Here is a 140,440-nt window from a genome sequence, read left to right on the forward strand (position 1 = left end):
ACCGTAGTCACCTTTACGAAAGCAAAAAGCTTTCCCTTTACCCTTGATGGTAGTTACCTCTTTGAGTAAATCACACTTCAGCACACTGTGATCATTGCCACCTAGTGGTTCCTTTATCTGCAATTCTTGGTGCATGAAGAATCATTACTGATAATCAGATCAATAGTATTACTCCCTCTAGTTATATCTTGAACCTTTACGAAAGCAAAAACTCTTCCCTTTACCCTTGATGGTTGTTTCCTCTTTGAGTAAATCCCACTTCAGCACACTGTGATCACTGCCACCTAGTGGTTCCTTTATCTGCAGATTCTTGGTGCATGAAGAATCGTTATTGATAATCAGATCAAGAGTATTACTCCCTTTAGTTGTCTCTCGAAGATGCTGCTGTAGAAAACAATCATCCAATAAATCCACAAAAGCCTTGTTAGTGTGTGAGTGACCAACCCACAAATTCCAGTCAATATCCGAGAAATTAAAATCCCCAATTATAAGACACTCTAATTTACTGGCCCACTCTTTATTTCTCTGCACAATTGCTCATTATAATCCTCAGATTCATTAGGACTATAACACACACCTACTCTCATTTTTCCTTTCCTAGTGCTTATGTCACACCAAACAGACTCAACATTGCATTGTCCCCCAACATCAATTGGATGCACTTCCTTAGATTTTATGTGTTTCTTAACTAACAGCATAACCCCTCCTCCCTTCTTGTCCTATCTATCCTTTCTGTACACATTGTACTCCCTAAATTCCAGTTCTGCACTGCTTATGTCTGTGTGACACCACGTCTCTGATATCCCAACAATATCTGCCTTTGATGTCTTGACTAGCACTTCAAGCTCATAGAATTTATTAACTATACTCCTAGCATTGGTGTACATTCAAGTATACATGCACCTGTTTAAAGAGGGAAAGTTCAGAAAGAAAGTTCTTTAATATGAAAAGTTCAAAAGATACTGGTTCAAAAATCTCTCTCACACACCTCACCAAAGGTAAAGAAATATTGTAGATATATCGTAAATTATAAGCTTCATATCATTCACAGGTTATAGACCAGATCCTGCTCTGGATAAGAAACATTGTTAATATATAAGTGTGATAAAAATTCAATGAAAAAGCATACACACACACACACACACATATATTTTTATATGTATAATTATCTATATGTTCAACTTATAGTGGAATGTTTCCGATTAATGGTGTTTGACTATAGGTATTAGTGTGCTTAGAATCAGGTGATCAGGTTAGTCCATAAAGGCTATCTTGATTCTGTAGGGCCTATAAACATATTATATTTATGTAGCTTATTATTACCTAATGGTAAGGAATTTTCATTACAATTGCCTGATGAATTTTCATTACCTGCAGCTAATATCTTATCAAAATTAATGATTATGCTATGCGTATATATATATATTAAATTCTAAATTACAATGTAATTTAATATTATAATATAATAATAACATTAATAAAATTATAATATAATAACATTATAATATAATTAATATAACTATACATAAATTAAGGAATAGCAAAACTGGTATAGGGACAACAGAAACGGGCATTCCATCAGATGGGTCATCGATCCACTCAAAGCCCCCGACGAAGTAGGGGCTGATGACCACATGATGTAATGTATAATATTAAATTGCATTGTAATTTAGAATTTAGTATATATATATATATGCATAATCATTAATTTTGATAAGATGTTAGCTGAAGGTAATGAAAATTCATCGGGCAATTGTAATGAAAATTCCTTACTATTAGGTAATAAGCTACATAAATATAATATGTTTATAGGCCCTACAGAATCAAGATAGCCTTTATGGACTAACCTGATCCGTAAGCACACTAATACCTATAGTGAAACACCATTAATCAGAAACATTCCACAATAAGTTGAACATATAGATAATTATAATTACAGGCACGTATAATGTCTAATTGGCATATATACAATGGCATTAACATTGCACAAATGATTTCATAAAAGAAATATGTTAAAATCTAACAAGATTAGCATTAAGCATAAGTAATACTATGATAATATCCAACATGATTAACTTTATATATATATATATATATATATTACATACAAGAAGCCAGATAACTTTTGCTAACCTCATTCTTGAGTTGTAAAAGAGGCAAATTATCATTGATGAATGGCATTAAGGAAGATTCAAAGTCAAAGTACTTTTTCCCATGATGTACTGTTAAGTTGAAGAGTGCTAAATGAGCTATATCTGTCCTGAAATAAAAACAAGTATTTCATTTATATTACTATTACTACAAATATATAATGCTTACAAAGTTGCACAATATATTACCAATATTGCTTTTATCCTGTAATATTAAAAATTTTAAAATAAGTATAAAGATAAACACAATGCATTAAACTTTTCATATTCTCTCTATTTCCAGTAACTGAAACGAGCAATGCAATTTTTATTATAAAATAATACTGATTAAACATGAAATATACATAATATTAATGTTGAAAAAATAATACTATTTATCATTTATGGAAATGTTAAAAATATAGCAAATATGATAATTTATTTAAAAAAACATTTTCACAGTGAGTTTTTGGACTTCTAATCCTAAGGCAAGTTACACATCTCCAAAAATATTTTTAAAAGCAAGCAAATAATTAAGAGAATTAACTATTTAAAAGTAAACAAATCACAAAAAACCAACTGCCATTACCATCAAGAAAGAAACTGAAAGCATATACTGCATATACATGAATAAAGCTGCCTTGATAAAAATAAATCTGCTGGAAACTAAATCATATGAATATTAAAATAAAATTCTTCTGGTAAAACTAGAAAGTTGCTAGATATGTGTGCCTAAAAGTCCTCCTGCCACTATCAACTATAGGTGGCGTGGTGATGGTAGTGTTAAATGCCTATGGATTGTGCTCCTTTTTTTTTATGTATAAGTGTGGTTTAACGAGTTGTCACGTTTATGAAGTTTATAAAATATATGACATGGACAGAGATAAGATTGGTGAGTCATAGGATAAAATTTTATTGCAGGTATTGAAGAGACACACAAGATATTGGTGTTTGAAAATTTTGTCTTTGAATGCTAATCACGACACATATACAGCCTATGCTAAGCCTCATAGGCTTAGCATAGAGGATTTCCCATTGTGAAAATTCCCATAGACTACATTGTCCTGTTGAGATAACATTACACAAAATGGAGCCTTGATATCTCATTGCCTTGGAGATTTACTGGTTTTGGTATGGCCTCCTTTAGAGAGAAATCTTTAAATGTTTGTGTCATCAAAAACTGTGGATATATCAATCTTTTATTACTTAGAACCCATATCTAAATTTTGATATGGGTTCTAAGTAATACTTAAAACTGTTAATTTTGGAACTGAGGATCTTATTTTTAAAAATAAGAATCTCCTTGATATTACTTATTTTGTAAATATTTTTGTGGCACCCCCTGTCAAATAGGGGCTGAAATTTGAAAACAAACCTTGGTGAAATCTCCAACTCTTATGCAGATTTCACCCCAGGTGGGGTAAAGTGTCTGTATAGATATATACTGATAAAACTGTTGGAATTAATTGGTTGCTCTGGTCTCATTTGTTTTTCTACTCAACATAATGTTTGAAGCAGACCGAGATATTACCTGGTCTCAGGAATTTCAAGCATATTCATCTTCTTCGGAAGCATACTCTTCCTCTGTTGACTTTGCAAATAAACAAGTGTCTCCAGAAAAAGAAATTTTCCAGTAAGGAAAAAAAGGTAAGAGGAGGTCAAAGACCCCTAAAACTGTTACAAAACAGGAAAAAGACAGACCTAAACCTGACAAAACAAAAATGGATACTTTGAACAATGAAGAAGATATGAATCGCCAGTCTCTCATTTATAGAAATCAAGCTGGCACAAACAGTGAGGGTTATGGAGTTCGATTCCCCAGGTGGTGTAGGGAATAAAATAGTTAATGTTTGTAGTAGGGAAAATCAAAGGTTTTCTTTTATAGATGGTTTGAACCTCAGAGGATCATTAAATGCCTCGGAGGTGTATATGACATAAGAAGGGCTTTAGGAGAAATAATGACTACAGAGTCAAGTAAAATAACAAAACCTGCATCTAATAGAATTTATGGTCTCTGGGCTGACTTTTAAGGCTGTGACCACAGCTTTGGTTGTGGACAATGAGTGCCTCAAGGTTCAAGCCAGGGATCTGGAAAGTAGTGCTTGTCAGATAAATCAAATGTTAGATTGCCAGATCAAACTTCATAAGAAGTCTTATGCAGAGGTAGTGAGGCAGGATCTCAAGTTGGTTGATCCTGTTGTCATCCAGGATAAACCAAGATTCAGACAGAGAACAGGCAGTGCAAGTCAGGATAGATCCTTATCAGTTCCTAGGTGTGTGCCTGATCCTCAGAATTTGATTATTCTAAGGCCAACTGAGGACTCTTCCTTGAGTTCGAGTCATGATATAAAGCAGAGAGTGACTCAAATTATTAAGCGTGACCACAAGGAAATGAAAATAAAAGGTATTCGTCTCCTTAGGAACAGGGGGATCCTTGTGGAGACCACCAATTCGGCAGATGCTAATAGAATCTCTTCTGGTCCGGCATTGAAAGAGATAGGTCTTACAATGGAGAAACCTCAGCTATCTGATCCAACAGTGTTAATATATGGTGTTCCTCGTGAATATGTTAAGGAGAATATACTTAATGATCTGTTCATTAAAAACTTAAAAGATTTTGAATTCTTGCAGGATGAAGTTAAAGAGGAAGTGACTTTTAGATTTAGTTCTGGATCGGGTACAAAAGTGGTTAATTGGGTGGTCGGATTTAGTCCTCGTATGATGAGGTATATCCTAGAAAGTGATAGGATCTATCTTGGATTCACATCACACAGGTTCCGTAAGTTTATGATTGTAAGCAAATTTTTCCGTTGTTTGGGGTTTGGCCACTTGACCCAATTCTGTTCCCACAAGGTAGTTTCTTGTGGACACTGTTTAAAGATTCTCCTAAATGTATCAACTGCAAGAGACATGGCAGAGATTATAATCATTCCGTAAGGGTTGTCAAGTGTCCTGAATATTTGAAAGTGGTAAAACTTACGGACAGCAGAACCAAACACGAGTGATAATGGTTCAAATTCAGCAACAGAGTTGGCTGGTAAGAATCCAATTTTACGTAAAATTATATATGAGGGTGTAAAATTTCTTCAGGTAAATGGTCAGCGCTCAAGAGTGGCAATGGATGAGATTAGAATAACAGCATTAGAAAATAATTTTGATATTATTCGCATACAGGAACCCTTTCATTCTTCACAGGGGGTGGGGCCCTTAAAGTAATGGGATTTCCCACCTGGACAAGAATTATTCATTCGCTTGACAAACCTCCAAAAAGTGCTATAGTTGTTTTAAATAATGATCTGGTTGTTACCAACATTACAGGTTTGTGCACGGACACTGTGACCTGTTTAATGATTTTAATGCCTTTCACAAGTTTTTATATTGCATCTGTCTACTGTCTGCCAACTAAAGACATACAATTGACTTTCCATTGTTTGGACAATATATGTACTAATTTCACTTTTAAAAATCTTATAATAACAGCAGATCGAAATGCCAAATCCAACTTCTGGCACAGTAGTTTTATTGACCCTAGAGGATTCGCATTTGAGGATTTAATTTTATCCTACAACTTAAGTGTGCAAAACTTGCCTGACATTGTGCTTGATGTTTATAACACAGTTAAAGTAGATGGTCAAGAGACTCAAGACAATGTCTACAGTGGATTCCATAATTAATAACCTATTTCCCAAAGATTTAATGGATCTCGATTCACTTAATACATCAAGATAATGAAATTTATGGCAACTGCAGTGGCAAAGCTCAATGGCAAGAAATGCCCAGGTATTGACCTGATTGAGAATACAGTCACTGTAATATTTTTTGAAGTTTTCCTATAAATTCTTTTAAATTTGATGAATAAGTGTTTACTAGAAGGAATATTTCCACGTCAATGGAAAATAGCTCTGCTAAAAATACTGCACAAGCCTAAGAGATCAATATTGGATCCACGGGCCTACGGACCTATTTCACTTTTAGCCAACCTGGGGAAGTTATTTGAGCGAATGTTAGCCCCAAGAATCCTAAAAATGCTAGAAGAACATCATTTATGCACAGAAGCACAATACGGCTTCAAGATAGGGCAGTCAGCTGAGGACGCCATAAATCTTCTGATCAACTGTGTCCAACTCAACTGCTAAATACATACTTGCAGTGTTTGTGGACTCTGAGGGCGCGTTTGACACTTTATGGTGGGAAAGTGCCCTCAGGAGTTGAAATCCACAGACTGTGATGTATATATCTACAATGTTCTGTGATCATACTTTAGTGATAGATATATTAAGGTTGTGGCTAAACATCTTACATATTAGCTCAGGTTTCCAGAGGATGCCCCCCAAGGATCGGTGTTGGGACCTATTCTCTGGAACACAGTTCTAGATTAGTCCACCAGACTGAACCTGTTGGTAACTCTCTAAGAGACATCCTGATCAGCTAAAGTATAATCTCACTGCTTCTAATCTGTCAGTTAGTGAGTAGTGTTTATGCAAGGAAGGACTGTCAATGCCATGTTATGTCAACGAGCTGGGTATATTCTTGCTGTGTGTATGCTATATCTAAAAAATTTCATTATTTCATACAACATGTCCTAACCACCTTTTCTTACTATTGAATACACCATGAATAGTCAAACTAATAGCACAAAATATCTAAACCTCCTCTCTAACTATCCACCTGCAAAAATATCTAAACCTCCCAAAAACTTCCTTGTTCATTTCACAAATATACATGGTCTCAGTTCCAATCTCAGTAATGTCCATTTCCACTTAGTCTGCGATTTTTTTTTTTTTTTTTTTTGATTTGGTAGTTGTTGGCGCATCGGCTTCTGTGGCCATATTGCACCTCCCAAGGTTTTTGCAGTACTTTGATCCAAGCCCGAGGCGGGAATCGAACCCGCGACCTTTGGGTTGCCGGGCAGGTACTTTACCCACTCGGCTAGCCCGGTCGGCACTTAGTCTGCCAAGCCCCACTTACTTTTTCTGATGTAATCCCAATTATTGGTCGATTCAACCACTGCTCATCTCAGTTGTCGAAATTATTCACTATATGATTCCTTTCCATTCATCCGTTCCGATATTCCCTGTCAGAGACAGTAATTTGGAATCCCCTCTCCTCTTCTCAGGCTTCAAATCTATCTACCATGTACATTCCTGCTTAAAGGGTTAAGGTCAGTGGGACAGAAAATCATGGTGGCAATGATCAAGAGCGAAATACAGGATCATTTAGATAGAAATGAAATTGTGAAGGAAACACAGCAGTTTTGTAAAGGGAAAATCAAGTTTTGCCAACCAGATTGGCTATTTTGGTAGGGTCACTCTTGAACTAGATCTAAAAATAATTTCAATATTAGCAAACATTTGACTGAGTTCCACTCAAGAGGAGGAAAATAGTGGGATCACAGGATGGCTCCAGGGCACGAGGAAGAGGATTTATGATTAATGGTTACTCTTTAGACTGGGCTCATGTAAGAAGTAGGACCCCATGTTTGGTACTGAGATTACTGTTGTTTCTGATTTTGCAAATGACATTGACAAAGAGATAAAAGGTGATCTTAAAATTTTCAGATATGTGAAGGTTGGGAAGTGGTTAATGATTAGCTCCAAGCGATGCTTCTCCAGAATGACTCAGATAGGATTCAGGGATGATCAGCAAAGTGGAAGCTATATTTTAATGCAGCAAAATGCAAGATCATACACTTGGGAAATAGCAACCTCAATAAAACTTATACACTTGATGGGATTGAATTAAAAAAAGCAAACAAAGAAAGGGATTTGGGAGTAACAATAGAAGTAGATATGAAGTTCTTCATGCAATGCAGATGGGCAGCAAGAAGGGCTCATGGTTTTCTATCAATGATTTACTGAACATCTGCTTGTAAAGATAGAGCTAAAATCCCATTATACAAGACAAATGTAAGATCACATTTAAACTATGTCCAAGTATGGAGACTGCATTTATAAACAGTTTTGAGCTTCTTAAAAAAAAACACCAGTAATGCATCACTTGCTAGAGATAACTCAGCATACATGACATAGCAAAGCAAAGCAACAAGACTGACTCACTGATGAATCACCAGTAGCAATTATGCCACGTCACACTAAATCATGCTGTGCTAACTATTTATAGTAGAAACTTCATATACTACTATATAAAATTAGCTTGAAATTACAGAAATATCAAAAATAATTGATAAAACTATTATGAAGAATGATGAAGTACAGTAAATCCCCGCTATTCGCGGGGATTACGTTCCTGAGAAATGCCGCGAATACAGAAAATGCGAATACTGAGTTATGGCTTCCATAGTAATAAAGTGGTTCCATTCCAAAGTATGAAATATATAAGAAAAACTAGTCTAAAATTTTGTCTATGTATGTATTATATGTACCTTCATAATATGACTATGTACATAGACAATACCCAGTGAAATGCAAGCATATGGAATTGAAATGAAAATAAGAAACAATTTAATGTTAAATGTAATATTTATTAGAAATTTCAAACAAATCTTTCAAACCAGCGCCTTTGCTAGCTAAAAAACTTATCCCGCCAGTGCTATCACCAGTTTCGCTAAAGTGTTGATAAAGGAGTTTTGCCATTTCACGAATGATGAGTGAAATTTTATTTTGAGTTCGGTCTTCTATCCACAGATTTAAAAGCTTTTTCCATTTTTTCTAATTTAACTTCACGAATTACAGAGCAAATTTTAGAAGCAATTAGCGCGTTTTCACAGACACTACGGCGGATTTTTTCTTCCGATTTTTTGATTGATCATACCGTTGACTCATTGATTTTATAATGTTTTGCCACTGAGGAGACACTTTCACCATTAGAAATTTTGTCTAATAACTCAATTTTATTCGCTAATGTCATCACCTTCTTTGATCTTTTCACATTTCCCTTGTAGCCATATTTTTGTACGGATTAGAAAGAACTTGTCCAAAATAAAGTCACTTTCTTCGTTAACACATTCGAAAAAGTCTGTTTTACACTGCAAAATGGTAGATTTATCACTTTTGTAAGCATATTAATTTATAAATTGATAAATTTATTCAATTTATAAGCATATAAATTAAAATCAAACGACGAAACCTTCCATGACAAGCACATAACACATACCGAACAAGGATTAGCGAGAAACATCCACGCTCGCGATTTTGTCACCCCTCTCCCCCCACCCACTGGGCGCTGTTTTGACCGGGAAAGATAATTTTAGCCACGTCCACGTTTTTTTGGCGGAAAATGTTCACGGCGCTTTAAAATTCACATTTTTTTATGTTTCATTTTATATTAAATCAGCGACCGCGAATACAGATACCGTGAATAGCAGGGGTTTACTGTACTTTCAAAATATCTTACAGTACTTTTTTTTTTTTTGTTAGAATAGTTTTTAAAATTCAGTGTCCAATGCAAATCATTCTGGACTACTTTAATTTTTAATAAACTACTGGAAAAATTCTTGCAAATGCAATGAAATCTTTTATCAAAATTCAACATCAAGATATGAAGAAAGAGAAAAATACAAATTCATAATTTTTTTTTTCTATTAAATTACCATTTCAGCTCCATTCTGTATAAAAATTCAGGTCCTCCATTGCATACTGAACACACAAAAATGTAAAACCTATCCCCATACAAGAGTGGCATTTCCAGACACTGAAGACAAGCTAGAAATATATTCATGATGGAATCAGTGATACATAAAATTACACATATTAGGTCAATTCTTTGAAATCATGTTATTTAAGGTTGTCATCCTTATTCTGAATATAAGGCAGAGTCAAAGTTCCAAGACTGGATTTGTTTAAAACAAAATGAAATTCAAATAAGAAAACTTTTTATTTTACTTACACAGGTGCAAAGATTAATTTTTATAGTTTGATGAAAAAATGCTTCATTGTGTTATACTTTTCTGTCCCACAGTCTTAAGGAAGCTAAATTTCCTCAGTGACACACCCAAAAGAGCAGCAATAGTGAGAGGTTCAGTTTTTAATGAATAACAGATTTGCTTCCTTGGAGATGTTATTTGATTAAAAATAAAATTAGTAATTTTAGGCCAACTCAAGGCTAATAATATCACTTCTGAAGTGAGCATAAAGCATCAGTCCACTACTGTCACTGAAAAGAATACAGCTTTCCCAAGACAGCAGGGACAGAAAAGTATAACAAAATGAAACGCTTTTTATCAAACTATTTCAGCACTTGCATTAGCACAGACTGTTCCTTTGTTTGGTTTATTTTTATGTTATTGAGAGCAAATACCACATTTTCTGAATGATAATACACAGATTTTAAAAGAAGAATTCTGTAAAAAAATATTTTATTGAATACACAGTATTTGAAATACAAATTCACAAGCAAATATCATTTTCTTGGTTGGAGAAGGACCGAAATGTCTTTCAGCTGCCCCATTTCCATATTATTTGGCATAATTTAATACTTTCAATTTGAAGCCAACAGTGTACGAAACCACTTCTGCCTTTTACCCATTTCATTAGGACTAAAAATTTATAACAAATTAAAACTACTGTACTGCACAAAACACAGACACATGAGCTACTAAAAAGATGTTTTTTCTTGTCACTAGGAATTCACTGATTTATTGAAGGGTTCCTGATTTTAGGAGGCCACATATAAGATCAATCAAATGATTACTAATGCCAGTAAATCAGACTGATCGTGCTGCTTATTGTTACTCAAGTACATCTCAGCAGGGCAAGGAGGATATAGTAGCCAGTACTCATATATTGAAGGTATGGTTGAGCTACATGGTAATTCCCTGTAATAATTTCCAGAAAAATAAGTTCTAGAAGAAATTAGGGTTTTATCGATGTGTGTTTATTTTTATGAAAACAAAGAAGGAGTTCTAGTGAGATGTGTGAGACCTAATTTGAATATGCTAAGTAATAACCAGGAACAGTCAACTATTTCCGCATGCCACGTGATCAAGTTAAAAGCGTACTGCACAAGAATCAATACCCCCTCCACTTCCACACACTCCAGCAAATGCTTTTGATAACTGCATAACAGGATTACTGTTACACTCAGCACTTGTAATAAAAAAATTTTTTAAAAAACTAAACAATTTTATATTTATAAAATAAATTTAATATAGATTATTGAATAAATAATAATTTTCCTTATAGATCAATGTCATGAGAAGCTCACTCACCCCTAACACAAGTTAAATTAATGCTAAAAAGAGATAATTATGAACAATGGGTTCTGTCACATTGAAATCCAGGTTATAATTTTTGGCAATAAAAGTGGAATTTAAACTGTATATTCATTTCTGAAGGTTTTTGTTGGTTTTTTTCACATTAAGAATAGTAGTAGTAGTGGCATGCGATGCAAGAAAGCAAGTGTATGAGCTTATGCAGCATCAGCCAAAAAAAAAAAAAAAAAAAAAAAAAAAAAAATTACAAAACAATCAACTCTAAATATTTGTCCAGTTCCTCCTTAAATTTATTTAACCTATCAACTTCCACAACGACAGATGGAAGTTTGTTCCAGAAATTAACCACCCCGCTGGCTAAAGGCAAATTTCCACACATCTATTCTACATCTGTCCTTCCTCAATTTCAATTTATGCCCCCTTCGGTTCGTAATCTGAACAAATGGAAGAATACCATCAGAATTCAGCGTGCTCAACCCATTCAACCCATACACCTCTATCAGATCACCTTGCAGGTGCCTAGTCTCCAGCTGCTGCAATTTGCAGAACTTAAGCCTCTCCTGGTAAGAGGATCCCTTCATTCTCCTCACCAATCTTGTTGCCTTTCTCTGTACATGCTCAAGCAAATCTATATCCTTCCTAAAATGAGGCATCCAGACCTGCATGCAGTACTCAAGGTATAGCCTGACCATTGCCTTATACAGAGGGACAATCACCTCCTTTTCCCTGATAGCAAAATTCCTGTATATCATTGACATCACCCCATGACCTGCCCTGGCAGCCTGTCTGCATTGCTCAGAAAACTTCATATCTGACTGCACAATTACTCCCAGGTCTTTTTCATTTTCTACCACCTTAAGTGCAGTACCACACAGTTGATACGTTTCTCTGGGGTTACTTCTGACCATATGCAGTACTTTGCATTTTTCAATGTTAACTTCAGTTGCCACTTCTCAGCCCATCTGCCCAAATTTTCTAGATTCTCTTGCAGTAGTATATTGTCATTAACCAACCTGCATATCATCTGAAAACTTGGACATTAAATCTGATATGCCTTCATCAATATCACTGATAAATATAAAAAAACAACAATGGATCCAGCAGTGAACCCTGGGGGACTCCACTAATAATATTAGTCCACGAAGAGCAATGCCCATTGATTACCACTCTCTGCCTTCTCCCACTCAACCATCACATTATCCAAAGCAGCAACTTGCCCTTAATGCCACACTGCCCCAATTTGTACAACAGTCTTTTATGTGCAACAGTATCAAAAGCTTTCCTGAAATCCAAGTATATGATATCAAAATTATTTTTTGCATCCAGTTCCTTTGTGACCACATCATAGCATCCAATCAAACTGATCAGACAAGATTTCCCCTTAACAAACGCATGCTGTGTACAAAGTATAATTGCTGTCTTGTCTAGAAGATCCCATATTATCCATTAATTTCCCTGGAACAGAAGTCAAACTAACAGGGCTGAAATTATTCGTGTAACCCTTTGATTCCCCCTTTGTAAATTAGGGATACATTTGCACATCTCCAGTTCACGGGAATCTTCCCTGAATCTAAGGATGTTCTCATAATTATGGCTAAGGGTTTGCTTACTTCTTTTCCTGCATTCCTTAACATTGGATAGATTCCATCCACCCTAGGTGCCTTTCTTATGTTCAACAATTAAGTTCAGTAATTTCTCTTCCTCTTTCCTCTCACTTATTACAAAGTCATTTAGCTCTCTGTTAGAGTGTGATAAATGTCTGGCCTCCTATTCCCTAAACAATTCCTCATGTGTGAATGTAGATGCAAATTGCTCAGTCAGTTTGTCAGCAACCAGAACAGGATCATTGACAGTCAGACCATCAATATCAAGTGGACCAATTTGATTCAACCCCTTCCTTCCAGAGCAGTGTTTCCCAACCTTTTTCGAGTCGCGGCCCCCTTTTTTTAATAGCCAAGTAACCTGCCACCCCTGCATAAAAAGGCATTTTTAATAGGTAAAAAAAAAAACACATTAAAAATAGATTTTAGAATACAATTCTAATCTAATATTTAATGCGATGGTTGTACTTACATCTGGGCAACCAGCTTCAAAATTTGTGGCTGACTGTTTGTTAAAGCCAACCTCATGTCATCCTCAACATTCAGTCTGTTTCTTGCTTTTGTTTTGATATGAAGAAGCATTGAAAATACACTCGCGCAGAGATATACAGAGGCAAATGGAAGTAAAACTCAAAAGGCAAGCATGGTGACATTTGGATATGACTGATACATAGCACATCAGAACTGAGTCAACAATTTTTCATAAAACAAATTATGTGCTGAGGAGTCGTTCCACAGATCCAAGAATTCATCCTGTACTTCATTGGAAATACTGGCTACATTCAGGGAAGCAGAGAATGGGTTTCGTACCAGTGCAGCAGCTTCTTCTGTAAGCTCAGGGAAGTACCGCTGAAATTCCTTTTCAAGGGATTCAAGGTGCCCAGTAATCTCTTCCTTCAGATTCCTCTATCACACTGCAGAGTTTTACAAACATGGCAATGTTTCCAATACTTACTTTCCAACACCAGTTTTGCAGCTTGGCTACAAATGCCTGAAGATTGTTTTGAAATTGGATAATGTATGTTTCCTTTCCCCGAAGTTTCAGGTTCAGCTTATTTAGCTGGTCTAAAATGTCTGCTAAGTAAGCAACTCTTTTCTTCCAAGCTTCTTCATTAAAGTAAGCCATGTTTTTCCTGGAAGTGCAAGGTCATGTTTCCCTTGCACTTCCAGGAACAACTTGATTTCATCTTTCAACTCAAAGACCCGATTGACATTTCCTTTCGACAACCAGTGTACAGCAAGGTAGAAAACAAGAACCTCGTGATCAGAATTCATGTCTTTACAGAGTTCTTTAAACAGGCTGGGTTGAGGGCTCCAGATTTGATGTAATTCACAATTCTGAGACCTGTACGCAGTACTCAAGGCATGGCCTGACCATTGCCTTATACAGAGGGATAATCACCTCCTTTTTCCTGCTAGCAAAATTCCTATATATCATTGACAAAACCCCATGACCTGCCCTGGCAGCCTGTCTGCATTGCTCAGAAAACTTCATATCTGACTGCACAATTACTCCCAGATATTTTTCATTTTCTACCACCTTAAGTGTAGTACCACACAGTTGGTACGTTTCTCTGGGGTTACTTCTACCCATATGCAGTACTTTGCATTTGTCAAGGTTAAACTTCAGTTGCCACTTCTTAGCCCATCTGCCCAAATTATCTAGATCCTGTTGCAGTAGCACACTGCCATTACTGTCATTAACAACCCTCCAACCTTTGTATCATCTGCAAACTTCGACATTAAGCCTGATATACCTTCATCAATATCATTGATAAATATACAAAACAACAGGGGACCCAACACTGAACCCTGTGGGACTCCACTAATAACATTAGTCCATGAAGAGCAGCACCCATTGATTACCACCCTCTGTCTTCTCCCACTTAACCATCCTTTTATCCATTGTAGCAACTTACCCTTAATACCATTCTGCTCCAATTTGTACAATAGTCTTCCATGCGCAACAGTGTCAAAAGCTTTCCTGAAATCCAAATATATGATATCAAAATTATTTTTTGCATCAAGTTCCTTTGTAACCACATCATAATATCCTATCAAATTTGTCAGACAAGACTTAACAAACCCATGCTGTGTCTGAATTATTGCTGCAGTCTTGTCTAGATGATCCTGCAATGCATCTTTAACCAGTGACTCCATTATTTTACCCGGAACAGAAGTTAAACTAACTGGTCTGTAATTACTCGTGTCACCCTTCGATCCCCCTTTGTGAATTGGGGATACATTTGCACATCTCCAGTCCGTGGGAACCTCCCCTGAGTCCAAGGACGCTCTCACAATTATGGCTAAGGGTTTGCTTAGTTGCTTTGCCGCCTCCTTTAATATAACTGGATAGATCCCATCCACCCCAGGTCCTTTTATTATGTTTAACTTCAACAATTTCTCCTCCACTTTGCTTTCAGTTATTCCAAAATCATTAAGTATCCTGCTACAATTTGATAACCTTCTGCCATTTTCAAATCTTGATAATTCCTCGTGTGTGAATGTAGATGCAAAATACTCATTCAGTTTGTTTGCTATCTGAGCAGGATCATCAACAGTCGAACCATCGATGTCAAGTGGACCAATCAGATTCATCCCCTTCCTTTTGGAGTTTATATAAGTAAAGAAATCCTTGCTGTTTTTCTTAGCATCTTTTGCCAAGGATTTCTCGTAATCTGCCTTCTCCTGCCTAACCTCCTTTGTCACCTGATTACAGACTAGCTTATATCTGCCATAGGCTTCTGAGTCGCTTGATAATTTATATGCATCCCATGCATTTTTCTTCTCTATTATGAGTCTCATTAGTTCATTAGATAACCATTTAGGCCTAAACCTTGAACAATATTTCTTAATAGGTATGAAACTTTTAGTAGCTTCCACGATTAATTCCTTGAATGCTTCCCACTTAGAATTTACTGTTGGTAACATCGTCAAATATTCACTATGATGCAAAATTCAATTGATCCCACTGTACAGAATTGAAAAACTGTCAGAGACCACTGTAATCACCTTTATGGAAGCAAAAACCCTTTCCTTTACCCCTGATGGTAATTAAATCTTTAAGTAAATCCCACATCAGTACACTGTATTCACACATCGAGACACCAATTAAAAATGAATTTTGATATTGAATTTTGCATCATAGTGAATATTTTTTCAGTTTACTAATTATAACACAGAATTTTATCCTAATGATAACACTGCATTTGTATATTTTATTTTTAGGGAGTGAATCAAGGTCCACTGCGGCAGAAATTTAAAAAAATATTAAAGGCCTGCCATAGCAAATAATTAAAATAATATAAAATGTTTATATGTATGAACACGGCGGGCTTTTAATATTTTTTAAGTATCCACTGCAGTGGACCTTAAGTCACTTCCTTTCGTTTATCAAAAATCAGTGTTACAACCTCTAGTGCAGTGGTTCCCAAACTACTAAGATCTATGGACCTTTTCAAAAATCAAAAAATATATTTTTTTAATTTTTTATATTTCAATATTTTTACATAAATATATAATAATAACTTTCTCATCATTTTGCTATACACAGAAGAAATAATTTGACCAGTTCCATAGGGTCCAAAATTTTTAGGGTCCCCTGGAACTGGTCTATGGACCCCAGTTTGGGAAATGCTGCACTAGTAGAACATTGCAGTGTAACCATATGCCATATTGAAATAAATACAGTAAGTGTTAAAAACCTTTGCGGTAAAATTTCCTATAAAAATAATTGCAACTAAAAATAACCACAGCAACCCCCCAAGAAAACACTTTGTGACCCCCCTTGGGGTTGCGACCCACAGGTTGAGAACCCAGGTTCTGGAGTTTATATAAGCAAAGAAGACTTTGCATCCTTTGCCTAACCTCCTTTATGACTTGATTACAGACTAGCTTATACCTACCATAGGCTTCTGTGTCACCTGATAATTTATATGCATCCAATGCACTTTTCTTCTCTGCCACAAGCTTCTTTAGTTCATCTGACCTCAATTTAAGCCTAAAACTTGAACAGTACTTTTAGTGCTGTAACTTCTAGTAACTTCTATGATTAGTAACTATGATTAAATACTAATCACTTCTATGATTAGTATTTATTTCTAGTAACTTCTATGATTAATTCCTTGAACACTTCCCATTTAGAACTTGCTGATGATAACATCATCAGTTTGGTCCCACTGTATAGAATTTAAAACCTGTCTGAGACCACTGTAGTAACATTATGAAAGCAAAAACCCTTCTCTTTGCCCTTGAGTGTAATTATATTATTTAAATAAATCCTACATCGATACACTGTGATCACCACCACCTATTGGTTCCTTCATCTGAAGTTTCTTAATGCATGAATAATCACTGCTGATAATCAGATCAAGGGTATTACTCCCTCTGGTTGGCTCTCTAACAAGCTGCTGTAGAAAATGGTCATCTAATAAATCCACAAAAGTCTCGATAGTGTGTGAGTGAGTGGCCAACCAACAAGTTCGAGTCAATATCTGCAAAGTTAAAATCTCCCATTATAAGACATGCTGATATACTGACCCACTATTTCTCTGTACAGTTGTTTGTTGTATTTATCAGTCATTAGGACTATAACATACTCCTACTCTCATTTTTGCTTTCCCAGTGCTTACGTCACACCAAACTGACTAAAAATTGCACTGACCACTTATATCAACTGGATTCACAGCCGTAGATTTTGTATGTGTCTTAACTAAGGGCATAATCTCTCTTTTCCTGTCTGTCCTTTCTGTACACATTGTACTTACATTGTACATTATACTTACAGTATCATCAGGTCCTACTTCCAAGACAGATCCATCAGAATTTGTGCAAAACACCTAGTGTATTCAGCTACTGTTTCCAGAGGATGCCCTCAGGGGTCGGTACTGGGGCCTCTCCTCTGGAACGCAGTCTTAAATCAGTGGATGACAAAATACCCAGAGGAGGCTATGAAAATCGCTTATGCCGACGACTTAGTAATTGCTGTAGAGGGCCGTTCGAGGAGGATACTCGAGGAAAAAATGCAAATTATATTAAATGATCTATTTGCATGGACCAAACTTAACAAACTAAAAATATCACCAACAAAGACCAAATTTATGACCTTCAAAGCTCATTTTAACTATAATCGACCTCCTAAGATCTTGATAGACAACTCTCAAATCCCATATGTATCCCAAAACAAATATTTAGGCATCCTAATCGATGATAAATTAAGCTTTCTGCCACATGTATGTAAACTTAGAGATAAAATAAGGAATTTTACTGCCTCAATCATAAGAATATCAAAGAAAGAATGGGGTCTTAGTAAAAGAATCTTGTTTTTATATTATAAAACAATATTTCTGCCAATAGTCTCATACGCTGCAACCATTTGGTATCACAGAGTCATAACGGTTAAAATGAAAATGAAACTTATTTCTCTTCAAAGATCCATGTTATTATCTGTTTTAAATTCTCCTAGAACTGTATCAAACAACGCATTACAAGTCTTATCAAGAACCATTCCCCTGGATCTGTATATCGTATTCAAGGGGATGACAGGTCGGCTTAGGAACTAATGGGAATAACATCTGATCCAGTGAACGAGGTCAAACAAGAAAAGAAAAGATTGTGGGAACATCTGACATCTGTGTGGCAGGATCGGTGGAATGCCAGCGAACATGGAACAGTTACGAGGCAATTTATAACCAAAGTGGATTTTACTGCCGCCAAGGAAATAAATCCTTGGTTTGCTCCTTCGATGAATACAACGTACTTATTAACGGGACATGGATCCCTTAGAGCCAAGTTACACGAACGTGGACTTGAGCCAGACCCTTACTGCACTTGTGGGGGTGTGGAAACTTGGTCTCATGTTTTATTTGACTGCCCACAGTATCTTCAGGCATGTTTAGTGTTGTTTAGCAGTGTATCGGAGCTGACAGAAGATAACGTAAGTCCCTTAGTAGAAAGCTGTAGGAATTTTAATGCTTTACAGACATTTTCAGCGACTGTTTTTAAAAGAAGACTAGAAATAAGATCCCTTCACCCTCGAGGAAATTAAATGTAGGATGTACAGATTAATTAATAAAGTCACGGTGGTCTTCTCCGTTTTGTGCCAGCATGTCTTAAAATTCTTCTTTAGGTGGTTCTCTTCTAGTTGCTGAAGACTTCTAATTATTCTTTTTCCCGAGAGTCCTAACTTGTGTATGATTTGGAATTCCAGTAACAGTCCATGGGTAAGAGAATGTAGTTCATATCTATATGGTCACAGATCTAGATGTCACTTAAGACCACACAAGGTATAACTCCAAAAGTTTCAGAGGAGGTTGTGCTTGTAAACTATGTTTCCATCTAGTTCCTTAGTTTTTGATTTCAGGTGTCATGCCCCAGAATCAATCAACATTCTTATTGAGAATCCTGTTAACACCCGAGGGTCCCTGTATATCTTCCCATTAGAGTTCTATTGAGGCATCCAATCTGCGACTTCCAACCAGCTGAGATCCGGGGAAGACTACTGGAACTGACTTCTTTTTCTTGAATGAAATCAAACTGGACAGTTCAACTTGTGACTTCATTTGAAAATAAGAAAATGTACTGAGAATAAATGAACTGTGGTGAAAAAGACTAAGACTAGGAAATCATGTATATATGTTAATATAATTGTTACAATTGTTTTACTAGAACATCATGTATATAACTACTAGTTTTTTTTAGCTGGCTCTCCGGTAAGGGCAACCTGGGAGCGGGATTGCGGGCACTCGCCAGTCAGTATTGCACTCCCTCTGGCGGGTGCGAGATTTTCGGTGGTAATAACACCGGTATAGAAGGACTGTTGACCCAGGCCCGGTGCTAGGGATGGGCACCAGGCAGCAGCTGCCCATACGTTGGCTGCACCCTGGTGGCATAATAGCCTGTCACAAACAAAACAACACACATACGCTGACACTTTTCAGGCCCATTATGCAGAGTTTCTGCACCATAACAGAGTACAAAGGTGGAGATGGGCTAAGGTCTAGGAGCCAACCCGATATAAGAACACACATGCAAACACACACAGTACCTTGATCACCATTATATAGAATGGATATATATATGTATATGATAATGTCCATAAAACTGTATATAATCTTGTATATAAATTGTTTATATCATGAGACTGTACATAAAATTGTGTGTGTAAATAAATGGAATGGAATGGACACATTGTACTCCCCATATTCAAATCCTGCATCCCTTATATCAGTGTGTCACACTGATATAAGGGTGTGACTGCATCCCTTATATCAGTGTGACATTCTTATTGATATCCATCATCTCTGATATCCCAACAATGTTGTATTTGATGTCTTGACCAGCACTTCAAATTCATCAAATTTATTTACTATACTCTTAACATTGGTGTACATGCAAGTATATATGCACCTGTTCTTACTCTTAGTTACCCTAACACAGCCCATGTATTTACCTGTTCCATGATGACTCCCAGCAGTCCTTGAAATCCCCAACACCTTGCTTTCCATTGCTACTTATTCCAACTGAAGCAGTTTAAGAATTGCTTTCACCTCTGCCTGCAGCTATTATTAATTTACTGGTGTGTGTATCCCCCCCCCCAAGCTAGCAGTTTTCGGACCCACCTAACACTGCCTCAATAGCATCAGCAATTATTCTTGCACCCTTTCTATTTAAGCATATCCTATCCCTGTAGCAGCAGTTCTCTCCTGTTAACAAACACAGACCATTCTAAGAAAAATTCTAGCCCATGAGCCTTGAAAATTTCTCTAGGGCTGAATTTACTTACAATGCTCTCATCATATACTCCCTTCTGTTGTGTCTGGGCAGAATTACAGACACTTTCAAATTTAACAGCAGCTAGTGATTTTTTTTTCAACATAATATCATTATTTTTCAACGTAACATCATGAGGGCCAAATGTGGTCCAATATCACTTTCTGTACCCTTAATAGATGATATCTACTGTACAACATCATCAACTGTAAGTGGGCCATTGACAAAAGCTGCATGTGGCATGCATGCTGCAGGGTTGACCACCCCTGCAATGATCTGAAGATGTTAGAAAATATTAAAAAATAAAAGATAAATACAAGGGGTTTCCAAAAAGTAAGGTAACACATTTTTTTTCATAATAATAGTGGAAGGGAATGAGATGAAGCGTGATGGACAGATAGACTTGTTAATGATGTTCAAAAAGACCACCAGTGCAGTGTTGCAGTACTGTCACCTCACAGCAGATTCCAGCTGCAAAATTGGACTACCGTGCAAGTGTGGTCCAAAACAGGTGTTCGTGAAGTTATTCACTTTTTTGCAAACAAAAGGGTCTTCACCAAGTGACATTTACCATGAACTGGTTGCTCTGTATGGCAAAAAGGTGATGACAAAGAAGCAGGTGTGTTTTTGGTGCAATGAATTTAAAGGGGCCATGTTGATGTTGAAGATCAACATCGGGCGGGCAGGACTTCATCGAACAAAACAGGACAACATTTCACACATTAAGGGCATTGTTCTTGAAAACAAGCAAGAGATACTGCGTGAAATTGCACAAATAGTGAATGTGAGTAAGTTGACTGTTCAAAGTCCTTAGCTTTGCTGCCATTGGGTGCCCCAACAATTGTCAGAGGAGGACGAAGGAGAGGATTTTCTCGTTCACATAGTCACAGCAGACAAAACGTGGGTTCATCACTTTACCATGGAAAGCAAACAAGACTCCATGACCTGGAAATATCTACAATCTCCTGCGCACAAAAAATTCAAAACTGTTCCCAGTGTACGAAAAGTCACGGCCACAGTGTTCTGGGATCGCCAAAGCGTTCTGTTGGTGGATTTCCTGCTGAAGGGAGCAACAATCAATGCACAGTTTTACTGTGCAATGTTGAAAAACTGAAAATGGAAAAACTGAAAGCCAACATTCAACGCAAATGACCAGGACTCCTGACAAGCAGTGCGATTTTGTTGCACGACAACGCAACTCCACACACCACTCGTGAGTGGTTGTGCTGTAATCGTTGGGAAACTATGTCACAATCCCCCCAACAGCCCAGACTTAGTACCATCAGACTTCCATTTGTTTCGCCCTCTGAAAAAACACCTTTCGGGAAAGCATTTCGCCATGGATGAGGAAGTTCATCAGGCAGTGCGATGTTGGTTACTTCGTGTGGGCACGGACTTCTTCAGTACTGGTATTGATAAACTGATCCATCGTTGGGACAAGTGCATCAATAAAACTGGAGATTTTGTGGAGAAGTAGTGCATGTTCACTTATTTCTTGGTGTGTAATTTCAACTTTGTATTATTAAACATCATCGAGAGAAAAAATATGTTACCTTACTTTTCAGAAATCCCTTGTAACTGAATGCATCAAGTATATGATCAGACCACTGGATGCAGGGGAATTTTAGGTAACATTTTCAAGGAAAAAAAGTTCATCTTATGATTCAGCAAGTACTATAATTTCAGATTATAATTTTTAAGAATGTCTCTGTTGCACAACAATCTATAAAATTTTGCCTTTTGTTGAAGAAATTAGCCGCAAAGACTGTATTAATGATAATTAAAGCATGTGATGAAAAATCTTTTTCAAAAGGTAGGATATTTGAATGGTTCAAATCCTTCAAAGTTGAATGTGATATTAAACTGGATCCACAATGTGGAAAGACCTTGCACATCAATAAATGAGAAACTTATCTCCTGCATTAGAAGCATTATTTAGCAGTTTTTTTTCAGGTCTGGTATTTAAAAACACTAGCCCTATTACAGTGAGGGCTAAACAAATAAAACAAATAATTTACCCACATCGCTGCTTATACCTTCTAATAATTTAGCATTAGCAAAGGCACATGATGCAAGAAAGCAAGCTTATATAGCATCAGTCAAAAAAAAAAAAAAAAAAAAACCTTATTTCACCCATCCACTCGCTCCAAATGTTTGTCAAATTCTGCCTTGAATCTATTTAAGCTATCAACTTCTACAATGACAGATGGAAGTTTGTTCCAGCAATCAACCACCCGCTGGCTAAAGGCAAACTTCTGCAAATACAACCGTCTTTCCTCAATTTGAATTTCTGCCCTCTCAGGCGATTATTTTGAGCAAGAGGAAGAATAATCCCATCTGCATTGAGCATGCTCAATGCGGATGGGATTACAGTGTCTGGGGCTTTGCAAATTACAGTGTCTGGAGACTAGGCAGGTGCCTAGTCTCCAGACACTGTAATTTGCAAAGCTTAAGCCTTTCTTTGTAAGAGCAACCCCTTGTTCCATTCACTAATCTTGTTGCCCTTCTCTGTACTCGTTCCAACAGCTCTACATCCTTCTTAAAATGAGGCCTCCAAACCTGTATACAGTACTCAAGGTGTGACCTGACCACTGCCTTATACAAGGGGATAATCACCTCCTTATCCCTGCTAGAAAAATTCCTGTATATCATTGACAAGACACCATGAGCTACTCTTGCAGACCATCTGCACTGCTCAGAAAACTTCATATCTGCCTCCACAATTACCCCCAGGTCCTTTTCGTTCTCTACCACTGTCAGTGTGGTACAACAGAGTTGATACATTACTCTGGGATTACTGCTTCCCATATGTAGTACTTTACATTTGTCAATGTTAAACTTCAGCCTCTCAGCCCATCTGCTCAACTTTTCTAGATCCTGTTGCAGCAGTGTACTGTCATTAACAACCCCGCCAACCTTCATATTGTCTGCAAACTTGGACATTAAGCCTGATATACCATCATCAATATCATTTATAAATACAGAAAACAACAATGGACCCAACACTGAACCCTGAGGGACTCCACTAATAATATTAGTCCACGAAGAGCAGTGTCCATTGATTACTACTCTCTGTCTTCTCCCACTCAACCATCCCTTTATCCATAGCAGCAATTTGCCTCCAATGCTACACTGCTCCAATTTGGGCAGCAGTCTTCCATGTGCAACAGTATCAAAGGCTTTTCTAAGATCCAAATATATGATATCAAAGCTTTCTTTGCATCCAGTTCCTTTGTGACTACATCATAGTATCCAATCAAATTAGTCAGACAAGACTTCCCCTTAACAAACCCATGCTGTGTCTGAGCTATAACTGAAGTCTTGTCTAGATGATCCTGCAATGCTTCTTTAACCAGTGCCTCCATTAAATTCCCTGGAACAGAAGTTAAACTAACAGGTCTGTAAATACCTGTGTCTCCCTTTGATCCTCCTTTGTGGATTGGGGGTCACATTTGCACATCTCCAGTCCATAGGTTCCTCCCCCGAGTCCAATGAAGCTCTCATAATTATGGTTAAGGGTTTGCTTACTTCCTTTTCTGCCTCCTTTAATATAACTGGATAGATTCCATCCACCCCAGGTGCCTTTCTTGTGTTTATCTTCAACAATTTCTCCTCCACTTTATTATCAAGATTATCAAGGTTATTATCAAGATTATCTAGCTTACTTCCAGAGTTGAATACACCTCTGGCATTCCCCTCCCTGATTGGGCTATATTTGTCCAATCCTTTAAACCAATACAAAAATGTCCACTCCTACACTATGTGGAAGTCCATTCCAACAATAAAACATTTTCCAACTGAAGGCAAACTTCTGCACATCTATTCTAAAACCATCCTCTTTTAATTCAAATCCATATTTCTTTGTATGTGCGCATTTTCTTAGAAAGAGTAAAGATAACGGGCTATTATTAAAACCAGTTATTATTAAACCAGCATTATCTGGACCAATCATCGAATAAGAATTAAACAATAACCTCTCAAGTTGGAATATTGCATGATAATTGCCAAGCCGTCATACACAATATCTTAAACAAGAAAACAATCTTTACTTCCAAGTTTTTAACAGCAGTTCAGATGGATACAAGAGTTGAATTTGCAAAACAACTGGTGTTGAAACCTGTGATCATAATCCAGGATTTCTGAAAACATTAGCAACAGGAAATAAAGTATAGTGTTATCTTTATTCCTGCAGACAAAATGTTAATCCTCTGAATGAAGTCTACTATGTCTCCCACAAAAAAAAAAAAAAATTCAGATTGTCAGATCTAAAGGTAAAGTTATGCTATAATTATTGTTTTGTCTAAAAAAAAGTAATTCATTATGATTTTATACCAGATATCATATAGTTAATAGATTATATACTTAAAATCACAAAGTCTTGAGAAATTTGAAAGAAAAAAGACCCGATCAGTTGGCAGTTTGAAATCCATAACAATGCTCCTGCTCATTGTGTAGCAATAATTCCTGAATATCTGTTTAAATAGTCTATAGCTGCCTTATAGCACCATATGATTTCTTTTACCAAACTAAAGAATGCATTAAAAGGGCAATGATTTTTCAGTGGAGCAGAATTTATAGCAGCTATGACAAACACAATCAAGGAACTTTCAAAAAAGGACTTCAAAGAAGCTTTTTTACAATTATAGAACTGATAAAAAAAAAAAAAAATTGTGTAAATAGCTAGTCTTTTATTTTGAAAAATTTGATGTGAAATTATTTTTAAATATTATATTTGTTTAAATAAAAATTCTGCCCTGGAACTTTTTGATTCTCCCTTGTAAATTACTTTAATCTATACTATACGAGCTGCTAGTCTAACTTTCTCACAGTCTGAGGCATAAGCCCTAATGCATTATAGTCTATACTATATTAAAATCTTTGTTGATTTTAATATAGTAGTGCAAATTAATTGACTAATTTACTATTTTTAATAATTAAAAAATTATTTTTAATTTTTGTATTTATATTTTACAGACTAAACCAATAGCTGAAAATAATAATGGGATTTACTAATTTTAAATATTACATACCTTCATGGAACCACTGTTTACATCTGCTACACTGAAGCATCTTTAGATACCACCTGAATGAAAGAAAAAATTTGCTTTGTAATATATGCAAATTACATTGGTCATATATTTAACAGAAAAAATGTAGAAATTACTAATTTAAATATTATTCATTTAAACATAGGCAAGCCTCCACAATGCACTCAAGATGTGCTCCTAAAAAAAAAAGGGCACAACACACAATATATTTTTCATACATTCAACTGACATACAGGTAAAACCATCTTTATAAATTGCTTTAACCCAGTGTTCCACAACTGGTGTGCCGCCACAAGATGCACCGCAAACTTTGCTGAAGCTGTATACGTATTATGATTAGAAATTGACAACTGAGAACTTTTACCTATCGTAGGAAATTAATTGCACATTATTTACTCCCAATTATAGTTTTTATATATGTATGTAATGCTACTCTTTGTTATATTTCACAATACGCCATTTTTATTGAAACACAATATTGTAAGTGCAAGTACTGAAAGTGAAGAGCCCGAAAAAAAGAAACAAAAATTAGCTTGCAGACAGGATAGTGATAATTATTTGTCTTTTGTTTTTTTCTGGTGTGGCGATAAAATATGCCCAATCCCCAAGTGTCTCATATGCAGAGAAAAACTCAGCAATGCTTTTATGGTTCCCAGTAAACTGAAACAGCATTTCTCTGGCATGCAAAAATATCAATTAGTTTTGACGGTTGTTGCAACAAAACTAAAAACAGGCAACGTTCATGACTTTGTTGGTACATGTTTCGGAAAAAGTAAAGGAAGCTAGCTATAAAGTAGCCGAACTTATTGAAAAGGCCAAAATGCCACACACAATAGTCGAAACTTTGTTAATGTCAGATTGTAAAGAGACGGTGAAAATAGTCCTGGGCACAGAAGCTGCTAATGAAATTTCAAAAATTCCACTCTCAGCTGGCACAATCATTTGCTGAGTCAGTGATATGTTCAGTGACATTGAAGACATTATGAAGGAGAAAATCAACAGCAGTCAGAAGTTCTCACTTCAGATCAATGAGTCCACAGATGTTAATGGTCATGCTCATCTTCTTCCCAACATTCGGTTCATCGATGAAGATGTAATTGCAACAAATTTCTTTTTTTGCAAAGTACTACCTGAGCAAGCCACCAGTGAAGAAATATTTTGTGTTACTAATGAATATATGCTACAAAAATGAATTAAATTGGAAGGATTGTGTTAGCATTTGCACAGATGAAGCAGCTTCCACAACAGATCAAGTTAAAGGCTTTGTAGCTAAAGTGCACAAAGTGAATCCTGACATACGATGTGACCATTGTCTTATTCACTGTGAAGCCATTGTTGCCAAGTCTTTGCCGTCTGCTCTGAAAGTTGTGCTGGATGAAGCAATAAAAGCCGTTAACTTCATCAGATTGTGTCCCCCATCCCCTCAATTTGTGGCTTTTTTCTGTTTTGTGACAGGAAATGGGATCTGAACACCACACTCCTACTACATATAGAAGTATGGTGGTTGTCGTGTGGTAAAGTGTTAACACACCTTTTTGAACTTAAGGAGGATGTACAGACATTTCTAACAGTTGAGGGGCATGAGTATGCAGAGTTATTTGCAGATGATGAATGAGTGACTAAGTTGGCATTTCTTTCCGATATTTTCATTCGCTTGAATGAGCTGAACCGGAAAATGCAAGACAAGAACGAAATTTTTTTTTACAAGTATGGATAAGATTCAAAGCTTTCAGAATAAGTTGGATTTGTAGATACAATGCATTGCAAATGAGTCGTTTGAGATGTTCCCAACTGTATGGCTACATGCTGCTGGTAATAAAATGGTCATGGACTTCATTAAAGAACATTTAGATAACTTGCAGCAGAAGCTCAAGGATTATTTTGGAGAGAACGTTGAAGATTTCGACTGGATTCATGATCCATTTGTTGTGGATGCAAAATCTCTTCCAATGAACATACATGAGGAATTAACAGATCTGAAAGCAGGCAGACCATTGTGATTAAAACATCATGAAGTGCAGTTGGGCCCATTTTGGTTGTCGATAAGGAAAGAATACCCGGCTAGCTCCGAGATGGCAATTAATGTGTTATTACCATTTTTGTCTACATATTTGTGTGAACTGAGCTTTTCGACCTTAACTGACATTAAAACATCAAAGAGGGAGAGACTCAGATCCATTAATGAAGAAATGAGGCTTGCATTGTCAACGATTCTGCCACACATCAGCTGTCTGTGTTCAGCAAAGCAGGCACAAGTATCACATTGAAAGTATGCGTAGTTATTTGGTTTAATACTAATAGAATTTTTTTTTTTTTTTTTGGCTTTACTTTTGTACAGTGATTTAGGGTTCATAAAATGTTAACATATACATAAGCCAATTTCTGTTGGATTGCTAGAACAATAATAATTGATTCTATTGTGACTTATAGCATATTTATATTAACATTGCTGTAAACTATGCTTTTTCTGGGGGGTTAACATTTTGATGTGCCGTGGATAACTTAAGGTATGCTGCGAAGAGAAAAATGTTGCAGAACACTGCTCTAATCAACACTGAACAAAATCAGAAACAAGGATATAATAGAGGCAAATTCCTATCTGTAAAGAACAATAATGAAAATAAGTGTACAATAGAGGTAAGTCCCTAATTCAGCAATTGTGAACCAGTGACACATATACCATATCTAGTGGTGAAAATTGCAAGTGTAATTGTGCACCAGATTATGCAGCAAAAAAGTGCTGCATAATTAGCTCTAGCTTACTTCAAAACACTTTTAATGTCTAATAGTATCATCTTCAACAATATTACACTGCACTGCACTGCTTTTTCAGTTTGAAGTGTCACTTGCATTTTTTTTTTTCTTTTCTTTTCAGATACTGTTTTCATAAAATATGTGAAATCCTTTCTAACAATATTCAAAATGTAGGCAGTTTCAGAAGAGAAACCTGATATAAACTGAAAACAACTGAAGCGATCTGACCATAAACTCTGATATTCACATACATATAGGGTGAGTCAGAATGATGTTATGTTTGTTATTAGGGGCATTAGCAACTAAGGCCATATTGCTCCGTGAATATGCAGTGGTCATTCCCTGACCTTTCCGCATCCTCCATATTTGGTGGTGACGGGCTCGAACCCCAGTCTAATCAAGATGCGTGCACTGCACACTGCTGCTCCTTCCCACCTGGCTAAGGAGGCACCTCAGAATTATGTATAACCACTTCTGTCTGTAAAACACATTCTACCTATAAAATAGTCATTTTACAGTTACCTGTAAATTAGTTATTTTAGACAAAATAACTAATTTGAATAATAAAAAGTTGTTATTTTAAAGCAAAAACACACAGGTTATAAACAAGCTTTCATTATGTGGCAGATTAACTGATTACTCACTGAGTAAAATCAACTACCATTTGAAGAAAAGAAGTGCATTTTGGGATCATACTGGAAGTATTTTTTCATACTTCAGATTACGGATGCCTCCGTAGCCAGGTGGGAAGGAGCAGCAGTGCTTAGCACACGCTTCTTGATTAGACCAGGGTTCGAGACCGTCACCACCAAATACAGAGAATGTGGAAAGGTCAGGGAATGACCACCGCATATCTCCGGAGCAATATGGCCTTAGTTGCTAATGCTCCTAAAAAAACCAAATAACAAACAAACATAACTTCAGATTACAGAAGTTAGGCATGTTCAGGAATGTCAATATGAGGCAAAGGAGCTACCAAACGATAACTCAATGATAAATTTGAAGAACATGAAACTGCAATATTAATAAGGAAAGCTTAAGAGGAAAAATATCATTAATAGTTAAAAACATTCGATCCGTTAGAAGTGCATATGACTAGTCACTAAAGAAGTCAACAAAACAATGTTCCTGAGAATTGTGTAAGTCAATTGAATATTATGAGAATCTTAATCTTGGCAGATTGATTAGCTACTTTGGCATGCAATTCAGGAAGACAATTCTTATCAACTTTGTGTCTTCTTTAACAGTACCACTGTTTTCTTCTGACACTTGTACTCTTATGAAAGTACCACTCACAAAATTGTGTGTGTTAATGTCCTAAGAATACAAAGTTAGTGATTTTTAAGATGCAGTTATATGGTCATATAATTGCATCTTAATTATTTGAAGCAACGTTCAAATTAAATGGTTTGAATTATCAAAACTGTGTTTTCTGGGCCAGTGACAATCCTCATCTCACTCTATGGAAAGATATTAATCTGCAAGGGATCTGTGTGTGGATGGGAGTCTCTTCTCATGGGATAATTGGACCTTACAGATTCAATAATGCTGTTACTGAGACAGAGTCATCTTGAATTGTTATAACTGATGCAGTTTCCATAATAAGAAATATTTTTCTTGCTAAGCTATTGTACATTCAATAGGATGGTACAACCACACACATTTTCGCTCTGATAACTGTCTGGATAGTCAATTTCCTGAATGACAGATATGTCACAGGGGGAATGCTTTTGAAACCTCCTCCCCAGGTCTCCAGACTTCATTCCCCAAGACCATTTTGCATTGGGACAACCGAAAGATAAAATATACACTCATATACTACAAACATTACAGCATTTATGGATGATGATACAACAGGAAGCAAGCAAAAAATTGCAGCTGATGTAATTATCTCAACAACCTGACATAGTGACACAATGTCACTATGTCAGGCTATTGAGAAATGATGCCATTTATACTGAGTGGCCATTTTATTATATACTTTTCATGAAATGGAGCAATCCATCAGTAACAGCATCACGTATTCATACCATACAATATACAGGGATGGGCAGATAAATAGGGATGCTGTGTGTGTGTGTGTGTGTGCGTGTGTGTGTGTGTGTGTGTGCGCAGATCAGTGCGAGAATGGGCAAGATGAAGATGGAAGTGATTGAATTGGGTGTGGCAATCTGTATCAGGAACGCTGGTATGAGTATCTTGGAAACTGCAACTATGCTGGGGTTTTCATGAATAGCTGTGATGCAAGAGGTCATAAGAGGCTGACAAGACTTGTGCAGGGTAAAGAAGACCATTACAGTGGCAACCAAAGAGACACATTGGAGAAATTATCATACCTTGTCACGGAGTTATCTTAGTGGGAAACTGAACTGGATTCCACTCCTGTCAAAAAAAAACAAGAAAGTTAATACTGGAGTGTGTAGGATTGGAAAAACATAGCCTGGTCTTACGAATCCTGGCACCTTCTCTTTCACACTGATAGGTGAACTAGAATATAGCAAACGAAGCATAAGTCCATGTGGATCCATCCCACCAGATGTCAAAATACAGAATGGTAGTGGTAGCAGAGTAATGGCATAGGGAGTGTTTTTGTGGTACACACTGAATCCCTTAACCAGGAGTAACATTCTGATGACACGTTATATAGAAATTTTTTTCCAATCAAGTAAGTCCCTTTCTGGTTTCAGCACACCCATCTGCAAGTGGATTTTTCCAACAGGATAATGTTCCATGTCACAAGACCAGAATTGTACATAACTGATTCTAGGAACATGAGAGTGAATTCAACTTACTGCAGTGGCTTCTCCACTCACCAGATCTCAATCCATTTGAGCACCTGAATGATGAGGTGGAAAAGGCTCTTAGAGTATAGACACACAACCATCCAATTTGCAACAACAGCAGGAAGCAACTGGGCTAACACAGGAGGAGCAGCTCCAGTCCAACAATACACCAGTGCATTTTCCAGTAAAGTGGGAGAGCACAACAGATGTAAGAGCAATCTTTAATGGCTTTACAAACTTTTGAAAAAGCTACTATATACTGTGATATACTTATGTATTCTGTATCAAGTCTTATGCACTTTTAGCAATATATTTTAGCACTTTCATACACCTGCAATTATTTTACTTTGTTTTATTATATTTTATTTTATTTTATTTATCAAACATTATTCAAGCTAGTTATTATTACTTTAAGGGAAAACTTTATTATGAATACATCTTCCTTACTGGAGAAGGATTGTACCTCCCCAGTAACTCAGTTTCTGCTTCAGCAGAAGAAGAAGAGTGATTCAATAATGACAGCATCTTGAGAGACTTAATTTTTGAATCCATAAAAAACTATGGTCTTATGCACTTTATGGATGTGAATGTATCAGGATTGCAAATCATCTGTAAATTTATGGGCAGTCCATGAAAAAAAGAAAAGAAAGAGAAAGAAGTATGTTAGTAATATTCATAAAAACTCTAAGAAATTTTAAGTAAAGGTTATCTTGTATATATTTATCTTATATAATATATTATTAATTCTTACTCGTTTTGAATGTACTGGATTTATTTTTTTTAATGGTTATAAAACAAAAACATGTATCACAAAAATGATTTGTAGTAGACTAGTTTAATTGCATGCACACGCAACACACACACACACACACACACACACACACACACACACACACACACACACACACACACACACACACACACACACACACACACACACACACACACACACACCAAAATGCTGGAGTGTGCAAAACACATGCCTAAACCACCCACTCTACCACTACTTTTCCATACTTCCAGCTGCCTGCAGTACATCAAACATGTATTTCAGGCAATATGTACTGGTTTCAGCATTTCAAGTTGAGCATAATCGAGTATCAGCATTGCTTTTACATAACATTATTATTTATTTGCTATTTAATACTATATATTATTTGCTTATATTCTTTTGTATCACCTTGAATTATACAAAAACGTGTCCACAAAAAAAGTTTGACCTTAATTTTAATTTCTAGTGGTTGGCAACTCTGGTGTAGCACATTTACATCTGAAAGATGAGCAATTGAACGATTTTTTTTTTTAATCACCAACTCCATAATAAGTTAAGAAATAAATAAAAATTATAGTAAATATAGAATAAAAATGTGTGTAATGAACTAAACAATTACATAAAGCTCTTACAAACACGGAAAATGAACATACAAATAAAAAAATTTAAAACTTATTATCTATTTCACTTTTAGAATAGAAACTGGTTCAAAATAAAATTAACATTTATGCGAGTCATCTAAAATATACATATTTAAATAGATTCTGGAAAATAAAACTTCCTAAACATATGATGAACATGACGGATGTAATGAATCAACATGATCAATATGTCAATACTCTGCCCTAAAGAAGAACAGGATTAGAAGTTAAGATATACATAGTGTATCTTACCAAGATACAGTATGTATATACCAAGAAGTCATGGGTTACTACTATATGATTAATAATCTTTTAAAATCCTTCTGTAATATATCTTTTTGTAAAATAATAAATTTAATATCACTTAACTCACCTGAACTGTATAAAACATTCCTCTCAATGAGAGAGAAACATGTAATTTTTAAGCCATTTTCAATCATATATTCGAGTAATTGTACAGTTTTTTCATAATTCCAGACTTCATTCCTTTCATTTTATATTGCCTTCAGCCATATTTTTATATGAAAGCTTATACAAGAAGTCATGGGTTACTACTACATGATTAATAATTTTTTAAAATCCTTCTGTAATATATCTTTTTGTACAATAATAAATTTAATTAAAAGTTATTAAAAACTTTTTAATTCAAATATTTTAGCCAATATTTAATTTAAATGCATTTATAATTAAGTTATTAAATTTAATAAATTTTATAAATTTTAATAATTCTTTAAAAGCCTTCTGTAATACATCATTATGTACAATAAGCTTTTTATATATATATATATATATATATACAAATAAAATAGATTACTTACTCGCCAGGTCCACCACAGTAACAATAGAGTTGCTCATAGTTTGTTCGGTGAGAAACATCCCAAGTTAATGATTTTAGCTGAGAAGAAAATACTGAATCAAATGTAATGAATATTTTTTTCAATCTCATACCAACAGAAAACAGCAAAGCTAAAAATTAAGTTTACATGCTTCATAAAATGTAGGATAGTTGCAGTTTTAAAAGGTAAAAAATGCATTAGGTGAATATAAAAAAAACAAAAAAATCTATAAATGTGTACAGGGTTTGCATGTATAAATAATTTAATATATGGATATTCCAGAAATCTGGTCCAGAAGAAAATATATATTATATTCTTACAATTGAATATAAGAGTTTTCAATAGTGGTAAACTATTCTGGTTGGTAAGAGCAAAATCTTACATTTGGGTGGCACTATTCCTAGATCAACTTATTCTGCAATGATATACACTCATCTGTCCTTTTTTTCCCATACTAATATTATTTTCCCAGCATCTGTCTATTTGAAATAATAATGGTGTTACTGTTCTGTAATTTCTATAACAGCAGAAAATCAAAAACTGCACTTTGCTTAAGCTGCAACTAACAGATTCAGAGCATTCTTCCCCCTACCAGCTTCTTGTGGTGAAGGTCGACCAAATCCTTATTTCTAAATAACGATTTGCATTAAATAGTACCAGCCTTTTATATAAATAAAATGCCTAAACTTACTCTGTGCGTGTGTGTATATCATGATGCAGAAACTTTATTATTCATTAGTTATTTATAAAGGTATTGATGAAATCCTATCAGAGACACAGAAGGATGCTAGAACGAGTACAAAGAAGGGCAATAAGATTAGTGAGGGGAACAAAAGGGTGCTCTCACCAAGAAAGGCTTAAGTTCTGCAAATTTCAGTGCCTGGAGACTAGGCACATGCGAGGTGATCTGAGTGAGGTGTATAAAGCCTTGACGGGTTGAGCAAGCTCAATGCTGATGAGATTCTTCCTCTTGCTCAGATTAACAACCAGAGGAGACAGATTCAAATTGAGGAAAGTCAGTTGTAGAATAGATGTGCAGAAATTTGCCTTTAGCCATGGGTAGTTGGATGGGTGATATGAGGGTGCTTTCTTGCATCATATGCCTCAACTAATGCTAATTTCTTAAAAGTCCTTTCCTTTTCATTCATGCCTGTAGTTAGCTGGTTTCAGGCAAAGGTGCAAGACACTCTCCCAACCCCAAGAGACATCCTGTTTTTTTAAGTAAAGCAGGGTACTATTTCAATGCAGTTATTGAAATAATTTTATTTTCTCACTGCATTATCATTTGTTATTTGTTTGTTTGTTTGTTATTTGGTTTTTAGGAGCATTAGCAACTAAGGCCATATTGCTCCGGGATATGTGGTGGTCATTCCCTGACCTTTCTGCATCCTCCGTATTTGGTGGTGACGGGCTCGAACCCCGGTCTAATCAAGAAGTGTGTGCTATGCACTTCTGCTCTTTCCCACCTGGCTACGGAGGCGCCTTTGTTATTTGTGCTTTTCTTTAATTACCTCAATACCTGCACTGAAATAGTTACCCTGCTTCTTTTTTTGCTACACTTGGCCAATATATATATATTTTTTTATTTATTTATGTAAACCCCAAACACGAAAGGTGTTAGAACCTATAGTACTTAGTACCGTGCTGAGGTTGAGAAGACGAAAGAAGATATTTGTTGACATTGGACTTGAACATCTGTAGACTGTAATTTTCAGGAAATACGTACGAAGGAAGATTGTTCCAAACAGCGGCAGTTGAATAAATAAACGAGGAAGATGAAAAGTTGGTTCTGTGAGTTTGACGTTGGACAGTAAATGGATGTTGGCGGCACGGGTTCGGACTGTTTTGAAAGAGAGAGTGAGAATTATAGAAGCCAATTCAGAAGAACAGTGCCCATGGAAGTATCTGTAGAAGAGGCATGCAGAAGGAACAGTGCATCTATGAAACAGCAAGTGGAGAGACTCTGTTAGAGATGAGTCATTAATTAATCTAACTGACTTCTTCTGAACGGAATCAAGAAGCCTGAGTGAGGTTTTTGGGGCACCACCCCCAGATGTGGGAACACTATTCCATGGTAGGGTGTATTTGCGATTTGTAAAAAGTGAACAGCTGTTTGGAAGAAAAGTAACGTCGAAAGCGAAAGACAAAACCACGTTTTTTAGATGCAGAGGAAGCAATATTTGTAATGTGCTTGTGCCAAGAGAGATTAGAGGACAGGGTAATCCCCAAAAGAGATATATCATTTTGTCTAGAAATCGGAGTGTCACCAAAGATAAGCATAGGAGCAGAAGAATCCTTTTTGCAAGATATAAGACAAGACTGAGTTTTAGAAGGATTGAAATCAACTAAGCTGTCTTTGCCCCACTGGAGAATTACCTGGAGACCGGCATTTAAGGAATTCGTAGCAGATTTTCGAGAAGTTGAAGCTGATTGAGCGGGGCAAGGTTTCTCAAAATGGAAAGTGGAATGCAACGTGCTATCATCGGCAAAACTATGGATAGGATTCCAGTCAATGGAAGAAGGTCATTAATATACAAGAGGAAAAGAGTGGGAGAAAGAACTGAACCTTGGGGGATACCGGCATTAGTGGAGAAGTTAGAAGACATCTACAATCACCCTCAGTGAGCGATCAGAGAGAAAACTGGATAACCAATTACAAAAAACAGTTGGAAAACCATAAGATGGAAGCTTGTTTAGAACAAGCTTCCACCATATGTAACAAAGGTTGTTTTCAATCAGATGTTTTTCTTCTGAAAGCTACTTAGCTGCTCATTCAATACATTCATTCTTCACCACTCAATGAAAAGGTTGTTAATTGAGGATGAGTGACCCAAATAAGTAGAAACTAGTCACAACAGTGAAATTGAGTTTTTAATGAATAATGGAGTTACCTACCAGGTGACGTTATTTAATTAAACATGATATCAGTTACTTTAGGCTGACTTGTACATAAACATAGTCATTTCTAAAGAGGCTAATCCCAAGCTCTGTCAGAGGAGGGACAATATGGTCCACAGGCAGTAAAGAAGAAAAAACAGTGTTGAATTATTTTCTCAAACTATTCTGTTTTTTAAATCCCAGAAACATATAAACCATCCTACGAATATCACAGGCTGACTGCATATCACAGACTAATATATAACATAGGTTCAATAGGAACCTCTGCAAGAATTTCATAATTATCTTTCCTGTGCCATGTAGGGGTTTCTATGTGAATGGGCTTAGACACCCATCCACAGACACCTTTAGGCATACATTCAACTGCTTCACCCAATGCAGGATATACTCCTTATAGAAACTCCTTTAGCTGTTGGCAAACAAACTCACAGACAGCTTCTGTAAATCAGCATTACTCCAGTACTTTTTTTTAGAAGACCAAAGATGTAGAAATCAGAGAAGGAAAAATCATTGCACAATAAGATGGATGCTCTAATACCTCCCACTGCAAGCATTTTTAATACAGCATGGCCTTGAACGGAAAGTGATAAAGCAATACCCATGGACTAGGTTCAGGTCTGTAAGTGCTACAAGGCATACCCAATGCGTACTATCCTTATTCAGAGAGAAGCAAAATCTGACTGTCAGGCCTCAGAATTTCCAACTTCAGTCCACTGTGATTATTTTGGAAACATGAATTGCCATACACTCTGTACATCTTGTGATGGATCGCTACTGTTTGATAACCTACTGTACCTAAACACTATATAAGCATGATGGTAATTTTTTTGAATGAAATCTGATACACTATAATTTATGACAGTTCAAGGGTCATGTAGATCAGCTGCTTTCAAGCACAACACACAATTAACTTGCAATTTAGCCTACCCTGCTGATTAATATATAGAGTGTACAGTGCAGTATACCTGAACTACTGTACTCCAAATATATATCTACTAAACCTGTCTTAAGTGCTTGCTTCAGAGGTGTAGCAGAGAAATGGCTTGTAAGCTGTACTAATCAACTATAACTCCCCTCCATTTCCAGAAAGGGACTTGACCAGCCATGGAAAATGGACAAATAAGCAGGATATACAGAGTGATTTGTAAGGAACAGTAATCACTTTGGGAGCTTGAATGTTATGGATGTTTGAATTTTAAAAAATGGCTGCAGAGTCCTTAATGATAAAATATAATAAAATAATTAAATAAAATAAAAATAACTAAAAACAAACACATAAGCAATAAACTTTACTAGGTACAAATCTGCTTATTCTTATTACTTTTACTATTTTTTAACATTCAAAATAGCCATTTTTTAAAATTCAATCATAGAAATCTATACATGATGTTTCAAAAGTATGTGCAAAAAATTCTAGGCTGCATTCTAAAGTCCAAAATAAAGAGAAAAAATACATATAAACATAAGTTGAATTCTTAGCAGTTACACAAATAAATAATTTTAAAAAAAAATTAAAAATTAAAAAAAAATGGCTATGAAATCTGAATGGTAAAAAAAAAATAATAAATAAATAAATAAACATACACATACCTAGTAAAATGTCTAGTTATCTTTATTTTATTATTTTTCTTTTATCATTCAAAACTCAGTGGCCATTTTTTTGGATACTTATCAACACCTGATATACACTGCCAACACCTAGTTGAAGACAGTGTGCAACACAAATGGAAAGTAACACATATAAGCAGAGTTAGAGAAAACTCCCAGAGTCACATTACAATTAACACTATATACTTACATATTTGAGAGAAAGTTTTGGAAGCTTTGGGGGGGGGGGTAGTATAGAAGGCAATTCAGGAGTTGTGTAAAAGTGAACCAAACTAATTAAATTGGGCAATAGGACATAAAACATAAATCACAACTGTACTCACATACATCAATCTCATAAATCGGCTATGTTAATCTCACCAAGTATGCACATCTCTGGTTATTCTTATCGTGCATATTAGTAATCTAGTCAATTTTAACCTTTATTGCAATAGCAACAATGGCTGCAATATAACAGAATACAAAAAAAGTTACAAATTCATGCGATGAAAGTCATTTATTTTTTAAATTAAGTAATCTGAACTAATGTAAACACAACATAATCAAGAAAACTGCGTAGGCTGATATTAAAAATAAATACAAGCAGCTGAGAGCACTAAAATAGAGAATACTTACATTATATGGAAGGGACTGTTTCATTATTTCAAACTCTCGTGCTGAAAATATCACCATTTAGTTATAACACAGCTAATATTATTTAAACATTGCAATTCAAATAAGTTACATATAAATGCAAAAAAACAAAATATATATTCTTATTTGAATAAAATGGGCATGTTTTCTATATTTCCTTAAAATGCTTACAAAAGTGTAAACACAATAAATGAAATAAACAAAAATAAAACCAATCTACTCTCACAGAAACAAAAAAAATGCTACTTTGTATTAAATTTCCTTGAACACTTATACTTCTTTAGAGTTTGTCATTTTTATTGAAACTCATTGAATTTAAAGTATCTCTTTAAAAGTGTTACCCTTCCATCACACATACTTTCCTGTGGTTCAAAATCTCAGTGTACTGTATAAGTCTTTTAGAGGATCTACCATGTGCATTTTTACAATGATGACTAAACTCATTAAATTTAAAGAAATCACTTTACTTTCTTCCTTACCCCTTCCATGGATCAAAAACGTTAATCAGGGTAACCTATTCTAGGAATAAAAGAACTGCGGACATACATGGACAGTGCAATGTTGAGTCAGTTTGGTGTGACATAAGCACTAGGAAAGCAAAAATAAGAGTAGGAGTGTGTTATAGGCCCAATGACTCAAATGAGTACAACAAACAATTGTACAGAGAAATGGAGAAGGCTAGTAAATCAGAATGTCTTATAATGGGGATTTTAACTTCCCAGATATTGACTAGTACTTGTGGGTTGGTCTCACACACTAGCAAGACTTTTGTCGATTTATTGGATGATTGTTTTCTGCAGCAGCATGAGAGGGCAACCACAGAGGGTAATACTCGTGACCTGGTTATCAGCAGTGATCATTCGTGTATTAAGAATTTGCAAATAAAGACACCACTAGGTGGCAGTGATCACAGTGTACTGATGTGGGATTTATTTAAAGATATAATTACCAATCAGGGGTAAAGAAAAGGGTTTTTGATTCCATAAAGGTGACTACAGTGGTCTCAGACAGTTTTTAAATTCTGTTCGGTGGGACCAACTGATGAAGTTAGCACAGCAAATTCTAAGTGGGAAACATTCAAGGAATTAATCACAGAAGCTACTAGACGTTTCGTAACTATTAAAAAATATTGTTCAAGGTTTAGGCCTAAATGGTTGTCAAATGAATTAATGAGACTCGTGGCAGAGAAGAAAAAATGCATGGGATGCATATAAATTATCAGGTGACAGAAGCCTATGGCAGATATAAGATAGTCTGTAATCAAGTCACAAAGGAGATTAGGCAAGCGAAGGAAAATTACAAGAAATCTTTGGCAAAGGATGCTAAGAAAAACAGCAACGATTTCTTTACTTATATAAACTCTAAAAGGAAAGAGATGAATCAGATTGGTCCACTTGATATCGATGGTTCGACTGTTGATGATCCTGCTCAGATAGCAAACAAACTGAATGGGCATTTTGCATCTCCATTCACACATGAGGTTGGTTTGGTTGGTTTTTTTTTTTTTTAGGAGCATTAGCAACTAAGGCCATATTGCTCCGGGATATGCGGTGGTCATTCCCTGAATGACCTTTCCGCATCCTCCGTATTTGGTGGTGACGGGCTCGAACCCCGGTCTAATCAAGAAGCGTGTGCTACGCACTGCTGCTCCTTCCCACCTGGCTACGGAGGCGCCTCACACATGAGGAGTTATTAAGGAAGGAAAATGCCAGAAGGTTATCAAATCGTAGCAGGGTGCTTAATGATTTTGCAATAACTGAGAGCAAAGTGGAGGAGAAATTGTTGAAGTTAAACATAAGAAAGGCACCTGGGGGTGGATGGGATCTATCCAGTTATATTAAAGGAGGTGTCAAAGGAACTAAGCAAACCTTTAGCCATAATTATGAGAGCATCCTTGACTCAGAGGAGGTCCACACGGACTGGAGATATGCAAATGTATTCCCAATTCACAAAGGGGGATCGAAGGGTGACACGAGTAATTACAGACTAGTTAGTTTAACTTCTGTTCCGGGCAAAAATAATGGATTCACTGGTTAAAGTTGCATTGCAGGATCATCTAGACTGCAGCAATAATTCAGACACAGCATGGGTTTGTTAAGGGAAAGTCTTATCTGACAAATTTGATTGGATTCTATGATGTGGTTACAAAGGAACTGGATGCAAAAAATAATTTTGATATCATATATTTGGATTTCAGGAAAGCTTTTGACACTGTTGCACATGGAAGACTACTGTACAAATTGGAGCAGAATGGTATTAAGGGTAAGCTGCTACAATGGATAAAGGGATGGTTGAGTGGGAGAAGACAGAGAGTGGTAATCAATGGATGCTACTCTTTGTGGACTAATGTTATCAGTGGAGTTCCACAGGGTTCGGTGTTGGGCCCACTGTTGTTTTGTATATTTATCAATGATATCGATGAAGGTATATCAGGCTTAGTGTTGAAGTTTGCAGATGATACAAAGGTTGGCAGGGTTGTTAATGACAGTAATGGCAGTGTGCTACTGCAACAGGATCTAGAAAATTTGGGCAAATGGACTGAGAAGTGGCAACTGAAGTTTAACATTGACAAATGCAAAGTACTGCATATGGGTAGAAGTAACCCCAGAGGAATGTACCAACTGTGTGGTACTACACTTAGGGTGGTCGAAAATGAAAAAGACCTGGCAGTAATTGTGCAATCAGATATGAAGTTTTCTGAGCAATGCAGACAGGCTGCAAGAGCAGGTCATGGGGTTTTGTCAATGATATACAGGATTCTGCTAACAGGGAAAAGGAGGTGATTATTACTTTGTATAAGGCAATGGTCAGGACATGCCTTGAGTACTGCATACAAGTCTGGAGTCCTCATTTTAGGAAGGATGTAGATTTGCTTGAGCGTGTACAGAGAAGGGCAACAAGATTGGTGAGGGGAATGAAGGGATTCTCTTACCAAGAGAGGCTTATGTTCTGCAAATTGCAGCAGCTGGAGACTAGGCACCTGCGAGATGATCTGATTGAGGTGTATAAGGCCTTGAATGGGTTGAGCACACTGAATTCTGATGGGATTCTTCCACTTGCTGAGATTACGAACCTAAGGTGGCATAAATTCAAATTGAGGAAAGACAGTTATAGAATAGATGTGTGGAAATTTGCCTTTAGCCAGCAGGTGGTTAATTGCTGGAACAAACTTCCATCTGTCGTTGTGGAAGTTGATAGCTTATTAAAATTCAAAGAGGAACTGGACAAACATTTAGAGGGAATGGTTGTGTGAATTTTTTTTGTTTTTTTGGCTGATGCTACATAAGCTCATATGCTTGCTTTCTTGAATCACATGCCTCTATTATTATTACTATAATATGAGCATTTTTCTTTTTAATATGGCCTAGGAATAGAATATGATGAATTAAAAAAATTGCTCTAAGGACTTTATGGTTGTTATCCAGTTTGACTCACCCTGTGTACTACACAATTATGGTATAGTACAGAGTCAAAATTATATACAAATACTGTGTTACAATGTATCCTAAAAGTTTATTAAGTAAATATGCAGCACAAGAGTTTCAGATAAATTAATTACATAGAAACGGGATGCACATTACAGAAGTTGTTTTTTTTTTATTTATGAGAACCCCAAGCACGAGAGGTATTAGAACCTATAGTACTTAGTACTGTGCATGAGTTGAAGACTGAGAAGATTAAAGATAATAGTTTTTGACATTAAATTTGAATTTCTGTAGATTGTAATTTTCAGGAAATACATATGAAGGAAGGTTGTTCAGAAGCTGAATGAATAAATGAAGAAGAAAAGTTGGTTCTTGAGTTTTAAGTTGGATGGTAAATGGACGTTTGGTTGCAGCACATGTTTGGATTGCTTTGGAAGAGAAAGCAGGAATTATAGAAGACAATTAAGAAGAACAGTGCCCATGGAAGCAGCTATAGAAAAGGCATGCAACAGAAACAGAACATCTAGAAGACAGAGTGGAGAAAATTTGTTAGAGATGAGTCATTAATTAACCTAACAGCCCTCTTTTGAATAGAATCTAGAAGCTTAAGAGAGGTTTTGTCGGACCAACCCAGATGTGGGAATAATATTCTATGGTAGGGCAGATTTGTGATTTGTACAGAGTGAACAGCTGTTTGAAAGGAAGAGAGCAAAAGAGAAAACCCAGTTTTTGATGTGAAAACATCTTTGGCGGCACCTACTACATTTTCGGAAAACGAATTGGTAACGAAATTTTCTTAGAGAAATGACACAAATGATGTCACTTCCTAAATGGCACTAACGATGCTAATCCAGTCACTAACGTTAATTCGGTAGAGTAAGTGGAGGATGTGACAAAAGAACATTACATTGTTCATACTAAGAGATGGAAATGATATCACTTCCTAAATGATGCTAACTCACTGTTTATTCAGTACAGTAAGTAGCGGGTAGTAATATTATGCAAGAATAAAAGCTTTCCTCGCTTAACAGCATGGCTGAAGTCTGGACAGCCTGACCTGATCCGAGTCCGAATTTGTTTTTCAATTTTAGTACCCATAACCCCCCCCTCCCCCAACCCAAACCAATTTTTATTCCAGCCCGAATGAAACTTTTTATATAAATAAAATCGCTAGCGTTAGTTTCTGAAGTTTCATAATAATAAATAAACTTTCAGATTCAAAATTCAATATTAATAATTACAGGTGACCCCCGCTTAACGCTGATCATTCGTTCCGGAAAAACAGAGCGCTAAGTGAATCCGCGCTAAGTGAGCGCCGCTTTCCCATAAGGTAACATATGTATTTATGAGCTGCGGTCGGTGCCATAGTATATTTCCTAATCAATAATAAACAGTAATGAAAAGATGCACAAATGTCGGTCAAAATATTTAATATTCAAATATTTGCACATATAAAATATTCTGCATTACATACGTATAATTATGTGGTAACTACTTGCGTATCAAAAGTAAACTTAAAATTCCAATTAAAATAATGAATTTAATTGATTTAATTTAATGGATGAATTTAATCATGAAAAATAAACTTGATATTGATATTGTGGATTTTGAGTTGAACTTTGGCCCTCTTCCAAATAAACTAAAAGGGGTATTAATTTTAAATGGCCCGCAGCATTACCACCCAACAATAAAGTCAACCGATCCTTCGCCGCTTTGAAACTTGGCATGTTTTTTGTTCTTTCAATATGAAACTTCTTTTAGGCATTTGTTTCCACAAAAGTCCTGCTTCATCTATGTTAAAAACTTGTTGAGAAGTATAACACATAATACCCCTCTTCAATAATTTTAACAAGTTCTTTTTTGAAAGTTTCGGCTCCTTGATCTGCACTAGGCTTTTAAATCTGGATTTTAAATCTATTCTACCAGCCCTTACCAGATTTAAATGGTTCCACATTTTTTTTTTTTTTAGGCGAGTTTTCTTCAGATCATCATATTGGCTAATCTCTCTCTCTCTCTTTTTTTTTTTTTTTTTTTTAAATATTTAACTTAACTGAATTCTGCATGGAATATTATCTTCAATAAAATTAAAGTCTTTCCATTTCAATCCTAATAGCCGGCCTAGTCCTAGTTGCTTGCAGTGGAACAGCTATCTTTCCCGCGGCTAAAATTAATTCTTTATTTTTTTATAATTGTTCTTACAGTTAAAGTTGCAAGTCCTAAATTATGGCACACATCCGCTTGTCGTTGACCGGAATCGATTCACTTCAAAACGTCTAATTTAATTTTCAAATTCAGTCTTTTTCTTACATTTATAGTCTTCGTACTGCGCCCAGACGTTGTTGCTTTTTTATTCCTATCGGTCATTATTTTTTAGCTCTTCGAAAATGTAACCGCGTTGGTTGAATTAATTATGATACAATGTTCAAGTAAACTTTCCGTTACGCATGATGTCTAATACCGTACTGAGTGATGACTAGACTTCGGATAAATGCATATAACGCAAATATTACAAGCAATATACTTGATCATTTTTTAAAATGTTGATCTCGGAACTACGTAACAAGTCACTGTACTGCAATTAAATTAGCGTGCGAAAAAATTTCACTGAGCATGGGAAAATTTCTCAAGTCGGCGTGGGAAACGTTTTAATGCTGTTTTGCTATTCATTTTCAAGCTATCGACTCCATCAAATGAAACGATTTCGTTAAATATGCCAAAAATGCAATCTGTAAAAGAGCGTTATAGTGATCTGTGACAGCGTTATAGTCAGATACGGGTTATAATATAAGAACAGCGTTATAGCGAATCCGCGTAAAGCGAACTGCGTTATAACGGGGGCCTGCTGTATATAACAATGATAATTAACCAAAATTTTATAATTTTAATAAAATTTTAATAATATTGATAATTATCCAATAATAATTATCAATATTATAAAAAAGAAAATGTAATAAATTTTCAATTTAACATAATTAATATAATGCCAAAATGAATACCGATATCCACCTCTACCATCTTCACACAATTTTTATTGAAAATTGTTGTGCAGAAATAAAATACAGTCAACACTGTTGCTACTTTTGGTACTCTTGTACTGCTAATCCGCTGTACTAAAATTTCTTTTGGATCTTGCACTGTTAGCAGGTTATTTCCATGAAAGAGTACAAATTTCAGTGAATTTTGGAGACGTTGACAAAGTGAGACATATTGGCCAATTAAAAGTGTCGACAGACAGATAATACACATTTTTTCCAAAAATGTAAATCGTAATTAATAATTTTTAAAAAAATAATAATAAAATAAATAAATTTTGCAGCATACACCACTTTTGTATCATTATAATATTTAACATAATTTTTTTTTCAGTTATTAATATACTGGCATAGACTAATAATCAAACAGACTATGGAACATTTTATTTTGGTGGGCTTTGCATAGAGAAGTATGCAAAGAGGTAATGACACCTACAAAAAAGTAGCAATGTGGTGATCTAGTATGTCATTCGTATGCGATTAGCCTGGAGTACACGGGTTGAAGGAGAGGAGGAAGCGAACTGATAACTAAACTTATTTCCTTGTATAAATATATTTTTTTTTTGATAATTATTAGTATTTCAAAATATTATTATTAAAATATGTGACCATGGATTGGTAGCTAAAAAAATAACTTTAAAACGAGAAGCAAAGTACTTTTAGTAGTGCAACTGTGGTCGATGAAAACGAACACAATATTGTCACACTTCAAAGTGAGAATGAACAATTGCAGCCTTTTGTTCCCCAAAAATCCAAAGCGAAAACACAGGAACCAACTAATAAAAGACCAAAACAAAAGTACAATGACAGTTATTTGAATTTCAGCTTTACATGTGTTGGAAATAAAGATGCTCCTGATGCAGAGTGCATCGTATGTAATAAAATATTAGCAAACAGTTCTTTGGCTCCCGCTAAACTTGTAGTTTAGTGTTCCGTGAATATGTTGCGAGATGAAAGGTGTTCCGTGACTAAAAAAGGTTGAGAAACGCTGACATATGGTTATGCAGACCTCTAGTATATAGTATAACAGTATAACAGAGAGACAGAAATGACGTCATGATTAGTAGTTATATTGTATATTATAACTACTAATATACTATATAGTAGTATATGATTAGATGTTCAAAGATGTTTTCACATAAAACATCATTCTTGCATACAGAATACACACATGCTTTTTTTATAGATACAGAGGAAGCAATATTTGCAATGTGCTTATGACAAGAGAGATTAGAAGTCAGGATAATCCCCAATAGAGATATATGATCTTGCCTAGAAATCAGAGTGTCATTGAAGCATAGGAAGAGAAGAATCATTTTTGCGAGATATAAGGCTGGACTGAGTTTTAAAAGGATTGAAATCAACTACGTCATATTTGCCCCACTGGAGAATTACCAGGATATAGCATTTAAGGAACTGGTAATGGATATTTGAGCAGCTGAAGCTGTTTGTGCAGGGCAAGGTGTCTGAAACTGGAAGGTGGAATGCAATGTGCTATCATCAGCAAAACTATGGATAGGATTTCTGGTCAATGGAAGGTCATTAATATACAAGAAGAAAAGACTACAAATTTAGACAAATACACCAACCATTTAAATAAACTGATTTAATGATAAAATAATACTGGATAGTATACTAAATCGATACAATAAAAACTGTAAAATAATAATTTACAAAAACTGATTTACTTTATAACAAATAAAATAAAATTAAATTAAATTAAAATTGAATTTTAAAATGCATTAAAAATATAAATTTAAAAGCAATAAAACACCATTGAAGCTTTCGGGGGCATCCGCCTCCTTCCTCAACAATAATGAAGTTCAAGCAACACAATCTTAAATATCAGGCTCACGGCACACGTGTCTGACCAGGTGCATGTCCAACACTCCCTTCACGTGTGCTGGAACCGGAAATGGTCTGGGAGCGTGGCAAATTAAAACGTTTGTCTCTGGCAAGGACCACAGCCTCCAAAAGGGGGTGGAGCCGAACTCCCCTATCTCTATTCATACTATTGTTACCAGATGACACAATCCACAAACTCTTCAGCCACTTGCAGTCCCAGAATCTATGTGTCCGGTCAAGGATGACAGGGGGATACCTGATGATGTTTTTACCAATAGTGTTTGTTTATGGCAGACTTATTGAGTTCTGCAGTCTGTATAGCTCTCGTATGTTCCCCCAGACGGTCCTTAAATTTGTTGTCGCCCTGTCTCCACCACGTACCGTTCCCCACAATCCGGACATTTGATCTCATATACGACCCCACTACTAGAATCTCTAAAGTCACGAAGCATCCTTGCAATGCGATCTGACAAGCCTGGATAGTAGGGAATATAAACTGTGGTAAGTGGAGCAGGTGGAACTACCTGATTATGCTCCACTTCTCTATTATATTTATTAATGACCCTCTGGGGTTAACCACATTTCATAAAATCCGTCATAACTTGCCTAATTTCTATCTCTCCCTCCTCAGAGGTACTACAATGTGTCTTCACCCTACCCATAACAGCCCTAGCCACACTATTTTTATGTTGGGCAGTCTGAGCCGACTTATAATGCGTGTACTGGCCCTTACACATTGATTTAACCCCAGGGACTCACATCTGGTGAGTATGGGCTTGGCACACCCAGGGTCCTAAGCTGGATATCATCATTCTTCTCTTTCTTGGTGATTCCCTTCTACTCTTCTCTTTGGGTAAATTGGTTTTTTTTTTTTTTTTGTTGTTTTTTTTTTTTTTTTTTTTGCTTGTGCAGAAAAAGCTTCGTGTTCCTTGCACCATATAGCTAATAATAATTTCCTATAGACTTTAGTTCTAAGCCTGGGGCCTTCCCTGTACACCATTACATCCAAAAATGGTAGGGCGCAGTCTACTTCTACCTCTGAGGTAAATTGTATGAAAGGAGAGAAACCATTGAGAAAATTAACCACATCTTCTTCTCTCCCCTTTTTTACTATAGTGAATGTGTCATCCATATACCATTTCCACTTACGCATAGGGAACTCCAACCTCGCAAAAATCCTATTCTCTAATGCTTCCATAGCTAAGTTTGCAACAATAGCACTGATTGGAGAGAACCCATAGCTGTGCCGTGAACCTGCTTATACATCACTCCTTAAAATAGCAAGGTAGTACTTGAAAGACATAATTCGATTATATTTTGAGATAGGGGAGTTCGGCTCCACCCCTTTTGGAGGCTGTGGTCCTTGCCAGAGACAAACGTTTTAATTTGCCACGCTCCCAGACCATTTCCGGTTCCAGCACACGTGAAGGGAGTGTTGAACATGCGCCTGGTCAGACGCGTGTGCCATGAGTCTGATATTTAAGGTTGTGTTGCTTGAACTTTATTGTTGAGAAAGGAGGCGGATGCCCCCGAAAGCTTCAATGATGTTTTATCGCTTTTAAATTTATATTTTTAATGCATTTTAAAATTCATCAATTTAATTTTATTTGTTGTAAAGTAAATCAGTTTTTGTAAATTATTATTTTACAGTTTTTATTGTATAAATTCAGTATACTATTCAGTATCATTTTATCATTAAATCAGTTTATTTAAACGGTTGGTGTATTTGTCTAAATTTGTGGTATGTATAAACCCCAACCTTAGAGGCCTTTTTGTAGAAAAAGAAAGGAGCAGGAGAAAGAACCGGACATTGGGGAACACCAGCATTTGATCAGAAATTAGATTTCTGATTTCAGGTAGTGCTGCAGGTAATGGTGCCATCTACCATTACCTGCAGCAAGTGGTCAGAAAGAAAACTGGATACACAAGCTGGAAAACAATGACAGAAGCTTATTTAGAAAACCTTTATGCCAAACACAATCAAAAGCCTTTGAAATGTCAAGAGAAACTGCTTGAGTTTCACCAAACTTTTCCACTGAATTTTTCTATAGAGGCGTAACATAAGCCAGAATGTCACCAGTGGATTGATACTGATGGAATCCATAGTGGCAACTCCTGATCAGATGGAAGGTTTGTAGATAGTTTAAGTAGAAAGTTTAAGAGTTGGTGGTTAATTGATTTCTCCATTACTTTAAAAAGAGTAGAAGTGCAATGGGACAATAATTGGATCAGAGGGTTTGTCATCCTTTTTAGGAACTGGCTAGATATGAACAAATTTCCAAGCAGAAGGAAAAACACCTTTGGAATAAGAAAGTCACAACAGGCAACACAGAACAGGAGTAAGCTCAGGAGCACAGGTTTTGAGATCAAGTGGAGAAATACCATTGGGACCTAGAGCTTTCTTAACATCATGATTGTTCAAACCCTTCTGACATCCCTTCTGACATCCTTTTGATAGAAGGCCACAGCAGGCATTGAATGGAGTGTACTGGGAATGGTAGGAGGTGGTTTACCAAGATCATCAATACACAAGAAGAAAACTAGGATGCTAGCAGGTCAGCTTTATCTTTCACTGAAGTGGCAATAGAACCATCTGGTTTGAAAGAGGTGGGAACAGAGATAGGCAAAAGTTGCAGCCAATAGCTTTGACAAGAGACTAGAATGCTCGACTACAATTTGGACAAGAAGCAAGTTTCCTACACTTAACCTGTTTGAAATATAGTTTGAACTGATTAATAATAATAACTGATTTACAATTGTTGCGAGCTTTGGTGTAGGCAGAAAATGAAGCTGCTGGAGATTTGGATACAAGCCAATTGCAATATGCAACATTCTTATCTTTAACAGCCTTAGCACATTTATTGGAAAACCAAGGTTTATCTAAAGGATGCGATTTTAAGGCAGAGTGTGGAATAAAGGATTTCATCACTACAAAAATAATTTCACTGAGACGATCTGAGCAAATATTGACATCAGAAGACTTGAAACAGTAATCTGACCAAGGAAAAGAAGAAAAGAAATATTGCAATCATCCCGTTGAAAAAATTGCAAAAAACACGTGTCTGCCACTAGCACACACATGAACAAGATTGTTTCTCAACAGACCAACATATAGTGTCACTCATGTCAGCTGTAATTTTACCAGCTTCCTGTTATAACATGCCAACAAACCCCAATGATTGTGATTTATGGGAATACTCTGTCATTCAGGTATCCCCATATAAAAAAGTCTATGGGAGTGAGAGCTGGAGAAATGGCACTATTAGTATTGGCAAAATGATACTAGGAAGCTACAAAAAAAAACTTCATTTCACCATTTCTTTTAATAACTTGTCCAAAGCTTCTTTAAATTTATCAAAACTATGCACTTCCATAAAACTAAGTGAAAGTTTGTTCCAACAATCAAATATTCTCTAGTTGACTTCAACTTTCCACACATCCGACATGCAACCATCCTTTTTTCAATATAAATTTTAACCTCCTTGTACGTCATGTAATAAATAGTAAAAATATCATCAGAATTTAGTTCATTTAACTCATTTAGAGCTTATACACTTCAATTAGGTCACCATGCAGATACCTAGTTTCCAGGCACTGCCATTTACAGACCCACAGTCTTTCTTGGTAAGAATACTTTAGTGTCTCCAACTAATTTTCTTGCTCTTCCCTGCACCTGTATGTAGTATTCCAATGTGATATAATTATTGCTTTATAATGGGATAATCATCACCTTGTACATGATGGCAAAGTTCCTATATCACTGACAGAACCCATGAGCTCTTCTAGCAGCCTGTCTGCACTGCTAAGAGAACTTCATACTGTGCTGTAAAATTACCCCAAGGTCATTTTGAGTTTGGTACTACAAAAATGGTACATCGTTGTACGATTACCGCTAACCAAATGCAATATCTTGCATTTTGTCTAAGTTAAACCTCAAGTATTATTTTTTGGCTAAGTTTAAGATTCAGATCTAGTTTAAGTAGATCTTGAAACATATTCTGCTTAACGTTCGCTACTGGCTTCTGGCTTATCCTCTGATCATTCAAAAACTGCATTCATTCAAAAACGAGTTTGAGTCAATATAGATTGCAGAGATTTTTGGGCTTCCTTCTCAATATAACTGAATTAGTCAGCCTGTGAAGATTGCTTGACAAAAATATCTGGTTTTTCTTCCAGAAAATTGGAAGAAAATAGTTCTTAAAGTGAGATGGTTTTTCATTTGGGTAGATTAAAAACCCCTTCATGTATATATGCATCAAACAGCAGTCAACATGTTAATGTGATTAGCCATTCTGTTTACCTTTGTATCATCAGCAAACCTGGACATCAAACTTGAAATTCCTATATCAATATCATTAGTAAATATTAAAAATAGTAAGGGTCTACCAAATCCTGTTTTATCACACTCATAACATTAGTCCACAAAAGCAGTAGCCATTTATAACTACTCTCTGTCTCTACCAACTTCTTCTTCTCCTACTTTACCACTGTTTTACCTACTTTTATCACTTATTCTACTACTTACCATTCCTTTTATCCATAGTAGTAACTTTCCTTATTGCCACATTCCTTCAATTACACAACAATCATTCATTTGGAAGAGTACCAAAGGCTTTGCTGATATCTAAATAAACAATGCCAAAATTATTATTCTTTGCATAAATTCCATTGTGAGCTAATCAGATTGGTTAGGCATGACATCCCTTTAACAAATCCATGCTGTGATTGCCTTATGGCTCCACTCCTATCAAGATGATCTTAAATCACTTCCATACCTATAAAAATCCATGGCAGTTACAAATACAATCCATTATTTTCCTTGGCACAGAAGTCACACATATAAGTCTTTAATTACCCACTTAGCTCTTTGAACCATCCTTGTGAAATTGTGCATCTCCAATTTTTAGGGACTTCTTCTTCTGAATCTAAGAATACCCTCTGTATTATGGTTAAAGGTTGGTTACTTCTTTTAATATAATTAGATAGATTCCATCAATCCCAGGTGTTTTTCAGCCTGGTCTGTACTTGTTAAGAGGAGAGACTGCTTCTACAGAGATGGGATACACTTAAATAGAAAGGGTGCAAGAATGTTTGCTGATGCTATCGAGGCAGTGTTAGGTGGGTCGGAAAACTGCTAGATTGGGGGGATACAAGGACTAATAGATTAACAGTAGCCACTGGCAGAGGTGAAAGTGATTCTTGCACTGCTTCTATTGGAATGAGACGCAGCCTGGAAAACAAGCTGCAGGATATTTCAGAGACTGCTGGGAATCATTGGGGTACAAATAAACACATAGGTTGTGTTAGGGTAACTAAGAAAAAGAACAGGTGCATGTATATTTGCGTGTACACCAATGCTAGGAGTTTAGTAAATAAATTTGATGAATTGGAGGTATTGCTCAAAACATCAAAGGTAGATATTGTGGGGATTTCAGAGACGTGGTGTCACACAGATATAAGGAATGCAGAACTGGAATTTGGGGAGTACAATGTCTACAGAAAGGATAGACAGGGTAGGAAGGGAGGAGGGGTTATGCTATTAGTTAAGAAATACATAAAATCCAAAGAAGTGAAGCCAGTCAACTTTGCTGGAGAGTGCAGTGTCGAGTCAGTTTGGTGTGACATAAGCATTGGGAGATCAAAATTGAGAGTAGGAGTGTGCTATTGGCCTAATGACTCTGATGAGTATAACAAGAAACTGTACGGGGAAATAGAGTGGGCCAGTAAATCAGAGATTCTTATAATGGGGGATTTTAATTTCCCAGATACTGACTAGAATTTGGGGGCTGGTCCACAAAAGCCTTGCTAGTGTGTGAGCAAGGCTTTTGTGGATTTATTGGATGACTGTTTTCTACATCAGCATGTTCGGGAGGCAACTAGAGGGAGTAATACTCTTGATTTGATTATCAGTAGTGATTCTTCTTGCATTAAGAATCAGCAGGTAAATGAACCACTAGGTGGCAGTGATCACAGTGCACTGAAGTGGGATTTATTCAAAGAGGTAACTACCATTAGGGGTAAAGGGAAGGGTTATTGCTTTCGTAAAGGCGACTATGATGGACTGAGACAGTATTTAAATTCTATACAGTGGGACCAACTGATGATGTTACCAACAGCAAATTCAAAATGGGAAGCATTCAAAGAACTTATCTTGGAAGCTACATACCAACTAAGAAATATAGTTCAAGGTTTAGGCCTAAGTGGATGTAAGATGAACTAATGAGACATATGGCAGAGAAGCAAAATGCATGGGATACATACAAATTAACACGTGACACAGAAGCCAATGATAGATACAAGTTGATCTGTAACCAAGTTACAAAGGAGGTTAGGCAGGCGAAGGCAGATTACGAGCAATCTTTGGCAAGGGATGCAAAGAAAAACAGCAAAGAGTTCTTTACTTATGTAAACTCTAGAAGGAAGAGGATGAATCAGATTGGTCCACTTGATATTGATGGGTCAACTGTTGATGATCCTGCTCGGGTAGCTAACAAACTGAATGAATATTTTCCATCGACATTCACACATGAGGAGTTATTCAGCGAGGGGAATGCCCGAGGTGTATTCAACTCTGGCAGTAAGCTAGAGAATCTTGTAATAACTGAGAGTAAAGTGGAGGAGAAATTGTTGAAGATAAATACAAGAAAGGCACCCGGGGTGGATGGGATCTATCCAGTTATATTAAAGGAGGCAGCAAAGGAAGTAAACAAACCCTTAGCCATAATTATAAGAGCTTCCTTGAACTCAGGGGAAGTACCCATGGACTGGAGAGGTGCAAATGTGACCCCAATTCACAAAGGAGGATTAAAGGCGACACAAGTAATTATAGACCTGTTAGTTTCACTTCTGTTCCTGGAAAATTAATGGAGGCACTGGTTAAAGAAGCACTGCAGGATCATCTAGACAAGACTTCAGTTATAGCTCAGACACAGCATGGTTTTGTTAAGGGGAAATCTTGCCTGTTCAATTTGATTGGATACTATGATGCAGTCACAAAATAACTGGATGCAGGGAACAACTTTGATATTATATACTTGGATCTTAGAAAGGCTTTTGATACTGTTGCACATGAAAGACTGCTGCACAAATTGGAGCAGTGTGGCATTGGAGGCAAATTGCTGCTATGGATAAAGGGGTGGTTGAGGGGGAGAAGACAGAGTGGTAATCAATGGACACTGCTCATCGTGGACTAATATTATTAGTGGAGTCCCTCAGGGTTCAGTATTGGGTCCATTATTGTTTTCTGTATTTATAAATGATAATGATGATGCTATATCAAGCTTAATATCCAAGTTTGCAGACGATACAAAGGTTGGCAGGGTTGTCAAGGACACTACTGACTCTATGCTGCTGCAACAGGATCTGGAAAGGTTGAGCAGATGGGCTGAGAGGTGGCAAATGAAGTGTAACATTGACAAATGAAGTGTAAAGTACTATATATGGGAGGTGGCAAATGAAGTGTAAAGTACTATATATGGGAAACAGCAACCCCAGAGCAACGTATCAATTCTGTGGTACTACACTTAGAGTGGTAGAGAATGAAAGGGACCTGGAGGTTGGTTGTGCAGGCAGATATGAAGTTCTCTGAGCAGTGCAGACGGGCTGCAAGAGTAGCTCATGGTGTATTGTCAATGATATATAGGAATTTTTCTAGCAGGGATAAGGAGGTGATTATTCCCTTGTATAAGGCAATGGTCAGACCACACCTAGAGTACTGTATACAGGTCTGGAGGCCTCATTTCAAGAAGGATGCAGAGATGCTGGAACGAGTACAGAGAAGGGCAACAAGATTAGTGAATGGAACAAATAGGTGCTCTTATGAAGAAAGGCTTAAGTTTTGCAAATTACAGTGTCTGGAGACTAGGCACTGGTGAGGTGATCTGATAGAGGTGTATAAAGCCTTGAATGGTTTGAGCATCCCATCAACATTGATGGGATGCTCAATGCTGATGGGATTCTTCCTCTTGCTCAGAATAATCGCCTGAGAGGGCATAAATTCAAATTGAGAAAAGACAGATGTAGGATAGACGTGAGGAAATTTGCCTTTAACCAACGGGTGGTTGGTTGGTGGAATAGACTTCCATCCCTTGTCGTGGAAGTTGATAGCCTACATAAGTTTAAGGCTCAGCTGGACAGGTATTTCGAACGAACAGAGGGGTGAAGTGGAAGTGGTTATTTTTTATTTATTTATTTATTTGTTTTTTTTTTTTTTTTTGGCTGATGCTGCATAAGCTTGCTTTCTTGCATCAAATGCCTCTACTAATGCTAATGCTACACTTAAGGTGGTAGAAAATGAAAAAGACCTGGGAGTAACTGTGCAGTCAGATATATGAAGTTTTCTGAGCAATACAGACAGGCTGCCAGGGCAGATCATGGGGCTTTGTCAATGATATACAGAAATTTTGCTAGCAGGGAAAAGGAGGTGATTGTCCCTCTGTATAAGGCAATGGTCAGGCAGTGCATTGAGCACTGCATAGAGGTCTGGAGGCCTCATTTTAGGAAGGATGTAGATTTGCTTGAGCGTGTACAGAGAAGGGCAACAAGATTGGTGAGGGGAATGAAGGGATCCTCTTACAAAGAGAGGCTTATATTCTGCAAATTGCAGCAGCTGGAAACTAGGCACCTGCAAGGTGATCTGTTTGAGGTGTATAAGGCCTTGAATGGGTTGAGCACGCTGAATTCTGATGGGATTCTTCCACTTGTTCAGACTACGAACCTAAAGGGGCATAAATTCAAATTGAGGAAAGACAGATGTAGAATAGATGTGCGGAAATTTGCCTTTAGCCAGCGGGTGGTTAATTGCTGGAACAAACTTCCATCTGTTATTGTGGAAGTTGATAGGTTAAATAAATTTAAGGAGGAACTGGACAAACATTTAGAGGGAATTGTTTTGTATTTTTTTTTGGCTGATGCTGCATAAGCTCATACACTTGCTTTCTTGCATCAAATGCCATCACTACTACTACTATTCCCATCCCTAAAAACTTCTTAACAGATGAATGTAGATGTAAAGTATTTATTCGGTTTGTCAGCAACCTGAACAAGAGCATTAAAAGTTATGCATTCATATCTAGTGGGCCAATGTGGTTCATCTCTTTCCTTCCTGTGTTAACATCAGGAAAGAATTCTTTGCTACTGTTCTTTGCATTCTCAGCCAAAGACTTCTCATAGATTTACTCTCGGCGTATATAATCTCTTTAGTGGCCTAATTGCAAAATAGTTTGTACTTTCTATAGGTTTCTCTGTCCCCTGATAATTAAAATCATATCAAGCATTTTTCTTCTCTGACACTAGTCCCATCAGTTCATTTGACATCCATTTAGGTCTAAACCCAGAACAATATCTCTTATTTGGTACCAAAAGCTTACTAGATTTTATGATTATTTCACTGGATGTTTCCCATTTAGAATTTTCATTTGGTAACATCCTCACAGTTGGTCTCACTGAATAGAATTTAAAAACTGTCTGAAATCTTTACCCAAAAAAAATCCCTTCCCTTTACTCTTTACAGTAGTCATTATATTGATGTTTCATTTATGTAAATGACACATCAATATATATTCGGTGATCACTGAATTATGACTGCTTTCCTAATACCGTATTGGGGCACCATATGAATGGATAACAGCCACTGTTACACTAGGCATTAACTCCATTAGATATCTGAAGACATCTGTAGGATTCTGCAGCTATGCTGCCTGTAAGGCTTTCCACAGTGTCAGAATAGATGGTTGTAGGTCCATAAGCCTCACTTTCCATTCCAAAACATCCCACAGGTATTCAATTGGATTGAGATCATGCAAATTGGGAGGACATTAATCAAGATTAGCAATATCTTTGCCATGTTCCTCAAACCACTAATGCACAGTACACACCCAATGACGTGGTGCATTATCATCTTGGAAGATTCCATTTTTGTCCAGTAAAAAATGCAACATGACAGGATGCACATGGTCTCCTAAGGGCTGCCAGTAGATCTCACCAGTGAAACGTTGATCCATACACACCAGGGGTCCTAGTTCTTGCCAGCAAAACATGCCATTCATTAACCACCTGCCTGGATAGTGGGCACCGTGCACGAATGGTCCATGGACTCATGTTGCTTGTGCCACACATGAAGGCATCCATCAGCATGTTGAACCAGGTGTTTGGCCTCATCCAACCAGCACACTCATTTCCAGTCTTCCAGTGTCCAACCAGCACATTACACCACAGCATTTGCCGTCGATGATCAGCAGTGGGGAGAAGACATCTCTTGGGTTGTCTGCTGTGAAGCCCCATATGTCTGAGTGTGCAGCACATCGCTATTTCAGATATTGTTCTTGCATTACTCATATTGTATTGCAATGTCAGCTGTTGCACAATGACCTGCCACTGAACCTGTACATACAACGCACTACACCCTTTGCTCACCATGAACCACCATGAACATCCTTACATAATCCTCTACAGTACTGTTGGCAGGAGGTGGTTTGACCATCATTCTTTGTACACCTTAACCACAGTGAGCCGTGAGCAACTAACAAGACACGTCATTTCTGATATGGAAGCATCCCATGCATGAGCTCCCACAATCATGCTCTTTTGAAATTCTGTGATATCTTCAATGTCTTTACTATGTCCCATAGTTGCTACTTTATCACTTTGACTTGCATGACCAGATGAAAATTACCACTGCCCTAGCATATTCAGCTTTTTATACTACAAGCTATGCAGCATAGTCCGTTATGGATGGAGTGGTCATAATTCAACAATTACTGAGTGTATTGCAATCATTGTCACCTAGTGGTTCTCTTATCTGAAAATGAATTCATGGATAGTCACCGCTCATAATCAGATCAAGAGTATCTCCTTCTTTCATTGCCTATACAACACACTAGTGTAAAAAATAGTCATCCAATCAATCCAGAAAAGTCTTGCTACTGTGTGAGTGGTCAACCCACAAGTTCCAGTCAATATCTGGAAAGTTATAATCCTCCATTATATGACATTCTGATTTTCTGGTCCATTTTATTTGTCAGCATAGCTGTTCATTATACTCATTAGGTAAATAACTCACTTCTCTAATTTCTGTCTTCCTAATGCCTATTTCACACCAAACTGACTCAACATTGCAGTGGCACATACAAACTGGGTGCTATGCCTCTGATGCTAAGTGCTTCTTAACACATTTGCTGCCTTTTCTATTTGCAAGCATCCTTTATGTGTGCCTTGGAGCACACTTCTCTGGGACATTGGAACAAGTAGATAGTGCTTTTTAGTACAAGGATTTCATCTGTAAAGAATCATCACTCCAAGTAATACCGGCATCTGTTGTTTGTAGCATCCTATCATCAACAGATACGTTCGAACGAGATTCAGAATCCTCACCAGTTGAAAAGAATTCTATTTCACTATCAGATGACAGATTATAAAGAGCAGATTCAATGTCATCAGCTTCATCATACTGTCCATCCCTGTTCATTTTCAGTCCTGATGTCCCAGGCTGTGGATCCATTTTAACAACCCCTTAGGGTAAAAATTCACAGGAAAACAACTTTTAAACAAAAGTTTATCAGTTAACACACACTAAGGATGATGTTTTGTTTTTCACAAACTAAAGGATTAAAATTATGCAAGCATAATCTTCAAAAAATTTTACCATTTCTTCTGGTGGAAAACACTAAACGATAAAATAACTTCAACATAAGCAAAGAACACAGGAAACCCTAAACCAAGTACAGTAGACTCTTGATTTTCTGGGATACATGGTAAAAAAAAGTTCCTGGATAATCGATTTCCCGGTTAATCCAAAAATACAGCGTCCCCAACATATGTAAGAAATACGTACCAGGACTTCTTATGTAAGTCGAGTTTTACGTAACTAACTCAGAAATGACTAATAAAATATTGCTACTATATCCTTGATATGCCAAAATTACAAAAACCACATAATATCCTCAGAAGAATGAAGAAAACTAGTCATATATTTTTAATTAGTTCAATTAAAAACTTTATCTGTGGACAGCGGTGAAGTAGCCAGAGTGGCACATAAGAAAAGAAAACATAAAAGGAAGGAAAAAAAAAAACGCATGTTATTGTACTGTAAAAACTGATTTGTATTTCGTAGCCTTGGTTATTATAGTTAACTTCATTGGTGCCGATCACTTCACCGCTTCTCGTACTCTGTCTTTCTACTTTATTATTGTGTTCACCGTTGCCACTGACAAATCTGAATTCCGTGCGATACTTGTTAATGTTTGCCCATTTTCATACATCCTTATGATTTTAATTTTCTAATCCAAAACCGTTTTTTTTGGTAGATTTACTAGTAGTGCTGTCACTTATTCTCTTAGTCAGCACCATGATAACAGTCAAAATTAAATTTTCTGAAAAGAACTTCACAGGGTTAAGGCAAAAACTCACTATTATCATCCCATGCGAGTTCACATTTTACTAAAGCACATTTCTGGTGGTCAATGCCATAAAACAATAAAAACAATTTGCACTTTCTGGGTTACTGGGCTTTTCTATTAGCGCAATCTATTATAAACAGGTAGTAAACTCTATTTTATTCCATTGGCAATAATACCAATAGCTGGAATTCTGGGGGTTTTTACGTTATTATGGTGAAATGTATGTCCCATTCACTGAAATCTTCAGTCATATAAAAAATATATAAATAACATAACATAAGTCTGAAGCTACTTAAGTCAGGGACTTATTGTATCAAAAAATGTTCAGCAACCTACATAAAAAGTATAGCGATAGATAAAAATTGAAAAAACTTACCATGCACTACTCGCATATCCAATACGCGAGTAGTGCATATTGGACACGCATTTATTTTTTACGATGTCGATTTTAAATCTAATATACTTCCCTCTATTTTTTAAAATGTCGCATATGGTTTAGTCACCAACATTATAATGGTTCATTAGAGATTTAATGGATGCACTGTTTTCAAACTTTTGAATGATTTCAAGTTTTTGTTTAATTGAAAGCACAACTCTTGCGTTTGCCCATCTTTTTTGCGATTTCTAAACAAACAAAAAAAATTCTAACATAAATAACGAAACAAAATTTGTCCTTTAGTGGTGCAACTGAACACAACAATCAACGCGATGCACTAAAAGAAACTAAACACGTGGTCTCTCTCTCTCTTTTTTTTTTTTTAGCTGCAGGTGTGAAGACAGTGGGGTTGCAAGATAATAATCTCCCAATGACGACTTATAATGCCGCTTCTTGTTGCTTATTTACGACTTGCAAAACATCTGTTTATACCTATTCTAGTGATTACTTGAATTTTGTGATTTCTGGTCGATTTTTTTTTATTTGGAGTTGAAGTGTCCCAGTTAATCCGATCCCGGTAAATCGAGAGTCTGCTGTATGTATACAGCACTCTCTGGACAGTGAGATTGACTTAAGCAAAATCCCAGCCATAATGCAATAGCCCATGGTTCAATCAGTGTGCTGATATCACTCAGTTGTTCATTTCATATGCTGTTCCTTTACAGCACTCATTTATTGACCACAACTGAATGGCTACATATCTGCATTGAGGTAAAAAAATTGCAGTTCGTTTGGATGCAAGTTTGCATTCCAGCAGCAAATGTGTTAAGCTGGCAGTGGTCACACCCCAATTTAGTCCAATGGGGATCACACTACCCCAATCATATGAACTTTATTTTTTATTAGTGGAAAAAGTTTTTAGGACTTTTCTTAATCAATTTCTGTAGTTTAACGTACATAAATTTTTATTTTTTTATAAGAATATTAAATTTTTAAAATTGCCATGTTTTTACGAAACAAAAAAAATATTAATTATACTGAAGTCAAAAAAAAAAAGATTACAGCCATAAAATATAAACATGAAAGTAATATTCTCTTAATTTTTTTTTGAGACAATAGTTAAGATCATGAAATTTAAGTTTGGGACATTCACATATATATTTTGGCTTATATATTACATATGGATGCAGAATTATGTAGCTACGTTCATTAATTTTCTGTTCAAAATCAAGAAAAAATGTTACAGTAATAAAACAAATATAAAACTACAGTCTGTCCTCGTATAGCACCATAGTTGTGTTCGTAGAAACCCTCGTGCAATATAAACAACAGGCCCTATGGAAAAAGTGGGGTTAGGTGCCGACCACCCAAGATTGAACACACATTTGGAACCAAAGCATTACCAAACACAGTAAATAATCGGGTAATTTTAATCATTATAAAATACTTACGTATTTTATAATGATTAAAATACGTAATAAAAAATATAATTTTTTTTATTATAATATAATAAATAATAAATATTTTTTATTATTTATTATATTATAATAAAGTATTTTTAGTATTTTTTAATACTAAAAAAGTATTTTTTACGAATTAAAAATGTATTATATTAAATAAAATAGTAATAAAATACTTATGTATTTTATAATACGTAAGTCGTAATAAAATGCTTACGTATTTTATTACGACTATTACGTAATAAAATATTGCTAATGCTTTTGCTTCTGTCGTAAGCAAACTTGTTTTTTGTTTGATTTTCTATCCAAACAGATGACAGGCGTTCCATCTCTTCCAATTCTTGTGTCTTAATCTAATGGATTTTAATTACACTTTGAGTCGTTCTCACTACGAAAGTTGTTTTTATTTTCTCCGAATTCTTTGTAATTCTCGGCGTTGCCTCATTTAGGTCTGTAGCACGTGCAAATCACATGGTCTTTCATTTCGCTCAAAGCGTTTCACAACTTCATATTTTTTCTCTATCGACAGAGGCGGACTGGCCATAAGCCTTACCGGGGAAACCCCCGGTGGGCCGGAGGCCGGTGTGATTTTGGCCATAAACCATAGTATGAGGCCACTATACATTTTCCCGGGTAAGAATTTTTGACACAGTCCGCCTCTGTTTATCGTTATTGCTTTTTTTTTCTCTCTCTGAATCTGCAGTGTCTTCGCCAGGACGCTTCCTTTTCACACCTTTTAAGTATTTTACTAAGTTTTATGGAATAAAGCGCAATTACAAAACGAGGAGACACGCTTAATACACATAAACAAAGCTGCGCGCGTATAGCAACTGAATAAACAATACCGTAAAAGCCGAGATACACTATTAACACCCCACATTTTACTAAAGCACATTTCTGGGGGTTACTACCATAAAACAATAAAAACAATTTCCAGTTTCGTTTCTGCTAGTGGAATCTGTTATAAACTGGTTGTAAACTCCATCTAATTGCATTTGCGATTATATCGATAGCTGGAATTGTGTTGGTTTTTACGTTATTATGGTGAAATGTGTTTCCCCTTCACTGATATAAAACACATAAATACATTTTTGGAATCTTCTTCATTCCTATCGTGTTGCGTTCGGTTGGGGTGATTCCGCGTTCGACTGCCATTTCTTGTAAACACAAAGGCGAATCGTGCATAAGCGAATTCGGTTCGTGTTATATAAGATAACATTCCCCTATTTATAAATCGTGTATGATCGAATTCGTGTAATGTAAACACGTGTTACACGAGGACTGACTGTATTAGACACTTTGATTTTAAAGCTGATAAAATCATAAGCACATATTACAAGGCATATATGAGAAAACAAAAAGTTGAAAAAATTAGTGTGCAACACCTGTCTGGTTCTTTCACACAATTACTCTGTAAAAAACATAACATATTGTTTCAAAAACCAACCTGAGTAAGACCAGGTCTGTATTTAGTAGAAAGGTAGAGAAAGATCCATTCATTAATCTTCAACCAAAAAAAAAATTTGTGCAAAACTTTTTCTGACAAGTCACCTGACAGGTCTCATGCAACCACTGCCGGATTAAACAAAAGCATAATTTCATCCCTTCATCCATCCTCTATCTCATAAAATTCCACATCCAGTATGTCTGGGTGGCTCTATGTCTTTGATAACCCTTCTATGTCTATGTTTGATGACCTAACCAGTACCTCAAATAATCAAATTAGTTTCCATTAGTACATGCTCAAGTATACATGCACCTGTTTCTGCTCTTAGTAGCCCTAATACATTAGCATTAGCATAGGCATATGATGCAAGAAGGCAAACTTATGCAGCATCAGCCAGGGGAAAAAAAAAACACCTTCCACTTCACTCCTCTGTTCGTTTGAAATACCTGTCCAGCCAATATATGTACATGTCTCACAATGATCCCCAGCAGGCCTTGTAGTCCCTGACACCTTGTTTTCCAGGCTGCTACCACATGTCCCAAATTTGGATAAATCCCATATCAATACACTATGATCACTGCCACATAATGTTTCCTTTATTTGATTCTTAATACATCGTAAATCACTGGTGATGGTCAGATCAAGAATATTGCTTTCAACTGTAGCTTCTCTAACATGATCATTGAGAAAGTGGGTTAACCAAGAGTATACTTCCTCCCACTTCGGCAAATCCAGAAATATCTGTTATTAACATAACTGTTCAAAAATAACCTTCAATAATCAACCAAATTAACAAAGAGATTCCATCTCAGTCAAGTAAAAACCAAAAACTGTAAATATTAAGGTATCATGTACCCATTACTATATACAGGGTGTTTCAGTTAAACGTTTCAGAACGTCTAAGAGGGGTAGGGTACATCCTGACAACTCGAAATCATATAGCAATGTGGGGTCGGAAATGCTTTCCTGAAGCGGTGTTGTACACAGAAGCACCATAAAGAAAAGAGACCGTAAGTGAGAAATCGTTTTAATAATACATGAAAAGAAGCAAAAGGTACATGGATTAAAGTAAGTGTTCGAAGTTTCTTCCACGGGCTACAATGCACGCCTCACATCTCCGACGCATGGACATCCGAACATTCTGGAATACTCCAGGCGAATTTCGAATTTCTTCGGCAGCTACTGCGATTCTTGCAACCAGCTCCCCAGCATTGTCAACAGGGGTGTCATAAACTAGCGATTTCATATGACCCCAGAAATAAAAATCAAGACATGATAGGTCGGGTGACCGAGCAGGCCAACGCACAGGACCACCACGTCCGATCCACTGTTGACCAAATGTGACATCCAGGTAGTTACGAACATCTCCGCTATAATGGGCAGGGGCTCCATCGTGTTGGAACCACATTGTCTGTTGCGTCGATGCAGAAATCTGTTCATCTCTCAAAAGTTGTGGCAATACTTGCTGCAGAAAGATCAAGTAGATAGGTCCGGTTAGACGACATGGTAACAGGTAAGGTCCGATGAGGTGATCTCCCATAATACCGGCCCATACATTGACCGAAAATCGAATCTGTGCTGCACGACGTCGTATTGCATGCGGGTTCTCGACTGCCCAGATATGGTCGTTATGCGTGTTGAAAATTCCTTCCCTTGTGAAGGATGCCTCATCGGAAAACAACACTTCAGCAGGAAAAAGGGGATTTGTAGCACATTTTCCAAGGTACCACTGTGCGAAAGCAATACGAGGTGCATAATCCTCCGGTTGCTGTGTCTGGACACGCTGCACGTGAAACGGATGCATGTCTTGTTCTCGGAGAATCCTCCAGACGCTGCAATGGGAAACCCCGACTGCGTTTGCTAGACTTCGTGTACTCGTTCTTGGATTCCCCTGTACATGCTGCAGCACATTCTGTTCAACGGCTGGAGTCCGTGCTGTTCTTACCCTGTCCCTGTCAGCTCTTTCAAATGAACCTCTCTCAACTAACCTCTGGTGCAGTCTTGCAAAGAAATTATGACTGGGAATACGCCTCGTCGGATATCGTTCCGCGTACAAACGCTGTGCGGCTGGCCCACTACAATTTGCAGCCCTGTACGCCAAATGCATATCGGCTAACTCTGCGTTCGTGTAATCATCCATCCTACTAACTTGGCGTTCTTGTTCAAGAAATTCGAAATTCGCCTGGAGTATTCCAGAATGTTCGGATGTCCATGTGTCGGAGATGTGAGGCGTGCATTGTAGCCCGTGGAAGAAACTTCGAACACTTACTTTAATCCATGTACCTTTTGCTTCTTTTCATGTATTATTAAAACGATTTCTCACTTACGGTCTCTTTTCTTTATGGTGCTTCTGTGTACAACACCGCTTCAGGAAAGCATTTCCGACCCCACATTGCTGTATGATTTCGAGTTGTCAGGATGTACCCTACCCCTCTTAGAAGTTCTGAAACGTTTAACTGAAACACCCTGTATAAGTAATAATATATAACAGTGCTGCTCAAGCACGTGTAAAGAATACTAGCAAGAACAAATGTATTATGGCTGAACTCAAGCATGTGTGCAAAGAATACTAGCAAGAACAAATGTATTATGGCTGAACTAACAGAAGCATATTAATAATTTCTATTATTATGAACTTCTTGCAATTTATAATCACACGCATATAACATTCAATTATATAGCATATGTACAGCAGTTAAAATAACTGTTATGAGTAATTAAACATATTCAAATAAAAACAAATATATATAAAACCTGTATATATAAACTTACTATATAGACCTTTCTTTATTGCACCTCCTTTCTGTAGGGAAAAAAAATATATATATATATAAAAATTCTGGTATTACAATACACTATATTTGAGATAATGATATATCTAAAAAAAGGACTGTGTACATATCTAGAGGCCTCTCATTTTAGGAAGGACATAGATCGCTGGAATGGGTGCAGAGAAGAACAATGAGTTTGGTGAAGGGAAAAAAGGGTTCTCTTTCCAAGATAGAATTCAGTTTGGCAAATTGTAACATCTGGTAATTAGGCACCTGCAAGGAGATCTGATTGAGTTGTTTAAGGTCTTGAATTGGTTAAATAAGCCTAATGCTGATGGCATTCTTCCTCATGCTCAAACAACACACAAGGAGGCATAAATTCAAATTGAGGAAGGAATGGTTGCAAGGCAGATATGTAAAAGTTTGTTTTCTGCTGGTTGACTGTTGCAACAAACTCCCATCTTTCATTGTGGAAGTGGGGAGTTTGAATAAATTCAAGGAAGAACTAATCAAATTATTGGGGGAAAGAGAGGACATGGAGGTCATATGGAAGGTTTTTTTTTTTTTTTTGGCTGATGCTTTATAAGCCTGCTTTATTGCATCTTTTAGCAGCATTAGTAATGGCAAAATATGCAAAAAAAGCAAGCTTATATAACATCAACCAAAATAAAACTTACACAGTTCAAACATCCATCCATACAAGAGTATACCCTCTATCCTACAACCATCCATCCTCAACTTGGATTTTTGCCTCCACATGTATGTAGTGAATGCAGTCCAACAAGTAGAAGAATGCCATTATCATTCAGCTTACTCAATCCATTCAAGGTTATAAACAACTCAGTCAGATCATCCCCACAGGTGCTTAGTCTCCAGAAGCTGCAATTTGCAGAACTGATGCCTTTCTAGGTAAGAGCACCCTTTTGTTCGCTTCACCAATCTGGTTGCTCTTCTCTGCAACTGTTTCAGCAGATCTCCATCCTTCCTAAAGTGAGGCCTCCAGACTTGTATACAGTACTCAAGATGCAGCCTAAACATGGCCTTATACAAAGGGATAATCACCTCCTTATCCCTGCTAGCAAAGCTTCTGTATATCACTGACAAAACCCCGTAAGCTGTCCTGGCAGCATGTCTGCACTGCTCAGAGAAATTCATGTCTGACTGTACAATTACCTAAGAGGTCTTTTTCATTCTCCACTATCCTGAGTGTATTACCACACAGTTGATAAGTTACTGTGTGATAATACACTCCTGTTACCCACATGCAGTACTTTGCATTTATCAGTGTTAAACTTGTTAAATTTGCCACTACTAATAATACTAAATACTCATACATTTTATGACTACCCCAAACAAGAAAGGTTTTAGAAACCATAGTACCATGCATGGGTTGAAGGTTGAGAAGATCAAAGAACAAAGAAGATACTTGTTGACATTAGACTTTAATTTCTACAGATTATAATTTTCAGGAAATACGTGTGATGGGACGTTGTTTCAGAAAATGGAAGTTGAAGGGATAAATGAAGAGGAGAAAAGTTGGTTCTGTGAGTTTGAAGTTGGACAGTAAATAGATGTTGATTGTTTCCAGCATGTGTTTGGGCTGATTTGGAAGAAAGAGAGAGAGAGAGAGAGAGAGAGAGAGAGGATTATAGAAACCAATTCAGAGGAACAGTGCCCATGAAAGTATCTATAGAAAAAGCATGCAGCAGAAACTGAATATCCATGAGACAGGGAATGGAAAGACTCTGTAAGAGATGGGTCATTAATTAACCTAACTGCCCTCTCTTGAATGGGGTCTAGAAAACAGAGGTTATGGAGGCACTGCTCCAGATGTGGGAGCAATATTCCACAGTAGGTTGGATTTGAGATTTGTACAGAGTGAGTAGCTGTACAGAAGAAAAGTAACACCAAGAATGAAAGAAAAAAACAGTTATTTAGACGCAGAAGCAGCAATATTTGTAATATGCTTATGCCAAGAAAGAGATTAAAAGTAATGGTAATCCCTAATAGAGATACATGATCTTGTCTAGAAATCTGAGTGTCATTGAAGAATGCAGAAATAAGTATAGACGCAAAAGACTCCTTTTTATAAGATATAAGACAGGACTGAGTTTTAGAAGGATTGAAATCAACTAAGTTATCTAAGTTATCAATAGAGAATTATCTAGAGAAGTTAGAAGACAGATACCCATCTACCATCACCCGCAGTGGGCGGTCAGAGAGAAAACTGGACACCATATCGCAAAAAACAGTTGAAAATCCATAAGATGGAACCTTATTTAGAAAACCTTTATGCCAAAGAAGCAGAAGCATTTGAAATATCAAGAGTAACTGCTTAAGTTTCATCAAACTTTTCTACTGAATTTGTCCTTAAATGGGCAACATAAGTTGACATATCACCAGTGAATCAACACTGATAGAATCCATACTGGCAATAATTGATCAGGTGGAAAGTTTCAACACAGTTTAGGAATTGGCAGTTAACAAATTTCTCCATTACTTTAGAAAGAATAGAAGTAATTCCAATGGGACGATAAGTGGATGGGAGGGATTTGTCCCTCTTTTTAGGAACTGGCTGGACATGAGCAAATTTCCAAGAAGAAGGATAAATGCCTGTGGAATTGGAAGGTGTAAAGAGGCAACTCAAAAAAGAGTAAGCTCAGGTGCCCAGGTTTTGAGAACAATCACAGAAATACCATCAGGACCCATAGCTTTCTTGGCATCAAGATTGTTCAAAATTTTTCTGACATCCTTTTGGTGGAAGACAACAAGAAGCCTTGAATGGAATGTGCTGGGAATGGTAGCAGGTAGTTTACCAAGGTCATAAATACAAGAGTTGGAAAAAAAGTATGATGCTAGTAAGTGAGCTTTATCTTTACCTGAGGTGGCAATAGAACCATCAGGTTTTAACAGCATAGGGAGTACAACAGATGGGCAAAAAGTACGGCCGACAGCTTTGGCAAGAGACCAGAATACTTGACAACTGTTTGGACAATAAGTAGGTTTTTACCCTTAACCTGTGCAAAATGTGGTTTGGACTGATTAATAACTGCTTTACAATTATTGCTAGCTTTGGTGTATGCAGAAAATGAAATTGGAGATTTGGATACAAGCCAATTATGATATGCAACATTCTTATTTTGAACATGCTTAGCACATTTATTGCAAAACCAAGGTTCAGATTAAGGACAAGACACTAGAGTGGAGTGCAGAATAAAGAATTTCATTCCTACAAGAATAATTTCATTTATACTATCTGAGCAATCATTTGCCGCCGTAGCCTAGTGGTCAGGCGAACGGGTGCATAAGTACACGTGCCTTGAGTGACCGGGGTTCAAGCCCGTGACTGCTGAATATGGTGCTGTTTCTTGTATTCTGTGTATCTTGCAAACTCCTCTGACCGTTTGGTCGTCCCAAACGGTCGACCGTTTGGAGTATAAACAGAAAATTTATTTATTTATTTACATCAGAAGATTTAAAAAAGTAATCCAAACAAGAAAAATAAAAATAAGAACACAGATCACCCCATTTTGCATTCTTTTAATGCCAAACAACACAAGGGTGAGAATGGCCACAACAGAAAGGTGACAGTGGAGAAGAGACCATCACCAAGTTGTAATCTGGGGTACTTAGAGGACCACTTATCTCGACCATGTACTTAGAAGGGCTGTTTGTTAGAAAAAGATCAAGAGCATTGGGTGTGTGGTTAACATTGTCTGGTATTCCGGTAATAAATGAACAATCTGTGAGAGGTCATTAGTAAGTGCAAAAGCCTCAGCATCATGACCAGCTGGGTCTATGCGACTAGAAAATGGATACCAGCTGGAGTTGTGAACATTAAAATCACCAAGGAAAATCAGACTGGAGAAAGTCAAGTTTCAAAGAAAGGAAGGCAAAGAGTTCCAAGTGATTAGTGGAATCGGGAGATCAATATAAGCAACAGATGAATTTGACTGAATAGGGATAGAGAGATTTTAAGCCAGAGAAGATCGAAAAGAGGACGTTCCATATTACTACATCTCTAACGGAATACTGGAGAACATGTACCACCTTTGCAATGAAAGGAACAATACAGCAAATAATTAGGGTTGAATTATAATTAGAACCTTGGTCAACTGATAATTGGGAGATTCTGTTAGAAAAGGTAAGTGGGCTTGGCAGACCGTTAGTGAAAATTAACATTATTGAGATTGAACTGAGACCATGTATATTTGTGAAATGAATAAAGTGTTTGGGAGATTTAGATCTTTTCTTAGATAAGTTTGTTCTATTAATTTGACTATTCATGATGTATTCAGTAGCAAAGAAAGGTGGGGGACGTATATGAAGTAATGAAATTTATGGATATGACGTACACATAGCAAGAATATGCCCAGTTCTTTGATATAACATGGCCTTGAACTCAGACAGAGTACAGTGAAATTATATATTAGCTGATCTGGATGCCTCCTAGAGAGTTAACAAGAGGTTAAGTCAAATGGACTATCTAGTGGCTGGCTTGCAAACACCACTCTAGAATTGTACCCTCAAAATATATGGATGATTAGATCTCATATGATTCCCCTCATAACGTCAAAAGACACCAATCATACTGCATGATGGAAGAGATGGAGTATATCCACCTTCACAGGGGTTATCCAAGGTTACTAACAATCCCACCATCATGAAAGTGCAAGCAGAAGATCTGGCTATATCAGCGTGACCGGACTTCACGAAAATTCGGTCCAATTCACTCAAGTGTTATACGAATATCAGTTCCAACAGTGTTTTAGACTCCCAGGTAGTAAGCCCTAGCTTGTCATACCTGAGAGAATGTCTGTGACAAACCTCAATGCACAACATAAAAATGAATTATGTCAGGTCGATTAGATTAAAACAAAGGTGACTAAATTGCAATGCATCTTGTGTGTCTGTCGACTGTAAGTTTGAATTTTGTCTATTAAGTGGAAAGAAAAACTGGTATTCCAGTGGAAAAATCCTAGAAATGTTTCTGCAGTTAGTGTAAATTGAACTGTAGACCTTTTCATTCATTCAACCCATAAATCCAAGCAATGAGTTTCCTGACCTTATTATCTGTAATTTCAAAGCAGTATTTTCCTGTCACAAAAGTATAATTTAAAATTATAAAAAATAAATCGAACAAAACAAATCGTATACTTCTGTAGCTACTGCAAATGGATAAGTTTTCCTTGAAATTTTATCGTATTTTTGATTAGTTAACATATTAATTTGTGTTTTACAAATAGATTAAAAAGGCTTAGTAGTGTTCGTTAGCTTATTTTTAAAATTTTCCTAGTGATTTTGTAAGTTACAACTTGCTATTCATAATGCTATCGTACCAGTGTTTTGGCGGGAATATTGTAGCATAACCAGTAGCTCAGAAGAATAATAGGGTTTAAATTGTTGGTTGAGTTTTATTGGCGCATCAGCAACTTAGGCTATAATGCGCATTTAAATTGTAATAAATAAGTATTTTGAAGGTTTTAATCACCTTCTGGGCATATATCTTTTGTATTTTATTGCATTTTTGATTAGTTAACATATTAATTTGTGTTTTACAAATAGATTAAATAGGCTTAGGAGCATTCGTTAGCATATTTTTTTAAATTTAGCTAGTGGCTTTATAAGGTAAAACTCGCTACTGGTACCGCTATCATATCAGTGTTTTGGCTGGAATATCGTAGCATAATTGTTAGCGCAGAACAATGTGCTGTGGTTTTCAACCCTTTTTTAATAACGGCACCCCTATGTAATTTATTTTGTTTTGCGGCACTCCTACTCAATTTTCTGCCTGTTAGATCCAATTCTGTGTGTGTGTGTGTGTGTGTGTGTGTGTGTGTGTGTGTGTGTGTGTGTGTGTGTGTGTGTGTGTGTGTAATATAATTATATTAGTGATAAAAAAGAAAGTTAAAACGACAGTAACTGTAACTAATATTTATGGGTCAATACAGTTGCAAGCAATCATGCAATACACCCATAATTTTAAAATATTAAGGATAATAGAAAATAATAGAAAAAGTAAATCAATCAAATAATAATACTATCAGGGACTTAAGAAAATGCAAAAAAAAAAAATTATTATTGCTTTTTACCGACAATCTAGATGACTTCAACTGGGGCCAACCACCCAGACTGAAAGCAAAAAACGACAAGAGGTTCTCTGTTTCTGTAATGATCAATATATGCTAAGTAATTTAAATCTAAACCAAATATAAACCAAATGTAAATAAAATATAAATAAATTTTAGAATTATTAGAATCAAATATAAGAAATGTAAGCATATATTAATCATCATTGACCGACAGAGAATGTAATTTAATGATTAAAATAAGATTAAATATATAATACATACTACATATTTACTGCATCTAGGACATAATGTAATAGTCGTCAAAATAATGTGGTGCCCCCTATGTGATGGATACGGTAAAAATAAATATAAATAAATAATTAAATTTAAGTTAATGCAAAGAGAAACATGCAGATAGTAAGAAGAAAAACTAAAGGAGTAGGAATAATAGAACCTGAACTCCACAAAGGCGAAGCCGACCGGGCTAGCCAGGTGGGTAAAGTGCCTGCCTGGCAACCCAAAGGTCGTGGGTTCGAATCCCGCCTCGGGCTTGGATCAACGTACTGCAAAAAACCTTGGGAGGTGCACTATGGCCACAGAAGCCGATGCGCCAACAACTACCAGAAAAAAAAAAAAAAAAAAACAAAGGCGAAAAGTAGTGGTATAGATAAGAAATAGTTTCTCTTACGTCCTCGGATTTCCCTAATAATTTTGGAGAAATAAAAATAAAGAGTGTAGGACAGTTTAAAGACATTACAAGATATAAGTTGTGGCTCGGGTATGCCCGGGATCGCAAACCCGTTCCTATAGTAAGACCCTGAGCTGAATTTGCATGTTACCTCAGCGTGAACTTAAGTAAATTTAAATGAATTTAACTATATGTATATATATATATATAAAAAAAAAAAATTTTTTAAAAAATGATACACTGTAATTTGCAAGCCGGTGGGTACAAGTTTTCTATGCCGTAAGACACCAAGAATGCAAAGTGTATCCTATGTACATATATACATGGCACTAAATATGACAATTATATTGAAAATTATATTGAAACAATAGGTTCAGAAAACAAATTTTTGAAATTAATTATGCTTATCGCTTTCCTGAAGTGATATTTCAGGTAAGCGATAGGGAAATTATTATTAATCAACTTGCCATACAACGCTGTTATGCCCGCTGAACAGTTTTTATTACTATTGCAAATATAAGCAATCCTTAGACATTGCAATAAAATTATATTAGCATGCACTGATTTTGATATATTAGATCTCCAGTTTGTAAGGCTGACTACATTAAAATTAAATGTCTCTCTTTTATTATATACATTTACGTCTATATTATTATTATGGAATATTTCTATATGAAGATCCAAGTAATTTGCTATAGTATCGGAACTATTAGTTTTTTCTAATACAAGTTCTACTGGATATAATTTACTGTAATCCTGGACAAAATGTGGATAATTAAAAACACATAGATCATCTACGTCATTTCGCTGTCGAGATAGTATGCTTGCAAGTTGCTATTTGGGTTGGTGCATTCTATGGTTAAATCTGTGGGATACGTTTTCTGGGCTAATATGCCGAAGTTGTCGTAATTGATGACTAGAACATCATCAATATATCTGTAGAAAATGATTTCTTCTTTGATGTTGTTTTCGATGAAATGCAGGTAAAGGTTGACAATGGAGCATGGACTGCTAGCCACCATGGCTACCCCCTTAGTCTGTACGTAAATGCTGTCTCCCATGAGCACGTAATTGTTTTTGACATTAAGATTAATAAGGTCGTGCCAGTATTGTTTACTGCATTTCAAAATGTTTTGATGGTTTTCGTAGTAGTGTAAAAGGACTTTAATTAAATTGTTGTGGGAAATACTGGTAAATAGGTTTTTAAAGTTGTAAGTGTATAGGCTTCTGTTACTATTGTTTTTGTTTTTGATGTATTCTAAATATTTTATGTTATTGGAAATAATTTTAGTATTAGTGATTTGGTTGGCAATATTATTTAGTTTGTCCTCCATTAAATTATTGGATGGTTTTATATAGCTGTTTTTGCCCGAGGTGATGAACCTTTTTCCAATTGGGTCTTTATGGAAGTTGGGGATCCAAGAAATGAATGGGTATCGTATATTGTCTATTTTTAATTTGAGTTTTTTGTGCAAGGCTATAATTTCTACATTTCTACTAAAAGTTCTACATTGACATGCTTAAAGAGGAAATGAACCACAGTGATACATACAAAATTATGAACTCCACACCTAACAGCATTAGCAAAAAAATTATAGCCTTGCACAAAAAACTCAAATTAAAAATACATAATATATGATACCCATTCATGTATTGGATCTCCAAATTCCATAAAGACCCGATTGGAAAAAGGTTCATTACCTCAGGTAAAAACAGCTATATAAAACCATCCAGTAATTTAATGGAGGACAAACTAAATAATATTGCCAACCAAATCACTAATACTAAAATTATTTCCAATAACATAAAATATTTAGAATACATCAAAAACAAAAACAATAGTAACAGAAGCCTATACACTTACAACTTTAAAAACCTATTTACCAGTATTTCCCACAACAATTTAATTAAAGTCCTTTTACACTACTACGAAAACCATCAAAACATTTTGAAATGCAGTAAACAATACTGGCACAACCTTATTAATCTTAATGTCAAAAACAATTACGTGCTCATGGGAGACAGCATTTATGTACAGACTAAGGGGGGTAGCCATGGGGGCTAGCAGTTCATGCTCCATTGTCAACCTTTAGCTGCATTTCTTCGAAAACAACATCAAAGAAGAAATCATTTTCTACAGATATATTGATGATGCCGCGACTGCGCAGTATAATCTTATCAACATATAAAACAACCAGAAGGCGGGAATTTACCCCCTTTTCAGTCTGACCACCACAGCACAAGACGAAAGTAAGAACCTTTCTTATTTATTCTGATACATACCCATTAGGTTTTGTGTCACCTATCCCAGTTTGCTATTTCAGACAATACGTAGGCAAAATTTAAAATTTAAATTTTAAATTAAAAATTTATGTAAACTAAACTTATTATCCTATCTCATTGATTTTCTATCAATTTAAATTTAATACTAGCACTTAAAAATTTATAACTGGCAAAACTGCTATGGGGACAACAGAAACGGGTAGGTATGAAACATTCTTTTAATCTGGCTATCATTCTGCTCAAAGCCCCCGATGAAGTAGCAGATTGATGGCCAAGTGAGGGAATATTATTGCAATTTATTTTGTTCATTTGCATTTTTTGTTTATTTGCATTTATATTGTTATTTTTATCGTTATTTTCATCATTTAGCATCATATTATTTTTAATACCATTACATTCATAAAACGTTTATAGGCCTCCCAGGCTAAAGTTAATTTACATTTGCTAGCTTGGTAACCTGATCCATATACACCTAATTGCCTAGAGATTAATAACATTTAATTAAACAAAATCAATCAATATAATTTCATGCACGTATAATGTCTAATTTCCCTTTGTACAATAGCATTAACGTTGCACAACTGACAAACTCCTAACACTGGAAAATTGACTAGATATCATTATCAAAACCATCATTAAGAACACAATATATATATATATATATATATATATATATATATATATACACACGGGGTGATTCACTTCCAGTGCGACAAACTTGCAGGAGGTGTAGGGGGCACAAAGACGAATCGGAATCACATAGCAATGCAGGGTCCAAAATGCCTTCACCATGCGGTAGACGATGTTGAACGGGAGGTCGCGTGAACAGCGATCCTGCTGGAAATCAGCATTTGCGAACCGGTTCCCGAGGCAGTAGGAGGGACGAGTATTCAAACGTTGAACTGGCCGACGTGCACCTCACGTATGGAGCTGCAGACTGTAACAGGCGCGCCGCTCTGCCCTTGTACCAGGAACGTTTCCCGCACAGGCGTGCTCCTCATCATACGATTTTAATCGTACAATGAGAAGGTTACGTGAGACTGGTTTTTTCACGAGAGGTACCATGAATCGAGAGTGAACGACGAGGATGCCAGACAATGAGGAGAATGTCCTATGTCTTGCAGAAGGCAATCCGAGTATGAGTACTCGAGCGATAGGCCAACGATTGGGTATTTCCCAATCCACTCATACCATCTGCAAAGCGTCCAGTCACTGGAGCCTGCGGATTATCCACTCCGGAGGACTTTTGCTACTTGGTTTCTTCAACAGAAACGGTTCGCAAATGCTGACTTCCAGCGGGATCGCTGTTCACGCGACCTCCCGTTCAACGTCCTCTACCGCATGACGAAGGCATTTCGGACCCTGCAATGCTAATGTGATTCCGATTCACCTATGTGCCCCCTACACTTCCTGCAAGTTTGTCGCACTGGTAGTGAATCACCCTGTATATATATATATATATATAACATTAAAAAATATATATGTTATATGATAGTTATAATTACAATAATATAATTCTAAAAATTACATTTCATAATACAAATTATATATACAGGGTGTCTCAAAAATATTGGTAGAAATGTTTAGGGGAGGTAGGTAACATCTAAAGGAATGTGAATTGCATAGGAACTCATAACCGGAAATGTCACGGGAAAGTAGTAGCAGAGGCACAAGAAGCAGAAATGACACAAGACAGTAATCAGTGGCAAACATTTATTTGACATAATATTAACAATGGAGTATGAGATGGATGCATTTCATGATGTTACAACAGATTAGCATTAGTAGAGGCATATGATGCAAGAAAGCAAGCTTATTCAGCATCAGCCAAAAAAAAAAAAAAAAAAAAACCACTCCCATTTCACCTCTCCGTTCGTTCGAAATACCTGTCCAGTTGAACTTTAAATTAGTTTAGGCTATCAACTTCAACAACAAGTGATGGAAGTCGGTTCCACCAACCAACCACCCGCAGGCCAAAGGCAAATTTCCGCACATCTATCCGACATCCGTCCTTCCTCGATTTGAATTTATGCCCTCTGAGGTGATTATTCTGAGCATGATGAAGAATCCCATTGGCATTGAGCATGCTCAAACCATTCAAAGCCTTACACACCTCTATCAGATCACCTCGCCGGTGCCTAGTCTCCAGACTCTGTAATTTGCAAAACTTAAGCCTTTCTTCGTAAGAGCAACCCTTTGTTCCATTCACTAATCTTGTTGCCCTTCTCTTTACCCGTTCCAGCAGCTCTACATCCTTCTTGAAATGAGGCCTCCAGACCTGTATACAGTACTCAAGATGTGGCCTAACCATTGCCTTATACAAGGGAATAATCACCTCCTTATCCCTGCTAGAAAAATTCCTGTATATCATTGACAAGACACCATGAGCTACTCTTGCAGCTCGTCTGCACTGCTCAGAGAACTTCATATCTGCCTGCACAATTACCCCCAGGTCCTTTTCATTCTCCACCACTGTCAGTGTAGTACCGCAGAGTTGATACGTTGCTCTGGGGTTACTGTTTCCCATATATAGTACTTTACATTTGTCAATGTTAAACTTCATTTGCCACCTCTCAGCCCATTTGTTCAACCTTTATAGATCCTGTTGCAGCAGCATAGCGTCAGTAGTGTCCTTAACAACCCTGCCAACCTTTGTATCATCTGCAAACTTGGGACATTAAACTTGATATCCCATCATCAATATCATTCATAAACACCGAAAACAACAACGGACCCAACACTGAACCCTGAGGAACTCCACTAATAACATTAGTCCACGTTGAGCAGTGTCCATTGATTACCACTCTCTGTCTTCTGCCACTCAACCATCCCCTTATCCATAGCAGCAATTTGCCTCCAATGCCACACTGTTCCAATTTGTGCAGCAGTCTTCCATGTGCAACAGTATCAAAAGCCTTTCTAAGATCCAAATATATAATATCAAAGTTATTCCCTGCATCCAGTTCTTTTGTGACTACATCATAGTATCCAATCAAATTGGTCAGGCAAGACCTGCCCTTAACAAAACCGTGCTGCGTCTGAGCTATAACTGAAGTCTTGTATAGATGATCCTGCAGTGTTTCTTTAACCAGTGCCTCCATTAATTTACCTGGAACAGAAGTTAAACTAACAGGTCTATAATTACTTGAGTCAGCCTTTGATCCTCCTTTGTGAATTGGGGTTACATTTGCACATCTCCAGTCTATGGGTACCTCCCCTGAGTCCAAAGAAGCTCTCATAATTATGGCTAGGGGTTTGCTTACTTCCTTTGCTGCCTCCTTTAATATAACTGGATAGATCCCATCCACCCCAGGTGCTTTTTCTATGTTTATCCTCAACAATCTCTCCTCCACTTTCCTCTCAGTTATTACAAAATCATCCAGCTCACTGCCAATGTTTACTTTACCTACATCATTCTCCTTCCTGAATAACTCCTCATGCGTGAATGTAGATGCAAAGTACTCGTTTAGATTGTTAGCCACCTGAGCAGGATCCTCAACTGTTGAACCATCAATATCCAGTGGACCAATCTGATTCATCCCTTTCCTTCTCGAGTTTAAATATGTAAAGAACTCTTTTCTGTTTTTCTTTGCATCCTTTGCCAAGGATTTTTCGTAGTCTGCCTTTGCCTGCCTAATCTCCTTTGTGACTTGGTTACAGACCAACTTATATCTACCATAGGCTTCCATGTCACCCATTAATTTGTATGTATCCCATGCATTTTTTTTCTCTGCCACATGTCTCATTAGTTCATCTGACAACCATTTAGGCCTAAACCTTGAACAATATTTCTTAGTTGGTATGTAAAGCCTGGTAGCCTCCAAGATTATTTCCTTGAATGCTTCCCATTTTGAGTTTGCTGTTGGTAACATCATCAGTTGGTCCCACTGTATAGAATTTAAATACTGTCTCAGACCATCATAGTCGCCTTTACGAAAACAAAAACCCTTCCCTTTACCTCTGATGGTAGTTACCTCCTTGAGTAAATCCCACTTCAACACACTGATCACTGCCACCTAGTGGTTCATTTATCTGCAGATTCTTAATGCATGAAGAATCACTACTGATAATCAGATCAAGAGTATTGCTCCCTCTTGTTGCCTCACGAACATGCTGATGTAGAAAACAATCATCCAATAAATTCACAAAAGCCTTGCTAGTGTGCGAGTGACCAACCCACAAATTCCAGTCAATATCTGGGAAATTAAAATCCCCCATTATAAGACTCTCTGATTTACTGGCAATACCTTATTATACTCATCAGAGTCATTAGGCCTATAGCACACTCCTACTCTCAATTTTGATTTCCCTATGCTTATGTCACACCAAACTGACTCGACACTGCCCTGTCCATCGATGTCGACTGGCTTCACTTCCTTGGACTTTATGTGTTTCTTAATTAATAGCATAACCCCTCCTCCCCTCCTGTCCTGTCTATCCTTTCTATACACATTGTATTCCCCAAATTCCAGTTCCGCATTACTTATATCTGTGTGACACCACGTCTCTGATATCCCAACAATATCTGCCTTTGATGTTTTGAGCAATACCTCAAATTCATCAAATTTATTTACCAAACTCCTAGCATTGGTGTACACGCAGGTATACATGCACCTGTTTCTATTCTTAGCTACCCTAACACAACCCATGTGTTTACTTGTACCAGCAGTCTCTGAAATATCCTGCATCTTGTTTTTCAGGCTTCTGCTCATTTCAATAGAAGCAGTGCAAGAATCACTTCCACCTCTGCCAGTGGCTACTGTTAATCTATTAGTCCTTGTATCCCCCCAAACTAGCAGTTTTCCGACCCACCTAACACTGCCTCGACAGCATCAGCAAAAATTCTTGCATCCTTTCTATTTAAGTGTATCCCATCCCTGTAGAAGCAATCTCTCCTGTTAACAAGTGCAGTCCAGGCTGAAAAAAATTCTACCCCTTGAGCCTTGCACAATCCCTCCAGGGCCGAATTGATCGACAAGGCTCTCATCATATACTCCCTCCTATCGTGTCTGGGCAGAATTGCAGACACTTTCAAATTCAACCCTAATTCACGGCTTTTTTTCAACAGTGACCTGTACTTGCTAAGTAATTCCGCCGGTCTCCTACTCTTAATATCATTAGTAAAAAGTTTGTATCATTTTAGTATCATTAGTAAAGATGCTCAAAGGTTCCACCATGAGACGCGATGCATGCGTGCTGACGCAGCATGAATTGGCGGACATGGTCGAACACACATGGAGTTTCTTTGACAGTAGCAGCAGCACAGACGAGTCTCGCCACGAGATCCATTTCCGTCTCCACATGCGATTCATACACAATAGATTTTAGGCCCCCTACAGAAAGAAATCAAGGCTCGATAAATCAGGTGAGCGTGGGGGCCAGGCAACGGGTCCACCATGACCAATCCATTTGGCCAGGGTGGACCCATTCCATAATGGTGTGTACCATAATGGTGTGTTCCATAACACACCATTATGGAAGGTGTGTTATGGAACACACCTTATATAATGGGCAGGCGCCCCGTCATGTTGAAACCAAATGTTGTGTCTCACATTTGCTGGAACATCGTCAAGTAACCCTGGTAGAACTTGTTCAAGAAAGATCCGATATTTAGCGGAGTTCATGTGGGGTGGTAACAGGTATGGTCGGTGACTACTTAGTCGGCAGTCACCACACCGTGTGGGTTGTCGTGAGCCCACACACGAGCATTGTGCTGATTGAATAAGCCTTCCCGAGTGAAATAAGCCTCATCCATGACCAAAACATAGGCTGGAAAATTCGTCTTGAACACTTTCTTGGAGAAACCACTGCGCAAAAGCCACACTGGACAGGAGCAGCAGTGCATAGCACATGCTTCTTAATTAGACTGAGGTTTGCGCCCATGAGCCACCAAATACGGAGGATGCGGAAAGGTCAGGGAATGACCACTGCATATCCCCAGAGCAATATGGCCTTATTTGCTAATGCTCCTAAAAACCAAATAACAACAACAACAAAAGCCACACGTGCAGGATGATCTTGGGTTGTTGTTGTTGTTATTGTTGTTATTTGGTTTTTAGGAGCATTAGCAACTAAGGCCATATTGCTCCGGGATATGCGGTGGTCATTCCCTGACCTTTCCACATCCTCCGTATTTGGTGGTGACGGGCTCGAACCCCGGTCTAATCAAGAAGCGTGTGCTATGCACTGCTGCTCCTTCCCACCTGGCTACAGAGGCACCTGATGATGATCTTGGGGGAGCAGTAACTGAACCCTTTGGAGATGAAAGGGGTGTAAGGAATCGTCGTGCTAGACACGCTGTACACTGCAACGAGACACTCCTAAGGCAGAGGCAATGGCACGTGTGCTGGTAGTAGGATTATTCTGGATGGGATTCAACATACTTTTTTCCATGGCGGGAGTTCGCGTCGAACATGGTCTGCCCACACTACTCCTGTTACCTCTAAATGACCCATAATCGCACAAATTTTTATGCACACGCGCAAACAAACGGTTTGTGTTTGTTATTTGGTTTTTAGGAGCATTAGCAACTAAGGCCATATTGCTCTGGGAATATGCAGTGGTCATTCCCTGACTTTTCCGCATCTTCCGTATTTGGTGGTGATGGGCTCGAACCCCGGTCTAATCAAGAAGCGTGTGCTACACACTGCTGCTCCTTCTCACCTGGCTACGGAGGCGCCCAAACAAACGGTGGTCCAGTACATGTCTGTCTGAGAAGCATTCTCCATAAATTTGTTGAGCGGCTCGTCCATTGCCCTCTGCTAATCCATACACTAGGTGCATGTCTGCTAGCTCACAGTTTGTACATCGATGCATGCTCTTCGTGTGGCAACTACTGCTTGAATGAGTAAACTAGAAATTTTCCCTCTCGCAAAATGATGAACAGTGCCATGTACCGACTTACGGTGACTTTTCCGGTTATGGGTTCCTATGCGATTCACATTTCTTTAGATGTTACCTACCTCCCCTAAACGTTTGTACCAATATTTTTGAGACGCCCTGTATATATAGTATATAATTTTATTCTTTATATAAGGTACTCAGTAAACATCAATTATAGATCACCACAAAATTAAAAAGATACTGTAAAAAGATTTTATAATGAAATAAACATATAAATTTAAAAAAAAATAAATTTAAAATCATTAACTTAAACCCAAATTATATGGCACCCCTGGAATGGTTTTGCGGCACCCCGGTTGAAAACCACTGGTGCAAAAGAATAGTAGGGTTTTAATCACTTTTTGGGCATATATCTTTTGTATTTAGCTAAAGACATAACTAATTTAACAATGTCATCATTACAGTATAGTGTAACTTGATTACGTATATCTGGAACTTGATAGCTAAGGTATAATGTAAAACTATATAGCAGAATACGTATTACTGCATTAGCTTAGTATAATATTGTATAGTCAAGTATAGTATAGTAAATTAATCAAATAAATTTATTAACGGTATTAATTTTCACTGTTAATTAATTAAATCATATTTAAACAGAAATCATGCCCCACACTAGAGCAGCAAAGCAACGTGCACAAAGTAGGAAGAGTTTGGGGGGGGGAGAACCGAAGGGGATGATTCTCCAATGCATCACAGCCTAAAACAATGTGCAACTTGTGAAATGTTTGTGGATTTTCTGGAATGGAACATGATATTGCCAAGGGGGACGGATGTCTTTCTGTGTGCTCGATGTAAGCAGAGTGAAGAAGTTAGGCACTAACTCAGCATTGTTATGGGCCATTATGAGAGCTTGAAGAACTGGGTAGATGCCCTCAAAGGACTTAAATTGAGGCACCCATCAAGCTCTCAGCTGCCCACATGAATGCCAGAGCTTGCACTTGATCATCAGGCAACACAGCGGCAACCTTCAAGAGCAGAGTGCGCTGGTCCCACAGGAGCTAGTTATTGTTGGTGACTCAATTGTCAAGAAGACAGGAAATATATTGTGTAAAAAGTATAGGAGAAATAGGACCAGGGTATGTCTGCCAGGGGCAAAAGCTGATGACATCATAGAGCAGATATCATCTTTTAAGGGTATAAAGGGTGATATTGTTGTACACATTGGCACTAATGACATTAAGAGTAGGAGATTTGCAGATTTACTTAACAGGTACAGATCAATGTTGAAAAAAAGTCACGAGTTAGGGTTAAATTTGAAAGTGTCTGCAATTCTGCACCAGAAATGATAAGAGCCTTGTCAATCAATTCAACCCTGGATAGATTATGAAAAGCTCATAGGGTAAATTTTTCTCAGCATTGTCTGTGCTTGTTAACAGTAGAGACTGTCTCTACAGGGATGGGATACACTTAAATAGAAAGGGTGCAAGTGCAAGAATATTTGCTGCTATCGAGGCAGTGTTAAGCAGGTCAGAAAACTGCTAGCTTGGAGGGTTTCACAGACTAATAGATTAACAGCAGCCACAGGCAGAGGTGAAAGTGATCCTTGCACTACTTCTATTGGAATGAGCAGCAGCCTGGAAAGCGAGATACTGAGGAATTTAAGGGCTGCTGGAAGTCATCAAGGAACAAGAAATAAGGAATAAGAATAGGGATAGGTGAATATATACTTGCATGTACACAAATGCAAGGAATGGTAAATAAATTTGATGAATTGATGCTGGTGAAGACATCAAAGGCTGATGTTGTTGGGATATCAGAGACATGATGTCATACATAGATAAAGAATGCAGAATTGGAATTTGGGGAGTACAATGTGCACAAAAAGGATAGACAAGATAGAACGAGAGGAGAGGTGATGCTGTTAGTTAAGAAAAACATAAAATGTAAGGAAGTGCAATCAGCTGACATGGGTAAAAAGTGCAGTGTTGATTCGTTTTGGTGTGACATAAGCACTGGTAAAACCAAGTTGAGAGCGGGAGTGTGTTATAGGCCTAATGACTCTAATGAGTACAATGAACAACTGTACAGGGAAATATAGTAAGCCAGTAAATCAAACTGTCTTATAATGGGGGATTTTAACTTCCCAGATATAGACTGGAAGTTGTGGGTTGGTCACACACGCTAGCAAGACTTCTGTGGATTTACTGGATGATTGTTTTCTACATCAGCATGTTCGGGAGGTAACCTGAGGAAGTAATACCCTTGATCTGATTATCAGCAGTGATTCTTCATGCATTAAGAATCTGCAGATAAAGGAACCACCAGGTGGCAGTGATCACAGTGTACTGATGTGGGATTTACTTAAAGATTATCGGGAGAAAAGGGAAGAGTTATTGCTTCCGTAAATGTGACTATGGTGGTCTCAGACAGCTTTTAAATTTTATGTAGTGGGACACACTGATGATGTCACCAACAGTAAATTCTAAATGTGAAGCATTCAAGGAAATTAATCTTGAAAGCTAGTAGGATTTTCATACCAACTAAGAAATACTGCTCAAGGTTTAGGCCGAAATGGATGTCAGATAACCTAATGAGACTCGTAGCAGAGAAGAAAAGTGCATGGGATGCATATAAATTATCAGGAGACATAGATGCCCAATGGTAGATATAAAATAGTCTGTAATCAAATCACAAAGGATGTTAGGCAGATTACGAGAAATCTTTGGAAAAAATGCAAAGAAAACAGTAAAAACTTCTTTACTTATGTAAACTTTAAAAGGAAGGGGATAATGAATCAGATTGGCAAATTGACATTGAAGGTCCCATTGTTGATGAAACAGCTGACAAACTGAATGAGTATTTTGCAACTGCATTTACACGAGGAGGTCTATAGAGAAGAGGAGGCTAGAAGCTTATCAAACTATGGCAAGGAGCTAAATGATTTTATAATAACTGAGAGTAAAGTGGTGGAGAAATTGTTGAAACTGAACATAAGAAATGCACCTGGGGTGGATGGGATCTATCCAGTTATATTAAAGGAAGCAGCAAAAGAAGCAAGCAAACCCTTAGCCATAATTATGAGAGCTTCTTTGGACTCAGGAGAAGTAAGCAAACCCTTAGCCATAATTATGAGAGCTTCTTTGAACTCAGGGGAGGTACCCATGGACTGGAGATGTGCAAATGTGACCCCAATTCACAAAGGAGGATCAAAGGGCAACACAAGTAATTATAGACCTGTTAGTTTAACTTCTGTTCCAGGAAAATTACTAGAGGCACTGGTTAAAGAAGCACTGCAGGATCATCTAGACAAGACTTCAGTTATAGCTCGGACATAGCATGGTTTTGTTAAGGGAAAGTCTTGCCTGACCAATTTGATTAGATACTATGATGTGGTCACAAAGGAACTGGATGCAGAGAATAACTTTGATATCATATATTTGGATCTTAGAAAGGCTTTTGATACTGTTGCACACGGAAGACAAATTGGAGCAGTGTGGCATTGGAGGCAAATTTCTGCTATGGATAAAGGGATGGTTGAGCGGGAGAAGACAGAGAGTGGTAATCAATGGACACTGCTCATCGTGGACTAATGTTATTAGTGGAGTTTCTCAGAGTTTGGTGTTGGGCCCATTGTTGTTTTGTATATTTATAAATGATATTGATGATGGTATATCAAGCTTAATGTCCAAGTTTGCAGACGATACGAAGGTTGGCAGCGTTGTCAAGGACACTAATGACAGTTTTTTTTTTTTTTTTTTTGATTTGGTAGTTGTTGGCGCATCGGCTTCTGTGGCCATATTGCACCTCCCAAGGTTTTTGCAGTACTTTGATCCAAGCCCGAGGCGGGAATCGAACCCGCGACCTTTGGGTTGCTGGGCAGGTACTTTACCCACTCGGCTAGCCCGGTCGGCACTAATGACAGTACGCTGCTGCAACAGGATCTAGAAAAGTTGAGTAGATGGGCTGAGAGGTGGCAAATGTAAAGTACTACATATGGGAAGCAGTAACCCCAGAGTGATGTATCAACTCTGTGGTACTACACTGACAGCGGTAGAGAACAAAAAGGACCTGGGGGTAATTGTGCAGGCAGATATGAAGTTTTCTGAGCAGTGCAGATGGGCTGCAAGAGTAGCTCATGGTGTCAATGATATACAGGAATTTTTCTAGCAGGGATAAGGAGGTGATTATCCCCTTGTATAAGGCAATGGTCAGGCCACACCTTGAGTACTGTATACAGGTCTGGAGGCCTCATTTTAAGAAGGATGTAGAGCTGTTGGAACGAGTACAGAGAAGGGTAACAAGATTAGTGAATGGAACAAAGGGTTGCTCTTATGAAGAAAGGCTTAAGTTCTGCAAATTACAGTGTCTGGCGACTAGGCACCTGCGAGGTGATCTGATTGAGATGTATAAAGCCTAATGGTTTGAGCATGCTCAATGCTGATGGGATTCTTCCTCTTGCTCAGAATAATCACCTGAACGGGCATAAATTCAAATTGAGGAGAGATAGATGTAGGATAGATATGTGGAAGTTTGGCTTTAGCCAGCGGGTAGTTGGTTGGTGGAACCAGACTTCCATCCTTTGTTGTGGAAGTTGATAGCCTAAATAAATTTACAGCTGAGCTGGACAGGTATTTGGAATGAATGGAGGGGTGAAATGGGAGTGGGTTTTTGTTTTTTTGTTTTTTTTGGCTGATGCGCATAAGCTTGTATGCCTCTGCTAATGTTAAAGTAAATAGGTTTTTTAATAATTTGGAACATGTCCCCTTTTCACCTTTCTTCCAATCTGCTTCCAAAGTAATAAGGTAATCTGTATGTTCAATACTTTAATGAGTCTTTGATGGAAATGATCACTAGTCCTTAACATTCATTGTTCCTCCCCTTATATTCATTTTTCCATTCAGAGTATTGTTTCTGAAGATGTTTTCTGCAAATCTTTCAAAACATGCAACTGAATTCTTATTTCTCACCTTGGTATAGTTCCTCCCATGTAAAACATGCCAGCATGCGATGTACAATGATATCCTCAATAAAATTACATCTTTCCAAAGAAAACAAAACAAAACAAAAAGTTCAACCACTATTAAATGCCATACAAATTTGATACTTAAATTTGTATACAAGATTATAAAAAGCTGTGCAAAGTACTCTGAACTAGAGTAATCAATTCTATCAATTATATTCATAAACAATGAAAAATACCTTTGTTGTTGAGGCAAACACACAATTCCGGCATAGCCATTGAACCTCTGGTTTTAAAATGTCTATTCCTATTCTAGGAGTGTGACATAACTGATGAAATCCTATTATAAAATAAATTCACAGTATAAATATGCTCTTTATAATATTTTATAATTATAAAAATATTAATTATTTCTTTATAATATATTCTGAAAGTTCCTGAAAATCAAAACTAAATAATTATTTAGTTTTGAAATTCCCTATGATTAACACTAGCCAACAAAAAACATTTTTTGTCATACCTCGGCAAAGAAAATATGTGAACCTGGAGGAAATAAACACGCTGATTGCGAAAAATCACCATAAAACTTCCATCACATCTACATCAAAAGATGTACCAATGTTTAATGTCAAAATAAAGGGATATATACGTATAATTCAAGTTTGTAATACAAGTGTAAAAAAATATTGTGTTCTATTATATGTTTGGAGGATAGATTTACAACCCTAAGAACATGTCACGATCAGTTAATACATGGAAAACCTTGGCACAGCCTACAAAAATCCTCAAAAACACTAAGTGTGCTACCTTCAAATTGTAAATTGTTGCATCGGAATTTGAACCTAAGAACCATAGGTAGAAGTCTGATTATGTTAATCACAAGAAAACTGACACCGTTATCAATTGCTAAAATTAAGAGAATTAGCTTATACAGTCGATTCCAGTTATTTGGGACACATCGGGACTAGTGCATTTTGGCCCGATTAAGCGGCTGCCCCAATTATGCGAAGTTTCAGAATATCAATCAAAAATACAGCTTTATGATTGATATTCTGTACGATCCAAATCACTTTACGATGGCCTCATCATAGTAAAGTACCATTCGCTATACGATATGTAGTAAGCGCCGGTCATTGTGATCACATTTGTGAATTGAAGTTTAATTCTATTAAACGATTGTAATTAGCGAAAATAGGAGGAATATTATCCACAGGCTATAAAAGTAAAGATATACTGTATTCAGTACAAATTTACACTTTATTACGTTACCAATTAAATGATACGTGAAAATCGGAAGAATATTTTCCACGGGTTAGCAAAATAAAAATAAATTTACGCTTACGTGCATAGTTTAATTAATGTGTACTGTAATATGTACATACTAACTAGTTGACATTGCTGTTCACTGACATTTGTGGATGGGGGTTAAAATTTAAAACAATAAAAAAGATAAGCAATCAATAACAAAGAACACAGCAAAAAAACAAATTGCAAGTAACATGATACGTGCAAGTGAGAATGGAGTAACAAGTTACGAAGCTTAAAAAATAGGAATGAAGAGCAGATTCTGAAAATTAATTTTTTTATATAATTGAAGCACTAACAGAAAACCCCAATAAACAGGGGACTGCTAATTGTTTTTATTGTTTTATGGTTGTGACCTCCAGAAATCCAACCGAACCATGTGGTATGGTCGGAGACAATTGTAGGGTAATCTCGAAAGCTGCAGTCTCCCGCCCCGATTAAACAGCATGTTGTCCCAATTAAGCGAAGTAAACCCTGGCTATTTTCTCGATTGGATTCTGTTTTTTATGATTTTCCCAAAATAAACAGCTGCCCCAATTAACCAGTGGCCGAAATAAGTGGAATCCACTGCATCTGATAAAATAAATCAATATGTTATACATTACTGGCTAGATTATAAAAAATTGACATATTTTGGTAAAACGTAACTCCTTCTATATTTAGTGACTGTGACATGATATGAAATTATCAAAATCTATGCATAAAAATTGGTTAAAAACAGCATTTAAGTTCTTGGAGGTAAAATCGTGTTAGCTAGTGGCATTAAAATTTAAATAAAGGTAAACTGGAGGTCAAAAATTACTAAACAATTCTGCATATTATAAAACCTTTTTAAAACTGCTTAAAGAGTAAAAAAATTATTTAAGTTACCATGCATTAAATACATTAATATTAAATGCATCTAATTAAATTTAAAAATAAAGACAGCTCTATGCAAGGAAGGTAGGTCTACTCAACATCAGCCTTAAGAAGAAAATAAAAAGTCACATAGTTTCATCTAAGTTTGTCCAAATCCTTCCTTAAACTCATATAAGCTCTATAGTTCTACAAGATTAAGTGCCAGTTTATCCCAATATTAATCTTTTGCATAAAAGAAAATTTTCTTATACCCAGTCTACAATTATCCTTCCATTAACAGGTGGCACAAACTAGGACATACTTATGTATATTATATGTCCTCTAGTTTGTGTCATCTGTTAAAAAATATAAATATATCGACCGTTATTTTATGGTCGATATATTTATATTTATATTTATATTATAGATTATTTTATGGTTTCAAACCCTTTCAAAGCCTTAAATACCTGAACTAAGTCCCCCATGCAGATATCCAGTCTTAATACTTTATAAGACTGAAGTTGCTCTATCCACACAGGAATGATTCTTTATATCAATAACCTTACTCTGCTCTCTTTGCTGCAGCTACTTTTCCAGCAGAACTTTCCTGAAATGCAAGTTTCAAAAATGTATATGATGTTCAAGATATGGCCAAACAAAGGTTTATTATAATGAAATAATTACCACTTTGTCCCTACTGGCTGAATTCCTGGATATCACAGATAAAATGCCACATGCTGTTCCAGTAGTCTGAATAAACACTGTCAAATGCCATTTGACAGTGTTTATTTAGACATTATGTCAAAGTCAAGAGTGCTTTATCTTAGCATGAAGCACTCTTGACTTATTGTAAGTAGGAGGTAATTGTAAGCAGGAGGCAAACAGGAGATTTTTGGAAAAGGTAAGAGGTTTTGGATTTTCAAGTCCACACTGCACTAGAAATTAAATTTCACTGGCAACACACATTTTATATTAAAATACAGATGTTGAATTATTAACCAGTACAGTATGCTTTCAAACATTAGTTTAGCTAGGATTTTTCTGTCTGTCGATTTTCTGTTAGACAGCAATTGATTTGTATTACTTCAAGAAAGATACTATCACAGACTTTGTCCTCTTCAGAAATGCTGAATCAAATTTTTTTTTCATAACGATGGCCTTGCTGTCTGGACTTGCTGCCAAGAGCATTTCAAAATCATCACCAAAAAGAGATCTGAACGTAATTTTTGTTTATCTCACTTTGCTGAATATCCTCTCACACTCAGCACTGCTATAACGAATTATAAACATGTCCATGCATGACTAGGGATAATTTGTTTATATTTCAAGTTTTCTTATGCGTTTATCAGTTTCCAAATCAAAGACCGCTATACATCGATTCCTTCTTTCATAATAGCATCTAGCAGATTCTCACACTAAAACTGACAAAATTGATGATGGAAAAAATCTACATATGACTACATGGTATAACAATTCCCATTGTTTCTTTATCTTTAATAACAATAAAAAAAATTAGAAACTTGTCCACAAAAATTTCAAAATTTAAAATGATGCACTGCCAATTGATGATATTTGTGCTACCTCATTTTTTACAATAACGTTATTTTTCAATGGGAATTGTATACCATGTAGTCACATGTAGCAATAAAATACTTCACTCTTGAACAAAAAACAGAACCTTTTTCCTCTTGTTTAGACTTTCCATAACCTTGGCAGAAGAAATGCCTATGACTAAATCAGAATCACCCTTCTGGCTTATCTGCTATGGTAATCAATTGCAAAATGGAAGTAGAAGATTGAAAACCTGTTGGTATAATAGATTTGCATATAATATTCAACACATCTAAGAGTAATGACCTCAGTATACACAGATGTGGGGTATGTCAGATTGAAGAGCTATGTTTGGATTTCAAAATGTTGACACAACATTTAAAAGAAACAAGCAAATTTAGCTTGAATAAAGCAAATTTATTGTTTATTCAAGCCAAAAGAGAGAAATCTGAACAGACTTTCAGCATGAGCAAGGATAACATGTCTTGAATTAACAGCTTGCTTGGCCTGTTCAGGATTGCTTTCATCAAAAGTTTGCAATTCATTTTCTGAGTTCATCAGTTTGTCCTCTTTCAAAACTTCTTGTTTCATGAACTGAATTTGGAAATGAGCCAGTAGCACTAACTAGCGATTGCTTGTTGTACTTTTCAAGTTGGAACACTCAAAAGTGCTTATGGAGGTGATTATTCCCTTGTATAAGGCAATGGTCAGGCCACACCCTGAGTACTGTATACAGGTCTGGAGGCCTCATTTTAAGAAAAGATGTATAGCTGCTGGAACGAGTATAGAGAAGGGCAACAAGATTAGTGAATGGAACAAAGGGTTGCTCTTACGAAGAAAGGCTCAAGTTTTGCAAATTACGGTATCTGGAGACTAGACACCAGCGGGGTGATCTGATAAGAGGTGTATAAAGCCTTGAATGGTTTGAGTGCTCAATGCCGATGGGATTCTTCCTCTTGCTCAGAATAATCACCTGAGAGGGCATAAATTCAGATTGAGGAAAGACAGATGTTAGGATAGATGTGCGGAAATTTGCCTTTAGCCAGCGGGTAGTTGGTTGGTGGAACAGACTTCCATCCCTTGTTGTGGAAGTTGATAGCCTAAATAAATTTAAGGCTCAACTGGACAGGTATTTCGAATGAATGGAGAGGTGAAATGGAAGTGGTTGGTTTTTTTTTTGGCTGATGCTGCATAAGCTTGCTTTCTTGTGTCATATGCCTCTACTAATGCTAATGATTTTTTCACCACTTCTAACCTTTTCTTTAAACAGACTTGTGAAAAGTTCCAATGTTATTGATCTAGTTACACATTAAACCAAAGGCAGCCAATGTGTACAGATATGCTTAAAATTTTTTTTTAATTGAGTGGCATGCATTAGTTGAAACATTAAATTTATCTTTTCTTTTAGCACTTCTCTCTAGATAGCAGCAAATGTCCATCAAATATTCATCCGCTTTCACAGAAAACACACAATCCCCTTTTCAGCACATGTTAATGACAATAACATTTAACATATTACTCCACATATGCTTTTACATCAGCTAGGTAACTCACTCTTTCTCTCTATCTACCACTGTTTCCCCCCCCCTTTATAATAAAGTATTCAGCTCGACCTAACAGTCCTATTCATTGTCTATCAGTTAATATAATCAAAATTTCAGGACCTACTTTCTCTGCCTTTCTCTTTTCTTCCCACTGCCTCAATAGGGTTCCTGACTTCTGATCTCTTTCAAGCAGTCGTCTTCCTTGGTCTGGCTTTTACTGGTTCACTAAGCGCACATCTCTGGATTGCGTTGTTTGTTGGTCCTCTCCATAATACAAAGGTTTTGCTTCTGGGACACTGCTCTGGCCATTCATTTAGACTTTCCTGCAACTATCTTCACTTCTCGAATCATTTTCTTTCTTATTCTTTTCCCCTCACTCTACTTTTATTAATACCCACTGAACTGTGCCGGCCCTGTTCTCACTCCCATTTTGAAAAATCTCCCCACACACCTCCAAAAATCTTCACACACACCTCCAAAAATCTCTCTCACCTTCCAAAAATTTGTCTCACTCCTCTCACACTCTTGTTTCTTCTCTTTGTTCATCCCTCTTCCCCCTTTCCTTGACCAATCACCTTTAATTCCTTTTCACATCTTTATTCTTATTCACTAAAGTCTCTCCTCTTTGCATAGGGAACCTTCTGTATGGCCAAGCCATCCTTCTGCAGAAATACCCGGGTTGTTTATGGATATAGCTGCTTCCATCAGTTACTTTACTAAATGACTACTCTCTTATAATCCCTTAATCTTTTTTTATGCTCTTTGCCCGACCTAGCCACCTTTCAGTTTTCAATGGCATCGCAAAGTCAGTTTACAACTGCAACACTTTGTATCTACTGAAACTTAAAGTGCCTTCCATTACTAGAGTCATGGCTGATTTCTCCCCTGAAGTACAGACAATTTCTGGCAGGGCGTTTTCCCTCCGCAGTAAATTCTTAACTCTTATTTTCCCTTCATCTTTACCGTACTACACATTTGCTTGCACTTACAGTTTTAAGGAGCAATTTGGGGAAGGTGCCTTTTTTCCCTTCCTAACTTATCTTTGTGGCCATACGTTTGTGCAGCATCCGTTATATTTTCAAGTAAACAGAACAGTCTCCAACTGACACTTCTATTGTTCTGTTTTCATCTGAACTGCTAAGTGATTTTGTAATAAGTGAGAGCAAAGTGGAGGAGAAATTGCTGAAGTTAAACATAAGGAAGGCACCTGGGGCAGACAAGATCCATCCAGTTATATTAAAGGAGGCAGCAAATGAAGTAAGCAAATCCTTAGCCATAATTATGAGAGCTTCCTTGGACTTGGGGGGTCGACCCCATGGACTGGAGGTGTGCAAATGTATCACCAATTCACAAAGGGGTTCACAAAATGTGACACAAGTAACTACAGACCTGTTAGTTTAACTTGTGTTCCGGGGAAAATAATGGCATCACTGGTTAAAGAAGCATTGCAGGATCATCTAGACAAGACTGTAGTAATAGTTAAGACACAGCATGGGTTTGTTAAAGGAAGGTCTTGTCTGACCAATTTGATTGAATACTATATGGTCACAAAGGAACTGAATTTAAAAAATAATTCTGATATCATATACTTGGATTTCAGGAATGCTTTGATACTGTTGCACTGAAGATTGCTGTACAAATTGGAGAGGTATGGCATCAAGGGTAAGTTGCTACAATGGATAAAGGGATGATTGAGTGGGAGACGACAGAAAGTAGTAATCAACTGACAGTGCTCTTCATGGACAAATGTTATTACTGAAGTTCCCCAGGATTCAGTGCTGGGCCCATTGTTGTTTTGTGTATTCATCAATCATATTGATGAAGGTATATCAGGATTAATGTCCAAGTTTGCAGATGATACAAAGGTTGGCTGGGTTGTTAACGACAGTAAAGACAGTATGCTACTCCAACGGGATCTAGACAAGCTGGGCAAATGGACTGAGAAGTGGCAACTGAAGTTTAACATTGATAAATGCAAAGTACTGCATATGGGTAGCAATAACCCAAGAGAAATGTACCAACTGTGTGGTACTGCACTCAGGGAAGTGGAAAGTGAAAAAGACCTAGGGGTAATTGTGCAGTCAAATATGAAGTTTGCTGAGCAGTGCAGATAGGCTGTCAGGGCAGGTCATGGAGTCTTGTCAATGATATATAGGAATTTTTCTAGCAGGGATAGGAAGGTGATTTTCCCATTGAACAAAGCAATGGTCAGGCCACAAGTAGAGTACTGTATACAGGTCAGGAGGCCTCATTTTAGAAAGGATGTAGAGTTACTAGAACGAGTACAAAGAAGGGCAACAAGATTGATGAGGGGAACAAAGGGGTGCTCTTAGCAAGAAAGGCTTAAGTTCTGCAAATTGCAGTACCTGGAGAGTAGGCACCTGCGAGGTCATCTGATTGAGGTGTATAAGGCCTTGAATGGGTTGAGCAAGCTGAATGCTGATGAGATTCTTCCTCTTGATCAAGAACCTGAGGGGGGGATAGATTCAAATTGAGGAAAGACAGTTGTAGAATAGATGTGCGGAAATTTGCCTTTAGCCAGCAGGCAGTTGATTGGTGGAACAGACGTCCATCTTTTGGACAGGCATTTGGAACTAATGGCGGGGTGAAATGGGAGGGTTTGGTTTGTTTTTTTTTTTTTTTTTTGACTGATGCTGCATAAGCTTGCTTTCTTGCATCGTATGCCTCTAATAATGCTAATGCTAATTAAATTACTCTCTTCTAAGCTTTACTTCACAGTCAGCATGAAGATGAAGACTTGAAAGCTCCTCATTACAGCCCTGATTTTGTGCTAATGCCCTCTAAGGAGACAATATTTACTCACATAAAGATGCACCTTCAGGAGGAATGGGTTTCAACATAGTGTATTTCAATCCTTTTCTCCCACTTCATCTTGTTTTATGCATTATTAAACTAAGCAGAACTGGAGGTGATTTGATAACATATCTTAAAGAGCAATGCTTATAGATATTAGAAGCATTAGCTGTTTAAGATACGTAAGTAAAACTTGAGACAAATAGTCAACAAAAAAAAAAAAAAAAAAAAAGAAGCCAAATACTAATTGAAAGAGCTACTGTTTTTTTTATCTTAGTAATAATGCTTTGTTATTTTATTTGTATCACTTCTTTTCTAAGAAACTAAATGTTTCTTATAACTTTTAAATTTAAGATTTCAAGCTGTGTAGCATATTGAGAGAAAATTAGGATATGTGAGTTGCATGGATTAGTATTCCTTAACTAGGAATACTAGGAAAACAATACTTGCCCAAAAAAGAACAATACTTGATAAATGTATCCTACAGAAACTCTACATAAATTCTAGGGATCATGAGAGATTAGGGTTGACCTGTACAATATACATATATGGAAAAATGCTTCAGCTACTAATGTCATGGCTTTTGCATGGATTTTTCCAGCTACAGTATTAGCTGGTAAAGTCCATGCAATTTACAGTCTCCAATGAATGATAATTTCAATAAAGATCTCAAATACTATAGATTGGGATCATTAAGAAAGCGACCCCAATATGTAGCAAAAAAAAAAAAAAAAAAATCTGAAACAAAAAAGAAACAGACAAAAAATAAAAAAATATGTAACTCTGACATAGTGCTTACCTTGGAATGATTTTTTGGAATTAAATTCTGTTGATCAACTAATTGAATCCAAATTTTGTTTGAGAAATTCTTCTTTCGGGAAACTAAACAGCTAAAATTGCAATCCATTATGATGATTTTCTGTACAGTTGGTTACACAGCAAGCGTGTACCATTTTTTGAAATTATTTTGTTCACAAGATGAAATCCAAAATAAGAAGTAAAGCACAAAAAAAAAATAGTAATAAATATAGAGACAGATCCAATATCACAACCTACAACACATACTGTAATGGTTCTTGGGCACTACAACCTACTGCCGACTTGTGGCACTGGATTGCTTTGTGTAGATAGAAGTAATCCCTACTTTGTGTGAAATCACAGGCAAAGGTCAAAGCTGAGGCACGGGATTAACCAGTACTTTAGCCTTGACCTCTGGTGGTACTGATATGCTTGCAATTTGGCTTAAATTCTCAAGGAGCAACAAAATAAACACTGATTTTTTTTTTTTTTTGACTTATCCTTAGCAGAAATGCTCAAACTTCAAAAACATGATTCTATTTATAAATAAGACTTCCAAATTACCTGAATAAAAAATTTCATGAAAATCCATACATCAGGAGTAAAGCTGTTACATGCAGACAGATGGACATAGCAAAGAAAGCTTTACATTACACAACATTTTTGAGTGCAACTAAAAAGTAAGCAAAAAAAAAACCTCTACCGCCAGCCACATTACATTTACAACTGTTAACACAGTAAAATCAGTCACTATTACCATATGTGAAGACTTAGTTTTATTTTAAAATGGTTATTGATACATGTAATACACATGATATATACAAGTGATATACATGATTGCAGTGTTTACATAATCAAGTATAATCAAAAATTAATGGAAAATATTTTAAAAAAAGCCATGCTGTAAGCATTTAAGTGTTAGGGTTGAACCTATCCAAGGCAGCCACTTGTGTCTCAAAAGTTTAAACTACCACAAGGTTAAGTGTGATAAATAATTTCTTGTCTGATCACAAAATTTTTTTCCAGACTGCAGCTATTTGGACCATTGCACTATCAAGTGAAAAAACTTGCTCACATGAATATTGATGAAAAAAATTCATTTATCTCATCAACTGTTTATTTAGGGTAGTTGGTGATGTTCCAACGTTATCTTATACACATAGTAGTTAGTCAATGTGGTTCATTCCATTAATTTTATATTCGGGATAAATATTAGCTACTATTCTTAGTCCTCTTTGCTAGTCTTTTCATTAGCTGTTTCATAACTTCATTATAAATTAACTGATAACTGTGAGAGCATTCAGTGCATCCTGTTAATTTATAATCATGGTATGCAACTTTTTCTTCATTTACTAAATTCGTCAATTCTTTGGCCACACATTTTGATTTAGATCTCAATTTAATTACATTACATTTATTACTTGATTGTAATTACTGGAGAGCAGGCACCTCCAGTAATTATAATTACTGGAGAGTAGGCACCTGCGAGGTGATTTGATTGATGTGTATAAGGCATTGAATGGGTTGAGCAGGCTGAATGCTGATGGGATTCTTCCTCTTGCTCAGACTAAGAACCTGAGGGGCACAGTTTCAAATTGAGGAAAGATAGTTGTAGAATAGATGTGCAGAAATTTGCCTTTGGCCAGCAGGTAGTTGATTGGTGGAACAGGCTTCCATCTTTTGTTGTGGAAGCTAATAGCCTAAATAAATTTAAGGCTGAGTTGGACAGGCATTTGGAACTAATGGAGGGGTAAAATGGGAGGGTTTTTTTTGGCTGATGCTGCATAAGCTTGCTTTCTTGCATTGTATCCTCTGCTAATGCCAATTACAATTATATTTATTACTTGAATTTTTTATATTTACTTGTTTCCATTGAATAGAAATCAAATAATACCTAGGACAATCATAAATTCCCTTTTAAAAAATTAAACCCATCCCTTGAGTTATAAAAAAAAAAATTAGAAAAAAAAAGAAAAAAGAAAAGGATTTTCATCCAGTTAAAGTATCATTATTATTCCTGTGCAACGGTTATGCATTTCTAACACCAGTAAATTCCACTTATATTCAGGTATTAACTTTCTTCTGTAAAACACAATTACACATCTCTGTATTTTTATTTGGATTTTACAATTACACATTTTTTTATTATGCACAATTCATCAAATTTATTATATTTCTATCTGTTGCAAACTTAAAAAAAAAAAAAAACAATTCAGTATTAATAAAGGATTTGGTTATTCAATGCATAACTTAGATAATTTGAACCTTACTTTATTGCAAATAACTGACATATACCTGATATGAAAAAATAGCTGATTTTATAACTTTCTAACTGCTGTAAAAGGTTAAAACAAGGGTACTATATGTTATAACTTTTAAATTAAAATCTAAGTCATGCAGCTTACCTAAATTGCAACTGTCACATATAACTATTTCATTAGGCTTCTCCGATGTTCCATTTTCAAAATAGTACATACAAGCTCAGAGCCTTGTATATGACCTTCAAGATAAAAAACAAAGTAAACAAAAAAATATAATCATTCATTAAAGTATTTAATAAAAGTGGATAAAATGCAATATAATGCAAACTACACACAGTATTATAGCCACTCTGTATTCAGATTTCAGAAGCTTATTAGAGGCTTAAAATGGTGGAACCCACCCATGTTTAGTCTCCAGAGCAAAGCTCCGGCAAACTATCTCCAATCTCTTCCATGCAGTATGATTGATGTCTTTTGAGGTTATGATGGACATCATGGCAAGATCCAATCTTCCCTTACATTTTGAAGGTACAGCTCTAAAATGGTGTTCACAGACCACTCTCTAGGAAGCTTCCAGATCAGCTAGTGTATCATCTCACTGCCTCTATTCTGCTAGATAGCGACTGGAGGGAGTCCGAGTAGTGTGTATGTGGGGCATTGTCAAGGCCATGTTATGTCAAGGAGCTGGGTATATTTGTGTCATGTCCAAAAATTTCATTACTTCATACAGCATGTCCTCCCCCCGCCACCTTTTTCTTGGTATTGAAAACACCATGAATTGTCAAACTAATAGAACAAACTTATCTTCAAAAAGATCTAAACCTCCCAAACACTTCCACGTTCATTTCACAAATATACATGATCTCACATTCTAATCTCAATGATGTCCATTTTCACTTACAGTCTGACAAACCCGCGTGTAATTTTTCTAACAGAATCCCAGTTATAGGTTGATTCAACCACTGCTTATCTCGGTTGTCCAAATTATTTGCTGTATGATTTGCCAACTCTTAAACTATCTTTTTGTCAACTCATAAACTATCCTTTCGCTTCAAAGGTGGTACTTATGCATATGTCTGCTCTGATATTCCCTTTTAGAAACTGAGCAATTTAGAATCTCCTCTTTTCGATCTTCTCTGGCTTAAAATCTCTCTACCATATTCTGTAAAATTCAACTGTTGCCTCTATCGTTCTCCCAACTCCACTAATCACTTGGAACTCTTTGATTTATCTCTCTTTGAAACTTGACTTTCTACAGTCCAACTTTCCTAACACTAAGGTAATTTTCCTTGGTGATTTTAATGTTCACAACTCCAGCTGGCTTTCGTTTTCCAGCTGCATGGGCCCAGCTGGTCGAGATGCTGAGGCTTTTGCAATTACTAATCTAATGACCTTGCACATATTTTTCATTTACCTATCAGAATACCAGACAGTCTTAACCACACAGCTAACACTCAATCTTTTTTTCTCACAAACAACACCACTAAGTACACAGTTGTGAGTGATCCTCTAGGCACCTCAGATCACAATTATCACAATTTGGTGATGGACTCTTCTTCAATGGAGCCTTTCTCTCATGACTATTCTCAACCTCATGTTGACTAGCCTTACAAGAATGCAAAATGGGATGATCTACAAGATTTATTTTTTTCTTTTCCTTGATCAGATTACGGTATCAAATCTGATGCTAACATTTGCTCAGACCGTGTCAGTGAAATTATTCTTGCAGGGATGGAATTCTTTATTCCACACCCCACCTTAAAATCTCATCCATTATCTAAACCTTGATTTTCCAATAAATGTGCTACGGCTATTCAAGAGAAGAATGCTGCATATCATTATTGGCTTGTTTCCAAATCTCCAGATTCATTTCCTGCTACACCAAAGCTCGTAACAATTGGAAAGCAGTTATTAATCAGTCCAAATTAGATTCTGAACAGGCTAAGAGTAGAAAACTTGCTTCTTATCCAAATGGTAGCTGAGTATTCTGGTCTTTTGCCAAAGCTATTGGCTGCAACTTTTTGCCCATCTCCATTCCCACCTCTCTCAAAACAGTTGGTTCTATTGCCACCTCAGCTAAAGATAAAGCTGACTACTAACATCCTACTTTTCTTCTAACTTCTGTATTGATGATCTTAGTAAACCACCTCCTACCATTCCCAGTACACTCCATTCAATGCCTCCTGTGGTGTTTCATCAAAAGGATGTCAGAAGAATTTTGAATAATCTTTATACCAAGAAAGCACCAAGTACCCTGATGGTATTTCTCCACTTGTTCTGAAAACCTGTGCTCCTGAGCTAACTCCTGTTCTGGGTTGCCTTTTTGCGCTTTCTTATTCCACTGGTGTTTTTTAGTCCGCTTGGAAATTTGCTTATATCCAGCCAATTCCTAAAAAGGGTGACAAATCCCTTCCATCCAGTTATCTTCCCATTGCACTTACTTCTATTCTTTCTGAAGTAATGGAGAAATCCATTAACAACCAACTCTTAAACTATCTAGAAACCTTCCATCTGATCAATTATTGCCAGTATGGATTCCGTTAGTGTCGATCCACTGTTGATATTCTGGCCTATGTTATCCATCTATGGGCAAATTAAATGGAAAATTTCGGTGAAACTCAAGCATTTTCTCTTGACATTTCAAAGGCTTTTGACCATGTTTGGTATAAAGGTCCTCTAAATAAGCTTCCATCCTTATGGTTTGCCAACTGTTTTTTTGTAATTGGGCATCCGGTTTTCTCTCAGATCACTCACTGTGTGTGAGACGGTAGATGTCTCTCTGTCTTCTAACTTCTCCATTAATGCTGGTGTTCCCCAATTTCTTTCTTTCTCCCACTCTTTTCCTCTTGTATATTAATGACCTTCTTCCATTGAATGGAAATCCTATCCATAGTTTTTTCATCATAGCACATTACATTGCATTCCACCTTCCAGTTTGAGAAACCTTGCCCTGCACAAACAGCTTCAACTTCTCAAATATCCACTACCAATTCCTTAAATTCTGATCTCCAGGCAATTCTTCAGTGGGGCAAAGATAACTTAGTTGATTTCAATCCTTCTAAAACTCAGTCCTGTCTTATATCTGGAAAAAAGAATTCTTCTGCTCCTATGCTTATCTTCAATGACACTCCAATTTCTAGGCAAGATCATATATCTCTATTGGGGATTATCTCTCTGACTTCTAATCTCTCTTGGCATAAAGCACATTACAAATAATGCTTCCTCTGCATCTAAAAAACTGGGTTTCCTCTTTCGTTCTAGGTGTTACTTTTATTCCAAACAGCAGTCCACTCTGTACAAATTGCAAATCCATCCCTATCATGAAATATTGTTCCCACATCTGGGGTGGTACCCCAAAATCTCTTTCAGGCTTCTATATTCCATTCAAAAGAGGGCACTTAGGTTAATTAATAACTCATCTCTAACAGAGTCTCTCCACTTCTCTGTCTAACAGATAGTTCCATGAGCACTGTTCTTCTGAAGTGGCTTCTATAATTCCCACTCTCTCTTCCAAAGCAGTCTAAACACATGCATCCAATCAACATCCTTTTACTGTCTAACTTCAAACTCACAGGACCAACTTTTCTTCTTCCTCATTTATTCATTCAGCTTCCGTTCCCTGAAACAACATTCCTTCATATGTATTTCCTGAAAATTAAATCTAGAGAAGTTCAAGTCTAATGTCAACAAATGTCTTTTTTCATCTTCTCAACCTTCAACCCATAAAAAAAAAATTAATTAAATAATTTAATTAAAATCTAGTTGCACAACTCCATTTAGTTATTCTATAAAACTTTTATTAAACCAAATACACCTTTACTTCTGCACACTTATTCGAGTGAGAGGCTTCTAGGGTGTGCCTCCTATGCAAACTTTGTTTGCTTATACTCATGTAAAAAACATTATGCTCATACACTCCATTAACTGTAGTTTCAATTTCCATAGCTAAAAACTAATCTATAAAACTTCATGCTACTTTATATTAGTAACGAATGGGCCTGGTGAACTGGGGTCCATGGTTTATAATAACATACACATATAAGTTATAAATCCAGTTTAATGTAAGAATACAAATATATACTAACAGTAGCTTTCGAGACGCGTGTCTCTTCATCAACTGACATTTAAATACAAAAATACAACGGATAAGTGCAATGAGCTGAGTGAGGCACATTAATCATGCATCATTGTTGTTGCACAGACGTGCACTGCCTGCTTTCTACTCCACTGATCATCTAGCATTAAAACGGTTGTCTCTAGGATGGGGTGTAGACGTATGCCTTTCTGGCGATTTAATGCCTTTGGATTGTTTACTATGTTGAGTGACTCTAGCCATAGGCAGTGGCGAAAGTGTCGTGAGTGGTCCACTATTTCAAAGTCGCGTTTGGGGTCAAGATCGTGGTTGGTGGCCCAAAAATGTTCTGCGACCGCGGATGTTTCGGCAAGCCAGATTGCTCTGTCGTGTTCCATAAGGCGATCTTGGAGACGCCTTGATGTTTCTCCTATGTAGCAACTGTTACAGTCTCTACAGGTGATGCAATATACTACATTGCTGCGTAAGACAGGTGTGACAGGGGTCTTCACGCTGGAGACAAGTGAACGTAGGTTCCTGCAGAGTAATTGCACACATTTGATGTTGTAATTTCTAAGGACCTTCGAGATCCGTCCTGACACGCCTGGATAATAGGGAATGTAGGCGGACGATATACCGACTTGATTCGGTGGTCTTGGGTTGGATGTGAGTTCTTCTGCCTGTAATAGGCATCTGCTTAGCACATGGGATGGATAACTACACTTGGTTAGGTCCGCCTTCACACTGGAGATCTCGTTACGCCTAATTGTATCAGTGCTGGAATGGCTCCAAGCCCTGGAGAATAGGGTGCAAGCAGTGCTATTGAGATGGCTTGGTGCGTGGCCGGATCTGTAGTTAGTGAATTGACCGCACCACATAGGTTTGCGGTATACTGAAGTCTCTAGATATGGGCCTACGCGATGCACTAGGACGTCCAGGAACGGGAGCGTACCGTTCACCTCTGACTCTATGGTAAACTTGATGAAATTAGATAGGGAGTTGAGGTATTCCAGTAGTGCAGTTTCAGAGCCACGTGGTATTACGGTAAAAATATCGTCAACGTATCTACATCATGTTGTAATAGGTGTAGGTGAGTTCCGGTGTATCTGCTCCTCCAGATCTTCCATGGCGATGTTGGCTACTACGGAACTGACAGGGGCACCCATAGCAGTGCCATGTACCTGCTGGTAGACTGAATCCTCAAAAGTTAAGATTCTGCTTGATAAGCATAGGTTGAGGGCGGTACAGATGTCATCAGTGGATAGTGATGTCCTGGATTGGAGGCTTAAGTCGTTCTTGAGGAGCCTTCTGGCACAGTGCACGGCCTGTTGGACAGGAATTGAAGTGAATAAAGAAATCACATCAAATTGTCAGGGATTGAAAGGTCCTTAATGAGGTGGATGAATTCACTGCTATTTTTAACGGTGTGCGAGGTATTACCTATAAGAGGTGAGAGGAGGCACGCGATATGCTTGGACAGTTCGTACGTTGGGGCACTACAGCACGACACTATTGGTCTGAGGGGAATACCCGGTTTGTGGATCTTTGGTAATCCATAGAATTGCAGTAGTTGGCAGCCAGTAGCACGTAGAAGACGCTGAGTTGTAGTCGAGATCTTCTTATCTTTAAACCATGTGTGGACGAGTTTATTGACATGTGTCTCTAGACGTTTCAAGACCTTAATGGGTGGATCAGATAGAGGTTCATATACGTTTGGGTCTAGTAGTAGGGTCAGGGCTTTCTCTCGGTAGGTTGATTGGTCTAACACAACGGTCCGGCGCCCTTTATCTGCAAGAAGTACAACGATGGAGTTGTCTTTTCTTATAGATGATAGGGTGGCACGTTGACGATGGTTAAGGTTTGAGTAAGTTTTCGAGTGCTGCGGAGGATTGCGGCAGTCCTGAAATGGATCTCGTTGGCAGTTTCTTCGGGAAGGTTAGTAATACTGGCTTCTATACCCATAGCGAGCTGTGTGAATGGAGGTTTGGATGGTATGACGGCGAATTTCATGCCGTTGGATAAGACATTCAGCTGTTCGATAGATAGTTGTTTGCTGCTTAGGTTCAAGACGAAGGAAGTTGTATCACTTGAACATGTGCTTGCCTTTAAGGAGTTAGCTTCTATGCTTACGTTTCTTAGAAAGTCCTTAGAAATTACAACATCAAATGTGTGCAATTACCCTGCAGGAACCTACGTTCACTTGTCTCCAGCGTGAAGACCCCTGTCACACCTGTCTTACGCAGCAATGTAGTATATCGCATCACCTGTAGAGACTATAACAGTTGCTACATAGGAGAAACATCAAGGCGTCTCCAAGATCACCTTACGGAACACGACAGAGCAATCTGGTTGCCGAAACTGACCAGTCCGCGGTCACGGAACATTTTTGGGCCACCAACCATGATCTTGACCCCAAACACGACTTTGAAATAGTAGACCACTCAAGACACTTTTGCCACCACCTATGGCTAGAGTCACTAGTAACATAGTAAACAATCCAAAGGCATTAAATCGCCAGAAAGGCATACGTCTACACCCCATCCTAGAGACAACCGTTTTAATGCTAGATGATCAGTGGAGTAGAAAGCAGCGCACGTCCGTGCAACAACAATGACGCATGATTAACTTTCCGCACTCAGCTCATTGCACTTATCCGTTGTATTTTTGTATTTAAATGTCAGCTGATGAAGAGACACGCGTCTCGAAAGCTACTGTTAGTATATATTTGTATTCTTACATTAAACTGGATTTATAACTTATACGTGTATGTTACTACTTTATATTGTTAATTTTCTTATTTAGATTTGAATTTACACATGAAAACATTTCCATATGTTTATTATACTATTTCCAAGTGAATTTATTGTTTAAGTCCATTTTTTATGATAAATATGCTTGCTTTCTTTGAGGTTCATCAGGACAGCCTGGCATTATAATACTGTGCTTATGAGAAAAATTTTAAGTCAATGGAGGAATATATAAATTTCCTAAGGTTTTATAGAACTTATAAATCTTAATTTTTCTCTTAAATTTAAATGAAAAGATGCTCCTTCATATGAGCAATAAGTTAATTAATCACACTTACCTTTAAACACATCCTTAAAAACAACCCAGTACTGGGAATTATCTTCAAATTTCACAACACATCGCTGATATACTTCATCAACCTGTATAAAAGTATATGGCAATAATTATGAAAAGCTTTCAAATATTTCCTACGATATAAACAGATTATATTTGAGTTATAAATTTATCATATAAATAGACCAATTAACTTGGTATTCACTACATAACTTAAATGTTGCTGAAAAATAATTTTCATTTTATTTTTGAGAGAGAGATGAGTATCTTCTCTCATTGTGAAATTACAAAATAAAATATTTAACTATGTGTAGCCATAATTAATAAGCTTATTTGCCGAGTATACTGCGATGCACTGTAGATTTAAACAAAAAACAAAGAAGATTTCCAGCCTATTCAACAATGACCAAGTATAAAATAATGCAAACCCTCAGGGGTGGCATTAACGCTACGGCCAAACCGGCCATGGCTAAGGGCCTCACCCGAAGAGGGGACCCCATTTTCAGTGTAAATAGTGATAAAAATTTCTAATAATAATAATAAACCAAGAAAACATGTAATATAAAAGCATACTTAAACTTAACTTAAGTGTTTAAATTTTATTCTTATACCTTTTTATCGTACAATGAATAACAAAAGTTTCTGTTAAAATTGTTTTTATTTTTACTTCATTTTTCAAGTCAAAAAACATAAAACATTTTTGACTTCTTATTTTACATTTTTATCAAGGAATTATTATTCGCAATATAAATATAAAAACCTATGTAGTATTTGTATTTATATGTATGTGCAATTTATATATTAAAGGAGCCTCAAATTTAAATATGGCCAGGGGCCTATTTCATCCTTAATCCGGCCCTCAAACCCTAAATGGTTGACAACCATAAAAATCAAGGCTAGCCAACATTCGAGCATCAGTCAAGTTTGCCATTTTGAAGTGCACACACTGCAATTATATCTGCATTCTATTTATTAATTCATCAAATTGCATCCTTTTTATTAATTATGAATTTTTGCCATTCATGTTGAAAGTACAACTGTCATTTTTACATGTTAAATTGTTACTATTCTTGTCCATATGAATTTTTCGTATATCAGCTACTTAGACTGCAGATTGTAGTTCACCATTCTTAGGATATTCTAGTACATATGTTTTCTCATGAGCAAGCATGTGCTCAAGGACTGATTTATATGTTGTGCAAGCCAAAAATCAGAAAAAATCACAGGGCCTACTGCCTCCACCAGAGATCATCTAACTACAGCCCTAATTAAAGAGGCCTTTAAGAATTCCCCAATGTCTGATATGATTCAAACACAGATATCTCAAAATGAGTGACAAGTGGCAAAATTGTTAAATTGTCATCACAGAGGAACATTAATACTATATTTAACAAACGCATTATACACAAAAGTGGACAAAATAACAGAAATACCTGTGATGAGAGTTACAGGTATGTGTAATGTAGTGTCGGGTCACCCTTTGCTTTTAAAACAGCTTGTATTGTACATAAAATAGATTCAAATAAATCTTAAACTGTTTTAAGAGGAATACTGGACCACTCTTCATGGAGAAGGCAATGGTCAGGCCACGCCTTGAGTACTAGATGACTGTTATTTGTATCAACATGTCAGGGAAAGTACTAGAGAAAAGAATATCCTAGACCTCATCATCACACATGAATCAGATGACATAACAGGGCTGACAGTAGAGGAACCAGTAGCAGGAAGTGATCACAGAGTTCTACGGTGGATGATGACGAGAGAGGTAGCAGAAGTAAAAGGCAAAGGAATGGGTTTTAATTTCAGAAAAGGAAATTACGATGCCTTAAGGTACTACATGGCCTCTATTAACTGGGTAGATATCGCGCAGAGAATGACTACATTTGAACTGTGGTACGCTTTTAAAACATTAATCACCGATGCCTTGAATGCGTATATACCATTAAAAAAATACTCCACGAGAAGGATTCCAAGTTGGATGAATAGTGAAGTTGCCACATTACTTGAGCAGAAAAAGGTGGCATGGAAACGTTACAGAGCAATAAAAAGTACTGAAGCCTATAACAGCTACAAGGTGATGTGTAATAGAGCCACAGAAAAGGTTCGACAGGCAAAGGCAGTTTATGAGAAATCACTAGCAAACAGAGCAAAGAGGGGGGATAAAGAATTCTTCACATATATAAATGCCAAGAAGAGCAGGACAAACCAGATCGGACCTTTACGTAAGGGAAAGGGGATAGTAATAAATACACCAGCTGCCGTTGCAGATGAACTCAACAGTTATTTTGCATCGATATTTACAAATGAAAAGCCTTTTGTGGCAATGGGAAATTGTGGGAGCGAAGTTAAAAAATATGTAATTAATGATATTGAAATTTCGCAAGATTATTTAATGAAAAAACTTTCAAGCCTACAGACTAGTAAGGCTCCTGGAGTTGATGGAATATACCCTATAATCTTGAGAGAGGCGGCAAGCGAGTGCATTGAACCACTGAGGCTGGTTATGCGAGCATCACTAGACTCTGGGGAGATTCCCTTGGATTGGAAAAGTGCAAATGTATCTCCCATACATAAGGGTGGCTCTAAAAGTGAAGTGGGAAATTATCGACCTGTCAGTCTGACTTCAGTAGTAGGGAAAATCATGGAGGCATTGATCAAGGGTGGAATTCAGGATCATTTGGATCGAATTGAAATTCTCAAGGATACTCAGCATGGTTTTGTAAAGGGAAAATCATGTTTAACAAATCTGGTTCGCTATTTCGAAAGGGTCACTCACGAGCTGGATTTAGGGAATAATTTCGACATTGTTTATTTAGATTTCAGCAAAGCTTTTGACTCAGTCCCACATGAGCGGTTGCTTTATAAGCTGGAACAGGTTGGAATCACTGGAAAAATCCTTAGATGGATAGAAGGATGGCTTCAGGGCAGGAGGCAGAGGGTTGTGATAAATGGCTATTCCTCAGATTGGGTTGATGTAAGAAGTGGGGTTCCCCAAGGATCAGTATTAGGACCACTGTTGTTTTTAATTTTCATAAACGACATTGATGAAGGGATAGAGGGCGTGATGTCTAAATTTGCAGATGATGTTAAAATTGGTAGAGTAGTTAATGATCACTGTCAAGCTGAGCTTCTTCAGAGAGACCTAGATAGACTTCAAGAATGGTCAGAAAAATGGCAGCTGTGCTTTAATCCAACAAAGTGTAAGGTATTACACCTGGGAAACAGTAATCCCAAAATAACTTATTCACTTGGTGGAGTTCAACTAAACCCAGTACTGGAGGAAAGGGACTTGGGTGTTACGATACGGTCAGACATGAAATTCTCTGAGCATTGTAAACAGGTTGCAAGGAAGGCCCATGGTGTCCTATCGATGATCTATCGAACTTTTGCAAGTAGAGATAGGGACGTGATAATCCCATTATATAAGGCCTATGTTAGACCACACTTGGAATACTGTGTTCAAGTATGGAGACCGCACCTAAAGAAAGACATCGAGCTTCTTGAAAGGGTGCAAAGAAGGGTAACTCGCCTGGTGAGATCGGCAAAAGGGCGTCCGTATGAAGAAAGACTTTGAATATGTGGGTTGCAGAGTTTGGAAACTAGACACCTTAGGGGAGATTTGATTGAGGTGTTTAAGGCTCTGAGAGGCATCAGTAAAATGAATGAGGACAAAATTTTCAAGATTATAAATGATGCTAGAACTAGGGGACATAAATTCAAGTTACGCAGGGAAATGTTTAGATTGGACTGCAGGAAGTTTTATTTTAGCCAGCGAGTTATAAATTACTGGAATAAGTTGCCTTCATGGGTGGTAGAGGCCGACAGTTTGGGGAAATTCAAAGGTCATCTGGATAGTACTTTCGGGTAAGGGAAGCGCATAGGATGATAGGATTAATTTCCTTTTTATTTAATTTTTAATTTCATTTTATTATTTTTATTTATTTATTAATTATTATTATTTATTTATTTATTTAATTTTTGTTTTTATCATTGTTTTGTTCGGATTTTTTTTTTTTTTTTTTTTTTTTGGCTGGTGCAGCATAAGCCATAGGCTTTCTTGCACCATACGGCCATTACTAATACTAATAATACTAATACTGCATACAGATCTGGAGGCCTCATTTTAGGAAGGATATAGATTTACTTGAGCGTGTACAGAGAAGGGCAACAAGATTGGTGAGGGGAATGAAGGGATCCTCTTACCAAGAGAGGCTTAAGTTCTGCAAATTGCAGTGGCTGGAGACTAGGCACCTGCGTGGTGATCTGATTGAGGTGTATAAGGCCTTGAATGGGTTGAGCACGCTGAATTCTGATGGGATCCTTCCACTTGTTCAGATTACGAACCTAAGGGGGCATAAATTCAAATTAAGAAAAGACAGATGTTGAATAGATGTGTGGAAATTTGCCTTTAGCCAGCGGGTGGTTAATTGCTGGAACAAACTTCCATCTGTCGTTGTGGAAGTAGATAGGTTGAATAAATTTAAGGAAGAACTGGACAGGCATTTGGAGAGAATGGTGTTATTTATTTATTTTTTTTTTGGCTGATGCTGCATAAGCTCATACACTTGCTTTGTTACATCACATGTCACTACTACTACTACATTGCCTGTCAACCCTCACTTCTCAAGCTGACAAATGATGCCAGAATACTGGAAATCAAAGTATTTTTTAAACCTCATGTAAGTGAGTTGAATACAGATTTTTGTAAATCTGTATCCAGGCATCTCCACATAAGATTTTATATACAGGGTAATTCGCTACCAGTGCGACAAACTTGCAGGAAGTGTAGGGGGCACAAAGACAAATCGGAATCACATAGCATTGCAGGGTCCGGAATGCCTTCGTCATGCGGGAGGTCGCGTGAACAAAGAAAAAGAACAGAAACAGCAACTCGTTAGTGTAACAGAAACCATTTTAATGACAAGTTTTACATTGGCAAAAGCCATGCTACAGAAGGTGTTCGAAAGTTCGACCAGAAGCAGTCACACAGGCTTCACAGCGCCGCCGCATGGAATCCCTAACGTTCTGGAAGATTCCTGGCGTGTCTCAAATCTCCCCGGCAGTTACAGAGAAGCGAGCGATGAGGTCTTCAACTGAATCAACGGGTGTCTTGTACACCAATGTCTTCATTTGACCCCAGTAGAAGAAGTCCAGGCATGATAGGTCCAGCGATCTAGAAGGCCAATGAACCGGACCACCACGACCTATCCAATGCTGTCCAAATGTAACGTTTAGGTGTTGGCGGACATCATTGGTGTAATGTGGGGGGGGCCCCCATCATGCTGTAACCACATTAAGCGGTGCAACGACTGAGGAACATGTGTTTCTTCAATACGTTCAGGCAGGACTTGCTGTAGAAAGATCAAGTATGCCCTACCATCCAGACGAGGAGGCAGAAGGTATGGTCCAATGAGGTGGTCTCCACAATGCCGGCCCAAATATTGACAGAGAAACGGCATTGAGTTGCACGTGTTCGCGTACCATGGGGGTTCTCCAAAGTCCACAAATGGGCGTTATGTTGATTGAAGGTTCCCTCTCTTGTGAAACATGCCTCATCTGTGAACAATATGGACACAGCAAATGCGCTGTCTGCCGCACTCTACTGAAGAAACCAAGTAGCAAAAGTCCTCCGGAGTGGATAATCCACATGCTCCAATGATTGGACACGTTGCAGATGGTATGAACTTATTTGGTTTGTTTGACAGTATCCTCCATACAGTGGATTGGGAAATACCCAATCGTTGGCCTATCGCTGGAGTACTCGTACTGCCTTTTGCAAGACGTAGGACATTCTCCTCATTGTCTGGCGTCCTCGTCGTTCGCTCTTCATTCATGGTACCTCTCATGAAACAACCAGTCTCACGTAACCTTCTGTGCACACGTGCAAAAATCGTATGATGAGGAGCACGCCTGTGTGGGAAACGTTCCTGGTACAAGCGCAGAGCGGCGCTCCCGTTACAGTCCGCAGCTCCATACGCGAGGTGCATGTCGGCCAGTACAACGTTTGAATACTCGTCATCCTACTGCCTCGGGAACCGGTTTGCAAAAGGTGACTTCCAGCGGGATCGCTGTTCACACGACCTCCCGTTCAATGTCCTCTACCGCATGACGAAGGCATTTCGGACCCTGCAATGCTATGTGATTCCGATTCGACTTTGTGCCCCCTACACCTCCTGCACGTTTGTCGCACTGGTAGTGAATCACCATGTATGTATGTATATATATATATATATATTTTTTTTTTTTTTTTTTTTATAGCAAAGCTCACTTACCTCAATATCCTATTCATTTCAAAGATGTTAAATTTTTACTTTTCAAACCTGCCAAATATTTTTCCCTTACAGATAGATGTTTTAATTTTATATTTTTTAGTGCACAGAAAGAAGGCAAAGTGGCTTTCAAAATACAAGCTCCATCCTAATTTAATTCTATTTAACTTGACTTCATTTTAATTAACTTTGTACAAAAGATTTCTATAATAAACATTCTAGTACTTTCATATGTAATGGTGTGCTTGCTCACTTACTGTCAAGATAAAGAAGCACTGCAGGATCATTTAGACAAGACTTCAGTTATAGCTCAGACACAGCATGGTTTTGTTAAGGGGAAGTCTTGCCTGACCAACTTGATTGGATACTATGATGCAGTCACAAAAGAACTGGATGCAGGGAATAACTTTGATATTATATACTTGGATCTTAGAAAGGCTTTTGATACTGTTGCACATGGAAGACTGCTACACAAATTGGAGCAGTGTGACATTGGAGGCAAATTGCTGCTATGGATAAAGGGGTGGTTGAGGGGGAGAAGACAGAGAGTGGTAATTAATGGACACTGCTCATCGTGGACTAATGTTATTAGTGGAGTCCCTCAGGGCTCAGTGTTGGGTCCATTATTGTTTTCTGTATTTATAAATGATATTGATGATGGTATATCAAGCTTAATGTCCAAGTTTGCAGATGATACAAAGGTTGCCAGGGTTGTCAAGGACACTACTGACACTATGCTGCTGCAACAGGATCTGGAAAGGTTGAGCAGATGGGCTGAGAGGTGGCAAATGAAGTTTAACATTGACAAATGTAAAGTACTACACATGGGAAACAGCAATCCCAGAGCAACGTATCAACTCTGTGGTACTACACTGACAGTGGTAGAGAATGAAAGGGACTTGGGGGTGGTTGTGCAGGCAGATATGAAGTTCTCTGAGCAGTGCAGACGGGCTGCAAGAGTAGCTCATGGAGTTTTGTCAATGATATACAGGAATTTTTCCAGCAGGGATAAGGAGGTGATTATTCCATTGTATAAGGCAATGGTCAGGCCACACCTAGAGTACTGTATACAGGTCTGGAGGCCTCATTTCAAGAAGGATGTAGAGCTGCTGGAACGAGTACAGTGAAGGGCAACAAGATTAGTGAATGGAACAAAGGGGTGCTCTTACGAAGAAAGGCTTAAGTTTTGCAAATTACAGTGTCTGGAGACTAGGCACCAGCGAGGTGATCTGATAGAGGTGTATAAAGCCTTGAATGGTTTAAGCATGCTCAATGCTGATGGGATTCTTCCTCTAGCTCAGAAAAATCACCTGAGAGAGCATAAATTCAAATTGAGGAAAGACAGATGTAGGATAGACGTGCGGAAATTTGCCTTTAGCCAGCGGGTGGTTGCTTGGTGGAACAGACTTCCATCCCTTGTGGTGGAGGTTGATAGCCTAAATAAGTTTAAGGCTCAGCTGGACAGGTATTTTGAACGAACAGAGGGGTGAAGTGGAAGTGGTTTTTTTTTTTTTTTTTTTGGCTGATGCTGCATAAGCTTGCTTTCTTGCATCATATGCCTCTACTAATGCTAATGCTAAAAAAGATATGCATATTTGTCTGCTGTTACAATTTCTAGAAAAAAATGAATTATGATACCTTAAAAAAGATTCGGATCACAGCTATTTTTGTTTTTCAGATCAAAGTTAAATTTTAAAGATGAAAATAATATATATATATATATATATATATATATATATATACTTTTTTCTTTTTTTATTATTATTATTTATTTTTTTAAAATAGGCATATTCAGTAGTATAGCCAGGATTTGGAATATAAAGGAGTGGAATGAAGCAGTTTTCTGACTAATTTTAATCAACTTTATATTAAAATAATCAATTAAAAATATGTAGGAAATAGTGATACTAATTAAATATTTTCAATTGCTAATATGCAGCTTATTAATATGCTGTATTTAAAAACTGCACATTGGGTAGGGTCGGTAGGTCATCAACTTAATGGGCGCCTCGGTAGCCAGGTGGGAAGGAGCAGCAGTGCGTAGAACACGCTTCTTGATTAGACCAGGGTTCGAGCCCGTCACCATCAAATACGGAGGATGCGGAAAGGTCAGGGAATGACCACCGCATATCCCCGAGCAATATGGCCTTAGTTGCTAATGCTCCTAAAAAAAAAAAAAAAAACCAAAACCAATCAACTTAATCCCATGATTAATAGGATTAAGGTGACATACAATTTTAGGTCTAGAGACCTCAGTGGTAAATCAGTTCAGGAAATATCATTACTCTAAAGCAATGATTCCCCTAACTTTTTTCTTATGGTATACAAAACTTAATTAGCATATTTCAGAGTATATTCCATCATCTTGCATTATTCATTCTTATATACACATGCAAAAATGCTTGAAAAAAATTATAGATGTTTCCATGGAGCATAAAGGACACATCTATAATTTTTTTCAAGAATTCTAAAACTGGTGAATTACACATTTTTTTCCACGGAAGTATAATTCACCAGTGAGGGAAAGATAACTTTAATTTCAATTGTTCTAAAACTCAGTCCTGTCTTATATCTTGCAAAAAAGGATTCTTCTGCTCCTATGCTTATCTTCGATGACACTCAGATTTTTAGACAAGATCACATATCTCTATTAGGGATTACCCTGACTTCTAATCTCTCTCTCTTGGCATATGCACATCACAAATACTGCTCTCTCTGCATCTAAAAAACTGGGATTTCCCTTTCTGGGTGAACGTTCAGAGCCCTTAATACCTCTGCCTCCGATTGGCTAAGTCCCACCCTACCAAGTACTGTTCACTGCATTGAATTACTCTAAGTGTCTCTATACCATTGGATAAATGAAATGCTGCTTAAACATGCTTAGCATTCATGAACAATTGAATTGAGAGATGCATGTTCAGAATTCTCTGTTTAAAATCACCCATATTTACATATAAGAATAACATGCACATTAGCATTAGTAGCCGCCTCCGTAGCCAGGTGGGAAGGAGCAGTAGTGCGTAGCACACTCTTCTTGATTAGACCGGGGTTCGAGCCCGTCACCACCAAATACGGAGGATGCGGAAAGGTCAGGGAATGACCACCGCATATTCCCGGAGCAATATGGCCTTAGTTGCTCCTGCTCCTAAAAAAAACCAAACCAAGCATTAGTAGAGGCACATGATGCAAGAAAGCAAGCTTATGCAGCTTATGAAAAGCTTATGAAAGCAAGCATCAGCCAAAAAAAAAAAAAAAACTCCCATTTCACTCCTCCGTTCGTTCCAAATACCTGTTCAGCCCAGCCTTAAATTTATTTAGGCTATCAACTTCCATGACAAAGGATGGAAGTCTGTTCCACCAACCAACTACCCACTGGCTAAAGGCAAACTTCCGCACTTCTATCCTACAACTGTCTTTCCTCAATTTGAATTTATGCCCTCTCAGGTGATCATTCTGATCAAGAAGAAGAATCCCATCAGCACTGAGCATGCTCAAACCATTCAAGGCTTTATACACCTCAATCAGATCACCTCATAGGTGCCTAGTCTACAGACACTGTAATTTGCAGAACTTAAACCTTTCTTCATAAGAGCAACCCTTTGTTCCATTCACTAATCTTGTTGCCTTCTCTGTACTTGTTCCAACAAATGTTAAAATGAGGCCTCCAGACCCTTATACAGTACTTAAGGTGTGGCCTGACCATTGCCTTATACAAGGGGATAATCACCTCCTTATCCCTGCTAGAAAAATTCCTCTATATCATTGACAAGACACCATGAGCTACTCTTGAAGCCCATCTGCACTGCTCAGAAAACTTCATATCTGCCTGTGCAATTACCCCCAGTTCATTTTCATTCTCTACCACTGTCAGTGTAGTACCACAGAGTTTATATGTTACTCTGGGGTTACTGTTTCCCATATGTAGTACTTTACATTTGTCAATGTTAAACTTCAATTGCCACCTCTCAGCCCATTTGCTCAACTTTTCTAGATCCTGTTGAAGCAGCGTACTGTCATTAGTATCCTTAACAACCCTGCCAACCTTTGTATCATCTGCGAACTTGGACATCAAGCTTGATATACCATCAACAATATCATTTATAAATAAAGAACACAACAATGGATGCAACACTGAACCCTGAGGGACTCCACTAATAACATTAGTGCACGATGAGCAGTGACCATTGATTACCACTCTCGGTCTTCTCCCACTCAACCATCCCTTCATCCATAGCAGCAATTTGCCTCCAATGCCACACTGCTCCAATTTGCTCAGCAGTCTTCCATGTGCAACAGTATCAAAAGCCTTTCTAAGATCCAAATATATGATATCAAAGTTATTCCCTGCATCCAGTTCCTTTGTGACCACATCATAGTATCCAATCAAATTGGTGAGGCAAAACTTTCCCTTAACAAAACCATGCTCTATCCAAGCTATAACTGAAGTCTTGTCTAGATAATCCTGCAGTGCTTCTTTTACCAGTGCCTCCATTAATTTTCCTGGAACAGAAGTTAAACTAACAGGTCTATAATTACTTGTGTCGCCCTTTAATCTTCCTTTGTGAATTGGGGTCACATTTGTACATCTCCAGTCCATGGGTACCTCCCCTGAGTCCAAAGAAGCTCTCATAATTATGGCTAAGGGTTTGCTTACTTCCTTTGCTGCCTCCTTTAATATAACTGGATAGATCCCATCCACACCAGGTGCATTTTTTATGTTTATCTTCAACAATTTCTCCTCCACTTTCCTCTCAGTTATTACAAAATCATCTAGCTCACTGCCAGAGTTCAATTCACCTCTGGCATTCCCCTCCTTAAATAACTCCTCATGTGTGAATGTAGATGCAAAATACTCATTTAGTTTGTTAGCCACCTGAGCAGGATCATCAACAATCGAACCATCAATATCCAGTGGACCAATCTGATTCATCCCTGTCCTTCTAGAGATTACATAGGTAAAGAACTATTTGCTCTTTTTTTTTGCATCTTTTGCCAAAGATTTCTCATAATCTGCCTTTGCCTACCTAATCCCCTTTGTGACTTGGTTACAGACCAGCTAATATCTATCATAAGCTTCCATGTCGCCCATTAATTTATATGTATCCCATGCATTTTCTTCTCTGCCATATGTCTCATTAGCTCATCTGACATCCATTTAGGCCTAAACCTTGAACAATATTTCTTAGTTGGTACATAAAGCCTAGTAGCTTCCAAGATTAATTCTTTGAATGCTTCCCATTTTGAATTTGCTGTTGGTAACATCATCAGTTGGTCCCACCATATAGAATTTATATACTGTCTCAGACCACTGTAGTCGCCTTTACGAAAGCAAAAACCCTTCCTTTTACCCCTGATGGTAGTTACCTCTTTGAGTAAATCCCACTTCAGCACACTGTGATCACCGTGATCATCTAGTGGTTCCTTTATCTGCAGATTCTTAATGCATGAAGAATCACTACTGATAATCAGATCGAGAGTATTACTCCCTCTAATTGCCTCCCGAACATGCTGATGTAGAAAACAATCATCCAATAAATACACAAAAGCCTTACTAGTGTGTGAGTTACCAACCCACAAATTCCAGTCAATATCTGGGAAATTAAAATCCCCCATTATAAGACTCTCTAATTTACTGGCCCACTCTACCTGTACAGTTTCTTATTATACTCATCAGAGTCATTAGGCCTATAACACACTCCTACTCTCAATTTTGATCTCCCAATGCTTGTGTCACACCAAACTGACTCACACACTGCACTGTCCAGTGATGTCGACTGGCTTCATTTCCTTGGATTTTGTGTTTCTTAACTAATAGCATAACCCCTCCTCCCTTCCTATCCTTTCTGTATGCATTGTACTACCCAAATTCCAGTTCTGCATTCCTTATATCTGTGTGACACCACATCTCTGATATCCCGACAATATCTGCCTTTGATGTTTTGAGCAATACCTCAAATCCATCAAATTTACTTACCAAACTCCTAGCATTGGTGTATACGCAAGTATATATGCACCTGTTCCTATTCTTAGCTACCCTAAAGAACCCATGTGTTTACTTATCCCGCAATGACTCCCATCAGTCTCTGAAATACCATGCATCTTGTTTTCCAGGCTGCTGCTCATTCCAATAGAAGTAGTGCAAAAATCACTTTCACCTCTGCCAGTGGCTACTGTTAATCTATTAGTCCTTGTATCCCCCAGAGCTAGCAGTTTTCTGACTCACCTAACACTGCCTCGATAGCATCAGCAAATATTCTTGCGCCCTTTCTATTTAAGTGTATCCCATCCCTTTAGAAGCAGTCTCTCCTGTTAACAAGTACAGCCCAGGCTAAAAAAAATTCCAACCCTTGAGCCTTGCACAATCTTTCCAGGGCCGAATTGATCGACAAGGCTCTCATCATATACTCCTTCCTATCATGTCTGGACAGAATTGTAGACACTTTCAAAATCAACCCTAATTCACGGCTTTTTTTTTTCAACAGTGACCTGTACTTGATAAGTAATTCCACTGGTCTTCTACTCTTAATATCATTAGTGCCAATGTGTACAGCAATATCACCTTTTGTGTCTTTAAAAGATGATATCCGCTCTACAATGTCATCAACCTGTGCCCCTGGCAGACATACCTTGTTCCTGTTCCACCTATCCTTTTTACATACCATGTTTCCCATTTCCCTGACAATAGTCACCAACAACTACTAGTTCCTGTGAGACCAGAGCATTCTGCCTTGGGGGTTGCCGCTGTGTTGTGTGATGATCAAGTGCAAGCTCTGGCGTTGATGTGGGCAGCTGAGAGCTTGATGGGCCCCTCAATTTAGACCCTTTGAAGGCATCCACCCTGTCCCTCAAGCTCTCATACAGGCCTATAACAACGCTGAGTTGTCACCTTATTTCCTCACACTCCTTACATCGCGCACACACAAAGACATCCCCCTTGGTAATATCATGTCCCGTATCTGATTGCTCCACAAACATCAAGCAAGCAGTGCATTTTAAAAGGCTGTGATTCAGAGGGCAACTGCCCCCCTCAGTTCTCCCTCTGAGCCACAGCATTCCCATTAGCTTGAGCCTTTTGCTTTGCTGCTCTGGTCTGAGTCATGATTTCGATTCAAATTCAATAAAATTTCAATTCCACTACAAAATTTTAACCCTAAACTTGTATCCCAACCCAGTTATAACACTATATATCTATATATTTTTTTTCAGTATTGAGTATTATCTCTGAGTTCCAATATATAACTTCCATATCGTTATGTATTAATTAATTATGTTACGTTTGTAAAATCTAAGTCGTTATATGTATTTAGTTAAAAAGTACAATTTAATTGACAATGAAGTTTAACAAGATTAATAAATTTTACTGATTAATTGATAATATTATATACTATATTATACTAAGCTAATGCTATCTAGTTCAAGATATAATGTTGTATTGTATAACAATGGTGGCAAGTTATGAATGGTAAATCTACGGACACTTAAGTATTAATTAACTTCCAAAATCTCGCTGTCTGAATTCAGAATAAACCAAGGATCTTGACTAAGTCTATACGATACTTATAGAAAATAATTTAATATAACAATTAGGCAATTAAGTGGCTAAATATAGCTAAAAAACTTTCCGTTCACCAGAGCTGCAAAACCTGTAAAACACGTGGATTGAATACCCTTAATGATACTAAGTAATAACCTACAAAATCTCTATCTAAGTTAAAATTTAAACTAAGTATCGTAACTAGGAATATAAAGCTACTCTAGAAAATAAGTTAATATGCCAATTTAAGTTAATAAAACAGAAAAAGTTCTCATTCTCAAAAAATTCTCAAAACATGTTCTCATTCTCATCAGGAAATTGATTTAAGTGCACAACTTCAGTTTACAACGATTTCCACCAATGCCCAATGCAATTTAGAGTTATAATAAAACTATGAATTAAATAATCAGTATTGTTATTACTTTTCATTTTTTGTAACTTAAGATTATAGTTACTACAAAAAAGGATTCTACCAATAAACAAAGTAATAGTAAATAATTTAAATATATTAGTATAACAATCCATGGGTAAAAAATGAAAATAAAAAATACTTCAGAAGAAATACATTCTACATTTTTACCTCAATTATGTTGCCAAGATAAAATAATCCATCAGTCCAACGTACCAGTACATCACAACTGACTTTAAACTTTCTTTTATCTAGTTTCTCCTTATCATCATCATCTGATAATGTGCTTTCAGTCTGTGTCCAAACACTCTCTTGATTCTCTCTCACATTCTGAAGACCATCTGTTTCTTCATTTATATACTTCTCTGACATTGCCTAAATTTTATTATTAAAAAACAATATTCTGAATGTGACTTTTTATTTAAAAATAAAATGACAGAAAATCTGCATTAATATGAGTTAGGGTGGGCATGCTTTACATGTAATTATTTATGATGTTGAAATTAAACACTTCACTTTGTCAATCAAAATTTAATGTTATGGAGCTAAATTTTACCTACTTAATTTGGATTTACTAAATTAAACTTGTTTCTCTTCATGCAGTGAGGTGGTTAGTTTCAACAGAATGTATTAAATGTAAATCACACTATTGAATAAAATGAAAAAAGTCAACTTATTCAATTCTTAAATTGAAACTAAGCTAGATAACAAGTTTATGGCTTATTTGTTGTATTTCTACATTAACCTTTTGGTGTAATCCAAAGAGCTAATGAAAGCATTAAGAATTTTTGAAAATTCTTAAAGCTTTCTAATTTTTGAAAGCATTATAGTTCAAAAATTAGTTCAACTTAGTTATCAACCAATATGGGTTGTTCCAATATTTCTATTTTTTTTTTTTTTTTTTTTTAACTATTTTAAACTCATGGGCCAAAATATCAGAAACTCTTGCTAGACATCATCATATACAAAACCAGCACCTGCTGAATAAAAGGCAAAGAAAAGTGTGTAATTAAGCTCCAGTGGGATCCATAGGGCATTAACTGTCAAATGCATATATGTATTTGAATTTTCAAAATTATGGGTAACAGTGGGTACACAATGGGGTTGCACAGTTCAAATGTGTTATACATTTGCACTCTAATGAATTCTAATAGATTACAATCGGATTGAAATTTATGACAGCCTGGGTTTACCATGAAAATTATATATCAGTTAAAGAGTTAACACAGGGTTATTTGGTTTAATGATTTTGAAGGCCACAACATTTAGTCGAGAGTCTAAGTAGTATCACAAAAGTGTATGCCACCTTTTGACTATTGCTCCCAAAGGGAAATAGTCTTTGTGTTGGGTCCATTATTGTTTTCCATTATCCATTATCCTCAGTGTTGGGTCCATTATTGTTTTCTGTATTTATAAATGATATTGATGATGGTATATCGGGCTTAATGTCCAAGTTTGCAGACGATACAAAGGTTGGCAGGGTTGTCAAGGACACTACTGACACTATGCTGCTGCAACAGGATCTGGAAAGGTTGAGCAGATGGGCTGAGAGGTGGCAAATGAAGTTTAACATTGACAAATGTAAAGTACTACACATGGGAAACAGCAACCCCAGAGCAACGTATCAACTCTGTGGTACTACACTGACAGTGGTAGAGAATGAAAGGGACTTGGGGGTGGTTGTGCAGGCAGATATGAAGTTCTCTGAGCAGTGCAGACGGGCTGCAAGAGTAGCTCATGGAGTATTGTCAATGATATACAGGAATTTTTCCAGCAGGGATAAGGAGGTGATTATTCCATTGTATAAGGCGATGGTCAGGCCACACCTAGAGTACTGTATACAGGTCTGGAGGCCTCATTTCAAGAAGGATGTAGAGCTGCTGGAACGAGTACAGAGAAGGGCAACAAGATTAGTGAATGGAACAAAGGGGTGCTCTTATGAAGAAAGGCTTAAGTTTTGCAAATTACAGTGTCTGGAGACTAGGCACCAGTGAGGTGATCTGATAGAGGTGTATAAAGCCTTGAATGGTTTAAGCATGCTCAATGCTGATGGGATTCTTCCTCTAGCTCAGAAAAATCACCTGAGAGGGCATAAATTCAAATTGAGGAAAGACAGATGTAGGATAGACGTGCGGAAATTTGCCTTTAGCCAGCAGGTGGTTGGTTGGTGGAACAGACTTCCATCCCTTGTGGTAGAGGTTGATAGCCTAAATAAGTTTAAGGCTCAGCTGGACAGGTATTTTGAACGAACAGAGGGGTGAAGTGGAAGTGGGGTTTTTTTTTTTTTTTTTTGGCTGATGCTGCATAAGCTTGCTTTCTTGCATCAAATGCCTCTACTAATGCTAATGCTAATTTCAGCAGTAAGACCTATTGAAATTCTGGAAAACACAACTAGTTTGGCACTGATCAAAAAGTATCATTCAGAACTACACTTCCACTCGGAGTTCTGACTGAACCCCTGACTGAAGTGTTAAGGTTTTAAATGGATTGAGTAAACAAAATGCTGATGGCTTCCTTACTCTTGCAGATATGATGCACATAAGGGGGATATGAAGTTAAACTTAGAGGGGGCTTAGAGGAGAACAGGTATCCTGTGTGTTATCAGACACTCAGCCTAAAACACTGATGGATCCAATATCTCTCTATTACAGAAGATTTAGGAGAAGTCCAGTTGGCCTGCCTCCCTAAAATCCACTCATGCACACCTTCTCGATGGTAAGCCCTGTTATGTCACTTAGGTGGCAATGAATGTGTAGAGTGGTTCTCTTCAAGACACCTGGTCAGCGTGAAGAGGGAAAGACCAAACCCTCCAGCATATAAGAGCACAACAATAGAAATGGCCCTCAGTCCCCTGCAGCTTTCACCCTGCCTCTTACGGCAGCAAGAGGATCAGAGTGAAAGCAGAGGGTGCTAAGAATCTCTGGGTACGACTAGGCTACCATGCACGGAAACTGAACTTGGCCTGTTATAACGTATGATCACTCATCGGTGAAGACAGGATATTAGAGTTGGAAAAGGAATTACAAAATGTTAATTGGAATATCATCGGTTTGGCTGAAACAAGAAGAAGAAATGAATCACTTATAAGTATATCAAGTGGAAATCTGCTGTACACCAAAGGAAACAGTGAAAGGAGTGAAGGTGGAGTTGGGTTTCTGGTCCATAAAGATTTTAAAAACATTTTGGAATTCAAAAGTACATCACCAAGGGTGTCAAGACTAATACTCAAGATTTCTAAGAGGTACAAGCTAAAGATTATAATGATTTATGCACCAACATCGAGCCATGATGATGAAGAGGTTGAAGAAATGTACACTGAAATTGAGAGTCTTCTAGATGAGCAGAAAACCCACTACACTATTATTATGGGGGACTTCAATGCTAAGGTTGGAAAAAGGCAAAACAGCGCAGAAAGAGGAACTATAGGAAATTTTGGAATTGGTGAAAGAAATAAAAGAGGTGAAAGACTTGTGGAATTTGCAGAATCTCAAGGACTGTCAGTAATGAACACTTTTTTCAAGAAAAGGGTAAACAGAAAGTGGACATGGAAGAGTCCAAATGGATTAACAACCAATGAAATCGACTTCATCCTCACTAACAGAAGATATATTGTGAAAGATGTTACCGTCCTGAATAAGGTAAATGTTGGAAGTGATCACAGAATGGTAAGATGTACACTTGATATAGATGTAGGAAAGGAAAAAACTGACTCGAGTAAATAATACAAAGGTCTTTGAGATAACACGAAGAGGAGAAAAAGCAGTATGTACTGGAATTTAAGAACAAGTTTGAGCTTCTGCAGACTGCTCAAGACCAAGATATCGACGAGGAATATTACAACTTTCTGAAAGTGATAAAGCCCAAGAAACCTATAGGGAAACAGAAATCCAAAGAAGAGAAAAAAATTAGTCAAGAAACACTTGTCATGATGAACCGAAGACGACAAATGAAGAGCAAGAAAAACACTGACAGGGAGAAAATTGAGTATACTGAGTTATGCAAAGCCATTAGAAAGAGACTGAGAGAGGACATAAGAAGATTTAACACAAGAAAAGTAGAACAAGCATTAAGGGAAAACAAAGGATTTAAATCAGCAGCCATGAGCAGTAATACAGAAAGACAAATGATACTGAAACTGAAGAATAGCGATGGTGTACTTATAAACAGCAGAGAAGGCATAATTCAAATAGCAGAAGACTACTATAGCGAATTATACAAGGAGCAAGGGAATGATGCCAGCAGTGGGGAAGATGGATTGCAAAGTAGCAACACATACGACATACCTGATATTCTTCCTGATGAGGTAGAACATGCATTGAAGAAAATGAAGAGTCAGAAAGCCCTGGGGGAAGATGAAGTTACAGTAGAGTTGTTAAAATTGGGAGGAAGAGACATAACACAAAAACTGGCAAGGCTCTTCACAAAGTGCATTAGAAAAGGTGTGACGCCTAAGCAGTGGAATAATGCAATCATAGTTTTGCTGCATAAGAAAGGAGATAAATCAGAAATTGGAAATTATAGACCAATTAGCTTGTTATACCACATCAACAAGTTGTTCACAAGGGTCATTACTAACAGATTAGAAAGAATACTTGATGAGAATCAACCGAAAGAGCAAGCTGGCTTTAGGACAGGATTCTCAACTATGGATCACCTTCATGTAATATCACAGCTAATGGAGAAAGCAAATGAATATAAAACACCATTATGCCTGGCATTTGTGGATTATGAAAAGGCATTTGACTCCATACAGCATAAGGCAATGTTTCGGGCACTGGAAAGACAAGGCATAGATATCCCATATATTATGATTTTGAAGAAAATATATGAGAGTGCTACCTCCTTTATTAGACTAGACAAAGACAGTAGCAAATTTAAAATCGAGAAAGGAGTTCAACAAGGAGATACAATATCTCCGAAGCTGTTTACTGCTGCCCTTGAGGAAGCCTTCAGAAGATTAGACTGGTCGCAGAAAGGAGTCAATGTGAACGGAGAGTACCTAAACCATTTACGATTTGCAGATGACATTGTGGTTATAAGCCAAGATCGCAAAGAATTAAAGGAAAATCTTAATCAGTTATGCACAGTTAGTAAGGATTTTGGACTAAAGATGAATATGGCTAAAACAAAAGTAATGATGAACAAGTATGCCACGGAAAGAGAAATAATGATTGAAGGAGCAGTAATTGAAAAGGTGGAGTCATATACTTATCTGGGACAAGTTATTAGCTGTAATAATGATAAATGGCTGGAAGTCAAGAGAAGAATAAATTTTGGATGGATAGCATTCAGGAAATATAGTCACATACTGAAGAGCAATATCCCAGTTTGTCTGAAACGTAAAATAATGAACCAATGTATACTCCCCACCATGACTTATGGAAGTGAAACTTGGGCACTCACCAAAAGAATGGAAGAGAAGCTGAGAACTACACAGCAAAGAATGGAACGAATTATATTGGGAATCAGACTGTTAGATAAGAAGAGAAACACATGGATTAGGCAGCAAACTCAAGTAAAGGACATTCTTATCAAAACTAAAGAACTAAAATGTTCTTGGGCAGGACACATAGCTCGAAGACATGATGACAGATGGACTAAGAAAATAACAGAATGGTACCCAAGAGGACCTAGAAGAAAACCTGGAAGACAAAGACGGAGATGGATAGATGAAATTTATGAGTTTTTGGGTAGTAAATGGATGGCCAGTGCTCAAAACAGAAGGAACTGGAAAGTTGCTGGAGAGGCCTTCATCCTGCAGTGGATTGAAAATGGCTGATGATGAATTTAAACTGAAAGAAGATGGTTGCAGAACAAATGAGCAAATTTTTTTTTTTTTTGCATAAGTTGGCTATTATGGTATTTTACTTAATTTTTTTTTCCATCTAATAAAGAACATATTTTTCTTTTTATCATACAGTATTTATCACACAGTTATTAATAAAAATGGATTATTTCAGAAAAGAAATATTAAGAAAATAAATAATTACAGCATAAATCCTTAATTTTGTTTTTTTTTTGAACAAACTCCTTTCATTTGCGAATTTTCAATTTAGTATTAGCTTTATGGTACAAGAAAGTTCCAGGTTTTACTGTGGCAACAATTAAAAAAAAAAAAAAAAAAACCAGCTGACCTTTGAATTTCCAAAGCTGTTGACCTCAACTACACATGCAGGCAACTCATTCCATAATTAATTCCTGCTGTCCAGTCTATAACCCCTCCCCCATATTTTTAATTTATGGTCTCTGGATCAGGATCAGTAATAACCATGAAAATTTCACTTCATTAATTTTACTATCCTTTCTCAGAGCCTTATAGACCTCAACCAGATGCCTCATTAGCAAGCTCTGTGGTCAACAGAGGTGATCAACCGTCCCGAATTTTGTGGGGCATCCCGAAAGAACCCTAGGTGGGATGCCATTTGTCCCGATTTATCATATAATGTAAAATAAATAATATAAAATATAATAATAGATCGTACTAAAATTCATTAACTAGCATAACGTGAACGTGTATAGAAAGTTTAAATAAAATTAATCTCCATTTACATCTTCGATGTTTATTTGTCTTAGATTCCCGGACACAAACAAAATCCAAGCTTCTAATTGGTATGCATGTGTGTGCTGCCACATCGCAATATATGTGAAATATGTTCATTGGTATCTATAGATAATGTGGGGGTCTGGAGGTAGCCCACGAGGGAAGGGGTTGAATTAAAACAAAAGCAGTCAGTTTAGTCATGTTCTTAGCAGTGTAGAAACAGAGAAAGATAGAAATGTGTAGAAACGGAGAAATGCGCACGCATTTCTGAATATAGTGATCGTTCGTAATTTTTCGGAAGTTATTTATTTGTTTTATCGTTATCGTAAAATTTAAAAGATAATATTTTGATTTAATTAATTATTTATTTGTTCAAGTTGAAAGAAACATATCTGACAGCAATGCAGATAAAAAGAGAAAGAAAATAAAAAGAATGTGTGTTTATAGAGAAGAATGGCAGCAAAAATATGATTTTATAAAGAAAGATGATTCCTCGTGTTACAAAAGTTATTGCAATTTGTGTAGAAAATCGTTTAGTATCTATCGTGGTGGATTTAATGATGTTAAAAAAAAGCACTGTGTCAGATAAATTGATACTGACCTAATAATGAATAAACATTTTACTTACCTACCTACGTGCATCTAATTTATTCAACCTACCTATTTTAAAAATTAATGTCAAGATATACCTGTATATGTATAATAACAAAAAGAAGGGCTATGTACATACGTTAATATTACAAGGTATTTTGTAATCTGATGTACCAATGAAAAAAAAAATCCCGATTTTTTTGGTTGTGTCCCGATTTTTTAAGGTTGATATCCCAAAATTGGCTGATCAAGAGTTGGTCACCCTATCTGTGGCCCACATATTCAAAGAAAGTGTTTTCTCATATGGCGGCCGTTTTGCCAGCCTCAACCAGGAATGCTGGCCATTCCTGGTCGAGGCCATCTTAAAACTGTCCTATAGAGCTGGTTTATAACCTTATCTCTACAAGCAAATGTTAAATAAATCATTAATAGGACACCAGGCCCTCCTTCTCACCTATGTACACTACACAAAAAACTCAATGTTTGCCTTATCATAACCACCAAATCATTTTCTTCCATTACTAGTATTGATTCAATCCCTCAAAGTGTATGTTATTTTGAAGCTGCATTTTCCAACCTTGTGTTTTGCTGTACTAAATCAGACCGCCACTTTTCTGACCTTTCTTGAAGTTTATCCAAATTGTCCTGGAGGAGCACTCCTTGTGCTGATCATTAACTACTCTCCTAATCTTCATATTATCTGCAAATTTTGACATCATGCCCTATACAGCAGGCCCCCGTTATAACGCGGTTCGCTATATGCTGATTCGCTATAACGCTGTTATTATATTATAACCCGTGTCTGACTATAACGCTGTCACAGATCACTATAACGCTCTTTTACAGATTACATTTTTGACATATTTAACGAAATCGTTTCATTTGATGGAGTCGATAGCTTGAAAATGAATAGCAAAACAGCATTAAAACGTTTCCCACGCCGACTTGAGAAATTTTCCCACGCTCAGTGAAATTTTCTCGCACGCTAATTTAATTTCAGTACAGTGGCTTGTTACGTAGTTCCTAGATCAACATTTTAAAAAATGACGAAGTATATTGCTTGTAATATTTGCGTTATGTGCATTTATCCGAAGTCTAGTCATCACTCAGTACCGTATTAGACAACGTGCGAAACGGACAGTTTACTCGAACATTGTATCATAATTAATGCAACCAACGCAGTTACATTTTCGAAGAATGAAAAAAGAATGAAAAATCAACAACGTCTGAGCACAGTACGAAGACTATAAATGTAAGAAAAAGACTGAATTTGAAAATTAGACGTTTTGAAGCGAATCGATTCCGGTCAACGACAAGTGGATGTGTGCCATAATTTAGGACTTCCAACTTTAACTGTAAGAACAATTATAAAAAAATAAAGAATTAATTTTTGCAGCGGGAAAGGTAGCTGTTAAACTGCAAGCAACTAGGGCTAGGCCGGCTATTAGGATTGAAATGGAAAGACTTTAATTTTAATGAAGATAATGTCCAATGCAGAATTCAGTTAAGTTAAATATTGAGAGAGAGAGAGAGAGAGAGAGAGAGAGAGAGAGAGAGAGAGAGAGAGAGAGAGAGATCGTATCTGAAGAAAACTCGCCTAAAAAAAATGTGGAACCATTTAAAACTGGTAAGGGCTGGTAGAATAGATTTAGAATGCAGATCAAGGAGCCGAAACTTTCAAAAAAGAACTTGTTAAAATTATTGAAGAGGGGTATTATGTGTTATACTTCTCAACAAGTTTTTAACATAGATGAAGCAGGACTTTTGTGGAAACGAATGCCTAAAAGAAGTTTCATATTGAAAGAAGAAAAAACATGCCAAGTTTCAAAGCGGCGAAGGATCAGTTGACGTTATTGTTGGGTGGTAACGCTGCGGGCCATTTAAAATTAATACCCCTTTTAGTTTATTTGGAAGAGGGCCAAAGTTCAACTCAAAATCCACACATTTTTCATGATTAAATTCATCCATTAAATTAAATCAATTAAATTCATGATTTTAATTGAAATTTTAAGTTTACTTTTGATACGCAAGTAGTTACCACATAATTATACGTATGTAATGCAGAATATTTTATATGTGCAAATATTTGAATATTAAATATTTTGACCGACATTTGTGCATCTTTTCATTACCGTTTATTATTGATTAGGAAATATCCTATGGCATCGACCGCAGCTCACAAATACACATGTTACCTTATGGGAAAGCGGCGCTCGCTTAGCGCGGATTCACTTAGCGCTCTGTTTTTCCGGAACGAATGATCAGCGTTAAGCGGGGGTCACCTGTATCCCTTTGTCAATATCATTCAAGAAAATCAGAAACAGTAGTGGTCATAGTACCAATCCTTGAGGGACACCACTTTTAAACTTAGCCCAATCTGAAGAGTAACCATACTCAGAACCTTCTGCCTCCTATCCTGAGTCACCTTGTGATTTGTCAAAGTAGCCTATAAGTCATGACCCAAACTTGGGTCGCCAACACAATCATAATGAATCATGTGAACTTCTATATGAAGTTCAAAAAATAATATATAATAATAATGATTTAAAGAGATAAAAGCATTGTATGATAAATTACATCATAATGCGAGTTAAAAAGTCATAAAAACAACATTTTTTTTTTGATAATTGGGGTGTTAGTATTGGAGCCTCTGTAGACCAGTGGTCAGGAGCGGAAGTGCAGTAGCATACGCTCTTTGAGTAGACTGGGGTTCAAGCCCCTGACTGATAAATATGGTCAATCTGTCAACCCGCCTGGACCAGCATGGCAGTTTGTTATATGGTTTTTAGGAGCATTAGCAACTAATACCATATTGTTCCAGGGATATGCGGTGGTCATTCCCTGACCTTTCTGCATCCTCCGTATTTGGTGGTCACGGGCTTGAACCCCAGTCTAATCAAGAAGTGTGTACTACACACTGCTGCTCCTGCCTACCTGGCTACGGAGGCGCCAACGTGGCAGATTATGGTCCATTTCCCTCAACATGAATTGTTGAGGAGGCTTCCATCCTGCAGTGGTTTGATAATGGCTGCAGTTTACTTTTACTTTTTACTTTAGTATTGGAGCAGTAGGGTATTAAGGGAAAGTTACTACAATGGACAAAAGGGTGGTTGAGTGGGAGCAGACAGAGAGTAGTAATCAATGAACATTGACTAATGTTATTAGTGGAATCCACCAGGGTTCGGTGTTGGGCCCACTGTTGTTTTCAGTATTGATGAAGGTATATCAGGCTCAATGTTGAAGTTAGCAGATGATACAAAGGTTGGCAGGGTTGTTAATGACAGTAATGGCAGTGTACTACTGCAACAGGATCTAGAAAAGTGGGGCAGATGGGCTGAGAAGTGGCAACTGAAGATTAATATTGATAAATGGAAAGTACTGCATATGGGTAGAAGTAACCCCAGAGTAACGTACAAACTGTGTGGTACTACACTTAGGGTGATAGATAACTGAAAAAGACCTGGGAGTAACGTGCAGTCAGATATGCAATTTTCTGAGCAGTGCAGACAGGCTGCAGGAGCAGGCCATGGGGTATTGTCAATGATATATAGGAATTTTGCTAGTAGGGAAGAGAAGGTGATTATCCCTTTGTATAAGGCAGGAGTGGTCAACTTAATTTGTGACGTGATCTATTTTTTTCCTTCAAAATGTGCCGTGATCTAACACCTCAAAAATTTCATTCCACAAGGTGCAATGAAATTTTTGTACAATGGTATTATATATTTGGATCTTAGAAAGGCTTTTAATACTCTTGCATATGGAAGACTGCTGCACAAATTGGAGCAGTGTGGCACTGGAGGCAAATTACTGCTACGGATAAAGGTATGGTTGAGGGAGAGAAGACAGAGAGTGGTAATTGATGGACAATGCTCATCGTGGACTAATGTTATTAGTGGAGTCCCTCGGGGTTCAGTGTTGGGTCCATTATTGTTTTCTGTATTTATAAATGATATTGATGATGGTATATCAAGCTTAATGTCGAAGTTTGCAGACGATACAAAGGTTGGCAGGGTTGTTAAGGATACTACTGACGCTATGCTGCTGCAACAGGATCTGGAAAGGTTGGGCAGATGGGCTGAGAGGTGGCGAATGAAGTTTAACATTGACAAATGTAAAGTACTACATATGGGAAACAGCAACCCCAGAGAACGTATCAACTCTGTGGTACTACACTGACAGTGGTAGAGAATGAAAAGGACCTGGGGGTAATTGTGCAGGCAGATATGAAGTTCTCTGAACAGTGCATACGGGCTGCAAGAGTAGCTCATGGTGTCTTGTTAATGATATACAGGAATTTTTCTAGCAGGGATAAGGAGGTGATTATTCCCTTGTATAAGGCAATGGTCAGGCCACACCTTGAGTACTGTATACCGGTCTGGAGGCCTCATTTCAAGAAGGACGTAGAGCTGCTGGAACGAGTACAGAGAAGAGCAACAAGATTAGTAAATGGAACAAAGGGTTGCTCTTACGAAGAAAGGCTTAAGTTTTGCAAATTACAGTGTCTGGAGACTAGGCACTGGCGAGGTGATCTGATAGAGGTGTATAAAGCCTTGAATGGTTTGAGCATGCTCAATGCCGATGGGACTCTTCCTCTTGCTCAGAATAATCACCTGAGAGGGCATAAATTCAGATTGAGGAAAGACAGATGTACAATAGATGTGTGGAAATTTGCCTTTCGCCAGCAGGTAGTTGGTTGGTGGAACAGATTTCCATCCCTTTTTTTGGCTGATGCTGCATAAGCTTGCTTTCTTGCATCATATGCCTCTACTAATGCTAAAGGTGCACAAATCGAGGGATGACTGTATATTTTAAATTCGTCGTGATCGACCGAAATTAAATCCGCGATCGACTCGTTGGCCAATCCTGGCAATGGCCAGACCATACCTTGAGTACTGTATATAGGTCTGGAGGCCTCATTTTAGGAAGGATGTAGAGTTACTCAAGTGAGTAAAGAGAAGGGCAACGAGATTGCTGAGAAGAATGAAGGGGTGGCCTTACCAAAAAACTTCTGCAAATTGCAGCATCTGGAGGTTAGGCAGCTGCAACGTGATCTGTTTGAGGTGTTATGTTTGTTTGTTATTTGGTTTTTAGGAGTATTAGCAACTAAGGCCATATTGCTCCGAGAATATGCGGTGGTCATTCCCTGACCTTTCTGCATCATCCGTATTTGGTGGTGATGGGCTCGAACCCCAGTCTAATCAAGAAGCATGTGTTACATGCTGCTGCTCCTTCCCACTTGACTACGGAGGCACCTGAATGAGGTGTATAAGACCTTGAATGCATTGAGCAGACTCAATTCTGATGGGGTTCTTCCTCTTGCTCAGAGTATGAACCTGAGGAGGCATAAATTCAAATTGAGGAAAGACAGTTATAGAATAGATGTGTAGAAATTTGCCAAAGGCAAATTTCTACACATCTCTTCTATAACTGTTTAGCCAGCAGGTTGTTGATTGCTGAAATAAACTTCCCTCTGTCGTTGTGGAAGTCGACAGCTTAAATAAATTCAAGGAGGAATTAGACAAACATTTAGAGTCACGTGGACAAACTTTCGGCAATGGCCATTTGATCTGTGACAATCAAATCCTCTGCTTCCACCTTCACATTGATAGGACTGTTAGTAACCATGGGTATACCCCCCCCAATGTGCGAGTCCTGAAATATGGCACCCACTATACTAATGGTGACCCAGGTGTGAACACAAACAGAAGTTGAGGTGTAACGTCCACACCTTACAGAGGAATGCTGCCCCTCTGTGTTAACATAGAATACAAGGCGGTACATTAGAGGCTTGGAGTGGTGAAACCCATATTTAGTCTCCAGAGCAAAGTTCCATCAAACCCCCATCTCTTCCATCACATAGTAAACTGGTGTGCAAAACTTAAAGACCAACAATATTTTCTGAAGGTTACAACCACAAAATCCAATGAAACAGCCTAAGGCGATTTGCATAACTGTGGCCGTTCAGTAGAAAGTTGGTGCAGATGCAAAAATTTGAATCATGATGAGAGGGCTCACAAACAGATAAAAGCAGCAGTTATGTGCAAATTACCGAATGGTGAGCATGGTTGTTACAGACGTTTGATTGGTTTCATACAGTGCTACAGACAATCAAATGGCCAGTAGACAACATCTGGATGATTTTACCAGGTTCAAATAATTGGGAAGCTCTAGGAAAGTCGAAGTGCAAGGAGTATGGCTACAGAGTTCGGTATCGCCCATAGCATCATCTCACATGCATGGTCGGCCTTCAGAACGACAGGTACAGCTGTTCAAAGAGCCAGTGGGGTCATCCACGAAAAACAATGCCCAATGATGACTGCTATATACTCCAACAGGCCAAGAGGGACTGACACCAGACAGCGGGATCCACAGCTGCACAGGACGCAGGATATCGTGGTTTACTGTGGCCAGGCAACTCCACAAAGGTGGACTGTTTGCCCGACAGCCAGTATGCTGTGTCCCTTTAACAACTACCCATCGGAGACACCGTTTATAGTGGTGCAACAAACACAAGGACTGGACAGCAGCGCAATGGGGTAAGGTACTCTTTACTGATGAGAATAGATTCAGTCTCAGCAGCAATTCTGGATGTCAGCTAATCTGGCAAGAGGTTGGCACATGGTATCACCCCACAAACATCACTGAAAGAGATCGATATGGCAGTCGAGGTGTTCACGTCTGAGGAGGCGTTACCTTGGATGGACGTACACAATTCCAGATACTGGAAGGCGGTACTGTAACCGGTGCACGCTACTGTACTGAGGTAATCCTTCCCCATGTGCATCTGTTCCGAGGTGCCATTGGCCCCGAGTTCGTGTTTATGGATAATAACACCACACCCCATTGTACTGCAGCTGTTAATATGCTTTTGGAAAGTGAGGACATTGTTCATATGGATTGGCCTGCCCATTCCGCCGATCTAAATCCCATTGAACACATATGGGAAGCTCTGGGGAGATGCCTAGAAGCACGTCCACACCCACCAAAAAATGTTCACCAGCTGAAGATGGCGCTGACAGAGGAATGGACGATGTTACCGCAGGAACTTATAAACAACATTGTTCTAAGTATGGACAGGCGATGCAAAGCCTGCATCGACATTAGGAGTGGCCATATCTCCTACTGAGGACCACCTCTTCCCTTTGTTCCATCTTTGGCTACGATCTAAATCCCATTGAACACATATGGGAAGCTCTGGGGAGATGCCTAGAAGCACGTCCACACCCACCAAAAAATGTTCACCAGCTGAAGATGGCGCTGACAGAGGAATGGACGATGTTACCGCAGGAACTTATAAACAACATTGTTCTAAGTATGGACAGGCGATGCAAAGCCTGCATCGACATTAGGAGTGGCCATATCTCCTACTGAGGACCACCTCTTCCCTTTGTTCCATCTTTGGCAGTGGTGCATCTGTATCATGGCAGCCAATGCTATGTTACCATTTTTGAATAAAGTCCCTCTGTACCATTTTGTTTCCATTGTCCTGTCAGTGTTGTTTCCTTTGTCATTTCTGTACCTCACGAGGTTCCTTTGGTATGCTTTTTCCATACCCAGGCCACTCCTATGAGAAGCTACAGGTGAAAATCTGACTGGTCCTTAAGTTTTGCACACCAGTGTATTAATGATGTCCTTTGAGGCTATGATCAGCATCATGGCAAGATCCAATCTTCCTTACATTTCGAGAGTACAGCTCTAAAACTGTGTTTGCAGGCCAGCCACTAGATAGGCCGCTGGACTAAATCTATTGGTAACTCTCTAAGAGACATCTGGGTCAGATAGGGTAAAATCTCGTGATTCTATTCTGCCAGATAGTGAGTGGAGAAAGTCCGAGTGGTATGTACGTGGGGTGCATTTTCAAGGCCACATTATGTCAGGGAGCTAGGTATATTCTTGACACGTGTACGCCATATCCAAATATTTCATTACTTCATACAAGTCCTCCTCCTCACCTTTTCTTACCAATGAATACATCATGAATAGCCAAACTAATAGAACAAGCATCTGCACAAAAACCTAAACCTCCCAAATGTTTCCTCATTCATTTCCCAAATATACGTGGTCTCAGTTCCAACCTCAATGATGTCCATATCCACTTACAGTCCGCTAGGCCCCACGTACTTTTCTGACAGAATCCCAATTATCAGCTGATTCAAACACTGCTCATCTCAGCTGTACTAATTATTTGCTGTACAATTCCTTTCACTTCAAAGGTGATACTTGTACATATGTCTGCTCTTTTATTCCCTGTCAGAGACTTAGTAATTTGGAATCTCCTCTTTTCAATCTTCTCTGGCTTAAAATCTCTCTACCCCATTCTGCAAGTTCATCTGTTGCCTCTATGGATCTACCAACTCCACTAACTAGTTTGCACTCCTTTACTTCCTTTCTTCGAAACTTGGCTTTCTTGTTAGACTTTGAAACACTTTATTTGAAACTCTCCAGCAGGGCTGTGCTGAGTGATTTTAGTACCTGAGGCAAGATGATGGCAATGATAGCAACGTTGGGAATTATTTAATCTTTCTTTTGGCACCCCTTTCAGCTTTTCAAGTGAGGCAAGAGCCTCATTCGCCTCATCCTCAGCACGGCTCTGCTCTCCAGTCCAATTTCCTAACAGTGAGGTAATTTTCCTTGGCGATTTTAATGTTCACTACTCCAGCTGGCTTCCATTTTCTAGGACATAGCCGGTCAAGATGCCGATGCTTTTTGCAATTCCTAATGACCTTGCACAGATTATTCACTTACCTAACTGAATGCCAGATAATCCTAACCACAGAGACAACACCCTTTTTTTTTTCCCTCACAAACAACCCTTCCAAGTACACGGTTGAGGTGAATGGCTCTAGGTAACTCAGATCACAATTTGGTGATGGTCTCTTCTCCAATGAAGCCTCTCTCTCATGCCCATTCTTGGCCTCGTGTTGTTTGGTATTACAAGAATGCAAAGTAGGATGATCTGTGAGATTTCTTTGTTTTCTTTTTCTTGGTTGTTTTAAATCTTCTGATGCCAATGTTTACTCATATCATGTCAAAAAAATTATCCTTGTAGGGATGAAATCCATTATTCCACAATCCACCTTAAAAATCTCATCCTTTATCTATACCTGGGTTTTCCAATAAATGCACTACGGCTGTTTAAGATTAGAATGTTTCATATCGCGATTGTTGAAATATTTATGCTTCACGTAAATGGAAAAGATACGTGGATGATACTTTTACCATCATACAGAAGGGGAAGGAAGATCAAATACTTAATGTGATTAATAGCTTCTCCCCTTTCATCCAATTTATCTCGGAGGTAGAGACAGAGGGATCCCTCCCATTTCTTGATGTGTTGGTGATCAGAGAAGGTTGTAGGTTTAAGACTAAAGTTTTCAGGATACCTATGTGCTGGGGGCAATATACCCATTATAGCTCGGCACAAACCAGCCAACACAAGAACAGTGTGGTTAAGGCCTTAATAGATAGGGTTGGGTCCCACTGCAGTACCCCCAAGGATAAAGAGACAGAAATTATCAGTCACAGTGACCCCTGTGATCACTGCATACATTCCTAACTATCCGGGCCTTACTGAACGCATTGCACGTACAGTCCGGGGGTGCCAGATACGCTGTGTGCAACTTCTGGGACGGAGGTTGCACACAGTGATATCATAAGTTAAAGACTCCATAACAAAAGAAGTTAGTAGTTGGGTGGTATATGAAATTAAATGCCCAGATGGTGGGGTTTGTTATGTTGGTGAGACAGGGCGACAACTTAAAGAACGTCTGGGCGAGCACATGAAGGCTATAAAAACTGCAAATTATGCAAAGTTTGTTGTGGCCGAGCACTATTGGAAGAAGCAGCACCAGATCTCCCCTGAAGCTGCGGTCATCACTGACCGAGCTCACGGGTTCTGGGACCGTAAATGGCTTGAGAGCCTGTGCATTGGAGTGGCTAGCGGTAACACTATTAACTGGGATAGGGGTGTTTGCATACATCCCCTGCTTGAAGCCGTCGTTCTTGAACGAGATGATCGGTTTTTATTGGCGTGCTCCCGAGCCATTTCCGGTTCCAGCACGCAAGTGGGAAATTCCAACCATATTCCTGTGGAACCATGTGACAAGTGCCATGAGCCTGCTATTTAAGGACGCTGTCGTACAACAGAAGCATACTGTTGAGAAAGAAGTCTGTTGTCTCCAAAAGCTACAGTTTTTAGCACTTTTATTACTATTTTATTATTTTAACTTCAGTCACAGTCATTTTATATTTATTGTAAATACATCTGTTTTTATTAGTTTTACCTCGTTCATGTATTTTAAAGTTTTTACGCTTTTATTTTAACTTCAATTTCTGTCATATTTTAATTGTATTTTAATTGTAAATAACCTTACATTTTATTTCATTTAAATTGGTTGGTGTGAAGCATAAATATTTCAACACGAATTTTCCCAACCTCGTAGGCCTGTTTGGAGACATATCGCAATTGGCTTGCACTAAATCTCTAGGTTCATTTTCTGCCTACATCAAAGCTAGCAACAATTGTAAAGCAATTAATAATCAGTCTAAACTAGATTTCTAAGAGGCTAAGAGTAGAAAACTTGCTACTTGTGCAGATGGTATTCGAGCATTCTGGTCTCTTACCAAAGATATTAGCCACAACTTTTTTCCATCCCTACTCCCACCTCTGTTAAAACCTGGTGGTTCTTTTCCACCTCAGCTAAAGATAAAGCTGACCTGCTAGCAAGCATCCTACTTTTCTTCTAACTCTTGTATTGATGATCTTGGTAAGCCACTTACTATCATTCCCAGTTCACTCTATTCTATGCCTCCTGTAGTTCCATTAAAAGGATGTCAGAAGAATTTTGAACAGTCCTGATGCCAAGAAAGTGTCAGGTTCAGATGATATTTCTCCACTTGTTCTCAAGACCTGTGCTCCAGAGATTACTCCTGTTCTGTTTCACCTTTTTACACTTTCTTATCCCACTGGTGTATTTCTTTCTGCTTGGAAATTTGCACATATCCAGCTAGTTCCTAAAAATTGTGACAAATCACTCTCATCCAATTACCATCTCATTGCACTTACTTCTACTCATTGTAAAGCAATGGAGAAATCCATTAACTGCCAAATCTTTAAACTATCTAGAAACCTTCTATCTGATTGCTGATTGCCAGTATGGATTCTGTCAGTGTCGATCTACCAGTGGTATACTGGCTTATGTTCCCCATCTATGGGCAATTAGAATGGAAAAGCTCAGTGAAACTCTAGCAGTTGATCTTGACATTTCAAAGCTTTTTCATCATGTTTGGCATAAAGGTATTCTAAATAAACTTCCATGTTATGGTTTTCCATTTTTTTTGTAATTGGATATTCAGTTTTCCATCTGACCATTCAGTGCAGGTGACAGTAGATGGCCCTCTACTGTCTTCTATTTTCTACCTTCTTCACTAATGTTGGTATTTTAGATTCAGTTCTTTCTCCCACTCTTTTTTTCCTCTTGTATAATAATGATCTTCTTCCATTGGCTGGAAATCCTATCCATAGTTTTGCTGATGACAGCACATTGCATTCCACCTTCCAGTTTGAGAAACCTAGCACAAACAGCTTCAACTTCTCAAGTATCTATAACCAATTCTTAAATGCTGTTCTCCAATTAATTCTCCAGTGGGGCAAAGATAATTCGGTTAATTTCAACCCTTCTAAACCTCAGTCCTGTCAATAAAGATTTTTCTCCTCCTATGCTTATCTTCGACTACACTCAGATTTCTAGACAAGATCACATATCTCTATTAAGGATTACCCTGACTTTTAATCTCTCTTTGCATAAGCACGTCACATATATTGCTGCTTCTGCATCTAAAAAACTGAGTTTTCTCTTTCACTCTTGACATTACTTTACTTCTAAACCACTGCTCCCTCTGTACAAATCTCAAATCTGCCCTATCATGGAATATTGTTCCCACATCTGGGATGGTGCCCCCATAACCTCTCTCAGGCTTCTAAATGACATCCAAATTGTTCCCACATCTGGGGTGGTGCCCCCGTAACCTCCCTCAGGCTTCTAGATGCCATCCAAAAGAGGCAATTAAGTTAATTAATGACCCATCTCTTACACAGTCTTTTCACTCCCTGTCTCATTGACATTCTGTTTCTGCTGCCTGCCATTTCTACATGTTCTGAATTGGTTGGCTTCTATATTTCCCACCTCTGTTTCTACCAAACCAGTCCGAACATGTGCCACAACTTAGCATTAGCATTAGAATTAGTAGAGGCATTTGATGCAAGAAAGCAAGCTTATGCAGCATCAGCCAAAAAAAAAAAATAATAAAATAAAATAAATAAATAAAAAATAACCACTTCCACTTCACCCCTCTGTTCGTTCGAAATACCTGTCCAGCTGAGTCTTAAACTTATTTAGGCTATCAACTTCCACGACAAGGGATGGAAGTCTGTTCCACCTACCAACCACCCGCTGGCTAAAGGCAAATTTCCGCACATCTATCCTACATCTATCTTTCCTCAATTTGAATTTATGCCCTCTCAGATGATTATTCTGAGCAAGAGGAAGAATCCCATCAGCATTGGGCATGCTCAAACCATTCAAGGCTTTGTACACCTCTATCAGATCACCTCGCTGGTGCCTAGACTCCAGACACTGTAATTCGCAAAACTTAAGCCTTTCTTCTTAAGAGCACCCCTTTGTTCCATTCACTAATCTTGTTGCCCTTCTCTGTGCTCGTTCCAGCAGCTCTACATCCTTCTTGAAATGAGGCCTCCAGGCCTGTATACAGTACTCTAGGTGTGGCCTGACCATTGCCTTATACAAGGGAATAATCACCTCCTTATCCCTGCTAGAAAAATTCCTATATATCATTGACAATACACCATGAGCTACTCTTGCAGCCCGTCTGCACTGCTCAGAGAACTTCATATCTGCCTGCACAACCACCCCCAGGTCCCTTTCATTCTCTACCACTGTCAGTGTAGTACCACAGAGTTGATACGTTGCTCTGGGGTTGCTGTTTCCCATATGTAGTACTTTACATTTGTCAATGTTAAACTTCATTTGCCACCTCTCAGCTCATCTGCTTAACCTTTCAAGATCCTGTTGCAGCAGCAGCATAGTGTCAGTAGTGTCCTTGACAACCCTGCCAACCTTCGTATCGTCTGCAAACTTGGTCATTAAGCTTGATATACCATCATCAATATCATTTATAAATACAGAAAACAATAAAGGACCCAATACTCAACCCTGAGGGACTTCACTAATAACATCAGTCCACGATGAGCAGTGTCCATTGATTACCACTCTCTGTCTTCTCCCCCTCAACCACAGCAGCAATTTGCCTCCAATGCCACACTGCTCCAATTTGTGCAGCAGTCTTCCATGTGCAACAGTATCAAAAGCCTTTCTAAGATCCAAGTATATAATATCAAAGTTATTCCCTGCATCCAGTTCTTTTGTGACTGCATCATAGTATCCAATCAAATTGGTCAGGCAAGACTTCCCCTTAATAAAACCATGCTGTGTCCGAGCTATAACTGAAGTCTTGTCTAGATGATCATGCAGTGCTTCTTTAACCAGTGCCTCCATTAATTTTCCGGGAACAGAAGTTAAACTCACAAGTCTATAATTACTTGTGTCAGCCTTTGATCCTCCTTTGTGAATTGGGGTCACATTTGCACATCTCCAGTCCATGGGTACCTCCCCTGAGTCCAAGGAAGCTCTCATAATTATGGCTAAGTGTTTGCTTACTTCCTTTGCTGCCTCCTTTAATATAACTGGATAGACCCCAGGTGCCATTCTTGTGTTTATCTTCAACAATTTCTCCTCCTCTTTACTCTCAGTTATTACAAGATTCTCTAGCTTACTGCCAGAGTTGAATACATCTCTGGCATTCCCCTCGCTGAATAACTCCTCATGTGTGAATGTCGATGCAAAATATTCATTTAGTTTGTTAGCTACCTGAGCAGGATCATCAACAGTTGACCCATCGATATCAAGTGGACCAATCTGATTCATCCCCTTCCTTCTAGAGTTTACATAAGTAAAGAACTCTTTGCTGTTTTTCTTCGCATCCCTTGCCAAGGATTTCTCGTAATCTGCCTTCACCTGCCTAACCTCCTTTTTAACTTAGTTACAGATCAACCTGTATCTATCATAGGCTTCTGTGTCACGTGTTAATTTGTATATATCTCATGCATTTTTCTTCTCTGCCATATGCCTCATTAGTTCATCTGACATCCTTTAGGCCTAAACCTTGAACAATATTTCTTAGTTGGTATGTAAAGCCTAGTAGCTTCCAAGATAAGTTCTTTCAATGCTTCCCATTTTGAATTTGCTATTGGTAACATCATCAGTTGATCCCACTGTATAGAATTTAAGTACTGTCTCAGTCCATCGTAGTCGCCTTTACGAAAGCAATACCCCTTCCCTTTACCCCTAATGGTAGTTACCTCTTTGAGTAACTCCAACTTCAGAACACTGTGATCACTGCCACCTAGTGGTTCATTTATCTGCAGATTCTTAATGCATGAAGAATCACTACTGATAATCAAATCAAGAGTATTACTCCCTCTACTTGCCTCCCGAACATGCTGATGTAGAAAACAAT

General features: G+C 37.5%; 1 protein-coding gene across 1 annotated transcript; it reads right to left on the reverse strand.

The window, feature by feature from the left end:
• Positions 1-2,100: 2,100 nt before the first annotated feature.
• LOC150087959 (metal-response element-binding transcription factor 2-like) lies at positions 2,101-104,582 on the reverse strand. The gene is made up of 9 exons (XM_090369980.1): positions 104,506-104,582; positions 97,493-97,587; positions 86,478-86,578; positions 65,395-65,425; positions 38,625-38,665; positions 33,486-33,562; positions 25,700-25,752; positions 9,679-9,790; positions 2,101-2,260 (listed from the first exon to the last, which is right to left on the reverse strand). The coding sequence occupies exons 2-9, from the start codon at positions 97,560-97,562 to the stop codon at positions 2,101-2,103; spliced, it is 645 nt and encodes a 214-aa protein (XP_090226106.1). The 5' UTR covers positions 97,563-97,587; positions 104,506-104,582.
• Between the last annotated feature and the right edge of the window lie 35,858 nt (positions 104,583-140,440).

This window comes from Mastigoproctus giganteus, chromosome 3 (genome assembly GCF_048544385.1).
Source record: "Mastigoproctus giganteus isolate SK-2022 chromosome 3, ASM4854438v1, whole genome shotgun sequence".
Taxonomy (NCBI): domain Eukaryota; kingdom Metazoa; phylum Arthropoda; class Arachnida; order Uropygi; family Thelyphonidae; genus Mastigoproctus; species Mastigoproctus giganteus.

Bases quoted from the DNA above. Each gene is read 5' to 3' on its own strand.
- LOC150087959 (XM_090369980.1), bottom strand. From the start codon at position 97,562: ATGTACTATTTTGAAAATGGAACATCGGAGAAGCCTAATGAAATAGTT. The intron at 86,579-97,492 runs GTAAGCTGCATG...ATTTTATAATAG, and splicing joins ATGTGACAGTTGCAATTTAG to GATTTCATCAGTTATGTCAC. The intron at 25,753-33,485 runs GTAAGTAATCTA...TCTTTCATTCAG, and splicing joins TACTGTGGTGGACCTGGCGA to GTGGTATCTAAAGATGCTTC.